General features: G+C 36.7%; 13 protein-coding genes and 1 long non-coding RNA gene across 16 annotated transcripts in view; 9 read left to right on the top strand and 5 right to left on the bottom strand.

Annotated features, from left to right (window-relative positions):
- Positions 1-951, top strand: part of LOC142625644 (uncharacterized) — an 8,478-nt gene extending 7,527 nt beyond the window's left edge. Inside the window, exon 5 of one of the 2 annotated variants that reach the window (XR_012842388.1) lies at positions 420-951. The gene's annotated coding sequence lies outside the window, so the exon portion shown is untranslated. Of the gene's footprint in view, positions 1-340 lie in introns of both variants that reach the window. The other variant, XR_012842389.1, reaches the window with a different exon arrangement.
- A 21,428-nt stretch (positions 952-22,379) lies between these two features.
- Positions 22,380-30,355, top strand: LOC142624159 (uncharacterized). Its single transcript, XM_075797678.1, has 10 exons — positions 22,380-22,451; positions 25,086-25,287; positions 25,519-25,566; positions 25,847-26,717; positions 27,451-27,546; positions 27,715-28,838; positions 28,917-29,182; positions 29,709-29,775; positions 29,897-29,947; positions 30,042-30,355. The coding sequence occupies exons 2-10, from the start codon at positions 25,099-25,101 to the stop codon at positions 30,132-30,134; spliced, it is 2,805 nt and encodes a 934-aa protein (XP_075653793.1). The 5' UTR covers positions 22,380-22,451; positions 25,086-25,098; the 3' UTR covers positions 30,135-30,355.
- Positions 30,356-46,941: 16,586 nt separating this feature from the next.
- On the top strand, positions 46,942-50,222 carry LOC142624404 (large ribosomal subunit protein uL14x/uL14z/uL14y). The gene is made up of 4 exons (XM_075797970.1): positions 46,942-47,046; positions 47,787-48,071; positions 49,795-49,836; positions 49,974-50,222. The coding sequence occupies exons 1-4, from the start codon at positions 47,034-47,036 to the stop codon at positions 50,054-50,056; spliced, it is 423 nt and encodes a 140-aa protein (XP_075654085.1). The 5' UTR covers positions 46,942-47,033; the 3' UTR covers positions 50,057-50,222.
- A 2,623-nt stretch (positions 50,223-52,845) lies between these two features.
- LOC142625067 (uncharacterized) lies at positions 52,846-53,997 on the top strand. Its single transcript, XM_075798776.1, has one exon. The coding sequence runs from the start codon at positions 52,846-52,848 to the stop codon at positions 53,995-53,997; it is 1,152 nt and encodes a 383-aa protein (XP_075654891.1).
- A 60-nt stretch (positions 53,998-54,057) lies between these two features.
- Positions 54,058-55,116, top strand: LOC142625066 (uncharacterized). Its single transcript, XM_075798775.1, has 2 exons — positions 54,058-54,453; positions 54,556-55,116. Exons 1-2 carry the CDS (start codon positions 54,058-54,060, stop codon positions 55,114-55,116), a joined length of 957 nt encoding a protein of 318 aa, XP_075654890.1.
- A 3-nt stretch (positions 55,117-55,119) lies between these two features.
- LOC142625065 (uncharacterized) lies at positions 55,120-57,543 on the top strand. The gene is made up of 3 exons (XM_075798773.1): positions 55,120-55,712; positions 56,097-56,547; positions 57,109-57,543. The coding sequence occupies exons 1-3, from the start codon at positions 55,120-55,122 to the stop codon at positions 57,541-57,543; spliced, it is 1,479 nt and encodes a 492-aa protein (XP_075654888.1).
- Positions 57,544-62,307: 4,764 nt separating this feature from the next.
- On the bottom strand, positions 62,308-70,137 carry LOC142623432 (peroxygenase). Its single transcript, XM_075796843.1, has 6 exons — positions 70,027-70,137; positions 69,196-69,341; positions 68,949-69,038; positions 67,927-68,021; positions 62,555-62,680; positions 62,308-62,461 (listed from the first exon to the last, which is right to left on the bottom strand). Exons 1-6 carry the CDS (start codon positions 70,133-70,135, stop codon positions 62,308-62,310), a joined length of 720 nt encoding a protein of 239 aa, XP_075652958.1. The 5' UTR covers positions 70,136-70,137.
- On the bottom strand, positions 63,984-65,589 carry LOC142623215 (uncharacterized). The gene is made up of 3 exons (XR_012842080.1): positions 64,840-65,589; positions 64,581-64,634; positions 63,984-64,247 (listed from the first exon to the last, which is right to left on the bottom strand). It is a non-coding gene; the product is annotated as an uncharacterized LOC142623215 (long non-coding RNA).
- A 1,713-nt stretch (positions 70,138-71,850) lies between the features above and the next one.
- Positions 71,851-77,804, top strand: LOC142624484 (eukaryotic translation initiation factor). The gene is made up of 5 exons (XM_075798058.1): positions 71,851-72,120; positions 72,602-72,770; positions 72,893-73,018; positions 77,313-77,378; positions 77,464-77,804. The coding sequence occupies exons 1-5, from the start codon at positions 71,891-71,893 to the stop codon at positions 77,509-77,511; spliced, it is 639 nt and encodes a 212-aa protein (XP_075654173.1). The 5' UTR covers positions 71,851-71,890; the 3' UTR covers positions 77,512-77,804.
- Positions 77,805-80,371: 2,567 nt separating this feature from the next.
- On the bottom strand, positions 80,372-81,492 carry LOC142623879 (protein PROTON GRADIENT REGULATION 5, chloroplastic). The gene is made up of 2 exons (XM_075797361.1): positions 80,995-81,492; positions 80,372-80,653 (listed from the first exon to the last, which is right to left on the bottom strand). Exons 1-2 carry the CDS (start codon positions 81,271-81,273, stop codon positions 80,549-80,551), a joined length of 384 nt encoding a protein of 127 aa, XP_075653476.1. The 5' UTR covers positions 81,274-81,492; the 3' UTR covers positions 80,372-80,548.
- Positions 81,493-85,891: 4,399 nt separating this feature from the next.
- On the top strand, positions 85,892-86,758 carry LOC142625064 (uncharacterized). Its single transcript, XM_075798772.1, has one exon. The coding sequence runs from the start codon at positions 85,892-85,894 to the stop codon at positions 86,756-86,758; it is 867 nt and encodes a 288-aa protein (XP_075654887.1).
- A 3,889-nt stretch (positions 86,759-90,647) lies between these two features.
- On the bottom strand, positions 90,648-99,472 carry LOC142625815 (actin-related protein 2/3 complex subunit 2B). Of its 2 annotated transcripts, none has more exons than XM_075799538.1 (10): positions 99,331-99,472; positions 95,300-95,366; positions 94,385-94,592; positions 93,194-93,360; positions 92,781-92,858; positions 92,512-92,644; positions 92,112-92,203; positions 91,943-91,999; positions 91,674-91,731; positions 90,648-90,986 (listed from the first exon to the last, which is right to left on the bottom strand). In XM_075799538.1, the coding sequence occupies exons 1-10, from the start codon at positions 99,387-99,389 to the stop codon at positions 90,802-90,804; spliced, it is 1,104 nt and encodes a 367-aa protein (XP_075655653.1). In that variant the 5' UTR covers positions 99,390-99,472; the 3' UTR covers positions 90,648-90,801. The 2 variants fall into 2 exon arrangements, with proteins under 2 accessions (XP_075655653.1, XP_075655654.1); XM_075799539.1 differs by lacking the exon at positions 99,331-99,472 and adding an exon at positions 95,864-95,962.
- A 26,008-nt stretch (positions 99,473-125,480) lies between these two features.
- Positions 125,481-129,909, top strand: LOC142626480 (uncharacterized). The gene is made up of 3 exons (XM_075800310.1): positions 125,481-125,625; positions 126,122-126,542; positions 129,434-129,909. The coding sequence occupies exons 2-3, from the start codon at positions 126,310-126,312 to the stop codon at positions 129,489-129,491; spliced, it is 291 nt and encodes a 96-aa protein (XP_075656425.1). The 5' UTR covers positions 125,481-125,625; positions 126,122-126,309; the 3' UTR covers positions 129,492-129,909.
- Positions 129,910-130,928: 1,019 nt separating this feature from the next.
- Positions 130,929-132,662, bottom strand: LOC142624055 (uncharacterized). The gene is made up of 3 exons (XM_075797559.1): positions 132,486-132,662; positions 132,294-132,382; positions 130,929-132,150 (listed from the first exon to the last, which is right to left on the bottom strand). The coding sequence occupies exons 1-3, from the start codon at positions 132,549-132,551 to the stop codon at positions 131,355-131,357; spliced, it is 951 nt and encodes a 316-aa protein (XP_075653674.1). The 5' UTR covers positions 132,552-132,662; the 3' UTR covers positions 130,929-131,354.
- Between the last annotated feature and the right edge of the window lie 9,770 nt (positions 132,663-142,432).

The following is a 142,432-nucleotide window of genomic DNA, read 5'->3' as shown; positions in this document are numbered from 1 at the left end:
TCATTTAGATGCTTCCCTGAAGTCACTGCCATTTGGATTAGATATGTGATATTGCTAAAATTATAATTTTGCTGCGTTAAGTGGTCTGATCATGACTAATGAGAACAATTCATTCTAGAGAAAGAAGGGAAAATTTGTAAGCTGCTTCCTTGATTTAATTATAAAACTCTCAAACCCTATACCTATTTTTTTTACCAGTATAGTTACCTTGATTTTTTTATTGCTGAATTAGTTACCTTGATTATTTTGTAGTTTGTGATTGCGTATTGATTTTTGGCTACGTTCTTGATTCATGGGAACCTCCTTTATTTATTTATTTATCTTGGCTTAATTATTACAGGCTGCTCCTTGGCTACGTTCTTGATTCATGGAAACCTCCTTTATTTATTTATTTATTTATCTTGGCTTAATTATTACAGGCTGCTCCACTTGTGAAAACCTTGCACCTCATTTGTAAGGTTTGTTATGGTATGATATGATAGTGGTCACCACCAGACTCAGTTACCTCCATTCAAAAGACTAACGAATGTACCTTTTACTGTGCTGTCGGCTGGAATTATTTACCGTAGAATTGATCCAAAGCGCATGGAACAATTAAGTGAATAGTGCCTAATGTTGGGTCATTTTCTACACCTCAGTAAGACTAGCTTAAGCCCTTTACTTTATGTAACGAGACATTAAACCTTATCATCATTGATTGATTTATAGTATACCCTCTTCTTAGCTTCTATTCAAAAGTAGTTAATTCCTTGAACCAAAACCAAAGGAATTAGATTGAAACCTACTTGCTCTGGTCCAGTTCCTACTCTGAATTAAGTAAAAATTGTTTGAAAGTTTGGAGAGAAACCTTTTCCATCCAAAAGTCAAATGATACTTCAAATTACAATTTGAAAGAACTCTATATGTATGAGAATGTACTTGAACATGATGAGGAACTTCATGATTAGTTTATTTTCTGGGTGCATAGTTGGGATGACTGGATTTATTTTTGGCATTGTTGGTGAACCACAAGACTGAGGACTCATATTAAAGCTGTATTATATATACAATGAGCTAATTTACTATTTCAGCTTTCACAGTGTGGTGGGCTTTTTGTGATCTTGGATTGGACTCCCTCCTGCTTTACTGAGGCCCAAGTGTTCTGGGTAAGAGAGTTAAGACTGGTCTAATTGCAACTCACTTTGGGCCGGCTTGTGCACAAATTATGCCTCTTTTGCTGAAACTTTACTCATATGCCCATGACAGGCGAAGCTGTTACAGAAGGGTTATGGCAGATAAGTACAAAATGACAATAATAAAGACAATATGTTTCCCGTTAGATGAGATAAATAAGGAATCCTTAAGAAGAAAGAATGATATAGCAATAAGAAACACATTACAAGTAAAATTGCAAAAGGCAAGAAAGGAAATGGTTATGATAAATGATAAAACCTAAAGGAAAAGGTTAGTCTACCGTGTTTAGTTGTGTTACGGGGCTAAGACCAATGAGGGAACCACTTTCTTAACTTGGGTAACCTCGCAGGAGGATCTTACTGTAGAAATTATCCACTTTAAAAGAACGGGCCTGAATGGTTTATGCCCTAAACGAATCTTTTATCCTCAACAGAAGGTAGGCTTTTAGAAAGAGAGAAGAAATTAGCCTATTGGTGTGTGCCTACCATTCTACACTTTTTATTTCTCTTCCGGATTTTTTCTGTTTTTTCCATTTTTTTACTTTGATTCTTTCTCCCCTCCTTTTCTTTCTTTCTTAATGCTTACTTATGTAGTGTATGGTGATGGTGGTGTTGTAATTCTCTCCTAGTGGTTACTACTGTTGCGATGATAATACTGTGCACGACAAGAGCCTTTTATATATTGCTTGTTGTGACTGGTTTTTACCATTTTACTCTTTAACTACTTTTGTCTGGATGTGAGTGTTCTTCCTGACCACCTACTGGTTTGTCAGTTGCCCAACCACCACCACTTATCTGTGCTGGCTGTGCCACTCCCCATTACTAGACAAAGAAAAATTGTTTTGTTTATTTGTTTACCGTGGCATTCTTATCCTTCATAGTGTGGATATTCTCTCTTACTATCCCTAATGGCATGCACCTAATAATTCCAATTCATCCTTCATTCTTTTGGATAGTATATCATCTTAGCAGGACATTTCCTCCAAAAGAGTTTGAGCGGGAGCTCCAGAATAGACTTTCCCTTCTCTCCACCGCTAGATCATACCCTTTCTTACCTCTAACTCATGATTCACCACTCTTGTATCGACTGGGTACAGATTGGTGATGCATGGGCCTTGTCCGTGCTCCACTTCTATGTACGTCCAAAGCTTGTCTATTACTCATGCGTTTGTCGTGGACTAGAGGCTTGCCTGTGCATTTTGCCGCTCATTCTTGACCTCTTGTGGCGTGAACTGTTTTCTGATTTTCCATTCTTTATGGCTTGCTTTCCCAAAGGGCTGGGCCTTGCTTGATTGTAGGCTTTTCTCTTTTTAATCCACTATTTGTTCCTTTCGTTGGCTTGCCAGTATTTTTGACATGCCATTTTGTTATTCCTGCTGTGGTGCTATTTGATCCATGCTTGCTGAGCCTCTTTTGGACCTTACCGTATGCTCTTCCCTTAATTAGTTACAATGTCCCAATATTGTCATTGGGTTTGTACTCATGCTACTTTGGACTTTCTTGATTCATTACATTGCTTGTGGGCTCCTTTGGTCTATTTCTTCCTCCTTGGGCATCCTCAGCCCATTTTTTTCCCTTGGGCATCCTCGGCCCATTTTCTTCCCTTGGGCTTTTACTAAATCTTTTAGATTTCTCTGACCCAATTACCATATCCTTCATCCTTGGGGTTCATGGGCTTTCCATCAACCCCTTACTTTCTTGTTTTATTACTTCGGATAACTCATTCTCACTTTTCTACATCACATAATGCCCATGAGTTTACTGTTTCTTCCTTTGGGCTCCTTTAGACCCATTTACTTTTCCCAAGGCCCATTTGTTTATTTTATAGGCCTCTGACCCATCATTCCTGCCATTCGGGCTTGATGAGTTTTTCTCTCAATCCACTAACTCTCTTCCTGCCCATATAGTTGAGCTTCTTCCTGCTGTTGGGCTTCTTCCTTTTGTTGGGCTTTTCCAAAATGAGCATCAACACATAGCAGCAAATACAAAAAAAAAATTATGATAAGAGCATCCATAGTAGTGGAGCTAAAAATTTAACTATTTGGCACTACAAAAAGTTACTTTATCTATTTTACTTATTCATTTTACAAAATATCTCACAACAGTGGATCTATTTTAACTTTCAACGCAGTAAAATAAGGGTCTAAATCTTTTGTCCTACTTTTCCTGCTCCACTTTATATTTCACCAATAAAAACTTGCCACGTGTTCACCTAATTAATTAAATACTACCATTATTGACTTATTAATGCTACCGTTATTAATTAATAGTAGTATTTAATTAATTAGGTGAACACGTGGCAAGTTTTTATTGGTGGAGTATAGAGTGGAGCAGGAAAAGTGGGACAGAAGATTTGGACTCGTAAAATAATATAAGCATTACAATAAAATAATATATCTACTACCATAAAATAATATATCTATTACAATAAACAACAATCACAACCACCGCAACCATAACTGCCTCCACCACCGCCTTTGCAACTATCCTCGCCACCGCAATCGCCTCCACCACTGCCACCGCCACCTAATTGCAAAGAATCATTTAATGTAACAATAATTTTTTAAATCCCAAATTATATATATATACACACACACACACACAAATATACAATTTTTTTTTTTTTGGCCTAAAACAATTTCTAATATCTTAACAACTAAACTTATTATGAAATTATTGTAAAATATTGTAAAAGTAACATTTATTATATAAAATATTAACTCAACAAAAAATTTTTTAAAAATTTCTTTTTCTTTTCTTGTATTTTTCTCTTAATTCACATGCCAACCGTCACTCTCATGTCTCATCTCATCCATTTTTAAAATATAATGCTTCACTTTTCAATGTTTAATTTGCACCACAAGACCTTAAAAAAATCTCCACTCCATAATAATATAATATACTTTCTTTTTTCCTTTTTCATTCTCTTTCTTCAGTTATTTGTTTCCTTCTTCTCAATTTGCACCATTCTTCTTTTTCTTTCCTTCAGTTTACAAGCTTACGCAACACTTAGAGAGTACAAACAGGTGAGTCTATAGTCTTCATTTTGTAAAAGTTCTTTCACTTTCCTTCCTTAGTTCGCTCTCTCTTTTCCATCACTGAAAGAAAGAAGGAAAAATAAAAAGAAAAACTAAGTTTCATGCCGGCTGAAACGGTGAGGATGATGGATGAATCGGAGGTGAGAGTTTGACGAGAAGGATGATGGGCGAGAGATTGAGAGTGAGGTGAGAGTTTTGTTTTTGAAAAAGAGAGAATGAGTGAAAGAGGAAAAAAAGAAATAGAAAAAAGAAATAAAAATTATTTTAATGAACGTTAGGGAATAAAAAATGTTAATTTGCTTTTAGTTTTGAGCCATAGTGCACAGCCATTTAATAAGTAACTAAAAAATTTTAGTTATAGCATCATTGCTGTAGCATGTATTTTAATTATTAGTGGTGCTAAAAATAACAATATAGCTATTTAGCACCACTATTGCTAGTGCATTAAAAGAGGCTTATTTAGAGAGGATTCCCATCACAGAAACTGACTTGCACGTTGCTGGGGGTGGGGGGGTTATGTCATAACGTTACAAACAATCAAACTACTTTAAAATTTCAATTCTTGATAGCTAGAAGGAACTTGGCAACAATTTTCATAAATCTTTAACTTGGTGTAGAATTTGAACGTCTGCTCTAGTTTTTAATATTAGTGTAGGACATTGTGTATATGATTGAACTCTTTTTAGTATTTGTGTGGGGCAAAAGGATCCTGGTGGGAATGTGGGCCTTTTGGGCCTTGTTAGGAAAGGCCGACCTGACCCTGGGGTTAGAGATTGTTGGTGCTATGGGTCGGCCTATACGCCGAGGATCCGAGGATCCAGCCGAGGATGGTTTTCCCCTCAGACTGACATCAAAGAACCTGAGACTTCATGGTAAAGGTTAGGGAATGACACGGTCAAGACCAATGGTTAAAGGGAGAGAACCCTTGAATGTCCTAGAAGCGCCGATGTTGGAAGAATATCAAAGGTAAAGACTGCTACCTCCACATTAAAGACCCTGCACCTACCACCCTGGCCGCATTAATGAGGAAGTGACACTTAAACAGTGGAAGGGAAACTTCTAGTTACTGTTCAAAGGCACTAAGAAAAGAAATATCTAGGCTAAGGGAGGAATTGGGGGCAACACGTGGATAAAGTATTAAAAAGAGGAGTATTTAAGGGGGGACCTAGGACAGAAACGGGACGGAACTTTTTGTAACCTAAAAAGAAAAAGAAAAAGAGAGAGATATAAGATAAGAACAGCTCTCGGCTTACGTCCGAGGAGGCCTATTTACATTACTCCTTTTGTTTCCAAGTACTTGCAATCTTTAGTTTGTCATTTCATCCTCATACACTTCTAACTCGGGTTTCAAGCCCACACTCTACAAATTCATATTGTTTAAGGCTCATTGGACCCGAGCCCATAATCGTTCTTGGGTCCAGTGCAATTGTGCACTTACAATTGGCGCCGTCTGTGGGAATCTAGTCTAGAAGTAGTAGGGATATTATGGCAGGCTTAGGCTCTCATCATGCGAGTCACAAGGATCACAACCGGAAGATCATTTCGAACGTCTTGAACAACGTAGGGATCGTGAGGGAAGCGTCCATACGGAATATCCAGGGCTAGCCATACTCGTGGAGGGGGTAGCACTACCCACGATGAGGGTTCTAAATCCATGCGTAAAGAAATCAATCGTTTAAAGAAGAAGTTACGCCGTGCTAAACGTAAGGTTTCCCCGTCCTCGTCTAGTTCTTCCTCGGCAGAAGGATAGGAGAGTTGGCTACAGTTCGAGGTCATATTCCCCCACCGCGCAACATCCTCTCGGTGAGGAGAACGACCGGCCAACCCGCGTACGTAAGAAGCTTCGTTCTAGGGGCTTAGGCAACGATACCATGAGTAGGGCGTTGCACCAACTCTCTAAGTCTCCGTTTTCACGGAGGATTGAGAGGGGGAGGCTTCCCAGGAGGTTCACCCAGCCCACCTTTACCATCTATAATAGCCGGACCGATCCGGTGGAACACGTGAGTCACTTCAACCAAAGGATGGCAGTGCACTCTCATAACGAGACTTTGATGTGTAAAGTCTTCCCCTCCACTTGGGACTCCGTGGCTATGAGATGGTTTAACGGTCTCAAATCGGGGTCTCGTAGGCTCGTTTGGGGAACTAACTAGGGCATTTGCTTCGCGGTTCATTACTTGTAGCAGAGTCCCTCGGCCATTGGACTCGTTGCTATCCATGGTCATGAAGGAAGGGGAGACACTAAAAGCATACTCCGACAGATACTGGGAGATGTTTAATGAAATAGACGGCGACTTTGATGAGGTGGCGCTTAATACCTTCAAGGTGGGCCTCCCTACTGATCACGACCTACGAAAGTCTTTGACGAAAAAGCCCGTCCGCAGCGTACGCCGTCTTATGGATCGTATTGATGAATATAAAAGGGTGGAGGAAGATCAGCAGCAGGGAAAAGGAAAGGAGAAGGTTATCCCGCAGGAGAGAAGGGATTTCAGGTCGGACAGATACCACAACAACAAGCCAAGAAGGGATTACTTCGGACAATCCGGCTCGACAGTACCCCAGGCTGTAAATACTGTGTTCCGAGAACCAGTGCATCAGTTGTTAGAAAAAGTTCGTAAAGAGCCCTTCTTCAGATGGCCTGGCAAAATGGCAGGTGACCCTGCGAGAAGAAATCAAAACCTTTTCTGTCAGTACCATCAGGATGTGGGCCACACTACCGAGAAATGTCGGACCCTGTGGAACCATTTAGAACAGCTCGTCAGTGAGGGAAAGTTAAAACAGCACTTGTGTCAGCCCACTGGGCAGGTCAGTCAAGTTGGTTCAAACAACCAGAGGAATAGTTCATCTCGGCCAGCATTGGGGACGATTAATGTTATCTTCGCTGCACCTGGTAGGACCGGCTCAGGTCCCACTAGGGTTATGGCGGTTTCCCATTCGCAAAGCCGAGGATGTGGGTAGCAGGCCGAAGAGATTAAAGAGCACTTTACCTCGTCTTGGGTTTCACCGAGGAGGATAAAGTAGGGACTATCCAGCTCCATGACGATGCTCTTGTGGTTACCCTCAGGATAGGGAATTATGATGTGAGAAGGGTGATGATAGATCAAGGCAGCGGTGCAGATATTATGTACCCTGATCTATTTAAAGGGTTAAGGTTGGAATTGGAAGATTTAACTCCTTATGACTCCCCACTTATAAGCTTTGAGGGAAGGGCCGTTGTGCCGAAGGGGCAGATCCGTTTACCCGTTCAATCCGGCTCAGAAACGGTTGAGGTAGATTTCATTGTGGTTGATGCGTACTCTCCATATACAGCCATCCTCGCCAGGCCATGGCTGCACGCTTTGGGAGCTGTCTCTTCTACCTTACATGTTAAAGTAAAATTCCCCTCGGGGGAGCATGTTGAGGAGATCCTCGGCAGCCAGGTAGTTGCTAGGCAATACATATCGGCTGCGGTGCTTCGTCAGTCACGAATTGAGTCATCAACCTTGCCCATCCAGGAGTCATAGCAATTAACAGCTCCGGAGGCACCTAGAGCGATGATAGAGGATGAGGCTGTTTGTGAGGAGTTAGAGAAGTTTGTAATAACCGATGATCCAGAGAGGTTCTTCCAAGTTGGCATACGATTGCCACACTAAGAGAAGATGGAGTTGTTGAAATTTCTGAAGGATAATCTAGATGTCTTTGCATGGGACCCCTATGAGGCTCCAGGGGTAGATCCGAACTTTATTTGTCATCATTTAAACGTCAATCCGGCCATTGTTCCGAGGAGGCAGCCACCTCGGCGATCTTCCCGAGAACATTCTGAGGCTGTGAAGGAAGAGGTTCTTAAACTCAAAAGGGCGGGGGCTATCAAAGAAGTTTTCTACCCTGAATGGTTGGCTCATACTGTTGTCGTTAAGAAGAAGAACGGCAAGTGGAGAGTGTGTGTAGACTTTACTGATCTGAACAAAGCCTGTCCTAAAGATTCATTCCCAATGCCACGGATTGATCAACTGGTAGATGCTACTGTCGGACATCCTCGGATGAGTTTTTTGGATGCCTTCCAGGGTTACCACCAAATTCCCTTGGCGTTAGAAGATCAGAGAAGATCGCTTTCATTACACCAACCGGAACTATCATTATAAGGTTATGTCATTCGGGTTAAAAAATGCGGGGGCTACTTACCAAAGAATGATGACCCGAATGTTTGAGCAGAATCGGGGAAAAACATAGAAGTATACGTGGATGATATGGTGGTGAAGAGTAAGACGGTACCTTCGCACATGACAGATTTGGCCGACACCTTCCAGATGCTGAGGAAGTATAAGTTGCGCCTTAACGCCGCCAAGTGTTCTTTTGGCGTGGGATCTGGAAAGTTCCTAGGATATATGATCACTCATAGGGGCATAGAGGTGAACCCGGTGCGGTGTTAAGGCCGTTCGAATTTGCAGCCGCCTCGGAACCCAAAGGAGATTCGAAATTGACCGGAATGATTGCCGCGTTGAATAGATTTATTTTTCGGTCGGTGACCGGTGCCGTCCTTTCTTTCGGTTGTTGAACAAGTGGAAAGGATTTCAATGGACCGAGGATTGTGAGTCGCCTTTCCAACGGCTTAAGCAATATCTTTCTCGGCCACCCATTTTATCTCGCCCTGAGGTGGACGAGGTTTTATTTGCTTATCTGGCCGTGGCTATTCATGCGGTGAGTCTAGTTCTTATAAGGAATGAAAATGGAGTGCAGAGGCCGATCTACTACGTTAGTAAGTCCTTGAATGAGGCCGAGGTGCGCTATCTGCCCTTGGAAAAAGCGCTTCTGGCAGTAGTCCACGCCACGCGTAAACTCCCTCACTATTTCCAGTCTCATACTGTGGTTGTTTTGACCCGCTTGCCTCTCAAGGCCGTGTTGCGCAAAGGCCGATTATTCCGCAGAGTGGCAAAGTGGGGAACTATTTTGGGAGCCTTTGATGTTAAATATAAGCCTCGCACCTCGGTGAAAGGTCAGGTCCTCGCTGATTTGGTGGCAGAGTTTGCTGAACCATTGTTAGAAGAAACTTCAAAGGAAGCACACATGGGTGAAAAATCAGTTGGTGTGATCACAGCCGTATCGCCCTCGGCTTGGAAAGTCTATGTGGATGGGGCTGCTAATCATAAAGGGTCTGGCGTTGGACTTGTTCTAATGTCCCCTGAAGGAATTGTCTTTAAAAAATCTTTGAGATTGGCCTTCTCGGCTACTAATAATGAGGCCGAGTATGAAGCGGTCTTGGTAGGCATGCAAATGGTACGTAAGATGGGTGGCAAGGAAATCCATTTGTTCTCGGACTCTCAGTTAGTAGTCGGCCAAGTCATGGGTACCATGGAAGCTAGAGATTCCAGAATGCAGGAATATTTGGCCCAGGTCAAGCGTCAGCAAGCTGAATTCGACTCCTTTGCCTTAGCTCATGTCTCTAGGAGTGGAAATACTCATGCAGATTCTTTGGCTACGTTGGCAACATCCTCGGCTCAAGGTCTACCAAGGGTTATTCTCGTTGAGGATTTGGTAGGACCTTCTCTTGTAGCTGCTAACGCACCTCGCGTCCATCTAATAAGGCCTGGTCCTAGTTGGATGGATTCGATCATATCTTTTCTAAAAAATGACATCCTTCCCGAAGACAAAGTTGAAGCAGAAAAGGTACGTCGAAAGGCGCCGCGTTTCTGGTTGTCCGAGGACCAGAAGCTATACAAACGATCATTTTCAGGACCGTATTTGTTGTGTGTACACCCTGAATCAACAGAATCATTACTGGAGGAATTGCATGAAGGAATTTGTGGGAGTCACACTGGGGGAAGGTCCTTAGCTCATAGAGCCCTTACTCAGGGTTATTGGTGGCCCAATATGCAGAGGGAGGCTCAGGACTATGCCAGAAAGTGTGATCAATGTCAGAGATTCGCCCCTAATATCCACCAACCTGGAGGGGTTCTTAACCCTCTGTCTAGTCCTTGGCCTTTCGCACAATGGGGCCTGGACATTGTCGGGCCATTTCCGAGAGCTGCTGGCAACAAAAGATGGTTGCTCGTGGGAACAGACTATTTCACTAAATGGGTTGAAGCTGAGCCGTTAGCCAATATCCGAGATGTTGATTCCAAGAAATTTATATGGAAAAATATTGTTACTAGATTTGGTATACCGCACACACTTGTCTCAGACAACGGCGTTCAATTTGACAGCAACGCCTTTAGGCAATATTGTGGTGACATGGGTATCACAAATAGATATTCTACCCCAGCTTATCCTCGAGGGAATGGGCAGGCCGAGGCCGTTAACAAGGTCATAGTCAATGGGCTCAAGAAGAGGTTGGATGATGCGAAAGGCAGATGGGTAGAAGAGCTCCCTCATGTTCTGTGGACATATCGGACCACACCGCGCAGGTCCACTGGAGAAACACCATTTTCTATGACTTATGGAGCCGAGGCGGTGATACCACTAGAATCTGGTTTTCCTACTCTAAAGACAAGTTCTTTTAGCCCCGAGAATAACCAGGAACTTTTGGAGAAAGATCTTGATTTACTTGAGGAACGGCGTGAGGCAGCTATGGTCCAATTGGCTTATTATCAGCAGAAGCTAAAACGAGGATATGATGCCCACGTGAAGCTAAGGCCACTTGCACCTGGTGATCTTGTATTAAGGAAAGTTGTAGGCACTTCTAAGAACCCAGCATGGGGTAAACTAGGACCTAACTGGGAAGGCCCCTATCGTATTGTTTCAATAGCAGGCATAGGGTCGTATAGGCTAGCTGACCTAGATGAACGAGTTGTACCACGTCCATGGAATGTAAATAATCTTAGAAGGTATTATTATTAATCAAATAAGCTTTTGTCAATTAATATTTCAAAGTTATGGCTAGCTCTTATATTTGAAGTTACAATTTTTAAGAATCAAACAGAAACTTGGTTAAGTGCAGTCCTCGGGCCATAAACCTTGTGGAAATTGATGTCTTTTCATTTGTTAAACAGAACCTTAGTTATGCCGGGTCTTCGGACCTCCTACTTTGGGAAAATTAACATTTGAAGTTACTGTTTTAAAGAATCAAACAGAAACTTGGTTAAGTGTAGTCCTCGGACCATAAACCTTGTGGAAATTGATGTCTTTTCATTTGTTAAACAGAACCTTAGTTATGCCGGGTCTTCGGACCTCCTACTTTGGGAAAATTAACATTTGAAGTTACTGTTTTAAAGAATCAAACAGAAACTTGGTTAAGTGTAGTCCTCGGACCATAAACCTTGTGGAAATTGATGTCTTTTCATTTGTTAAACAGAACATTAGTTATGCCGGGTCTTCGGACCTCCTACTTTGGGAAAATTAACATTTGAAGTTACTGTTTTAAAGAATCAAACAGAAATTTGGTTAAGTGTAGTCCTCGGACCACAAACCTTGTGGAAATTGATGTCTTTTCATTTACAGTTACAATTTTGAAGAATTAAACGAAAGATTGTTTAAGATTTATCTTCGGACTATGACTTTGATTAAACTTAACTTCTGATTGTGTTTGGATGTTAATACCTTACTGTTTATTAACTTGGATCTTAAGTTTTATATCTTTAAGTATTGAGTAAATTTGTGTAAGGAATGGTCCTCGGATCTTACATCCTACTAGAAACAGTGTTGTGCACTATAAGGGCTTAACCGTTATATGAAGTCCTCTTTCCTTTTTTAATCAAGGCATTGTTCAAACGTATTAACTATGTCACCTTGTATTAAATCTTTAGTAATATACGCATGATAATGTGGAAGTTATGATTGTGCAATCCTTGGAGTTAGATTTTTATACTCTGAGAAACTTTTGATATGACTTAATGGGAAACTTTTGTAATAAGTACAAAAAAAGAGTAAAGTAGAAACAGAGACAATCCAAGTGAAAAGTAAACGAAATCGTTCTTCATTAATCGATTGAGTATGCATTACATATAATTCAAAAAAAAAAAAAAAAAGAAAGGAAAAAGAGAAGCCCTAAGCTAAGTCCTAAGCTGTTGGAGGAGGATCTTGCTGAGAGGTACTAGTGCCCTCGGTCTTTCTCAACTCCAGCTCAAAAGGAGTCATAATCTGCTTTCCTTTATCCACTGTCGTCGTTGAAAGGACGATGGGTTCCACTGTTTGGCTCAAGTCCTTCTCTGCATCCACTCCTCCTTCCTTCTCTTTATTGGAACCAGAAGGTTCTGTAGGATCAGGAATTTGCTGTGGGACCATCGGATGTATGGCAGGAAGAGTTGTCTCAGGTGTAGGAGTAGCGAGCGGGAGCCTCTTCAATCTCCTGTATTTCTAGGGGAAGCCAAACGTTCTCGGACTTCCTCAAATCCGAAGATTGAGGAACTCCCGCTACGTTTAAAGCTTCCCCCATACTTGACGTATTCGCGGCAAAACGCCGCGCACTCCTCTGTCAGCTGCTCCTCGGTAGTGGCTACCCCTTCATCAAAACTCGCCTGCTTGGCAGCTTGAAGAGAGAGTTGGAAGGAACTGGCTTCTTCCTTCATCAGCGCCAACTGCTTCTTCAGATCCGAGCACTCCTTTTGAGCTTGGGAGAGCTCTTCATCTCTTGCATGAAGGAGCTTGCGCTGTCCTTCTATCTGGGTCTTCATGGTCTTCAAGTTTGACTCGACCCCATTCTTCTCTCTCCTCAACTCTGCTACCTCCGAGGTCAGCTTCTCGTTCTCAGCGAGGGCTGTGCCCAAAGACTTCTCAGTCTCCATCCTTACTTCGAGCTCAGTTCTGGCTATTTTTCGAGAGTCTTCAATAAACTTTTCAGCTACAAAGACCTCCTGAATAGCCTGTAACAAAGTATGATGGAGTTAGGAGTACCAAAAACAAACTTACTTACGAATATTGTTAAAAGGAGAAACACTTACCAGCGCTAAGTCTCTTTTTAGGGAGAGGAATAGTTGTGGCTGGCCCATTTTCTCCAAGGTCTCCATGTCCTTGGGCAGCAGAAGGGGACGTTCCAAGACCTCGGCCAGGTGGTGGGCATGGCCTTGTTGAACCGCCCTTATACTGGACTGACAGGAGATGGGAGCGCCGTCCAGCCTTAAATCGGGGGACCATGTGGTCGGTGCTCGGCGCACTACAGCCTCATTCCTGATTTCCCCGAGTTCAACTGAACGGGCTCTACCCTTGCCCTTGTCCAGCTTCTGCTGCTGGGCCGGTGGGAGTTGTTGGCGTGGTTTCTTGGGGTCTTTAGTAATCGTCCCCTCATTATCCCCCTTTCTCTTCTTCTTGGGGTCCTCGGCTGGCAATTTTGGCTCAGCTAGAGGAGGAGGAGGAGGTAAAGCTGGGGGAACTTGGGACGTTCCCGCTTTCTTCTTCTCTGCAACCTTAGCAGCCCTACTAGTGAGAAGACCCTCCATTCGTCCCATGTCTTCTTTAAATTCGTCCTCGGGAAGGGCAACTACAAGCCCTGCAATTCCAGAAGCCTCGGTGGTTTCTTCTTCCTCGTCGGAAAGTACCACAAACTGGTTCCCGCGAGGTCTCTCGGTGTCTTCGAGATGGAATTGATCTATCTCGTCGTCGAGTGTGTGTGAAGAAGACACCTGCTCTTCCGGAATGACAGTTGTTTGTGAGTGCACGGCAAGGGGAACTGCTGCTATCGCCCGGTTGTATAGAATGGTGTTAGGAGCGTCTGGGAGGTCACGGTCGTCCAAAAAATGGGGCCGAGCTACGTTTATCCTCTTTCGTCTTCGGTCGCCTGCAATAATGGCGTCCTCTATCTCCTGGAAGTCTTTGGAAAGGGGGGTGTACCCTAGAATAAGATGAGCAGCTCGGAGTTGCAGGTCTTCACTAACGAACACCTCGGAGCGAAGTACCCGGTTTAGATCTGCGACGTTACAGTGACTTAGACGAGGACGCACGTGTTGCTTATCTGCAAGAAAGACATCAAACAACAAACTTGGTCAGATTTATATAGAAGTTTAACAAATTTAAGCAAGTGTGAATACGCATTTCTATGTGTATGTGTTTAGAGAAGTTGAGTTGTGGGGAGATTAATCCTACGGCGTCGCACCTGGATCCCCCCACTCAACTGGGCAGTGGAAGCCGTCGTGCCAGTTCCCGGACACGATCAAGTAGTCGTCCTTCATGCCTTTGTTTGATTTGGGCAGACAGGAGATTAGTCTAACGGTGCTAGACCGAGATTTAATGTAATAACCTACCTTAGAAAGTTTATGGGACTCATATAGGAACACGACATCGTGCCATGTGAGATTTAAACCCATCTGCTCGTTTAGAGCATCTACACTACCTAGAACTCTAAAAACGTTTGGGAGGCATTGATCGGGACACAACCGATGGTTGCGGAGGTACTCCCTAGTTACAGGTTTCATTGGTATGGTCATCCCACCCTCTATAAAGGCTATCATAGGAATGATAACCTCTCCCTCTGTCCTAGAACCGGCCACGGCTGTTGCCGGGCAGTATTTTAACCCTACGTCGCTGGGAATACGGTATTTGGCTCTAAAGCCTTCCATCCCAGCGGCGGTATCAACTAGACACTCGAATTTTCCCATTACAGAAGGACTATAGACTAGACTTTAGAAGAGAGAGTGTTTGTAGTGATAGCCGAGGACAAATATCGAGGAGAAAGGGTTAAGAATAGGAGCAAGAACTTACAAGGTTGAAGGTGTGCAAATCTCCACGGTTTTCTGCAAAGTAAGGTATGATGGCTGATGGCTGATGTCTTGATGGGATTACCCCCTGAGGAATTAAATGAAGGCGCGGGTTCCCGAAGCGTCACGACGTGCGAAAAGGCGGCCTCGAAATTATGTCTGTCCCGCCTAGAATTTCGTGGAGTGATGAGAACCGTTGGATGCCCATCTCACCGTTGAACGTGGCAGAGAAAGAGTAACTTACAGTAATAAATGCGCGCGTTTTTGAAAATAAAACCGCCAAGTGTCATTTTCTGGGACGCGAAACGATTTCCACACGTGCTATCACTTATAAAGTGTGTAGAGGGGATCCTCGTCAGATCAAAACCCTATTTTTCTCCTCGGATGTCGAAAATTAGAGTTTTGAGGGGCTATTGTGTGGGGCAAAAGGATCCTGGTGGGAATGTGGGCCTTTTGGGCCTTGTTAGGAAAGGCCGACCTGACCCTGGGGTTAGAGATTGTTGGTGCTATGGGTCGGCCTATACGCCGAGGATCCGAGGATCCAGCCGAGGATGGTTTTCCCCTCGGACTGACATCAAAGAACCTGAGACTTCATGGTAAAGGTTAGGGAATGACACGGTCAAGACCAATGGTTAAAGGGAGAGAACCCTTGAATGTCCTAGAAGCGCCGATGTTGGAAGAATATCAAAGGTAAAGGCTGCTACCTCCACATTAAAGACCCTGCACCTACCACCCTGGCCGCATTAATGAGGAAGTGACACTTAAACAGTGGAAGGGAAACTTCTAGTTACTGTTCAAAGGCACTAAGAAAAGAAATATCTAGGCTAAGGGAGGAATTGGGGGCAACACGTGGATAAAGTATTAAAAAGAGGAGTATTTAAGGGGGGACCTAGGACAGAAACGGGACGGAACTTTTTGTAACCTAAAAAGAAAAAGAAAAAGAGAGAGATATAAGATAAGAACAGCTCTCGGCTTACGTCCGAGGAGGCCTATTTACATTACTCCTTTTTGTTTCCAAGTACTTGCAATCTTTAGTTTGTCATTTCATCCTCATACACTTCTAACCTGGGTTTCAAGCCCACACTCTACAAATTCATATTGTTTAAGGCTCATTGGACCTGAGCCCATAACTGTTCTTGGGTCCAGGTGCAATTGTGCACTTACAGTATTGATATAAAAAAGTTTATAAATATTTTTTTTCCCCTTGTTCTTCCCAAACTTGCTATATAATTTTTATCATTATAATTTATCATAAGCCTTATGTTTAGGCGTATAGCCTCTTGGGCAACCTTTTTTTGCTTCCCTCTTTGCCACATTATAATCTTCGTAGGTGGCATTGTCGCTGCATCTAGGTAGGTTTCTAGAGCTCTCTCTCTCTCTCTCTCTCTCTCTCTCTCATATAATTATTGCTTGAACCTTCTTATTCCGCTACCATGACTCCCAAAAAAAAAAGACTCCTTTCCCTTTGTCAATCGCTTTAGAATTTTCAAGTACGTCTTTAGCCTTCATTGCACATCTTTTCAAGATATTCATCTAAATAGAAAATTCTACTTGTCTACTCTAATCATTTTATCCTTAAACATGGCTCTTTTCACCCCCTTCTAAATCCACCACCTAATCATTAGCTTACTTTGTATGATACCTCATTTTTCCATCTTCTAACACAAATATCTAATATCACCATCTTATGTTGAGTGGTTACTCTCTCTCCTGGCATCGATTTACAATATTTACATCTACTGTTTACTTTTTAAGTAAGAAGACACCTATTTGGCTAATTTTTGTCTCACTTTTAGTGATTTTTATTATTTATTTTTTAGAAGAGTCTTACTTTTGGAGGTAAGTTAGTGTAATTCACTCTTTTCGAAACCGAATAATTGTTAATATAGAATCAGACATTATTGCAAAGTCTAGGATAGCATCTCCTAGTTAATTCCTCCATATCCTTGGCTTTCATGAACTTTCCAACTTGACCATTCAGGTCTCCCCAATAAAAATATTTTCCTCGTTTGGTAACCTTTGAATCAATTCATCCATGTCCTCTCTAAATTTTTGGATGATGGATTTGTCCAATCCTATTTGAGGACTGTAACAATAATTATGTTAATAGTTTATTCTCCTAAGGCAAGTTTTATTAACATATTTCTATCCTCCATTTTCTAACATCATCAACTTCTTTTTTTTAATACTTTTATATAATATTACCCTTATCTCGTTTCTATTTCTATCTTTTTTTACCATACCATAATATACACTATCTTGTATGTTCAATTTCATATGATAGTGTTACATGTTTAATGTGATTTGACCTTGACGGTTTTTTATTTTATTTTATTTTATAATTTGATAGTTATAATAATTAGGGAGGAGAATTTGAATTTTGATTCTCTTAATAAAGAAGAGCTAACTATGCCAAGTGAGGTACAAGACTCTTGTACCATAATATTAACTATTAAATACTTTAAAATTATCATTATATTTTCTTTCATTTACATTTGATTTTTAATTAAGGTATATAGACATTGACATACTTTTAAATAATTACTAAATATTACAAAAATCCTAATATTTTTACAATTGATTCTTAGCAATTTAAATGTTATTTGGGGATTTAATGCCAAAAGACTAGTAACTCAATTGGTTGGACTTTTGGTTTTTTCAATGGAAATATCCAGGGCTTATATCCTCCAATCCTATTGTAATTATCAAATTATATATAAAAAAATATTATAAGATGGTTTTGTTATGATTAATTATGACATTATTTGGTAGCTATAATATTTTATTCAATTTTATATGGATTAATTGATTGAACTTAAAATTAATATATGAATATTGTAGTTTTGGATTAATTTATTAATGTATTAATATATTTACATAGTATTTTAGAACTTCTAATTTAATCTAATGTATCCAAACTCTGGAGGGACTAGTATTTTACAACATTGTGTACAAGGATGGCTCTTGGCTTGTGCAAAATTGTAGTTGAAGTAGATTTTTTTATTTATTAATTTCTTGAAATATATATAATTGAATATTATTTAAAGTAAAGTATGCTAGCAGTTAGTTTATAAGTTACTTGATATTTTGGTAATAGAGTTTAATCCAATGTATGATAGTATATAGCCACTTGTCGCATAAAGAATATAAAAAATTGGCATAACTATGATTTATAGGATCCGATTTTTTTTTGGGAAAAGGAATTGAAAATTTCATTAATGAATACAAGCAAAATCAGAGTACATAGCTAGAGGGGAGAGTCCTCAATCCAGAAAACAGCATCATAAATATGCTTAGCATAACGGGCCAATGAGTGAGCTACCATATTAGCTTCTAATTTCCAACTTTTATTACATCGTTTATGATGTTTATGTCATAAATCTTAGAGTAAAATTACAGTCCTACAATATCATGTTTTCATTGTGAGGCTCGCTATTAAGTATACTAAAATTATTAAGATATTATTTGATAAAACATTAAATCTATCTAATGCTCCGTTTGTTTCAATGGAAAACCTTGTGTAAAGATAGTTTTCCTTGTTTTCTAGTGTTTGGTAGTATAAAAAAAGATAAGTTAACGGAAAACTATCTTTGGTCAACATAAAAAGTATGGCTTATTTTTAGAGATTGTTTTTCAATAAAATTTTTTGGAAAACAATTCTATCTCACAGCAAACTAAATAAAGGAAGTTAAAAGTTTATTTTTCAACTCATTTAAAGTTGCTACCAAACATTGGAAAATGAGATAATTTTATAGAAAATGTTTCTTAAAAAATGACTTATTTTCTAGAAAATATCATTGTTGAAACAAACAGAGCGACCACGGCTTTATTGGTTGTATTAGATATTAATTAATGCAATATCAACAATATTTTTTTTTCAATGACAATTAAATTCAATCATATACTTTATTGGTTAATATAACCATATGTTTGAATTTCATTAAAAAAAACTGAACACGTAAGAAATTTCATTAAAAAAAGAAAAGAAAAACAGCTAAGGAATTAATATTAAAGTTTTGTCCTAAGATAAATTCTTTGAATCAACCAAGGAGAATGTATTGATTGTTACCTATCAAGAACTTATGGCAGGAGTTTTGGAACTTAGTTGGCAGTTGCCTATTAAGTAACATTTATTTTCGTTACTGTGCTATGGCGCTATTGAGTCATTGTTCACAGTTACTCATATACTTATATTTTCCTTAAAAAAAGAAAAAGAAAAAAACCTAATATACTTATATTTATTTATATATTTTGGGGTAAGCTTGTGGATCTCTACAAAAAAAGAAATCCACGAGAATACCACAAAAAAAAAAAAAACAGTGTCATGTATATGTTTGGGAATAAACTTCCAAATATCATTTTCTAAGTTTTTAGAAAATGCTTGTTAGTACATTAAACTAATATTCAAGGTTTTAATTTTAATTTCCCAAATTGAAAAACCAAAATCATTGGTTTTTGTTTTTGTTTTTTTTTCAAACATTAGAAAACTTTTTTTTTTATAATAAATTGAGTTTGAAACCAATTTTCAACTCACAATTTTGACATCATTTGTGTTTAGCAACTATTTTTGAAAATGAGTTTTCAGGAACAGAAAAAAAAAGTTGTTTGAATGATATTTTCATTTTCGTTGGTTTTTTTTTTTTGTCATAACTAAATGGTCACCTTGATAAAAATCTCTCTCCCTTATCTCTTTTCCTTCCCTTCACGCTTTCTTTCTCCCATTTCAAAAAATAGCCTAAGACATTTTTTCAATTTTTATGATTGCACAATAAAATGAGAATCTATTTTTCTTAAAACAAAAGGCCAAAAAATAAAAATAAAACCCTTAAAAATATTTTCACCGTGTGGGACCTATGATTTTTTGGATTTGAAAACATGACATGAATTGGGTTCAGTGTCTTACTGCACTAAATCCATTCAGATGATGACACATGTCTTTTAGTTGACACTTGGTATCATCTGGATGGGTCCATTACAACTAAACACTAGACCCAATATTCTAGCTTAATCTAAGTGTATATATGTGTGAAGCTCCCTTCTGGAGACTTAAATCTCGGCTCTTGCCCCAAGGGTGTGCAGTGGTGACCCAATCCTTACCCTTAAAAACAAAAACAAGTTTCAAATCTAATGACCAAACATGATCTAAAATGTCTAATTTCAAAGTTTCTCTTTTTACCTCATTCCCCATACCAACTCCTCAAAAATGAAAACAAGCCTGGCCATGCCACGTTATTGGATCATTGTCAATCCTTAAGAATGTGAAGCTTCATTAGAATAATACATAAATTAGAAAAAAAAAATTAAGATTTGTTCTCAATAAATGAATGTAAAATAACTCTTATAACATTATATAGTTAAAAATATAATTTAACAATAATGTTATATACACAAAGAAATTTTAAATTTTTTTAACAATATCACTTTTATTGTATACCAGTTGTGGGGAGTAAAAGACCCTGATGGAGATATGGGCCTTTGGGCCGTGCTAAAGAAGGCCGACCTGCTCTTGAGTTTAGAACTTGTTAGTACTACGGGTCGGCCCATGCGCCGAGGATCCGATGATCCAGCCGAGGGTGAATTTCTCTTCGGACGGACACCGAAGAACCTGGGACTTCATGATAAACGTTAGGCAATGACATGGTTAAAACCAGTGGATAAAAGGGGTAAACCCTTGAATGTCCTGGAAGCACCGATGTAAGAGAAACACCAAGGATAAAAGCTGTCACCTCCACATTAAAGACCCTGCACCTACCACCCTGGCCGCATTAATGGGGAAGTGACACCTGAACAGTGGAAGGGAAACTTCTGGTTACTATTCAAAAGGCACTGAGAAAAGAAATATCTAGGCTAAGGGGGAGTTGGGGCCACACGTGTGCAAAGTATCAAAAAGAGTAGTATTTAAGGAGCAACTTAGAACAGAAATGGGAATCCCTTCTTTGTAACCTAAAGGAAAGAGAAAAAGAGAGAGAGAAATAATATAAGAACAGTTCTCGGCTTACGTCCGAGCAGGTTGACTTACAGTTTTCCTTGTTGTTTTCAAGTGTTTATAATTTTTGGCTTGTCATTTAATCCTCAAACACTTCTAACCTGGGTTTCAAGCCCACACTCTACAAATTACATTGTTTAAGGCTCATTGGGCCTGAGCCCGTAACTGTTCTTGGGGCCAGGTGCAATTGTGCACTTACACCAGTTATCATCTATCAATTTGTGTTAGTAATAAAAAAAATCTGGGGTTTAATTCCTGCCTACACCAAAAATTGATTGTCAATACCTAAGAATGTGAAGCTTCATTATAATAACACATAAATTAGAAAAAAAAATTAAAATTTGTTCTCAATAAATGAATGTAAAATAACTCTTATAACATTATATAGTTAAAAATATAATTTAACAATAATGTTATATACACAAAGAAATTTTAAATTTTTTTAACAATATCACTTTTATTGTATACCAATTATCATCTGTCAATTTGTGTTAGTGACAAAGAGATATGGGGTTTAATCTCCATCTACATCAAAAATTGATTAGTGTCTTGGTCTGATGACAAAGAGTGTTTATCAAGAGCGGACGTTATAAGTTGAAATTTTCTCAAAAAAAAAAATTGTGTTAATGAAAAAAATTATGAATTTGGTTGTGTATCTGGACTTATTAATTAATAAAAGAACAAATAATTCTTTTAACTCATAAAACTTGCTAAACAAAGCAAACATGAAGAACCTAAAGATAGCCGAAATACTTGAGAACACATAAAGGACCCATTAGCCCTTGAGAACAACCAAATAACCCATGGAATCCTGCTGAAAATTGAATCCATTAACTAAAACAAACATGAAGAACGAAGAGAGTGATCTTAGTTGGCTGGAAGGAGAGAGCGAGAGAGATGAGAGACCGAATGGAGAGAAATGAAAGCAACTATGTTTTTAGCTCTTCAATGAAGTCTATTCCCCCAAAAAGAACTACTCCATTAGTTCTCATTAGTCCTTATTAAATGCAAGTCTAACTTGAGCGGGACAGATTCTAACTGTTTTCAACAATATAACGAGTGTATTTGTTTTCATTGAAAATAAAAGGCAACAAAAAATGTGTATTCATTTTTTTTAATATTAAAAATGAAAACTGAATAGAAATGGCAAAATTAAATTAATTTTTTAATGGTGGTCCAACAAAAAACTACTAAAAAATAATACAAAATACTTTTTTTTTTCTCTCAAACCAAACACCCTCTAAACATAAACATAAACTTTCATCTAATTGATGAGCCAAGTCAATCAGTTAAAGAGTCAAAGTAGACCATATAAAAATTAAAAAATTAAAAGATATCCAAAAAATAAAAGAGTGAGACAAAACTGAAACTGAGCCAATGGGGTTTTCATAAATAAAAATAAAAAATAAAAAATAAAAAATAAAAAGAAAAGAAAAAGAAACCGAGGCTATGGGTAATTTAGACATTTTGACACTAGTCCTTGGCCCTTGGTCTGACTGAGAGCCAATGGGACATTCACGTTGCTGGTTAAGTGGCAAAACAAAAACCAATAACAAAACTGAAGAAGCTGATGAGTTGTTCCACTTCCACACCTCTCTGAATTCTGATCATAGCTCAAGCAACAAAGAAACAAAGAAACCCCATCTGTGTTTCAAAGGTTTTATTCTAATCCCTGAATCTCATGCATCTTCCTTCTCTCTTTCTCTACATATGAATTGCATGTTTACAAACAAAACTGCAAAAGGGTATGTTTAAGCAATATATCTCAAAGCCTGCATTTTGAGGATTTCTTTCTTTCGATATCTTAGAAAATCAAAGTTTTTTATTTTTTATTTGTTGAAATGTTAAACAAAGGTGCTCGTAACTTTCGGGACAATTATTATGTTTTGTTAAAAAAAAAAAATATTAATGTAGATTCTGGGAAAAGTTGTCAACTTTCTTTCACCACCTAATAGATCTTTCACCTTGAATACTGGGATATTAAAAAAATATTAAATTTTGTCCTTTTTTTTCTTTAACTCTTGCTTTGTTTCTTAAAGATTCATTTTTTTAAAAATATATTTAATACTTTATTATCTTCTTGAAAAAAATCTAGGAGCATAATCTTTTAGGGTATAACTTTGACATAAGTGAACAGTAGATCTAGAATAACTCTTTTGTTATCAAATGCGATTTTAAATAAAAACATATTTCTTGACTTTTACAAGTCCTCGAGATAGGAATTCTTTTGTGGTTATTTTGGTTGCTTGAAGCTTAAGAAATGAAAACCCAGGTGCTTTTTTTGTCTTATTATGTACCAAAAAATGGAATGTGTTTTTCTCTTTAACCAAACAAATCACAAGTCTTAACATACGTGAAAAACCCAGCATTTTATGTTTTATTATTTGGGTCTTTTTTGTGTGGGTGTCTTGTTTGATTGAAATTCTTAATGTTATCTGGGTTGTCAGCAGTGTACGTGGGATGGCTCTAGTGCCACGGTGAGAGATTTTGTGATGTTTGATAACTATTTTGCATTCACTCTTTTCTTTTTTGGTCCCCTTGAACGGGATTGAATTTGGCGCACCATATATATATATATATATATATATATATATTGTTACATTGTTTGCCCCTTTATTTATATTATTAGTTGATGAAATTTTTTTTGTTTTACTTCTTACTTGTGAAAATTTCATATCGGAATGTTCTGCATAGCATAAAAGCAAGTGGGTATTTTTTCAGATCTTTCTCTTTTTTATAGTACACATTGTTAGGGATTTGTGCATTTTACTTAACATGTTTGTTTAAACTGTTTATGAAGTATATGATGTGTTGGGATGTCCCGTAGGAATGAAGTGGGTCATAGTGTTTATGATTATGTTATTAAATGCCATGGAGACTTCATTTATTTAATTCAATGTTTGCTGTTAGTCCAAGATGGACACCCTTGATGCGATGGTCATTTCACAAGTATAAGTGCTTGTGGAGTGTGGGGGGTAAGGGCTGGGGTTCAAGTCTCCAAGAGGTAGCTTCACACACATATACACTTAGATTAGATTAGGTTAGAGTAGAATTCTATCTTGTATAAAAAAAAAAAAAAAAGATGGACATATTAAAAGTTTTCTCGAAGATATTGATATTTACCCGTTGATTAAATTTAAGAGTTCGATTAACAAGTGCCTGAAGGCAATTGTTAATGTTGAATTTTTTTTTATAATCAATCAGTAATTTTTTTTTTTCGAGGAGTCGCACACGAGTTAGTTAAAGAATTATTTGTTTATATGCTTTTCTTGTTTCGCAATTCAGTGAGACTCATTATTTCCTCCTTAACGGATGCATGAATGCACCCGTTAATAAAATCCTAAATTTAAAAATGCCTGTTTTGTCACTTTTTTGGTTCTTTTTAAACAACTTAAATGATGTTTTTTAACAACTTGGTTGAGGCCAGTGACTGTTGTAGCATCTGTGGTCATTGAGTTACTATTTGATCTAATTAAAAAAAAAAAAAAAAACCTAGTTGATCTATTTTCAAAGGTATTTAGCTTTACAAATTATTTATTTAAGATGAGTTTGGACATTCTGTTTTATGAACAGTTTAATGGTCTTTTACGTAGCATTTGAATTGAGTCCATATTCTTCCCTGACGTTTGATCTGGTTTCTCTTTTGTATTTTCCATCATTATGTGATTACATTTTCATGTAGCTGCCAATGAGCTATAGCTCAATTGGCACTTCTTTCTTCCATAATAATGGGATGGACAGTGAGTTTGTGGGTTCAGGACCCACTAAGCGTGTGTGTAACTTACTAATAATAAATAATAATAAAAAGAAAAAGAAAAAGAAAACTCATGTAGCCAACTCCTTTTTTTAAGAAGCAGCACTTTTCCTGCTAGGGGCTGGTGTTGTGCGCTAAGATGGCATGCAAAATTACATGGATATACTTTAATTATGTTGGGGGTTTTCAAATTTGCTCTTTGTGTGTTGCTGTATCTGTATTGGATTTTAACATTCTTGGGACATATATTTTGAACTTTAAAGGCCTTTCATTCTGCTATATTCAATTATGCTTGGGTGTTCAAATTTTCTCTGTGTTTCTATATTTGTTTTGAATTTTAACATTATTGGGACATACATTTTGAATGCTTTTCCTTATGCTTTCATTATGGGGTTGATATATGCTGCATACCCTCTTTTCTCTGATGTATGCATTCATTGGTGATTCTATCGTTCATTTGTAATTGTCACTTATTCTGGTATTTGTGGGAGTATAGTAACTGTCTCTTTGTTTGGGATCATATTGTAATGAGTAAAGATCAAATTTAGTGATGCCTCCAAAGCGAAAAGTAACAGTTGCCTGCAAGGCAATGAAAAGTATTGGCTTCCCTGAAAATGAAGTCAAACCAGTGCTGAATCGACTTCTTGAATCGTCTGATTATAACTGGGGATATATTGAAAACGATGAATATAGAGCCTTGATTGAAGCCCTATTGCAGAAGAAGCAAGAACAAGAAAAGGTGAACCTTATTGGTTTATATTACATCTTCTGTTCAGTTTGTTGTGCTAAATCAAATGTTTTAATTTATTTATTCATGTTATTGCCCCCGTTTACTGTGTAGTGGAAGAAGAACTATGAGAATACTGAATTTTTTTCCCGTTTTACTTAACTTCTTTTTTTTATATGTGATAATTGTTGTTTGTACCCTAAACTCTTCCCTCTTTGTTTGCTTATTGATGCCTTTTGACAGAGTGTGGAATTTAAGAAGAAAGAAGCTTGCTCAAACGAGAAAACAAAGGTGTATATCTTGCCTTAGCAAACGTATCTGTTCTTTATACCAGCATGTATTTATATCAAAATGTATTTTGTCATAAGGTTTCATGTTATTTAGCAATGTTATTCAGTATACTGAATAAAATATCTATGAAAAAGTAATGTTAGTACTTATTCATATCTTTTTTTTTATACAACTTATTCATATCTTTTTTAAACTTATTTGTTTATTGATGAATTTGCAGTCACCAATAAGAAAGGCATATAAGGATGATAAAATAAAATTATCTTTAATCTCTGAACAGGGTTCTGAGCCTGAAGACTTTGAACCTATAGGGAAGAGATTGCGCCGAAGACACCAGGAAGAACGGGCTTTGGTCGCTGTGGATTGTTCAGAGCCTGAAGACTCTGAACCTCTAGTGAAGAGATTGCATCAAAGACACCAGGAAGAAGGGGCTTTGGTCGCTGTGGATTGTTCAGAGCCTGAAGACTCTGAACTGCTAGTGAAGAGATTGCATCAAAGACACCAGGAAGAAAGGGCTTTGGTCCCCGTTAAAACCTCCAATTCGCAGCTGGTGATAACTCCATCTAAAAGGGGATATCAGGATATAAATGAAGTCTCTTCAGGCTCTCAAGATTGGTCGGAGCCTGAAGACTCAGAACCTCAATTGAAAAGATTGCGCCCAAAAAGGGCACTGCAAAGTCGGCCTGATGCTGAACTGATGCAAATTTGTGAAGAAGAAGAAGTAGAAGAGTCAACTCCACTGAAAGTTTGGATTGAGCAAACTAAGTCAAAGCCTGTCTCACCGCTGCAACATCTAAAAAATGAATCCAGGAAATGTAATTCATCTACAACTTCTCCAGTGCCTAAAGCAAAAGGGTCATCTCAACCAAATCTTTGCAACAATTGCACTGAGTCTGATTCTTTATCATTTCAAGAGAAAGGAAAGACATCAGTAACTCCTCAAGTTGCTCCAGGAGAGAGAAGGTTAACATCTGAGAGAGGAAATGGTATTAGGCCATTTGAAAAGCTGATGGTTGAGCCCTATTTGGATCATACCCCTCTAGAAAATGTGCTTGATATGTATCAAGAAATCAACTTTAATCTGCCCAGAGATGAGCCCCCCACTGATAACCATCTGCTAGACGAGGTTCCTCTTGCTATAATCCTTCCAGGTAATCCAATCTCTTGGTAGCTCAATAACAATTTCAACCATCAATGACAGGCTTTTTAAATATATGAAATGTATATCCACGGTTTTTAGTGGATGTAAAGATTCTGTAGACAGTTGACTTTGTACTGAAGCCTGCATCTAACTCTGCCACTTGGTCTGTATTCCTATGCTTAGGTAGCGCTGACTACTGAAATTTACCTGATAAAGTTCTCTTTAAGTGTTTTAGGCCATGTTTCACCTTTCTAAGGCAACAATAATTAGACCATATACAAATCTTGGTACTTAAGGCTTAAAATGGTTGTTCAATTCGATGGATTTTAAATGCTATCATTTTGATGGTATTTGTGGTTTAAATTCTGTATCTAAAAGAGGTTGAAATACTGACCTTTATTTGTATTCTAATTTTTATCCACGGGACCAATATATGTGTAATTTGTGTATGTATGTCTGATTGGTTTAAATTCTGTATTGAGAAGAGGTGGCAATACTGGCTTTGATTTGTATTCCAATTCTTTTCCATGGGGTAGTTCTGCGTGTGTGTGCATGTGTGTATTTATGTATATGTGGATATAGATATAGATTCTTGTTTAACATTGTGAGCCTTAAAGATTAAAATTAAGCTTCTTCTGGACCACCTCCCTGTTTATTTGTATTTTCTTTGATTGAATATTAAAACTCCTGGTTGATGCATTTCTGACTATACATATGTATTTTTTGGCTTACCCAATTTTTAGATATAGGAGGTTCTTCTTCATGCGGAAATGGTTCAAATGCCAAAGCAGATGTCTTAGAGGTCCTGGAATCTCAATCTTTAGACATGAATGAAAAAGGTTAGTGATTTTAGTTTATCACTTTGTGATATTGCTTTATATTTTTCTAGGTGATTGTTAGGGTCATAATTAACATCATTATCCTGCTACTGAATAGGTCTAACTTCCTTCCATTACCAGTAATTCTTGTTCAATATTAAATTCTGACTGCCTGTTGTTCTCTTGTAGCTCCAAGTGTAGATGGTCTTTCAAATGGAAAAAGTTCTGCGGCTAAAGAAGTCTTGCAGTTTGATATTACTTCATCTCCCAAGAGAGAGGTGAAACTTGCCCTGATTTGTAACTCTTCTGAGCGGTCTGATTTTCATATTCCAAGCTTGGATGCTGTTTTCAAGGTGGTAGAAGAAAATTTTCTTAAATTACATGGACTTACAGAATTCAACTTCTCTTTGTTGGAGCTGATGACAGAATTTTGTGAACGCTTCTGGGCAATGGGCACTGACTCTGCTGTTGATGAACATCTAAGGTCCACAAATATACTGGTATCCAAGATATCTGATGCACAAGGGGGTCATGATGGTAAAGATGGTCATGTAGGCAATTATTGCATTCCTTCAAGCCTTTCAAGTGGATCAGTCAGTGTTCAGAATCCGATTAAGGTAATGCCCCAAATTCCCAAACCTATAGCTCAAAGTGGTTTGGGTGGCCTTCATTGTGTTGCTGGTTTTGAGATTAAGGATATGGAGAACATTTGTGGTGAAAGTGAAAGGAGGTTAAAACTTCTTAAAGATCCACAATCTTCTAACTCAAACAATAGGGAGATTGTTCAGAAACACCATACACCATTCTCTATTGTGAATTACTGTGACTATGTTGATGACATAACCAGAGGGGAAGAAAAGGTAAAAATTCCATTGATGAAGGGCAGTGCCGAAGATCTGCCAGCCTTTAGATACATATCAAAGAATTTAGTTTATAGGAAAGGTTATGTGAATTTTGCACTTGCTCGTATATCGGATGAACATTGTTGCTCTAATTGTTTTGGGGATTGTCTATCATCACCTGTACCTTGTGCATGTGCTCGTGAAACGAAAGGTGACTTTGCTTACATGCCTGGGGGACTGTTGAAACAGAACTTTCTAGAAGAGTCTATCACTATAAATCGGAACCCTAAAAAACACCAGTACTTTTATTGTAAGAATTGTCCACTAGAAGGGTCTAAGAACAAGAAGAAATCTAATAGATGCAAGGGCCATTTACTGAGACGATTTATAAAAGAGTGTTGGTCTAAATGTGGATGCAACAAGTCGTGTGGAAACCGCGTTGTTCAGCGAGGCATTACAGCAAAATTGCAGGTTTGATTTCATTAGAATTTGAAAAATTAAATAATTTAAAATCTATTCACTAAGAAATTATTTACTTGTAAGTTTCAGGTGTTTTGGACCCCTGAAGGAAAGGGTTGGGGTCTTCGAACGCTTCAAGACCTGCCGAAAGCAGCTTTTGTTTGTGAGTATGTTGGGGAAATCGTTACCAACTCAGAACTGCATGAGAGGAACCTGCAGAACTCTGGTACTGAGAAGCATACTTACCCGGTGCTACTGGATGCAGATTGGGTTTCAGAGGGTGTTTTAAAAGATGAAGAGGCCCTTTGTTTGGATGCAACAGTGTATGGAAATGTTGCAAGATTTATCAATCACAGGTATTCATGTAATGTGTGTGATGTATATGTTATTTGTTTGCTTTTGATGTTGTTTTCTCTTGATATTATAATTTTAGTTAATGCCTTCTCCTTGCCATTTTTTATTGAAATTTATACCTTTGTTATAAAAGTGATTGCTTTACATACTGAATTATATCCATTGTTTTCTCTTGAAATTATAATTTTAGTTAATGCCTTCTCCTTGCCATTTTTTATTGAAATTTATACCTTTGTTATACAAGTGATTGCTTTACATACTGAATTATATCCATTGTAGAAGCAAATTATGTGACACCTAACTTAATTTGCTATCTCTTGTTTTTTGTTTGGTAAGACTTTTTTTTTACGTAATAAAAACTTTGTTAAAAATAAAAATGATATGTAATATCTATCTTTTCTCTGGTAAGATGGACCCTATATTTTTGTCTTGTGGATTTCTATGATTGTATTTATCATCTTCTTTTATAACATTTTGGATTATGAGGTAAAGGCAATTCACACTCTTATCTTACACTTTATTGATTAGATGCCATGATGCTACTTTGGTTGAGATCCCAGTCGAAGTGGAGACTCCAGATCATCACTACTATCATGTATGGGTTCTTGTTCTTTATATACACATATATAGAAATACAAACACTCACACACACATAACAATTGATTATTTTTTAGATAGGTAAAAATGATAACACTTAGGGTTTTTAAATCATGCAGCTTGCATTTTTTACAACAAGGAAGGTCGATGCTATGGAAGAGCTGACCTGGGTGAGGAGGCTCAACTTTTATAGGAGCATGTTTAATATTAAATTTCTTATGTGTTACGGTTAAACTTACCTGATGTGCATGCCACATTTCACAGGACTATGGCATTGACTTTAATGACTGTGATCATCCTGTGAAGGCTTTTCAATGCCTATGTGGAAGCCAACACTGTCGTGGATCAAATTGTTGAAAGTTGTTTGAAAGAGGTGGTATCAGCTTGATGTTGTCATCTTGTTTACAAATTGTTCTAATATCCCATACGATCTTGTTTTAATTGAACTGGGGATATTACACGTCTAGTGCTAAGTGAAGGGTAGGAAGGAGCCATCTATGTTGTAATTATAAAAAATCTAGTCTTAGTGCTGTGCAACCTGTTATATGACATCTTTAAAAATTCCCCCTTGTTTTTACTCAACTTCATTAGTCTTGGTGCTTGCACTGCTGCATGAGATTAAGATAGCCTCCAAATTACTTACTGTATGACATGACTATGAAATTTGATTGTCGTAGTTATTCAAGATTGAAGTTTCTTAAATGAGGCGTGGAAGTCATATTGGGGATGACAATGACATAGTGATTCTAACACTCGAAACTTCTTCAGTTTTATTTTAGCGTGTTATAACTAAATACATATCCTACAAACAGCATGAATAAAACTGGCCCAAAAAGTGGGGAACCGGCATGGTTGGTTGCAGTGCCACCTGATGAATTTATTATTTTTTTTTTTTCAAAAAGGTGTCTCATCATGGTTACTTCAGTGAAGGGGAATAGTTGCGGAATTATACATGCACGGAGAAATAGTCAGATTTTCAAAGAACTTTGAGACACCCATATCTTATGCATGTTAGCCTATAAATAAATAAAACAGGTCATGGCTGATGCGAACAGCTACTTCTCTAGAGCTACGTGAGTTTGAGCTACAATATATAATCGCAAGTATCAATAAATAGCTTTCTATAAGAGTATTTTATAATACAATCGAAATCGCAGCTTAATGTGTATCTGATAAGCAATAGCCAATAGGATCATAATCTGTTTATTAGCTTTGATTCTATAATATGAATTCGACTCTTCTTCCAAATTTTTTTTTTAATAAGTCCCCCTTTTCCTAACTATATTGCGGATTTTGAGCATCAAATTGAACATCAAATAACAACCCAATCTTGCACTTTGCATGGTTGGTTTACTCTGAACTCTCCCGTTGAACAATAGTTACTTAAGATAGAGGCTGTTCCCTCAGTTCCTACTTTCCAGTGGTTGAAGTTGAATCCAAACTTAGTTATATTTTACAAAACCATTCATAAGTTCAATACAAATGAAAAACAAGAACAAAATAGGCGTCTTCATCTCTGTTTGGCTCTTTGCCATTTTCGCACCATGGCAGAAGATTGAGAGTGGCTTTTTTGGAATAAAATGGCTATCAGTTTGGAGAACTACGATATGGCCCAAAAAATTATGCTAAGTGCCCACGGATACACTTTGGTTTCCGAGTGATGCTTATTATACGTATAGATTGCATGTCACATATTTGTTTAAAAATTTTAAATGTATCAGAATCTAATTTCTTGTTTTTCTTAAGAATGATTCTATGAAGTTTTTTAACTTTCAGTCCATCCTGCCTTAACTTATTTTGGTTTTATATTTAATTTTTACGTTTTGAAATAAAACTCATCCTTGCTGCAAAAATGTTGAATAACATCAGTGTCTCAATTATACATGTGCATTCATCTCTTTGGAAGATTTATAGTATGGCTTTTGTTTAGCCAAAAAAAAAAATTATAGTATGGCCTTTTGTGGTTCAGCTTCTGTGCGAACAGTTAATCAGATTTATACTACTATCAAAATTATGTTGTTGATAAATATAGAGCATTTCTATCAGATGTGTTAAATGTCAAATATTTAGCATTTGACACACCAAACACCAAAAAACCACTCTTATCAGGTGTTTTAAATGCCAAAATATTTGGCATAGATGAACAGTGCAATCTCAAATTTGAAAGTATATTGATCATGAATGACAAAACTTTTATTATTTTTTTATTCACGGTGGGCTCCGATAGATGTGGGAATTTTTTTTTTTTACTTTTTTAAATCAACTCTTCCCTCTCTCCTCTCACACCCTTGAAGCTCCTCTCATGTCTGCCTTCGTTTCTTCCTCTTCACTCTTAGAGTCCGTTTGGTTGGAGGAGTGGAAAAGTGGAAAGATAGAAAATGATGGGAGGATGGAAAAGTGGGAGAATAGAAAATATTTTATTTTCTCACATTTTTGTTTGGTTGAGAGTGGAAAAGTGGAAGGATGGAAAAAATGAGTTTGAATAAATTTACTTATATACCTTTGTTAAAGAATTATGCTTAATTAAAACAAAAAAGTGACAAATAATCATAAAAAAAGACCAATCATCCAAATTTATTAAAAAGTAAAAATAATATCCAAAAAAAGAAGAGGCAATGTTACTGCCAAGAAAAAAGAAAAAGAAAAAAAGAAAGGCACCAGGCCCTTGAAAATCAAAAGACGCAAAAAAAAAAAAAAAAAAAGAGTCAACAGCCCAAAAAAAAAAAGGCAACGGTACTGAAAAAAAGGCAACGGTACAAAAAAAAAAAAAAAAAAAAAAAGCAATTGCCCAGAAGAAGGTGAAGAATAAAAAGAGGGCAACGTATTGCCCAGTGGAAAAGAAAAAAAAAATAAAGGCAATTTGAAGAATGTGCACAAGGCATTTTGTTAATTAAGAAAAAATTCATCCCTATTCAGTTTTCTCTCCATTTTAGAGAGAAAACTTTTTGGTGGGTCAAGAGAGAAAACACCTGGGCCCCACTATTTATTTTCCTTCCTCCCCACTCAACCAAACACACTTAAAAAAGTTTTCCTTCCTATTTTCTCTCTAATGTTTTCTATCCACCCTATTTCACCCCCAAACAAACACAACCTTATTCTCATCCTCTCTCATCCTCAATCTACTCTGCCAACCTTGAGCCACTGTCGTGCTAGCAATCTCGCCTAAAGCCGCCTTGCTTGGAGTTGTCTCGCTTGAAGCTGTCGATCTTGCCTGAAGCCGCCGATCTTGCCTAGAGCCACCTTGCCTAGAGCCACCGACCTCTCCTCTCTCCACCTTGCCAATCTCTCTTTCTCTTGGTGCTTGTGGCAATGTTTGAAATAGTGGTTGGTTGATTTTGGTTGTTGTGGGTTGGTGGTGATGGGTTTATAACAATTGTGGGATGTGGTGGTGGGTTTGTAACAATGGTTGGTTATGGTGGGGGAGGTAGTGAGCTGGGTGGGAGTGGCAATGGTTTGTTTTTTTTTAATGTTATTTTAATATTTCTATATAATATTTTAATGTAGAATTGAAGAATAGAACATGTGATGAATGGTAAATTATAAAATGATGTGTTAAAATATTAAAGTAACCTTTTTTTATGTATTAAAACGTCATTTTTTTTTTAACGTCTGATAGGAATGCTTACGCTTGAGCTGATCTTCTGTATTTTATTTGTCGCGTCACTCTTTTCAATCAAATAGTTAGCCACTCTTTCAATCAAATAGTTAATGACACAAACATTTTTTTACATAAACTTTAAAATATAAGAACTATAATGAAATATTTCAAAAAAAAAGGACCACATTAAAATATTAGGTAATTATTGAAGAATAAATATCATATTAAGGGTAATTACAGTAAATTTACCTATGGTTAGCTTGTTTTCATATTATCTACTTGTGATTTGAAAGTTGACACTTTATTCACTTGAGATCATTTTTGTTAAAGCTCTGTAACTCACATTTGTTAAAAACTTGGATAAATAAATAAATATATATTTATTTATTTACTCCCTTTTATGTTTCTTTCCTAAAAAGAAAAAGGAAAAAAGAAAAAGAAAAAAAGGTGTACAGTTAGGGTTTTGTAAAAATTAAGAATATTCAATCAACCTTTGTTGTTGGGGAAGGTTTTGTAACCAAGGCTGAAATTGTAGAATAAAATCAAAAGTTCCCTTGGGTTCACTAGTTTTGTTTGTTAGTGGAAAGTCAAGTCCAAAATTCATAATGTGTAGTAAACAAAGGCTAATAGTGCTTTGTGGAAAGAGAAATCAAAAGAAACTAAAATACAAGAAAGTGTGGAAGAAGTACACAAGTTTGAAATTTCAACACACAGTTAGCGAGAGGAGGAAATTAAGATAGGTTATTAGGAAAAGAGGGAAAGTTCATCTGTACTAGTACTTCCATCTGTAGGTTTTGGCATCGTAAGAATACTTGCTAGCTAACTGGGCTATTTGTGTCAAAGTTTTGGGTTCATGGGAAAAACTTGGTTCCCTTTTGTGGGCTGATGATGAATATTTATACTAAGTTCTGGGGGATGCTTGTGACCGTTTTTTTAGTTAGGAGAAAGACTTTGAACCTCTCAGGTGTTATTTCTATGATTTGGTGTATTTTGATTTTTGCTTAGGAAAGAGTTTGGTTGCTTTTTACATAATTTTGGAAACAAAGTTGTTTGCTTTAATTGGCTGCTACTTCTGGTCATTGTTGGCTCTTAGAAACTATATTTGAGTGGCTAAGTGGGATAAGCTATATAGTTTTTAGAGTCAGATATGCTTTTGTGTGAAAAATGGAGCTAGGCCGAAAATTAGGGGCACTGTTAGCCTGAGCATGGAGCCTTTTTGGGAGATGGAAATATCGGGTACCGAACCTCTTTCATGGGCCCTAATTGCCTCAGCATCCCCAGCTCACTTGATGGAACATATGGACTAGGTTCATATGCCTCCAATGTAGGCCCACATTTGTTGAAGGTAGGACCCAATAATCTCATATACTACACAGGTAAGTACACTGCCCTGAGTACTTTTCTTATATTCTTTATTTTCATCTTTTGATGTTGTTACTATATATCATTATCATTATTATTATTATTGTTACTATATATCATTATCATTATTATTATTATTGTTATACATATTCATATATCCGTCCTATTCACTTCTTCTCTTCTTTTGTTTCGGTCAACACCTTTTCTTTCCCGTTTTTTATTTTCTTCTCATTTATTTTCATTAAACAAAGGGTATGTTAAACCCCCTTAAAAGAAAAGTCCCCTTACTACTTATTCGGACCAACCAAGAATAGTCTTAAATTAAAACACACACCCTCACTCTATTGTCTTCACTTCTTTCTCTTTTTGCCAAACTCTCTCCTTTCCACTTCACCATGCTAAGAACCCTCTCCTCTCATATTGTCACCATCGTGACTAACGAGTGAGAGGAAGATATCAATGAGGAGGAAGAAAATACGATGGATAGAACAAGGAGGCCAGTCCTCCTCTATAGTTTGATTTTGGGTTCATAGAGCTCACTCATTTTATCTTTTCTTCTACTTATACCACACAAATCGAAGCTAGATGGGTTTGAAGCGGTTAGATTCCAAAGGCGGCAATAAAAGCTTGAAACGATCGTGGCTTAAGAATAGCAGTGGTTCTTCACTATCGTCTAGTAGATTGGTGGCTGACGATTTGTCACTTAAATAGCTTTGTGATCCTTGGCTTACAATGACTTTGCCTTTTCCTTCCCATTGTCACTCGATCTCGTAATCCCAAATGAGGAAAAAATAGAAATTTGGTCTAACGTTGTGGATTCAGATGAGTTTAATCTTCCACCACTAGACGACGTGATAGAGCTTCAACTTCGTCATCAAGAGGTACTCCCTGTTCCCATGGTTTTTAGTATGGCATGTGGTCACTCTAATGATTGGAACCGTTGGGTCGATAAGGAATTGTGAGATGTTGAATTTGTGAATTCGTTGACGTGGTCTCAAATTTATAGTAGTGTGTTGGTGTCATGTGGGGTGAACCTGAAGAGAGACATTGTCGAGCTATGACGTTTAGTCTATAGGTGGAATCCAGCAACCCACACCCTCTTTTTTGCTTGGGGTGAGGCCACTGTTACTTTAGAGGATATAGAAAAAATTTGTTGTTGCCATTGGTGGGTCATAGGTTGTCTTGGCTGATTATGTTAGTTGAGGGAAGTGAGGACATTATCAAACAACTATGCAAAGGTTATGGAGGTTGCAATGCTTCTCCATGTAACAAGCACTCTCGATCTTCTGAATGAATACGGTATTTTGAAAACTTTAAGGGAACCCTTGTTTGTCATGCTGCTTTTGTGGCTTATTGGTTGAGTCAATATGTATTAACCAAGTAGTGTGTTAGTGTCCTGTGGGGTGAACCTGAAGGGAGACATTGCTGAGCTATGACATTTAGTCTGTAGGTGGAATCCAGCAACCCACACCTTCTTTATTGCTTAGGTGAGTCCACCGTTACTTTAAAGGATATAGAAAAAAATTTATTGTTGCCGTTAGTGGGTCATAGGCTGTCGTGGCTGATTATGTTAGTTGAGGGAAGTGAGGACATTATCAAACAACTATACAAAGGTAATGGAGGTTGCAATGCTTCTCCATGTAACAAGCACTCTTGAATTTTCGAATGAATATGGTATTTTGAAAATTTTGAGGGAATGCCTATCTGTCGTGGTGCTTTTGTGGATTATTGGTTGAGTTGCTATGTATTAACCAAGTTGCCCCCCAATCACATAAAAGCATACTTGTTTCCTTTAGCTGTATTGTTAGCTCATGCTGAGTCTCATGCCATTGGCATCATGTGTTTGAGTAATTTATACCATTGTTATGAATTTCGTTCCGTTCCGGCCGGAACGGACGGAATTTCTCGTACCGGTATATAATCCGAAATAGGAATACCCTTTGTTCCACCTCGGGTCAAAATCCGGCCAATTCCGGGGCATTTCGATCATTCCGGTGTGTTTCGGCAAATACCAGCCGAAACTAAAGATTCGGCTGGTATGTGTTTTGGGTTTGCTTCACACTTCACAATTCACAAAGATCAAAGAAAAAGAAGAAAAAAGAAAAGAAGAAGAAAGATAAGATTCACATCAGATCGAAGAAGAAGAAGAAAAAAAATTCAAGTCATAGACAAAGCTCAAGTGCTGCCATTAAAACTCACTTCTTCATCCTTGTTGCTTTGAGCCACCATACTTGTCTGTTATTGACATTTACTTTGCTGGAGAACACTTGCATGTTGGGCGTGTTGAGCTAGCCTTTGTTTGTGTGAGGAAGAGTTAAGACTTAAGGATGCATTAAATTAAAAAAAAAAAAAAAAAAAACAAAAAAGAAGAAGTAGAAGAAGAAGAAGAAGATAAAAAGCGGAGAAGCTTCTGAAGTAGAAGAAAGGAGATCAGATGAAGAGGAAATGAAATTGATAAGTGGAATAATACGTGTGGGCTAATGGAAATGGTAGGAAGCTTCTAGGAAATTTTCAACTTAAAAAACTATTCATAAATACTTAGTTATTTACAACAATGCCACAAGTGAAAAGTTAAAAAATATTTCCAAAATTATTTTTATCCACTTCATTGAATTTTTTTTTTAAGGTGAAAGTTTATACACTATATTTATTATATTATTTGTAGAAAAATTATAAATAAATATTTTTTTAATCCCACTTTATTTAAGATTTTTTTTAAAAATAAAATAAAATTCATTACTTTATATAATAGTAATAATATCTAGTTATATCTAGTTATATATATATATATATATATATATATATATATATATATATATATATATATATATATTAGGAACTCCGAAACACCCTGAAACGGTACACCGGAATAGGCTGGTACCGAAATATTTCGTTCCACTAGACAAACCGAAACGGGGTCCGAAACGGAATTAATAACATTGATTTATACAACCATTTGAATGCTCTTCACACTTCCGAAATGGAGTGGTCACTATATTATATTGTTGTAACCCATTTGAATTCAACATTGATGCAAGTTTGGGCATGATAACGTGCCCTCACTCTTGAAAATGCACACTTGTTCTATCACAACTGTTCGCAAGCGCTATCCACAAAATCCTAAGAACAATTAGCTTGATTTTCTGCAGAAATTTCATAAAGCTCTTCCCATCATTTTTAAATAGATAGGAGTGAAATCTCCTATGCTATCTTAGGTTAAGTTGATGGATAGGAAGGTTGATTTTATTTGGTGTCCATATATTAACGTTGCGAGTGGATTTTCATCAGCGCCATTGGATGGAGATGTTGAGGGTGATATGAGTACATTTAGCTCCTTATTGGCTCGCACTTCACTTTGGTTATTTCCTTGTAGTCCATTAGGTTCTTGGGCGCGACACAACCCACATGAAGTTAGACGTCAGTTTGGATATGAACAGGGTGTGCTAAGTGAGAAACCAATGGTCTTTGATCGTGAACATTCTGTGACTCCATTCATCTTGCAAATTGGGTTTTCTCACTTGAACAAAATATCTCTATAAGAAATGATTCCAAATAACTTGAAAGTTTTGCTCCTTACCCAAAGAGCCTGTTAGTATTGGAATGAAATAACTGTTAGGTATAATGATTATGTAGTAACTGGTAGGGACAAATGCATTTTTCCTACTCCTACTTTAATACCAATTTATAGGCCACGCCATATGAAATTTAGTTGTAGTTTGATTGCATACTTAATAAAGAAGAGAAAGCATGCTTTGTGGCTTGGCATGAAAGAATAGAAGCTTGGGTGGCATGTGCAGGTGATGGTCCTAAATCATGGCAAAAGGATGAGCTTATGGACAAAGCCCATATCCATGTTCCTTCAGCGCACAATAAGACCTTGAACACTATGCTATTAGCCAAGAGGGAAAGACCAGAAACTTCTACTATTGCCTTTGCTCTTCCTTTTCCATTATTCAAAAAAATCTGCTCCTCAATGGTCACGGGCTCGAGGGTTTTATCATGCATAGTATTGGCCCTCCACACCATGAAGGATGATGCTTTTGCTCCCCTAAATTGTGTTGTCATAACACATTTCCTATCTGGACTCGAGGCCTATGATAGTCAGGTGTTTTTTTTTTTAACTGTCACCCAACTACACTAACATTGCCTTCCTTCCTTCTCTCTTCTTCTTCTTCTTCTTCTTCTTTTCCTTTTTTTTAGGTGCTTTCCTCTATTGTGGCATCTGAGGGAAGAGTGGATATTTCATATTCGTTTGAAGATAATTTGTTAGATGATTGTGAGAATGTTGTGGCACCCATTGCTGCCTCCTCTTCTGTTGTTATACAGCATAGGTCTTCAGTTGGCATTGGTGGTAAGATGCCTTTGGCAAATCATTCTTTCTGCTTGTTTTCATTCTCTTTCCTCTCTCTCTCTCTCTCTCTAATGAAAAGGTACCACTACCCTTATATTTTAGGACACTTCACTTATTGCGGAGAGCTATGATGGTACTAGTGAGGGTTCAATTGGAACTATAGTGAGCTCAACAATAAAAAGTCTCTTCTCACTTCCTCCTTTTTTGTTAGCTTTATACTTCTGTCCTATTAAACATACCATGTGGCTTCTTTGTATAGGAGGATTTGGATGTAAGTGAGGACATTGATGTTGTTGAGGATGTAGCTAACATGGAGCTTGTGATTATGAATACCTTGGTGAGCATCTTAATGCCTTTCATACTACTTCATGAGAGGTGTGAACACTCATAAATTTTATTTTCATTATATATATATATACACACTCACACATACATATTAATTGATCTTTATGTCGTTTATATGTAGATTTAGGCTACCCTTGGTATGTATATTGAGACACCACTTAATGCCACTGTCGTACCAGATTCCCATGTCTTGACTCCATGATTCTTAATTCTTCTGGAGAGAATATCAAAGGTTTCTTAGCCATATTCAAACAAGACAGAATTAATGAAAACAAAGCTTCCCATTTTTACAACTTTAAGGGTCCAAAAGCACCCATCCATTGGTTATTAGAGAGCATTCTATTATTGGAACACCTACGGACCAAGCACAATGATTTCATTAAGCAGCTAATAGTTGATTCAATCATTTGGAACCCTTTGTTGAGAATCTTGGCCATGGTGCTTATAAATATGCAAGAAACTCAGGTGACCTCCTTGATTGAAGAGTGGTTGTTTGAGTGAATAGATGTTATGAGAGATTTACATATGGCTTTTGAAAATTTCTTTTGTTCTCTACTATCTTCGAGATGATGTTACATCGTGAGTTTGCAAGGATGTGAAGAGCTAGTTGGTAATTTTTGTAAGTCGAATATTTGAATTGGAAGCGGAGCTCGCAATACTAAAGTCAAAGATGGTCTAGTTGCAAGTAGGGGTGTGCGTGGAGATGCCATCACTGATCCAACCGACCAGCGCCCATCGTCCAACACCACCACTGCCACTGACCGACAGAGCCGATGCCGGCAATTGGAGCTCGAATGAACTTCTGATGTTGGTGCAGTGCATTCATCGGATCAGAGAGCCTGAAACCGAGTCCCTGCTGAACCGAACCGATACGATACCTGCATGTCTTTTAGAGGTTTGGTCAGTTCTTCATACGATGCTGTTTCACCGAGTATGTCTTTTAATTTTTTTTAACAAAACAACGTCGTATTGGGTGTTGTAAAAAAAAAAGTACAAAACGGTGTCGTATTTTGCTAGGTTTCTAGATTTTCCCTCACTATATATTCTTTCTTTCACTCTCAGAGGTCCTTAACTCTCTCTCTCGCTCTCACCCCTCGCCTCTCACTAGCCTGAGCAAGTGCCCGCCAGTCATCGGCTCACCGAGGCAAACCACCGGTAAGGTTTATCCGTTTATCTGTTTATCTGTTTGAGTTGGTTTATCCGTTTATAGCCATAGGTCTATTGTATTTTGTATGTTTATACAGTTATACTAACACTGTTTTGTATTTGGTTTATACTAAGTTGGTTTATACTAAGTTACTAACACTGTTACGGGTTACCTATTTGTATTTGGTTTATACTAATACTAATATTGTTACTAAGTTTATAGTTTATACTAAGTTCCATTCCCCCTGTTACTGTTACCTATTTGTATTTGGTTTATAAATGCTCTGTTTTTTTTTTTATAATATTTTTTAGTTAATGAAATGATAGTATCCACTAAAATGTGATATATAGTAAGTAGTAATAGTTTATACTGTTTGGGTTTTGGTTAATAGTTAAAATGTGATACCCTGTTTTACTATAAACTTACCCAAAAAAAAAAAGTTTATACTGTTTGGGTTTCTCAGCTGACATGAGATAAGATAATTACAACTTAAATGTGATATATAGTAAGTAGTAACAATATAAACTATAAACTTAGTAATACATTGTTAGTTGTTACTTTAGTAAGTTCATAATAACAGTATAAACTATAAAATTTGTAAACTTAGTAATATATTGTTAGTTGTCACAGTCTACTAAGTACTAACTTTTTTTTTCTTTAGCTTTTTAATTTTTGAGGGAGACACAAATTGAGAGAGTTCACACTTTCAATCCTTCACGGAGAGGTAATCACTAATCACTCACTATATTCAGCATTTTGATTTTAAATTTCCAGTACTTAGTAACAACTGCTTTAAGTTTATATATATAATTAACTTTTATTTTATATTTATATTGAGAAAAATATAATAAATTCTTTGTTAAATTAGTGACATGAATTGTTGAGTAATGACTAATGATTGTTAATTTGTTAGTTTGTTATTGTTGTCTTGTTGTAACTAAACTGATTAGTTATTACTATTATTGGATTTGGTTGTGACATTCATTGATTGGGAGTGAGCTATTTGATATTATATTGCTTGAAAAATTATAATTTGATATTGTTGTGAAAACTTTGTTTTTTTGTTGGTTGAAATTTTTTTATTAGATGGATGTTGATGCTCCACTTGGATTTGGTGCCCTTGGGGACCCTAACCTACCTCTTCCTAGTCCTGGTAGTGCTAACCCTAACCCACTTGAACCTGCAGCACCAATTGGACTTGGTGCATCACTTCCCCCATTGTCACCTAAACAAGGTGGTAAGGACCCATCTATAGTATGGTAGCAGTTCATTAAGTTGGCTGGTTTTGATCCCAATAAGCCTAGGTCTGAATGTAAGTATTGTAAAAATCAATATAATTGTCATGGTAAGACAAATGATACTTCGTGCATGTTGCAACACATGAATGTGTATAAGAAGTGACATTTTCCCCGTGATGATAAGCAAAATTTTTTGTATTTCCAAGCTAAAAGAGAAGGGGAAAGTGGTTCAAATGTGTTAGTGGTTGCAAACTATAGTGAAGAGAAGGTAAGGTTGGTATTGGCAAATATGATCATTATTGAAGGATTGCCTTTTAAATTTGTGGAGCGGCAAGGCTTTCAAGAATTTATGAAAATAGTTGAACCTAGGTTTCCTATTCCTCATCGCACTACCATTGCAAGGGCTTGTATGAAACTTTATTATAGTGAGGTGGATATTTTGAGAAAGGGCTTTTGTTGGGCAACGGGTTTGTGTGACAATGGATACTTGGACGTCTATACAAAACTTAAACTGCATGGTAGTCACTGCACATTTCATAAAATCTTGAACTTTTGCCCTATAGCTAATCACAAAGGGGACACCATTGGTAGAGTGGTTGAGTCATGTTTGTTGAAGTGGGGTATAAACCAGTTGTTTACAATTACCGCGGACAATGCCAGCTCTAATGATGTGGCAATTGATTATGTGAAGAAGAAAACAAAAAAAATAGATAGTAGCATATTGGGTGGTGAGTTCATGTATATGAGTTGTTGTGCACATATCTTGAATTTGATAGTGGAAAGTGAGTTGAGGTCCATTCATGAATCAATTGCCAAGGTTTGGAATGCGGTGCGATATGTGAGAGCTTCTCTTACAAGGTTTGAGAAATTTTAAGAATGTGTTGAAAATGAGAAGATCAAAGCCAAATTTTTGTTGTCCCTTGATGTTCCACCAATGTGGAATTCCACTTATTTCATGTTAGATTGTACTTTGAAATTTGTGAGAGTATTTAATAAGTTGGAAAATGAGGATAGGCATTACAAACTTTATTTTTGTGAAGCGGATGAGAATGGAAAAAAGTCCATTGGTCCTCCTAACTATCTTAATTGGGAAAATGTCAAGACTTTTGTGAAATTTCTTGGCATATTTTATGAGACGACACTTAGATTTTCTGGGTCCTTATTTGCCACTTCTAATACATACTTCCATGAGTTAATTAGCATTGAAGATCAATTGTAATAGTTGTGTAGTGTTGATAGGGATCCACTTTTGAAGAGTACGGCGGTAGAGATGAAAAAAAAATGATAAGTATTGAGAAAGTATAGATAATATCAATTAAAATTTTTTTTGTTACTGTTGTTCTTGACCCAAGGTATAGATTGAAGTATGTAAAGTTTTGGTTTAGGGAGTGGTGTGGAAAGGACAAGGGGGATGCAATGAGCTCCAAGGTTTAAGATGCATTGAAGAGGTTGTTTGTGGAGAGAGTGGGTCAAAATGGAGTTTTGAGTTCTAGTGGTAGTGGTGCTTCATTGTCTAGGGACTCCAGACCAAGTGTTGGTAATGCTTCATTGTATGATTGCATTAAAAGATATAATAATAGGTTTAAGCAACACTTGGCGGACGAGGACAATGTAAAAAGCAAATCTGTGTTGGATAGGTATTTGTTGGAATCTTCTGAGGACCATAATGTGGAAGATTTTGACATCTTGATGTGGTGGAAAATGAATTCTTCTAGATATCAAGTCATTTTCTAAATTGCCCGTGATGTGTTGGCTATTCTTGTCTCTACAGTTGCATCTGAGTCTGCTTTTAGTATAGGGGGTGTGTTTTGGATTCGTTCTGTAGTTCATTATCTCCTAATACAGTTGAAGTCTTTATTTGTACCCAAAATTGGTTGAAGGATGCAAAGAAAAAAAAGACCAATAAAGCTTCGGGAGTACATGGATAATGTGGAGGATATGGGTGGTTTTGAGATTGACACTGGTAAAAAAAAAATATATATATATGTTCATTTTGTTTGTTGTATGTATCAATTTTTCAATTGTTTATTTATTTGCTCAATGCTTAAGAATCATTTTGTTTTGAATGGGTTTGTAGAAATTGCATTGGGTTGCCCAATGCCTATGGAGGAGGATCCAAGCATCATTATGTTGGATGATAATGAGTGATGTGCTACTCTTTGCTTGGAGTTAGTTAGTAGTTAGTATTATCTAAGTATACTTGCTATTATCATTCCTTTGTGTTAATTATAAATATTTTATTGTTCATAAACGTTTTATTGTTATTAACATGTATTTATTTTGTTTTGTTTAGTATTTTGTAAGAGTTCTAGAATGATGCATAGTGCACAGACTTACTGCATAAAGGACTTTCAAGAATTAGCATTCTTTTGCCTATATGCTAATTATATTTGTACATGTTATTGGTAATAAACTTTTCACTAATGGTAATTATTTAGGTATTCATGGGTGGGATTATCATTGGAGATACAAGCAATTAGCATTCTTTTACCTAAATGCTAATTTAATTTGTATATCTTTCTTTTGACATTTGTGGACAGTGACAAATGGTTCTATAATACGTTATTAAGTGGATATATTAACGCTTATTGTTATTGACACTGACACACACAGTGACACTAATGATATTATATGCTACATGATAGTATTTTGGGAGTTGAACTCTTATTGAGACAATTCAAAATATTTTTGCATGGTGAATGAAATAAAAAAAATTAGATAGTTTGTCATATGTGAACAGATTTGTTGAACACATGATAACATTTTGGGAGTTGAACTCTTATTGAGGCAATTTCAAAATATCTGTGCATGGTGAATGAAATGAAAAAAATTGGATAGTTTGTCATATGTGAACAGATTTGTTGAATAGATTTTTTTTATGTGAACAGATTTGTTGAACAGATTTTTTTTTATGTGAATAGATTTTTTGCATAGGTTTTGGATCATTACTGTTTGGGTGAACAGATTTTTTTTTTTTTATAAAAAAAAAAACAGATTGTTAATGTTTCAAATCAAACCAACCAAACCAATTAAACTGAGTCGATCAAACCGCACCACTATAGGTCGGAAAACTGACCCTAATTGGTATGTATCGGTTTTAATTATTACAAAACTGATCCCTATCGGTTCGGTAACAAATTTGAAAAAAAATCGAGCCGACCGAACCGTGCACACCCCAGCGAGGTGTTCAGGATGCCGTCATTTCTGATCCACAGGTTTTGGATCATTATTGTTTGGGTGAACAGATTTTTTTTATTAAAAAAAAAACAGATTGTTAATGTTTCAAATCAAACCGACCAAACCAATTAAACCGAGACAATCAAACCGCACCATCATAGGTCAGAAAACCGACTCTAATCGGTATGCATCAATTTTAATTATTACAAAACCGATCCCTATCGGTTCGGTAACAAATTTGAAAAAAAAAATCGAGCCAACCGAACCGCTCACATCCAAGCGAGGTGTTCTGGATGCCGTCATTTTAGATAACACTGCTATTCATTACCTACTTTGAGCTTCCTTTGTTCCTTTATATATATTGGAAACCCAGATATATCTTATAGGGAAAATGCTCGAAATTTGTATGGCTTTTGTGTATGGTGATGTCCATATCTTCTTTGTTTTTAGGTTGTGTTCATGTATTGAATAGCCCCCTTTTGGTCACGTATTTGGTATTTTGCTCGGATTGACCTATCGTGGTTAATGTAACCAATATTTTGTATCTAAACATATTATATGTAAAACATGTTATTAGACGCATTTTCACACTTGGCTTTGAAACACTGTTTATACTTTTATGGATGTGTGTACATTTATTTTAACACTCAATATAAAGCGATTTGATACCTTCCTTTGGGTCATAGGTGTACTTTGCAGTGAGATGGTGTGCGTTGGTAGGCTATGTATCGCTGTTTAGAAGCGAGTTGTGATTGGTCGGGTGGTTGGTTTACTTTCATTCCACCTTTTGAGGGAATGGTTACAGGCATGATGCTTGACCATTGCGACCTTTAAAAGAGGAATTTGGGTTTTCTCATACCTTGTTGTTTGCACGTGTTATTTTTGTGGCCTATTTGCGGGTATAATATGCATCCATAGAATGGGACTCATATATTGTGACGTTCAACTTGCCATTTGGCAGTTGGCTCCCCTATACAGTGTGAGAGGTTGTCACGTTGCCGTTTTTCTGTATTCTACGTGTGTGGACCGCATTCCTGTGTGTCGCAAATTATGCTAGCTTGCCACTGTCTAGAATGATGGCTTTGTCATGCTTGTTTGCCTATATTTGTTGTTAGATGGTACATTAACCATCCTTACTTATGGTTAGATGTGGTACAAACTATATCCACACACTTAGCAGCTCTAGTAGAGTACAAATTAACCATTGATTGATCGATGAGTTGTATATTAGTTTGTAGTGTCTGAGTGTGTGACATGAGCTTGTCATTCATAAACCAATTTATTGCTTTGCAAGGTTTCAGGTATGAGCGCATGTCGTAATCCTTTTTTTTTCTTTCCCTGTTGCTTTGTAAGATTTACCTTCTAGTGGATATTAGGCTCCCGTTTGCAAATGACGGTTTCACCGCAACATTACTTCATTGACTTCCTCACTGCTTTGCAAGGCTTGTCTTTGAAGGATTGAACCCGTTAAGCGATTGGGTTTAGCTGTCTTGCGGAAGGGTAAATTTTGTCGTGAAAATGACCATTAAAAATTATTAACTTCCTTTTCTTCTCATCATTAGTATAGTAAAAACCATCCAACCAAAACAAGCCTAGCACTTAAAACATCTTCAACAAGAATCTCAAAGTACCAAATCAAACCCAAAAGAACATAAAAGACACACTCACACTCACACCCACAAAAAAAAAAAGCCTATAATTTCACAACAGTAGAGTTGACATACTGTGATTCTCATCTAGACTCGAAGATATTTGTTTCTTACGTAAATCAGCTGACTCTTATTGGAGGATGTCAAGATAGCCCAGGCCCAAGTATACTTTGAGCCCAGAAAATAATACTTCTAAGTCAGCGTTTTGGGCCATACTCGGCGCTGGGTCCCAGACATCCAAGCCCATAGTACCAATCTGTAATTACGTAAAAAGATCATGGAGCGTATGGTAATTTCACACCCATGACCAAAACAAAAACCCTAGACAGCGACCTCTATAAATACCCCAAAACCCTAATCGCATTCTCAGTTTTCCTTCCGCAGCGAAAATGTCGAAGCGAGGTGAGTTCTTCTTCCGTCTCTCTTTACCTTCGTTTTTCTTGCTCTGTCAAAATTAATGTTTCTGTATCATTTTCTGTTTGGTTACCGAGAAAGCTCAACGAAAACTAGAGAAATCTTTTTTGTTTTTTGTCTTTTCCTGCCGTTATAGATTAAATTGATTGGAATTTGACCATGCAAATCAAGTAGTTGGATCGGTTTTGTTGAGGTTTTGAGCTTATTCTGAATCAATTAGCTTAGGGAATATGATATGAGACTCGAGTTTTACACCTTTTTCTTTGCTATTTACCTTCGTTTTCTTAGCTACCAAACAAAGTGTAACGTAAAGTTTATATTGTTTAATGTTTATATACATTTACCATATTTGAGGTTACGGATCTGTTTGTTTCTCGAGAAATCCTTCGAAAACAAATCGGAAAATTATGTTTATTACTATTATTATTTTAATTCATTTCCTCTGCTTTTTTTAGAAAGATATCAGATAATTATTAAAATTGTTACCTATAAAAAAAATTAATTATTGAAATTGTTGATTTTGTTTGATTACTATGGTGGATGCTTAGAAATGTGGGATCTAATTTAGGAACAAATATAGGAACTACACTTTTAATTTAGGGTTTTCTAATTTATGGGTAACAAATGAAATGGAAACCTCTTTGAAGTTTGAAGTTTTCTCATTGTGAATTGAAATGAAATTGTGGATGATAATGAAATGCTGGGTTTTTTTTGTTGGGTTGATTTAGGACGTGGAGGGTCGGCTGGTAACAAATTCAGGATGTCACTGGGTCTGCCAGTGGCTGCAACAGTCAACTGTGCTGATAACACCGGGGCAAAGAACCTGTACATCATTTCCGTGAAGGGAATCAAGGGTCGCTTGAACAGGTTGCCATCTGCTTGTGTTGGTGACATGGTGATGGCCACTGTCAAGAAAGGGAAGCCTGATCTCAGGAAGAAGGTGTTGCCTGCAGTCATTGTGAGGCAGCGCAAGCCATGGCGCCGAAAGGATGGGGTCTTCATGTACTTTGAAGGTCGTTATTGTTGCTTTGATGTTTTTATATTGTTCTTGTGATTGATTGCTTTTATGATTTCTACTATATACTGTTAGCAATGATTTGATGATTGTTTGATTTCTGTGGGATTATTTGGCTGCATCAATTGGACAATCTTGATTCTTATTTGTTTTATCTGCATTTTTGTTTTGTTGAATTACATTTTTGTAATATTTGTCCAAATGCATCATATAGAGCTTTTTAAAATTACATTACATATACATTGGTGTGGTGTCAATTTTTTTCCGCTTCTATTTCCTTGACATGAGGTTTTGTAGCCATTTTAACATGTGCCTGGAAGGTCACTGTTTTTCACAGTAGGCTTCATAGTAAATTTTGCTTCTTCCTAGTCTATCATTACACTAATTTTACACCATCAACACAAACAGTTGAGAATAATTTAAAAGCATTCACTTTTGTTGCTTGCTCCCAAAAGGAAAGGAAGGATGCTAATTAATTGGTGTACTTGTATGTACACATTTCCCTACTTAGAGAGTCTGGTGTGCCTACTGCAATAGGGTTTCTGTGACTAGATACATAATTGCTCTGCTGCCATATATCTTGCTTGGTTAATAAGCTGGTGATGTGGTGTAGAGACTTATGTTCCTAGGGTTTCTCTACATCTCCCATACCCAGCTATATTGATATTACCAACCTTACCCCTTCCCGGATGGTAAACCTTTTTTGCTTTAACCATCTCTGTCAAGGTTGGGATATTATTTGTTTTTCTTATTCCCACAATTAGGTTTAGGGGTTGTCTTCCATTTGTTTCTTTAAACTCTTGTAAGGGTAAGGATAACAGTAACATGATGCTATTCTTTAAAAATAATCTGAATGGACTGTTTATTAACACTGTTGCTGTGAAAAAATGTTTTGCTGTACTATTTTGAAAGCTTCAACTGCTCATAGTTTGGCAGCGTGAGTATGCTTTGTTTGTGATCACCAGACATAAGTCAGGTATCCTCCTCAAATTTTTATCGATGATACAGTTACGAGTCTGGGAAATGGACCGTGTCAATCGTTACAGATGTGCTATTGTTTTTGAGCTCACATCTGCTCCATTTGAACTCTACATCTGGCTCTACAAGCATGCAATTTTGTACTTTGATGTTCATTGAATATATTGATGGTTATTGAATGTTGATATTATTACCAAGCTAAGCAGAAATTTGTCCTATTTTGTTTCATAATTTTTGTAATAGAGACTAAAGATTTGTAATCTTGCCAGAAATAGTCAAGTAGCTTCCTTAACATACGATGGGAGATGCAGTTACAATTCTGGGAAATCTATTGTGTCCATCGTTGCAGATGTTGATGCTTTTAATGCTTGCATCTGCTCCATGTGGGCCCTACATGTAATTGCAATAAGTTACTAATTTTATAGTGCTGCAATTTTTTGGTATTTAGCTAAAGAATGAATTGGTCTGGTCATGTCCAAACGACCTTGTATGCTTGTCTGAAGAAAATAGATTTTTGTGCTAGCACAAGCATTTTGTGGAACTTTAATCTATCTTTTCCTGACTGAATTTGTTATGAGGTATTGTTTATAGTTACAAGAACTTGCTTGTATGAAATTTCTTATTTATTAGATGATTGCTGGGTACTGATGGTATTGGCAAGAGAAATAGATTAAATATTTATAATCTAAATTGGTTCTTGGGATACATGGTGTCTAACTTGATACTGAATTTTATTTTTGCAGATAATGCTGGGGTAATCGTGAATCCCAAGGGAGAGATGAAAGGTATGGCTAGGCCTATTTAATTTACCAATTATTGTTTAGTGTTAAAATTGGAGCTTCTGTTTTTGGGTTCTGTGGGTTGTGATAATTGTGTAATTTAGGTTTGATTTGGTCTGACTGGTTTATTATTTGTTTTTTAGGATCTGCTATTACTGGTCCTATTGGGAAGGAGTGTGCGGATCTTTGGCCAAGGATTGCAAGTGCTGCCAATGCCATTGTTTAAGGATTTTAAGTCGCTATTGGTGATATCCTCATTTTTGAACTGATGGTCTTTATGTTTTGGTAGGAAGTAGAGCATATGAATTTTGCTGGATTTTGTTATTTGGTTTTGGATATTTGTATAAACCGCATGTGGTTAATGTTTGGATTATGGTATTATACTTTTAACATGTTCGAGTTCCTATGACTTTTGCTAGCTTCTGTTTTTTAAAATCATTGGATTTATCTCTCTCGTTTCCTTTTATATAGGACCTTTTAGATGGTTGACAATTTTGATTTTGCTTTGGAAGCCTGAGGTACGGCTTCTTTTTGCATGAACATATTCACAGTGAATGTGCCATGTGTCAAATATCCAGTGAATAAGATTTTCTGGTCATAAAAAAAGCGTCAAATATCATTTTCCTCTATTCTGTAACAAGCGTATCTGAAGTCTGAACTTGTTACGAGTTCAACTTAAAAGGCGCTTAGAGCAAGTGATGAAATCTTATCAATTAGATGAAAGCCTCAAGAGGGTTTGATTTGGTACAATTAACTTGGCTGCTGTTACTCCACTTTTCTGTTAGGTCTATCCTGTTGAGGTTCTCAAATTGGATCAGTAATCGACTTATAGGTTACTGCACTGATAGTTTTTGTTGTAATGCTAGTTGGTTGCTTTCAATTATGACGCACGCACTCAAAAAATGTACGACTTTTCTCATCGATGCAGAAACTCTAAAGAAGCAATGGTATCTCCAATTAATAGCTCCTTTGGATGTAAAATGTAATGTATGCATTTTGAGTAGGTTACAAATTTACAATTCTACCATATTCGGCCTTTTTATTCCGTCCATAGTTGTAAATGTTCATGTCTTCTCCCTTTGTACCCTGCGTTAATGATTTCTTTGGCATTACTCTCTGCTTAGGTTGAACGAACGAGTTAAATGTCTAATTCCTGAATGAGTTGAATGTCTAATTCCTTTTTAAAATGCATACATCGGATCACAAGTGATTTCTTTAATCTTTTCATATTTCAAAAGACTTCTTTTTTTGAGAAAATATTTCGAAAGACATTAATACTCTAGGAAGATGGCAATCGGCTGCATAAAATTGAATAAAGAAGATCCAGATCAATAAAGTACCTTTTGGAAGAAAATAAAATATGGTACTCAGGACAGAATTTTATTGCAAATTAAGGGAATCCATCTTGGTAGAAATATGCCAAAGGCCTTGTAGCAGAATTGACATATTTTCACGTACAAAGTGCTTGGGGGTTTATGGGGAAAGAGTTAGAGTTATGGTGTTAGCATCATGTTGTAATTATCTTTAAAAAAAAAAATTTTTGGTAGAAATATCAAAGATTAAGAGCAGGTATTAAATCAGACTTTATTGAATAATAAATAAATTGGCTTTGGTGTCATCATCATGGTTTTGCTTTTCATACATCATTCAAAGTCTTAAAAAATCCACCTGGAGACCATTTCAATTTCTGGGATTTAATAGGAGAGACCAAACTCAAATACACAAATATGAATTTGCTTTTCATGCATCATTTAAAGACTTAAAAAATCCACCTGGAGACCATTTCAATTTCTGGGATTTAATAGGAGAGACCAAACTTAAATACACAAATATGAATCTATACGGGCCCTACCTCCTGTCAAGCCTAATCGCTCTAAGGCCCATGAAGACCAACTCTTATAGGAGCCTCCGCGCTGATCACACATTGTAATGCACGTGCCGTCTGAGAGTTGTGAGCTCGGAGTGCTCAAAGCAACCTATGATGTGCCCCTGCCGAGCACATAACTTACATGCGGGGCTAGTCCCAACGCCACTATCATTATCTACTTCTCGCCACCAAACATCAACTTAGATGAAACAACATTGGACCTCCCTTCCATTGGCTAGGGAACGCTCCTGTCGAGAATCAAACCCAGCGTTGGAGCCAGTTCCAATGCCACTCCCATTTCCTCACACTCCCAACTAAACTCCTACTTAAGGGTAATAATATTGGACCCCTTCTTCTACTCACCGGGGGAACAATTATGACCGTTCTACTAAGTTTGGCTATAAATAGGCAAGGAAAAATCAGTTAAAAGGGGTTGACAGTTTCAGAGGGAAAAGACTAGAGAGAGAGTTATATCAATTCCCCCCCAAGGAAGAAAGAGAAGAGATAGTGAGAAAAGATGGGAGACTCAGGAAACGGGCCTGCCGAGCATCGCGCCACCCGTGGTAGGAAATCCAAAAGCCCATTATATAAATAGATTGTGAGCCCAAACTCCTCTGAGGCCCAGCAGCCTTATTTTGGAACCCACAATTGGTGCCATTTGTGGGAATCTCCTACGTAGCTGTGGTGCTATCTTGGCACGCTCGTAAGGATGTCTGGAAGCGGACAGAGAAGCCATGCAGAGAGCGGCACTGGAGGGTCATCGCGGGGGTCTACATGGCGAGAAAGGAGGCAAAAAAGGCACGAGGAGGTAGAAGAGTCTTGGCCCGGAGAAGGGTCGTACCAAAACCCTCCGGACAATGTCTGACGCCTCAGGCCGCAGCCGCCTTGACAGAAGAGACCAAGAGCTTGAACGGAGGGACCAAGAGCTCGAGTGCCTACGCAGGGCGGTCTGGGATTTGGAGTTACAAGCACGGGGCCGACGTAGGAGAAGGGACCAAGGAGAACGGAGGGAAAGGTCAGTAAGTGTGGGGAATCGCTGTGAGGCAAGATCTCATCAATTCGGGTCTCGTAGGCACCGTGATCGCTTGCGAGAGTATGCAAACCGTGAATTGACTTCCCCCGACGCAGAGTGACCACATAACGCGGCCATGGATACCATGGGCCGAGCACTGCGTCAAGCTGCCCGGTCTCCGTTCTCTAGAGATATCAAGAGCGCGCCTATGCCGAGTCGGTTCATACGGCCACCGTTCAATTTCTACACTGGGAAGATAGACCCAATGGAACATGTAAGTCACTATATTCAGATGATGTCCTTACACTCCCATAACGATGCATTGATGTGTAAGGTTTTCCCCTCGAGCCTTGGGCCCACTGCTTTGAGGTGGTTCAACGGGTTGAAGAAGGGCTCAATCCATAGTTTCTCGAAACTGATCCAGGAGTTCGGAGTGCGGTTCATGACTTGCAGCCGGGTGCCGCAGCCCGTGGACACGTTGCTATCAAGGAAGATGGGGGCTAGAGAGACCCTTCGCAACTACGCCAGTCGGTACTGGGAGTTGTACAACGAGATTGGTGGGGGGAATGAAAAGATCACGACGAGCACCTTTCGGATGGGCCTACTCAAAGAATCCGGGCTGAGAGAATCGTTGACCTTAAAGCCTCCCGAGGATATGAGGCAGTTGATGAGGTGTATCGAAGAGTACAAGCGCTTAGAAGATGATCGGCTGCAGTCCAAAGGGAAGGAGCCGATAATCAGTTATCCTCGGAACAACGGCTTCAACCCCAGACATAGGAAGGATTTGAGAATTCAAGAGCCCGACCCGGCGGTTGGGGGAGTCAACGCGACGTTCAAGGAGCCTGTACACCGCATCATTGATAGAATAAAAAATGAGTCATATTTTAAGCGGCCGAACAGGATGGCGGGCGACCTGTCAAGGAGAAACCAGAATTTGTATTGCTCCTATCACAGGGATAAAGGGCACACCACCGAGCAGTGTAGGGTGTTGAAAGATCACCTGGAACAGTTGGTGAAGGCGGGGCATTTGAAAGAGTTTCTCGTGGAGACAGGGGATCGGGCGACCGAACAGGCTGATCGGCTGTGTCGAAACCCTCTCCCACCCCCTTTGGGAGTGATAGAGGTCATCCACGCCGCTCCAAGGGTAATTAAAGCACCCACAGCAAAAGGGGTGTTGACTGTGGTGTCAGCGGAAGGAAGCGCGAGCGAACAACCCCAGGGTAAGAGGCCAAGGTACAGTAGACAGCTCATCGCATTCAACAACGACGACCTGGAAGGTACTACTTAGCCCCACCACGACGCTTTGATAGTCACGGCCCGAATAAGGGGACTTATAGTGAAAAGAATAATGATAGATCAAGGGAGTGGTGCAGATGTAATGTACCTGGACCTATACAGGGGGCTCGGCCTGAAAAAGGGGGACTTGTCCAAGTATGATACACCTTTAATGGGATTCGACGGGTATATGGTGATTCCAGAAGGGCAGATTTCGCTCCCAGTGATCATGGGTGGCAGGGAGGTAATGGTGACATTTATAGTGGTCGCCTCTTTCTCCCCGTACACAGCAATATTCGGAAGGCCATGGATACACGACATGGGGGCTGTGCCGTCCACCTTGCACGTAAAAGTCAAGTTCCAAACTGATGAAGGGATTACAGTGATCAGGGGTGATCAGCAAGTGGCCAGACAGTGTTTGGTGACCGTGGCAATCAGACAAATAGAGCAGGAGGAATCAGCCGAGAAGGCACCCCTATAGCAATTATAGCACCCCCAGGTGGAGGGGACCAACGCTGCCGAGGATTTGGTAAGCATAAAGATCTTACCGGGAAGTCAAAGGAGTTTTCAGATAAGGGCAGGCTTGAGTGATGGGGAAAGGGTACAGCTACTCCTATTCCTCATACAAAACGTGGATGTGTTTGCGTGGAATCCATATGAGGTGCCTGGTGTCAACCCCAAGTTCATAGTTCATAAGCTGAATGTGGATCCGCTGTGCCCCCCCAAGAAACAGAGACCGAGAAGGTCTGCTAAGGAGCATGTGGAAGCCGTCAGACAGGAAGTTGGGAAGCTGAGAGAAGCAGGGGCCATAAAGGAAACGTTCTTTTTGGAATGGCTCGCAAACACGGTGGTCGTGAAAAAGAAGAGCGGTAAGTGGAAAGTTTATGTTGATTTTACCGATCTGAACCGAGCATGTCCGAATGATCCGTTTTCGATGCCAAAAATCGACCAATTGGTGGACGCTACGTGTGGGCACCCGAGAATGAGTTTCCTCGATGCTTTCCAGGGCTATTACCAAATGGCCCTAGCCGCCGAAGATCAGGAGAAGACGTCATTCTTAACGCCTGATGCTAACTACCACTATACCGTGATGCCGTTCGGTTTGAAGAACGCGGGAGCCACTTATCAATGAATGATGATGAGGATGTTTAGGGATAAGATTGGACGGACGGTGGAAGTATACATTGATGACATGGTGATAAAGAGCAAGCAGGAAGGACAGCACGTTGACGACTTGAAAGAAGTGTTCGAGATCCTTCGACGACACCGGCTACGCCTCAACGCCGATAAGTGTGCATTCGGGGTTGGATCCGACAAGTTCCTGGGTTATTTGATTATTGAACGGGGGATAGAGGTCAGCCCCGATCAAATTGAAGCCGCGAAGCGTCTCAAACCACCGGGCAACCCGAAAGAGGTTCAAAAGTTGACCGGTATGCTGGCTGCTCTTAATCGATTTATTTCCAAGTTCGCTAATCGGTGCCAACTTATTTACCAACTTCTGAAGAAGTGGAAGGGGTTCCGGTGGGACGAGGAGTGTGACAGGGCCTTCCAAGATCTAAAGGATTACCTTGGCCGGGCCCCGACGTTGTCAGCCCTAGAACCGGGAGAAGACTTATACATGTACCTCTCCGTATCTGAGCATGCAGCGAACGTCGTACTACTGAGGGATAACGGTGCACAGCTCCCAGTTTATTACATTAGCAAGATGCTAGTCGATGCGGAGACCAGGTACTTACCACTGGAAAAACTGGTGTTGGCACTCGTGCACTCCACCCGAAAATTACCCCATTATTTTCAGGCCCACACAATCCACGTCTTAACCGAGTACCCGCTCTAGTTACTGCTGAGGAGATCTGACTTTACGGGGAGGATAGCCAAGTGGGGGACTCGGCTAGGCTCCTTTGACATCAGATACAAGCTGAGGAACTCAGTGAAGTGACAAGTACTTGTGGATTTTATTGCCGAGTTCTCACCGAGAGGTACGAACATAACCTGCGTAGTAGAAGTCAAGCCATGGAAGGTGTTTGTGGACGGAGCGTCCAATGTGGCTAGAGCGGGGGCAGGGATCGTGGTCATCATCCCGGAAGATCTGAAGCTGGAACACTCATTCAGGTTGGGCTTCAGGGCTTCTAATAATGAGGCCGAATACGAGGCCCTGCTGGCGGGACTAAGGGTTGTCATGGATCTGGGGGCAAAGGAGGTGGAGGTATACTCGGACTCCTTCCTCGTGGTAAGTCAGGTCCAAGGGAACTTTGAGGCCAAGGATCCCCGGATGATAGAATATCTGCAGCTAGCAAAGCAGATGATGGGCAACTTTGTGACAGTCAAGGTCGAGCAGATAGCCTGGGGACAGAATCGGAACGCCGATTCTTTGGCAACTCTAGCATCATCAATAGCTGACGAGGTACCTTGGCTGCTCAAGGTGGAGTTGGTGCCTGAGCCAAGTATTGCCGCTAGGGCACTGGTTCTACAGGTCACTGAAGCAGAGAAGTGTTGGATGGATCCAATCATCGACTTCCTTTTAGAAGATCGGGCCCCGAAAGATGAGAAAGAGGCAGCCAGAGTATGACGAACTTCTACTTGGTACTGGTTATCTGTCGATCGGAAGCTATATCGCCGATCATTCGAGGGGCCACACCTGCAGTGCCTTCGCCCCGGCCAGGCTAAAGAGCTGTTAGCCGAACTGCACGAGGGAGTCTGCGGTAGCCACGTGGCGGGACGCTTGCTGGCGCACCGAGCAATGACCCAGGGTTTCTGGTGGCTGTAGATGAGGAAAGAAGCCACCGAGTATGCTCAGAGATGTGAACAGTGTCAGGTTCACGCGCCGATGATCTACCAACCGGCCGGGAATTTGAACCCAGTTTGTAGCCCGTGGCCATTCGCCCGCTGGGGGCTGGATATAGTCGGGCCTTTTCCCTGAGCAACGGGCAACCGAAGGTTCGTGCTGGTGGTAGTAGACTACTTCACAAAGTGGGCAGAGGCTGAGGCACTAGCCAACATCTGAGACGTTGACATGAAGAGATTCGTATGAAGGAACATTATAACAAGGTTCGGCGTGCTGGAATCTTTAATATTAGACAATGGCCTGCAGTTCGACAGTAGGGATTTCTGAGAGTTCTGCAAGAGCTTTGGTATCCGAAACCGATACTCCACGCTGGCCTACCATCAGAGTAACGGCCAGGCAGAAGCGACAAACAAGGCTATCGTGTGCGGCCTGAAGAAAAGATTGGAGGGCGCCAAGGGTAGATGGGCCGAGGAGTTGCCAAGCGTCCTATGGGCATACCAAACCACTCTGAGGAGATCCACTGGAGAAACGCCGTTCTCTGTGACTTACGGGGCGGAGGCAGTCATCCCTGCTGAAGTAAACCTGTGTAGCGCCCGAGTTGCGGGATTCGCTTCTGACGAGAACGAGGAGTTGATGGCCAGGGAGCTAAACTTGCTGAAGGAGCACCGAGATATGGCCACCATTCGGCTGGCAGAGTATCAACAGAAGCTTGCCCGGAGGTACAATAGAGCTGTCAGAAGGAGGGAGTTTGCCGCGGGAGATCTGGTACTCTGAAAGGTAGTGGGGAATACGCGAGACACGAGCACGGGAAAACTAGCTCCGACCTGGGAAGGGCCCTACCCCCCTGTCAAGCCCAATCGCCCTAAGGCCCATGAAGACCAACTCTTATAGGAGCCCCCGTGCTGATCACACATTGTAACGCACGTGCCGTCCGAGAGTTGTGAGCTCGGAGTGCTCAAAGCAACCTATGACTTGTCTCTACCGAGCACATAACTTACATGCGGGGCTAGTCATAACGCCACTATCATTATCTCCTTCTCGCCACCAAACATCAACTTAGATGAAACGGCATTAGACCTCCCTTCCATTGCCTAGGGAACGCCCCTGCCGAGAATCAAACCCAGCGTTGGAGCCAGTTCCAATGCCACTCTCATTTCCTCACACTCCCAACTAAACTCCCACTTATGGGTAATAGTATTGGACCCCTTCTTCCACCCACCAGGGGAACAATCATGACCGTTCCACTAAGTTTGGCTATAAATAGGCAGGGAAGACTCAGTTAAAAGGGGTTGACAGTTTCAGAGGGAAAAGACTAGAGAGAGAGTTATATCAATTCCCCCCCAAGGAAGAAAGAGAAGAGATAGTGAGAAAAGAGGGGAGACTCAGGAAACGGGCCTGCCGAGCATCGCGCCACCCATGGTAGGAAATCCAAAAGCCCATTATACAAATAAATTGTGAGCCCAAACTCCTCTGAGGCCCAGCAGCCTTATTTTGGAATCCATAAAATCCTTCAAAGATTAACCAAACCATTCTCTCAAGAAAACACATTGCTTAACCAAACCAACCAACCATACTTTTTCTTCTTTCTCTATGAATTGAGTGAAATCATGTTAAAGATTACCATCAATTTCTGCAATTTCAAAAAAAAAAAAAATTTAAAAACCCTAGATTAGAGGACGTACTTGGAGTTTAACTCAAGAGGGGGAAATCTTCAAAATCCTTCACGAGGGTTTTGATCATAATGGTAATCAAAATTGATGATGGGAATTTCATATGTTGATCTTGATGGAGTGGATCAAAATCAAAGAGAGAGGGTGAAGGGGTGGCCTCAGTTTTTTTCTCTAAGATTCGGTGTTTTGATTAAGTTTTGATTATGTTTTTAAGTTAAATGGTGTTAGAGTAATGGCAAGGCCATAATTGGGCAACAGATTGTTAACTAATAGGACCACAGGTAGGTAAAATGTCATTTTTTTAAACCATAAGTGGGTAAAGTATTTTTCATGCAAACTATAGGCGGGCAAAATGTAATTTTTTCTTATTTATTTATTTTTTACCATAATTGAAAACGACGGGTTGTAAACATTTATATTTACAAGCAGAAATAGAATTTTCACAACCTAATACTTCATTTACATTGTTGGAAAAACCTGTGTGAAAACTAAAAAAATTGTTATCATTCGTCAAGATTTAACCCTTAAAATCCTTGCATGATTTTCACATTTTCCTATCTTTAAGGATAAAAAAAATATGTTTTAAATAAAAAATAAACTAAAAAAATTATCTTTACTCAAGAAAAAATTCTATTAATTATAATTTACTATTAAAAGATTTTCCCCTAAAACAAATATGATTTACTTATAAAGATTTTCGACTAAACTAAAACTTCGTACCATGGTTTTTTTTAATGAAGTTTGTAATGTACCTTTGTGTTAGAATTCTTTTTTCTCTTTATTGTGTGTTTGCCTGTTTCTAAAAAAAATAATAATAAAAAAAAATTCTAGGAAGACAGCACTATCTCACCCAAACATATTTCTAGCTCAATCTCAGCTGTAAAACTTTTTAAAAGACATTACTATCTCACCAAAAAAATATTTCTTACTCATTTTCAAGTTGTTACTAAACATAGGAGGATAACAGTCATAACATTGCAATATGAGGTTGACCATATATATAATAAGGTTTGACTTGGGTCTAGTGATATTAAGTGTATGTCTAATGGATTGTGCACTAGCTTTGCAGAGAAGGTGAAGCTATTCCTCCAAGTATAGATCCATGGGCGTCGAACTATTTGGTAGATTCCAATCGTTAAGAAACAAATCCCTAACAAGATATTAAAAATTATTGTTCTCAAATAGTATTATCACAAAAATTACCAATACCAAATAGCAATCACGAACAAGAATACAAATATTTACTTAAATCTCATTTTCTTTAAAGGGAAAAATTATGGTACAAACTCCCAATAATTTCACTATTATCAAATTAATTATAATAATTTTCAAGTTTATATTTAACTTGAGATTCACCATGTACAATAATAAATCCTTTAGTGTATGTCTTAGGACTAAAGAGAATCTCATTGTTTTTTTTTTGCTCTCTCACACTAAAAAGAATCTCATTTTTTTTTCTTCTTCTTCTCCTCCATGCAGAGCTCTCTCTCTTAGCTGTCTTTCTCTCTTCGGTCAAAGTCATCAAATTTTTTATAGCATTATCTATTTATAAGACTCTTTTTCTATTCCATTTTGAACAAGGAACATATTACTTCTTTAATAAGAAATAGTTTTTTCTTTCATACTAAGGAATAGACTTTCTTTTCACACCAAGGTAGGGGTGTCAAATGGGTGGGCTTGGGTGGGTTGGGGTGGGCATTATTGGGTTGGGTTTTTAAAATCCATTTGCCCATTAAAACCTATTTAACTAATTGTTTTTAATCCAAATCCAACTCAACCCAATTATTATGGGTAAACCCAATTCACCCAATTATTAAAATTAACAAAATGCCATTAAAGTGAAAATGACCATTTTGAAGCTAAAAATGAAAGCTGGAATTCATAGTCGAATCTCCACTCTTTTTTCTCAGCAGCCAAACAAAGATTATGCTAATTAATGAGCACAATTAAATCAAAGACTATGAAATTTGAAAATTTTAATTTTCTCTATCTCTGATAATGAACTCAAAATTCAAAATTTTGAATTATTCTTTCTCCAAAAAGTTTCTCAACAACCAAACAAAAAAGAAAAACTCAATCTACTCTAAGATCAAATTAGATGAGCATAACGTAAAGCTAAAAGAACACGTGAGTAATTACTCTTTCATAAGCATTGATATCGAGTCCATTCGCAAGCAAATCAGCCACTTCTTTCTTCAAAAACTTCTCAGTCGCCTTTCTCTTCCTCCATATCACATCGATCCAAGTGTCAAACATTGATCAGGTTGAGAAGTTCGTCCAACATTGTTGTCGATCTTGGACTCGCTTTGGCTTAGTGAACGATTTGACTTAGTGAGTAAGATCCACCATTAACGAAATGCTCTTCGTAGTGAACAAGATGAGAAAAGAGAGAGATCGATTGTCACTCAGCCCTGAACCAAAATATTTCAATTCTAAGAGAGAGAGAGAGAGAGAGAGAGAGAGAGAGAGAGAGAGAGAGAGAGAGAGAGAGAGATGGTTGATGGTGATGATATTGTTACCTCAAAAGCAGGGATGATAAAGCTGAGTTGTGCCACATTGTTCTCGGTGAGAGCTAGAGAGAGAAAGAGAGAGAGCAAGCGAGAGAGAGAAGTGTTTGGAGGCCGGGAAAATGAAAACCTGAAACACAACGTTTGAGGGCTTTTTAAATTTTTTTTTTATTTTTTATGGGAAGGGCTGGGTTGAATTTGAGTATATTGTTTTTGGGTTAAATGGGCCTTAATGGGTTTTTAATTAAAACCTAATAATTATTGGGTTTAATTGGGTTGATGCTCATTTAATCCAACTAATAATTGAGTGAGTTTGGGTTCAATTAGAGTAGGTGGGTTTGGATGGGCAAATGAGTTTGAGCTTATTTTGCCACCCTTACACCAAGGTAGCCTAAATTAATTTTTTTTTCTTCAACTAGAAAACCCAATTGGCTTTTCAAGTCACAATTAGAATTAAAGGCAATTTCCCAACAAAAAAAAAGATAAAGAAAAGTGAAAATGCAAGGCACCTCCCCAAGGTTGGTACAGACTCAATGTGGATGGAGCTCTCTTTAAGGAGCCTTGACGGGGTGACATTGGAGCAGTAATTAGAGATTAAAATGGGGATATAATGGCTACTCTCTCAGAAGTAGTTCCAACGTCTGTTATGTGGACACCTTTGAAGCTTTGGCAGTGAGAAGAGATGTGTGCTTTGCTTTGCAGCTGATACTTGCTTTCACAAGTAATAGTGGAGCGACTTGTTGGGAATTATAAACGCTCTTCAGAAATCTAGTACGGACCTGTCTCCAATCGGGTCAGTGATTGAAACGAAAGTAGAAACAACTTCGTTGGGGCCGGCCGATGGTCTTTGAACGCACATAAGGCAAGAAGCAAGCCAGGCTACCCATAAACTAGCACGTCATGCCCTCTTGAATCCGAAATGATATAATTGATATGGTTAGAAGCAACTCCTCCTTTCATTTTCGAGATTGTTAGTCATGACATTTTATAGTTTGCTCTCTGCTCTGTTTTTTCAGCTGGTTCTTGATCTGTTTCTCTTCTTGGATTGTACTAAAATGTTCTGTTTCTCAAAAAAAAAAGAAAAGAAAGTGCTCTCTCTAGGCAGATGTATAAACTATAAAGATAGTAAAACATCAGCGTGCGCTTATCAATGGTTCTAACTTCTAAATTCAGCCTGCGATGTTCGGACCTATGTTCAAGGAAAAAACCATGTCTCAGATTATTGCAACCCCATACACAAACAGCAGAATGCACTAATCAAAGAAAATACCGTCTCCCAGATTATTACAACCACGAAAGGCAAAATATAACTTCATTTGGTACAATTACAAACAGCTTCCACGTACATCAGTTATATGACTTCAGCTCATCTTTTCCAAGCTGCCTGTATGTATCTTGGCACAGTACTCAAACAGACTGCCATCGAAACAGCGCCTCACAGCTTCTTTAGACAGCATACCAACCTCATCCCTGGCCAGGGCATACAAAACTCCCCACTCCATCTTTGTTGCAATCCTGTAAGCCATACACCAAAACATTGTAGAGGGTAAGAATCACATAGAAGCAACCATTTGAATTGGAGAATAAAAGAGTTCTGTAGATAATAACCATCCAAAGAGGTCAAATGCAACTCGATTCCCCTCTGTCATGTCCCATATCTCTCCAAGCGTGAGCTTGTCTGGCATTGTATGAGCATAATTGCTAAATATGTTTTCAAGATTCACAGGCACAAACCTGCAATTTGTGCCAAAGAAAAAAAAAATCAAAATCATGGAATAATTTAAAGCTTTGAGGTTTCCATTAGAAATATCAACTTGACTAAAAGTTGGCAAGAGCTTGTAGCTCAATTGATTAGCACCTCCTGATGTATCAATGAGGTCTAGGGTTCTAATCCCCCTTTTCCTATTGTAATTATCAAATTATTAAAAAAAAAAAATTGAACAAATTAAATAATCATTCCAGAATTTTCTTATGCATGGGATGTATATGATGACTTTCAAAAAATTATCTACTCCTATACAATGGATGTATATAATATGCTCAGGAATACATTAACGCTTTGATGTAGTGATATCAATTTGACAAAATATACTATATAAGGATAATTTAAGCATCTTATATATAAAGTCTTATAATTTAATCCTATGCAATGATTGTATATAGGTAGCGTTTGGCTTGTGCGTTTCCTCCCCTGCATCTTTTTTTTTTTAGCCCTTCTTGTACCCATGAACAGTGTAATCAGGAAAATGCACAGTATTTTCATTAATGAACAGTAAATGAAAAATATTTTTTTTTATTGTTTTTAGTTTTCAATTTTCAGCAAAATAAGCGGTATCTAAACGCATCCATAATGTACCCATAATGTGCCGAATTAAGACGCATAAAAAAAGTGGAATACATTAAAGCTTTGAGGTTTCCCTTAGGAATATCTTTAAGATGTATTTTTTGTCATAGTTTATGGTTCTGCAATGTTTATCATGCAAGGGGCATCCAAAAATTATATTATGCAATGGATGCATATTAGGTGTCACTAAAAAGAAAATTTCTTATGCAATGAATGTATATATAAAAAACTATCTTATGCAGTATATTCATATAATGTTATGCAATGAGCAAAACTTTGGTAAAGTTCTGGTACTTCAGGTTCCCTAATTAATGTGTTATCTTTGTTCTTGCACTTTAGGTTCCCTACACTACAACAAAAGTGGACTATAGTGACGAAACGTTTCGTCACCACATGTTCTTATTTCGTCACCAAAGACATATGGTGACGAAACCTCATTCGTCACCTAAGCCTCGTCACAGAATGTCCTGGTGACGAAAATTTTTCGTCACCAATAAAAATATGATAGGTGACGAAATATTTTCGTCACCAATAAAAATAATAGGTGACGAAACTTTATCATCACCTAATATTTTGCGTCACCAAACCAATGATTTTTCATTTGTAATTTTTTTTTATTTGACCATATAAGGTGACGAAATATTTCGTCACCAATGGTTACTTGCCATTACATTAACCTGTTCATTTCCAACCACTTCCATAAACAAATCATCCATATAATTCCAACCACATTCATAAACAAATCATCCATTCATTTCCAACCACATCCATAAAAAAAATCATCCATACAATCTACAAAGGAAATAAAGAACCATTATACTTTTAAAACCATTGATCCGAGTTGTTCACAAAATAATTACAACCATTTATGTATAAATGATGTCTTCTCATACTTTACAAAAAGTGATATGAGTTCAAGTTGCACCACAAAAACACTCTTTGCCACCAATCTCAAATCTGCACAAGTATAAAGAAAAATACATCAATACTGTATCTATTGAAAGAAGCAACTACTTGTACAAATAATCACAAGATTGCCTAAAATTCATCTAAATTTGATACATTGATATTACTATCATGGATCCAACTTAAAAATAAAGTTTGATACAAGGAATATGTTGCCCAACATGTTAAAAGTTTCAATATCACCAGTGTGGCAAATACTAAGCTTATACTGAAACTCTACTAAGTGATCTATTTATAGAAAAGAATTCAAATATGCCTTTAATGGCTTCAAAGTTCATTATTCCTTTAAATTGCTCCAAAACAACAAAAGATTAGAGAAATTACCAATAACAACAAAAGACTTATAGTCCAGTCCATTTAGATTGCAAACCTATATCCCTGATAAGATGTATAAAAAAAAAAAGAGAGAGTCATAACTATTAGTAAGACAATGCCAAAAATGTCCACAGAAAACCCAATTACATAATGTAACTAGTTATGCTATCTAAATCACATAACCGAATGAAAAAGTACTAACTGTACTGCACAAACATGACCCAAACAACTAGAATCAAATAGAGATAGAGACAAAGAAATATAGTACCTCAACAGTCCAAAATAAAGAAAATCTAGAGAATATCCAAGAGGACCTAAACCATTTGCAACCAAAAAATGTTTGTAAGACCTCAAAATTCCACAAATATCCAAGACAATGAGAGGTTAATAAACATTGCTTATTAGGTAGGAAAATAAAATGCTAACCAAGGTGTGTTCTAGTTAGTAGATGAGCTCCCCCCACTGCCAAAAATGTCATTGAAACTCTTGCTCCTCAAAAATTGTATGATGCTAGCTATTTGAGTATTTTGCAAATATTCAATATAGAGTACTTACTATATACTAAAGTCACTTGCCCTTCTCTTTTGGCTTTAGTGCACTAGTACACAACAAATAATTTTAAGAAAAATGAATCATAGATTGTAATAAGATGTGCATGCAGATATCAAGTAATAAGGCTACATGCGTGTGTGTGCATGACTACCACTACCCCTACACGTGGACAAGCCCCCAATCATCACACCCGTTTGAATTGCAAGTAGTCATTATTTTATTTTGTGTTAAAGACTTAAAGTTACTACAATGGAAGGCAGTCCCAAAAGTGTAGGGCTTGTGGGACTCTATGACTCTATAATCTATTTGCCTTTCTTTTTGAGAATGAACCGAGGTGCACTTGCACCTATATATCTTTTCATTTTTCCCATTAAGCACAAAACCCAAGTACCCTTATTAGCAAAAGTTTCTAACAGCCACTTTCTCTCTTTTGAACCTTTTCATTCAAACAAACTCAACTGTCAAAAAAAACCAATAGATCAAACCAAAAGAACCAATAGAGCAAACCAACAGTTGAAATTTGAAAAAAAAAAATTTACAATCCAATTGTAAAATTTAACGTTCAAAAAAATATTTTACAATCCAAAGTACAAGGGTACCTTCACTGAGTGTTTCATCTTTATCTTTATGTTTATCTTAAGCTTTTAGATGTAATAAATATAAATATAATGTTATATGAGTAGGACAAAATATATGATAAGTTGGGCATTTTACCAATTCCAAACCATTTTCCAATCAAAAAAGTATAAAAGAAATATTGGATCAATCTCAATATTTCTAAAAAAATAACTGTGCTTGTCAAATTTTGTGTGTATCTAACATTTTCTGTACCCATTATAAATCTAACCAATAAAATATTAAAATCCATTATTAAGCACAACTTGTCCTATCTAGCTAGTGTCCCTACAAGTTGAAAGCTATTGACACAATCCCATGTACTTATTTAAGATTTTTCTTTTTTTACTTTTTCCCCTGAGACCTGTGCTTTCATTCAACAAAACCACGTGTAAGACATTTGTTACATATTGCATTAAATTAATGCTTACAACTATATGAATCTTCGAAATCTTCAAACTTTTTGGATTTACATATAAATGGGACTAGACTGAAGTGGAAGGCAAGTGTTGCGGCTTCATATGCTTATTTTTGAGTCACATGGATTGCCCATACTTGAAAGATAAATTAATTAAGGTTCTACAAAATTTAATTCCATGCTTATCAGTGTGGGACTTGAATACCGAAGCAGATAGCTCCCTTTCATAATCATCACAGTGAATGAATGTGTTAAGACTCTTTCATTCACAAAATAAGTAATTTCATTATACAGTATTCATGTGTGTGTGTGTTGTTGGGACGTACAAAAATCTCGACTTCCTCGGCTTTTTAAAGCGATACATAGCAAGAACAAAGCACATAACATAAAAATATCAAAATTTAAGTTTCCTTTCGAATTCTCGGCTTCCTAAGCAACCAAACGAGACTAAAAATTAGCCACTACTAAATTATCCAACAACATAAAAATCATGCATGTCCAGGTATGATTGTCCCCAAAATTTCACCTAAAAAACGTTGCACATTTCACCATAGTCAAAATTTAATTTTGAAGAAACTAAAATTTGACGATTCTCAAACTTTTAAACTAACACACGAACAAAGCATATATAACATAAAAAGATCAAAACATTCATTTCCTTTCGAATTTGCCCAGTTTCTAAGCAACCAAACAGAGACTAAATTTTTTTTAACTAATACCATTTCTCCAGCACTCCACTGTTTGGCTACTCAGAAAAATGAAAGGAAAAAAAAAAAAAAAAACATTCACATGGGTTTCGATCAAAGCCACCACCAACGCCAAAGTTTGACACACACACACAATCGGGCATCATACCCATCCTCAATGGACAAAATTTCAGATGGGTTTCGATTGGGATGAATAAACTTTGGGGGAAAATCGAAGCATACTTGAAATGGGTTTCCTTACGTCGGTGAAGTCGACGAATGAACTCTGCTCTTTACTAAAAATTTCGCAAAGAGAAAAACAATTCGTACAAATAGAGAGAGGATTGGTGAGAGAGAAAGAGAGAGAGGATCTATGAGAGAGAAAGAGAGAGAGGGAGCTTACCGATTGATGAGGGAGGCTAAGAGGCGTGAGGTTCGTGTGTATTTGGGTTTTTTTTAGGCGTGAGGTTGAGAGTTTTTTTTTTTTTTTTTTTTTTTTTTATAAGGTGGGAAGCTGAAACTTGAAAGGCTAAAAGGTGGGTATTGGGTTTTGTTTAGGCGTGAGGTTGAGAGTTTTTTTTTTTTTTTTTTTGAGAAGGTGGGAAGTTGAAAGGCCAAAAGCTGAATAAAAATAATAATTTTGAAGGCGCTGAAAATTGGGCATGGGCACCGCGCAAAAAATTGAGAGCGCGCTATTATATTTGGTGATGAATTTGGAATTTCGTTACCCAAGTTAGGTCTTTGGTGATGCAAATAAATATTTCGTCACTAATTTGAACATTTTTAGTGATGAAATATTGATTTTGTCACCCATTTAAACTATTTGGTGGCGAAATCTTCTTTTCCTCACCTAATGCTAACATCCAGTGACGTAATTGTTTATCCTCACCAGATTTCGTCACCATAGCCCACTTTTGTTGTAGTGCTAATTAATGTGTTTTCTTCTCAAAGGAAAATCTAAAATAGGCATACAAGTTTGATCCATATGCAGTATGCTTGCCTAGGATCCACATCCATGTACCCCATGTGAACTCCATTTGATAGCTCGCTATAGCATATATCAACCCCAATATGATGTCATTACCTTCCTTCTGTGTCGTAGGTTCCTGAGTCACTCCCGTGCTTGGCTTTGTGAATGTTGTAGATGTGTATGGGAAAGAAAGGAGAAGGGATCCACCCCTGCATAATATAACATTGCAAAATAAGTTCCATCTGGTTAAGCCCTACCCTTACACAGTTACATGTGTTTAGACTTATTTCAATGTAAAATATTTTCAAATGCGTTTAAAATATTTTATAGGTAAAACATTTCCTGTAAATAAAATTATTTTCAGGTGTTAAGTGTGACATGTAAAATTTTTCAAGCACACCCCACCAAATCTGAAACTCAACCATCGAAGAAGCAACTTGTGCTGGAGGGAGGCATGGTAATCGAACCATTGTCATGCTGTCGGATCAACAGCACAAATGATTTTTCTATCTTCTTCGACAATCTGGCTATGCAGATCTGACAATCTCTTTGTCAACACTGGTGGGTGCCAACACCCGCCGTTGAAGCAGCAACACTAGCTGCTAGAATGACACCTCTAGCGACTAGAACTTGGACAATGGCCATGGACAATCGCCACGCTCTGGTGACTGGACCATTGGACCAGTGACCTAGCCATTAGGTGGGAAAAATGGGCACCATGTGTTTTTTGTAAAATGTTGTAAGAAGTTTTTATAAATGTTTTTATGGGTAAAGGAAAATATTTTACAAATTTGACCATGCAAACAAACACCAGAAAAGAAAATGGTAAAACATTTTGCAAAAAATATTTTACTTCAAACAATGTATAATTTATTGGTGATAACTTAATTTGATTATGATTTATGATCTCAAGCAATCCCATTTTTTTTTGGTAAAAAGCAATGCCAATTTCATTTTTGGGGCTTGTGATACATCAAATTCATAAAATATCATAGAATATATAACCATAGCGCCATCTTTATTTTATTTTATTTAAATTTTGTTTGAAAGGCAACCATAGAGCTTTTTGTATGCACAAATTAATGCTAATATCTTTTTGGTAAAGTAAATTCCAACAGCAAGAACATGTGACTTACCGGTAGGGTAGGATAACTGAGCGCTCCATTGATAGCAATGGTCATAATGAGAGATGCAAACGCATTAAAGCCAATTGCACGTAGTCCTTGTAGAAAGGGAGAGAAGAAAGCCAAAAGAAAAGTGGAAAGTTTGTCAAATTTGAACAGTATATCGGACTACAAGGATGCTTAATAATGATTATGTAATGATAAAAATGAGGCTGCTGTGGCATATGAAACTTATTACCAGTATTAGTCTCCCAAGGATAAACAATTCCCAAGGATAAACAATTCCATTGTCGTCTATGTCAAAAAATGCTGCATGCTGCTGAAGAACACTCATGTTATAATGTTTATGCCCAGGTGTGCCAGTTGGATGGTATATATCAGGAGCAACCAATGCTCTGGGCAGATCTGTTTTTTTCCATGTGCAACAAAGATAAGGATTGTGAGGAATTAATAAGATACACACTATTCAAGTACTTCAATATATACAATATTGGTAGTACCCCAATTTAGTCAAATCATATGTCATAGGATGCACCCATGCATGCACCAACATTAACTTAATTTTCATCTTCAAAATAAGATTATTAGTTTGATTAATTAAGAGTTCATTTCTACTTAGAACAGGTAGACAAGTGAATTGTAATTCAAATTATAAGTACATGAATTAAACATGATATCAAGTATTGGAAATGATTCCGAATGTTTAAATTAGACTCTCCAGAATCAAAATTTACTCTGAAAAATAACGAAAAAGAAAATTCTCTACAAAATTGAAAAATGTGCAACAAAAAATATACCCGGGAACCACTGAAATCAATACTTGACAGTTAAATCAAAAACTGAGCTTTTTATGGGGATGAATAAAATATAATATCCATAGAGTGGCGATAGTTATACTGTGTTGTGACAATACGGTTTCCCCATCACAAAATTATAATTGAAAAACGTATTTTCAAAACATGATTGCGGTGGTAGTGTACAGCTACACAATATGTAACAATTAGCGATATACATAACCCCCATTTCATTAATTTTGTTGTGAAGGAAGACTAAAAATGATAGTAATAAGAACGAAAATCAGACAACTTACATGGCTTTGGAAGTGAAACTTCCAAGTCATCCCGGACCTCTCTCTCGTAAGTCACTGGTGCATAACGAGCCTCTGTTGCCAATGCTTCTCTCTCCATCAAAGCAGCCATTCCTCTCTCTCTCTCTCTCTCCACCTCTTTAACTCTTTAACTTCTTGTAAGGTTTCTGCTCGATCTTCTTCCTTGTGGCTTGTGCTCTAAAGCAGCAGCATTACATATAAACAGATTCTAGAATAGGAGAGACAAAACCGCAAACAAGCATGGCCCCACCTATACATTTGCGTGGCAAGTATGCAAACCACCACCTCATCTATGTAAGGAGACTGTTGTGGCAAGCTTTCAGTAGTGCATGCAAAAGTTTTATTCTCAGCACTCCGTGTTTGCAAATTGTGTCAACAATTTAGTATTATTTACTTTTCACTTTTATTTTAAAATTTCTCAACTATAAAAATAAGACAAAATTTACTGAAATGACTAACGGAAAGTTACAATTTACATTTTGTTTTTCAAACAGAACTATAGATATCACGAATTTCATAACTTTTCTCAGCATTTGTTAAGATGATAATTTTGAATTATTAGTGCAAGGTGACATGGAATCACAATTGACATCTCTTCAATTATAACAAATATGGAGGAGGGAGATTTGAATTTCGATTCTCTTCGCAAATGAGACCGAGTAATATTCGTAATTTCAAGTATTTTTTTAGTGGGAGCTATCCCTAATTCCACTATTCTCTACTCTTTGCTAGTGGAAAAAGAATAAGATATTCTCCTCTTCTTTCATCAATAATATTAATATATGGTGCTAATAATCCTTTTATTTATCTATATCTATTGGTGTTTTTAATGGAGATGCCAATTTTTTTTTTTTAAAGAATAGGAAGATGTTTATGGTTCAAATATCTTCTCCTCCAACTATTAGATTATAAAAAAATTAATATATACTCATTCAGATAAAAAAAATAAAGTGTCACACCGTTGATTGACAAAAAGCCCACCATTTGAGAAGCCAATATGAATCACTCTCAACAAACCGTTCCAATTGCACAATGGAAAAAGTAAATGCTAAGTAAGTAAACTTAAGGAACCAACAATGTATTTCAGTCAAAATATTGGCCAAATAACACAGTTTTAGGAAAAAAACACCTTAACAAAGTTATTTACTTATGTAGCAAGTTTTTGGAACTCGAGTTCCAAGTAATATGGGCTCCATTGCTTAGCGTGCCATGCGAGCTGCTTAGAACTTGAGTTCCAAAAATGTGCTACATAATTAAATAACTATGTTAGAATGCATTTCTCTTGAAAGTTTGCTAAAATTGTGTATTTAGCCTAAAAGATGTGCTTTTTTAGGGAACAAGTCAAAGGGGATTGTCTTGTGGTTATCCAAGCTATGAAATCTTAGGCAAGGTGTAACACTTTATATGGGCACATGGTTGAAGATATTCGGAGATTATGTGTTGCATTATAGTCTTGTTAGTTCCAGCATGTTCCAAGAGAATGAAATAAGTTAGCCTATACATTAGCTAGAAGAACAGTTTTATTTGCACATACCAATGTATGGGCAGAATATCTACCTAGTGATTTAGATGTTATATTTCAATCTGATTTACATTAATGAAATTTTCTCACTGTTTTCTAAAAAAATTGTGTTATTTAGCAAATTTGGCCCAAAATATTAATATTCATTTATGAAAAAAAAAAAAATCGTAGTCGGCCTTGGGCCAGTCCTAAATTCAAACTCCCATCATATATGGATAAGCCCCAACAAACCGGCCCAATTTCAAAAGACAACATACAAACCTATATGATATCACACGCACTTGAGAATAGAAAGAAAAAACACAGAAAATCACTCACAAAGGAATGGCGAGCGAGGTAGCGATGGAACCCAGTAGTACCGCAGCGGTGGCGGCGGCGGCGGCGGCGGAGGCGGAGACAGAGACAGTGCCCACGGCAGTGACAAAAGAGCCACACAGGTTGGAGAGGAAGTGGACGTTCTGGTTCGACAACCAGTCCAAACCCAAACAAGGTGCCGCCTGGGGCACCTCTCTCCGCAAGGTCAACACCTTCGACACCGTCGAAGATTTCTGGTGGTACCTTTCTAACCTAACCTTCCTCAATTCCCTGATTTTTTTTCATGTTTTTGTGTCTATTACTATGATTCTTGATCTGGGTTCCTCTTCATCTTTGCCCTCGTTCGTTTTTGTATGTGTTAAGAGTAGAAATATAGTTTGCTTTTCGAGGTTTTCATTTTTTTTTTTTTTTAAAGATCCAGAACAATAATGGGTTTTGTATTAATTTCTTTTTCATTATATTACTCAATATTTATACTGGGTTTTATAGCTTTGGTTTATTTGATTTATGTTGTTGCAATAGTGTTTGTTCTTGCTTTTCTTTCCCATTAAGAGAAACTCAGGAATTTTTTGGCATGTATTTTAATTATAATTGTTTTTTTTTTTTTTTCTGTGAATTGCTTGTCTTAATTATGTTCATATTGATCAAAGTATAAAAAGAATTTGAGACTTGAATCTTTTCTTTCAAGTTAAATGGAAAATGTGAAATCTTTGTGTGCAGTTTGTATGATCAGATATTCAAGCCCAGTAAGTTGCCTGCAAATGCTGATTTTCACTTGTTCAAAGCTGGGATTGAACCCAAATGGGAAGATCCCGAGTGTGCTGCTGGAGGAAAGTGGTCCATAACCAGCAACAGAAAGGCTGGCCTTGATACCATGTGGCTTGAAACTGTAAATATCCTCACTGTCCCTGTATTTTTCGTTCTGTGGATATTTGAGTGTTTGGGTCTTTTTAGAATACAACTTGTTGGCATTTGTGCTAATTACTAGGTTTTTATATATTTATTGGACAGATGATGGCTTTGATTGGAGAGCAATTTGATGAGGCTGATGAGATTTGTGGTGTTGTTGCGAGTGTGCGCCAAAGGCAGGACAAATTAGCATTATGGACCAGGACAGCTGCAAATGAAGCAACCCAGGTCTAACCTCATATTCCAGGAATCAAATTTATTGTTGATTTTAATTACTTCCAAGCATGCATTTTGTGTACCTTCGGCTGAATTGATGATTCATGAAGGCAGTGTTGTTGCATCTGATTAATCACGTGTTTTTGTGTGCTTGCACATGCATGCATTTACTCAGAAAAACACCTTTGTGCTTGTGAAGGTTTTTTTATTCTCTCTCTTTAAAAGAGATGATTATGGACACTTATTTATATTTCTTGTCTCTTTGTTACTGTATGCATTAAGGTTTGTGTTGCTGTATGTTGCAACCTTGAAGGAGAAGGTTGATATGCATATTCTGTGATTATATTTGTATGTAAAATCTTATGTTGCTTTCTTCAATGTTTATTGAAGTGCTCAACATGTCTGTCTGTATCGGTAACGTTGTAATTTCCTTTCTGCTCATGTTTTAGGTTTTATTATTGCTAATACTTAAGATAACTCATTATTTTATATATATATATATATCAATGGGCTCTATCTCAAACAGCACCTCCTCCCCTGTAAGACAGGATGGAGGGTAAGGTTGTGAGTTCGAAATCCAATGGGTGCATATATAAACTTACCAATAAAAAATGATTCCTCATTATTTTTTATTTGATTATTTGGTGAAATTGGTGGTGAATACTAATGCTAAATGCTCTTGTGTTTTACCTTGCAATTGAAGTGGGTGTTTTCTGCATAGCATTTGTTAAGTTTGTGGTGGTTCACTTTTAAATTATGTCTGATTTCACAGGAGACATCATATGGAAAGATACAAAAAGGGACTGTTTTTTTGGTATTTTGGAGGGTAGTTTAAAAAGGCCCCAGTGCACAAAGCTCTCACTTTTGCAGATTGAGACCAAATTATTTTAGATTTTTATTGAGATATATTTTATTTTTGAATTTTATTTTTTAAACCAAATTTCATTTTGAATTTTGCTTTTTATATGATTCAGAATTTCTTGGGATGTAATTGTGCCTTAATGTAAACCCTAAAGCCTACATGAGTGGTTTGAGATATTACATTTTGAACAAAAACTTTTGATTAAAGATGTTTCTCTATAGCTTTTTGGCGATTCCAAGTACCCTTAAGTGGTGAAGTCTAGGGTTTTCTGTTTCATATTTTTGCAATACTGTTCTACATCAACTTGGTGTCTGTGCGTAATTATGATCCAATCTACAAAATCCAGTCCCTAAACAACTAAGCCTTGTAAACCACTTTCTGAACCCAAATTTATCTCACATAAATATGTCAACCATGCCAAGCACCCAAAGCCTCAACCACAACTCTATTACCAGATTCCAACAATCCAATCAACTCAAGCCCATAAACCATACCCAAAACAAATTGTTGTTATCAAAGTTGAGCCGGACTACCATTGCAATCACACACAAATCCCTGTCACTTCCCAAAACCATGACAGCCTCCCACCATCACCAAGTTAAAACGCATAAAAAAGATTGCCCTACCCACATCCCAAAAACCCATATTAGTCCAACCCATACCCAAGGCCACTTCACCTAGTGCTTTTCCCCGACCAATTTGTTGTTAATTGAGCTTGGCCCTGTACTCACGTTGCCAATCTTCAACTTCTTGTAAAAAAAATTGCATGTTGCCTTTGTCCTTTTGCCCAGATGATGCATCGTGATAGCCCTGCTGGAAAGTACAGACTGTACAGCCATGTTGCCAATCTTGATTTGCCCTTTTGTTGCTATCAAGCTACATCACCACATCGTCATTGAGGTTAACCTAGCAGAGTTCCATCCAAGGGAGCTGAGATTTTGTAAGTGTGGGTTTAACTTGCATCAGTCATTGTGGATGAAAAAAATGAATTGTTGTTAGTATGTGATTCATACCTCTGGTCAACAATGTGCCACTAAGCTCATTAGAGTCCCAACATGAGGCCTCTTAGATTTAGTTCCACACCCAACAACCTGGATATGTTAGGTAGGACCAGCACCTTTTATTCACATTCATTGGTCCACTGCTCACAGTACATGGTCCCACTAGTATTTCTTCTTCAGCTCAGACCTAAGAAGCACAAACATGGACACGGGTATGACACGGTGACACGAGCAATTTCTGAAAAATTATAACATAAAACGGCCGGTACGATACGAGTGCGACATGGGTACGACACTTTAAATGAAGTGTTCGTGCTTCTTAGGCTCAGACTCAAGACCCAGTCCAACTGTGTGAATTAGATCAATGCAGGTCGCAGGCTAGGAATGAGCCTATCCCAGGTCAGCTAGCGGAGTTTTATTTCAACTTGTTGAAGCTGATTATTTTAGTGCGTGATGGTTATGTTAGAAGCATCTACTTTTGATGGTCGTTAAGATCCATGAATCTTTACTAATTGGTCACGAGATAGACTAATTCTTTGAGTAAGTAGGTTTATTGGACAATAAGGTTAGGTTTGCCACAATGAAGTTCATAGGTAGAGCTAAAAATTACTGGTATAGTATTAAGAACTAAGCCTTATATAAAAGGAAAAAATGAAAAAAATCCTACCATAACTGATTGAGTATAAATGAAAGAAAAACTCAAAAGAGAAATATGTTCCTTAATCCTATCAAGGGAAATGCCTATCCCAATCTTATCAGGATAGCTTTTTAAATTGAGGAAATAGTCTAAGACGGTAATGTTCACACAGTTACTAAGGCAGCTTTGGTCTAGCATGAGTTGAAGCCATCCGGAAAGCTGTCCAAGACTTGTATGAAAAAGATCAAGTCAATGGTACTTCCTCCAAAAAATGACAGTAGCAATCACAGCTTCACATATGAGAGAAAATAGTGTTGGTAATGAAATCTTGGTGATGAAGGAACATCAAGGACCACCACTAAATCTTAGTGCTGAAAAAGAAAAGTGCCAAAAATGTGGACTTGATACATCCTAAACCATGTGTGGTAGACCTAATATAGCCTATTGAAGAATCACTACTCGATGAGGAGAATTTAAAACAAGAGAGCCATGAATTAGAGGGTGCACATTTTGGTGAAAAACAAGTATGGTGTATCTACTACTCATCAGTCCTTTGTGGTGTATGAAGTGAAATGGCCTACTAAGATGGTGTTTCTTGAGGATATAGCTGTAATTGATTCCATCCATTATTTTTACCTTCTGTGTGAATTTAGTGATATGGTAGAGCAGAAGTTTTCTTTCTTCTTAGTGCTGCTATAAGTATTTCAAGAATTAGTGTAGGTTTTGAGTGCAAAATTATTATCCTTAAGCACTTCAAAATTCAAGGTTGATTATCTCCTACCAAGGGAGAATGAATGCAGGGAGCATAACCAACCAAAATTATTTCATAGTTTACTATTTCATTATTTTCTTAGATACTGTATGTTGTTTTTGAATTTGATTTTATTATGATTGATGATTTCTTGGGATGTAATTGTGCCTTAATTAAATCTTGAAGCCTATTAAAAAGAGGCTCTAGTAATTGAGAAAATTTTCCATGAGACTTATAAAGCATCCCTCTCACTTTTGGTGGGCCTCACACACTTGCCCATATGTTGTGGGGGGGGGGGGGGGTGGTTCCATAAGCTGGTCTCATAAGATAATTTTCCCTAGAAATGGATTGAGACAGTACATTTTGAATAAATTTTTTAACTAAAGATGTTTAGACAGTTTAGTACAGCTTGGTGTTGATGTCACCTTTAGGTGGTGAAGCCTAGGGTTTTTTGTTTCTTATTTTTTGCAAATCCGTGCTGCATCAGTCCTGTTGTGGGTGGCAGGCCATTTCTGTTCTGCATCAGTCCACTGTTGTGGATAGCAGGACATTTCCTTTCTATTTCCCTGTATGTGTGTGTGTATATATATATACATTGAGAATAGATATCCCTGTAACTTGAGAATGGGTATATCTAACATTTTGGTTGCAATACCCATTTGAGAGATGCTTTACATTCTTACAAGTGTCACTATGCCATGATCAAAATTCTCTCTATTTGTTTTTGTTGTTTATATGTTTTGCTGCAAATCATACACTATATAGTTTTATACATTCTTTTGGCTGCATCACTCTGATGAAATTTTGTTATAGCAACTTGAATGTTTGCACTAACAAAATGATTTTTTTTTTGCTTGCTGTAGTTTGAATTTGGTGTCTCTCCTTTTTGTTGCTCTTTGGTTGAACCATAATTGGCTCCAAGAACCTCTATGTTTTTACCCTAAGAAATTGAATTTTTCCCTATGTACTGTTGCTATAATATTGCTTGAATTATGGATTATTATGTTAAATGCTCGACCTGGCCTGTGATGAATATATATGTTTTTCATATTTAGATGAGCATTGGGAGGAAGTGGAAGGAGATCATTGACATCACTGATAAAATCACTTACAGCTTCCATGTAAGTTTTTTGTTATATGCAAATATGAATGCATTTATGTCCATTGTGTGCGTGTTGGTATCTCTAACTGTCTTGGTCATTACAGGATGATTCCAAAAGGGAAAGATCAGCCAAATCTCGATATAGCGTGTGATCATGCAATTATTTACTGTGCGGTTTTCCTTCTTTTGGTTGTGAAATTGGGATGAAGACCGTTATCTTTGTTATGATCACCGAATGACACTGCACCACAGAAATTTTTCATTTTCTTTCAGTGAGTAGACTTAAGGGATGTAATGCTATAACGTTCTTCATGTTTTGTTTTTTTGGAAAATTTCCATTTATATAACTGGCTGTTTTGCTCTGCCCTGTACCTGTAACTGAATGTTAATTAGATATTGCATTTTGCTTCTGTTCTTCCTACTATGGAAACTTGAGAAAAGCTAACAGCGCATTGTTGATTTTGATCTGCATTTATGATACTCTTGCTTATGGTTGTAAATGAATCGAGTTGTTTATGCTCTTCTTGGAAAAAATCTGTTATGTTCATTTATTTAGCAAATGAGAGCTCATGTTTAAGTTTAGACTCAAATATTAAACAAGTTAAGCTCAAACATAATAATGTGCCCGTGAACATTAGGCTTATTTGAAGTATATACTTTATTAGATATTGATATTTATAAATGTATATTGTAGGGATTGGACATTTGATTGTGATAGTATTAATTAAGTTCATAAGATTGGATTATTATTTGTACTTTGTAGTTTATTGATAATATTAATAGTTCATTTTTAAGTAAAATTAGATATAAGTAAAATTAGATACAAAGTTGTTGAATATACTTTTCAAAAGTTTATAAACAAAAATCATTAGGCATTCTAAATTTTTTTTTTTTCACGTGAAAACAAGTTATTTATTTATTTATATATATAAAAAAGAATATTTTATAGATTTTTTATGTGATAATTTTTTTAAAAAATATTTTTATATTGGCTAATTATGTATATAGTGACATTTTTTTTTTACGAAATTGGACAAAAAACTTGAATTGAATAAATTTGAATTTTAGAGAACTCAATTAGATGCAAGTAAAGTTAGAAAACTTAAATAATTTTCAATCAAACTTAGAGGGAGCAATTTGGATTTTAGCTTATTATCGAGGATGTTTTGCGACAAGGATAAAAAATGTAAGAAATACTAAATCTCCTTTTGGGTTATTTAGAAGTGATTATTTGTAGAGAGTTCAGTCGAAATTTTCAAATGTGTGATGAACAAAGGCTAATGATGCTTTAACAAAAGAGACATCAAAATATATAAAATACACTTAGAACATCAAGACTGAAACTTCGACGCATAGACTGCAAGAAGAGAAAATTGAGAGAGGTCATGAGGGAGAAGAGGAATGTTTCCTTGTACTAGTATTTTCACCCCCAAACTTTAAAATTGTTAGAATCTTTACTAGCTGAATGAGGTTTTGCTCTAAAATTTTGGTCTTAAGGGTAAACATGATTAGCTTGTTTAGAATCTGATTACGGCCTTTAGCATTAAGTTTGGGGTGCTGTTAGTGATTGATTTTTTGGTTAATAGAAAAGGCTTTGAACCTCAAGGTATCATTCAAAGAGGTTATGGTTTGATTTGCTTTAATTGGGTAAAAGGGTTGACATGTTTTTATATTTTTTATTAATTATTTTTACATAATTTGGGAAATGAAGTGGCCTAAATTCATGGGTTGATATTTCTTAGTTATGGTAGGTCCCTAGAGGCTATATTTGGTTGTGCATCAGACAAGACTAGCCATTTAGGATCAACTATGTGTTTTACGCAAAAAAGAAAAAGAAAAGGGGTAGAGCATAGAAAACTTGGGCCACAAACTATAGGAAACTAAGAGCTTTGTTGGGGTATCACCACACATCCTTGGTGCGATGATCACTCCACAAGTATAAGTGCTTGTGGAGTGTGGGGGGCAAGAGCCAGGGTTCAAATCTCTAGGAGAGAGCTTCATACACATATACACTTAGATTAGGCTAGAATATAATTCTATATTGTATCAGAAAAGAGCTCTGTTGGGGTGGAATTTCAGGTACAAGACCTCCATGAGCTTGAGGTGCTATCAATGTTTCTTGTCCACTTGGTAGCACGCATGGGCTGAGCTCATGTAAAAGGTTTGAAAAAAATTAATCCATACACTTTAAACCACATTCCCTTAATTTTCTCAATATATCACATGGGCTTAAACCATGCTTAAAATAATAAAATAAAATATTATACACAACGAGATTAGGCTTGGTTGAGTTGGGCTTAAAGAAAATGTGTTGCAAAAATGACTATCAATACCTATTAATCATTGGCATATATGGCTCAAAAAATTTAGTTGTAGTGTTTATTAAGTATATAGGAAAAAAATGACTAAAATTAATCAAGTTTGTGAACAATTTGAGTTTGTTTGATAAGAAATGAATCAAGCTTGAACATATGAACTAATAAATTGATAAATTGATGATTTTGAGGTTGACTCATGCTTAAAATAATATTAAATTAACAATCTTGAATGTCGGACTTGGCTTGGCTCGTTCACCGACACAGCTGCTTATGTTATAGGAAGAAAAAATATTTTTTTACTCTGGTAGGCACCTATGCACAGATATGGGGAAAATGGAGAGATCACTTTTAAGTGGAACTTCTCAAAATATGCACTCTTAGAAAAAAAAAAAGAAAAAAAGTAGAATAAATGTTGCATTCTGCCCTTACCAATAAAAATATGTGCCAGTTGGCCCAATTCTAAACATTTCCCCATTGATACTGAAATTTACCTTTGCATTTAATCATAATTCCACACAATCGTCCTCCTTTAGATTTCAAAACCCAAGTCATACCTTAAAATTTTCATCTATTTTTTCCTTGCTTGATATCATTCCTGATTGTTAAGCACTGCATTCTCCAGCCTTTATGGATGCAATAAGTTTATAGATACACCTTTTCCCCTTATTATTTTTTGGTTGCTATCAAGTGGCAATTTGTTAACGGTAGATAATAGTGACATATTATTCTGACCATTGAAGAAATATTACAACTATCTGAAAAAGTGAGAAGTGCATATATATTGAGACAGAAAATCTAGTTTAGATGCCAATCTAAGGAACTATGAACTTAAACATTTCTCATGACAGAATAAAATATATCCAATTTTCCATTATGCAAGGAATCCTAGTCTTTCTCCATTCTTCTTGGCCAGTCGGATCAAACCTTGTCTTTGCTTTGCATCTGCTCCTATTGACTTGCAGAACTCAGTTATAACCTGAACTCATTTGATGGCAACCAATAATTAGCAATAATTAACATCATCAAATAATTATAGCATGCATAATAACAATCCACATATCTTCCAAAAAGCCTATAAAATAGAAAACTGAAAGTAAAAATAAATTTCATCTTAAAAATAGGTAGTAAATTGGTGAATAATACAATCATCAAGGCAGCGACTGTACAAAGAGGGATCAATTAACTAATTTATTTTATTATTTTGTAGTTCCAATTGAGTAGGCACTTAATAATTATTAGCATTTGGGAAGTACTCTACAAAATTTTCTAGCCAAAAACCATTAATTAAATATGAATGAATGTGTGAAAGAGTGGTACCTGCGAGTGTAAAGCAATTGCCTTTCCTCTGAACTGATTGAAACGCTTCTTGCCAATTAAGTTACGAGTAACAACTACAATTGGAGCAAAGAGACCTTTGCCTTCATTGACGTTCTTCATCATAGGTATTGCTCTTGTGGGCTTTCCAACTCTAACATGGTTTGGCACTGATTTGGCTAGCATGGCGTAATCTTCACCAACCATAGTTGTTCCCCAGCTACCATGGAAGGAGGAACACAAACCTCCCTTAAACCCAGTTACAGAAATTGAAGTAGCCATTAGAAAACACAAGCACTAGTAGTATTCTCAAAGAAAATTGGTGGCTGGTTTTCTAGCTTGTTAGAACTTAGAACTAGTGATAGATGTTCCTGATGAGTTTTATGTGCTTGTGAAGGAGGAGGGGATATTCATATTTTGGTGTAAATTTGAGAGCCTTTGGTTTTTTATTGGATGGAAATGTGAGAGAACTCAGGAAGCACCAGGAGCCACACATACTGGTGTACGTGGCTTGGATTTTAGTTTAGTTTGTTTTCTTACAACAACACAAATATGACTTGTATAGTCTTATTACTATACGGTCCCCATTTATTTGGAGATCTGAATCTAAAACTTTAGCGGTTCTTTCTTTCATCTGGGTCCATCAGCGACCCTTTAAAAAACCGTTCAAAATCAATTAGGAAACTTTTGGAGGCTTAATTTTTTGGCAAGAATCTAGCGTACATAATCAAATTTTGACAATATTGGACGGTGCAAAAGAAAAGGAGGACTATAAAGATTTTGACCTTCAATGTTGCAATATGGTAGGAACTGTCAGTCTTAAATTTCTAGTTCCTAACACTTGCATGCATGTGAAGAACATGCTTTGTGGAAGGTTGGTGAGCTAGCAACAACAGCAACGTGCCGATGAAGAAAATACGAAGATTCAACATTTGATGAGTCTGATATAGGAATGTTCTGAGAAGAGATTCAATTTTGATTCTTAAACCGTGTTTGATACAGAATAGATGTGTCAAATGTAGAAAAATGGTGTGTCTCTTATGCCTTTTTCTCCTCCAATATCATGTGCCTTAAAAAGGTTTTGAACTACAAAGAACATGTAAATAATTGACAACTGAAATGGGAAATTTCTTACTTGATTGGAGGATTTGTGATTGTAGTAAATTAGAATAATGGTTAAATAATTAAATTTAGTTTAAACTTATAGAAAAATTAGTAATTTAACATGGTTATGTTGCATTAAGACATAAGGCATTAATTCATGTTGCATTTCAAACTTAGTTTGTGGAGAGTCCTTACCTTCGTGTTTGTCTTTTTTTTTTTTTTTAGCATTTAGCACTCACAAAAAAAAAAAACCTACATTTAAATGTGCCAAATGCTAAAAAAAAAAAAAAAAAATGGCAGATGCTACTTTTAGAAGGGCATGGCTAATGTGCTAAAACATTGGGTATTATTTTATTACTTTCTCTACTTTTATTGATAAAAAAAGAATATTTTAAATAAAAGGGTAAAAGAATATAAGATGGGATGCAGAGTGTATTGTTTAATGATGTATTAAAATAGATAAAATAACTTTTTGATATGTCAAAAAAAAAAAAAAAAAAATATATATATATATATATTTTAGCACAATTGACTACTAATACTGAGGGCTTGTTTTTTGCCAAAATCTAAAACCACAAAATTTTAAGCAAAAAAATTTTTGAAATGAATAAGTCTAATGTCACAAACTTTTCACAACTTTTCTACGTGGCGACTCATGAATAGTAAAAATAAAATAATGGGTTCATGATTTTGCCACTCACAAGTCACCACATAACAAAATTATGACAAAATTATAAAAAAGTTTGTGACACTAAACTTGCTCCTATTCATTTTTACTTGGAATCCACCGCAATACAGATGCAAAAAGTGTGAAGTTTTCTGTGCAAAATTCGGTGTCTCTACCAAAGCTCTTCTTTTCTTTGATCCGCGGCTTGATATACTAGTAGTTGTATTTGAATGCTGTTTTCATAGCTGCTTGCTTGAGGAATTGAATGGAGAAGTCCACTTTGTATAAAGTAGTTGTTAATAATATGCTTGGTTGTCTCTTTGCTTTTACTGCAATTGCATAGGACCTTCTTTTTTCATAAGACTTCTTGGTTGTAGATTAGTTTTATTGGTGGAGCAACAGCCTCAACACCAACATCCCTGATAAACCACCAAAAAAAAAAAAAAACCGATCTTTTGGCAGCAGATTCCGGGATGTCCTATAGTAGTGCAAGTGTAAGGAATTTTTTTTTTTTTGGTACCAAGCAATTTGTAATAAGTTTCCTTTTCGCCTATTAGTCAAACATTCCTAGTTCTGGCAACTGTATTGATATTATTCTTAGGCGAATTCTTTTATGTGGAAATATTGGTTGGTGTGCACTCTTAAACAAAGCAAGCAGTAAGAAAAAGGTATTTTGGTGATATTCAAACGGTAGGTTTAATAAATTTGAAATACGTGTCATAAATTTGAAGATCTCAATTTTCAAGGTTTTACAAATTACACTATTAATTTATTGGATTTTTGAAGTGTCTCATAAATATAAATGAAATAATTTGGCCAAAGTCTAGCAACTGTATTGATATTATTCTTAGGCGAATTCTTTTATGTGGAAATATTGGTTTGTGTGCACTCTTAAACAAAGCAAGTAGTAAGAAAAAGGTATTTTGGTGATATTCAAATGGTAGATTCAATAAATTTGAAATACATGTCATAAATTTGAAGATTTCAATTTTCAAGGTTTTACTAATTACACTATTAATTTATTGAATTTTTGAAGTGTCTCATAAATATAAATGAAATAATTTGGCCAAAGTCTAGAACACTAATTCTTTATATATATATATATATATATATATATATATATATATATATATATAAAGAATAAAATTCAAAAATTAACTCTAAGATTTGTCAGGCATTGAGGGCAATTTTTGGAAATCAAATAGGCCCAAGGTCCACAAGTCCCATATGCCTGCAAAGATGAGCCCTTGGACAATACCCATGTAAATGAGCATATGATATTGGTTGAAAATGGGCCAACCAAAGTCCAGCCCGCAACCCCTAAATGTAGCCCATACAATTAATCAAGTTTAATACTTTACGCCGTCATAACGAGAGCCCTCAAATTCCAGCCTAAAGAGTAAAGACCCGCTATTTTGGTCTAAAACTAAGAGAAGATAGCAAGCAAAGTGAGCATGTCAGGTCCACAGAGCCCACCCCTATAGCCAGCAAGTATATTTCGAATGGAGGTGAGAGTCTATATTCTATAGTCAGCAAGCATATTGTGTGGACCAAGCCCGCATATAAGGAAGAGAAGCCTAACAAAAAGGATAAGTAGGAGATGTGAATTGGAGGCAAAATTCTTATTTCACATCAATTTGGGCTCACCAAAGATCTCTCCATAAATCACTTTTGAGACCAATGCGCCCATACTTGATTAAATGTGCAATACACAGCTACTCATGAGTCGTGAAAGAGCCAAAACACCATTGAACCATCACATATACAAAACCTGCATTATCTCTCCCTATAAAGGATTCAATCAACATTTGATGAATTTACCACCAAAAAAAAAAAAAAAATTCAACATTTGATGTTGATTGTCCTAAAGCCTTAAATTCAGCAGTTTGGTAAGATCAATTTCTTCTTATAGAAACATTTGTCATGGCCTTTGGCTAATATGCTACTTGAAACTTAGGAAAATTCAATAATAGCCACCATTCTTTTAAGTGGTCACTGTCCAAAGTAAGCACAAGCTAATATCCAACATCTACAACAAATTTCTCTCTCATTTTGCAATTATTGAAGTGATTCCAAAATCTCTCTAACATAGAGGGGATTTGAAAATAAGGTAGACCAAGCCTTAGGATATTTACAAAGATACATAAAATTACTCTTCCAAATAGTCAAGTGAAGCCTATTATAAATAGGTCATATTGGATTCGTTGTAACACATGGTTTGTATTACACTCATATATTAAAAATGTAGCCCTTAAAGAATTTCCTTCATTGACATAAATCATTATACTGAACCATGTAATCCACGTATGTTCTTGTGTTACTATTTTATGCTTTCACTTCTATCTCTATTTTTTTAACACATTCAAAAAATGGTTCAATACATTTTCTATGGGGGTTTGAGTGCATTAAACATAAGTGTCTCTTTCTCCTTCATCATGCTACTTTTACTTACCCTTCATTTGAAGCTAAAGTATGATTTCATAAATTATTATGAGCTGGTTGTCTGTGTGGAAGTGAGTAGCGAATTTGGCTTCTTGAACTAAACCCTAGTTGGTGAGAAAGTCCAATCAAGTTTAAACACGTGGCGAATTGAAAAAGTCCCCAAACACGTAACAACACCAAAACTTTTCAAAAATATCTAACTTGCTCCCAAAGTACAAACATCACTTACCCTTGCGTACTTTTGATGCGGTGGTCATTCTACAAGTATAAGTACTTGTGGGGTGTTGAAGGTAAGGGCCGGGATAGAATAAAAATTATATCTTGTATCAAAAAAAGAAAAAAACTATTGGAAGGAAGCATAGTATTTAAAGGATTATAGAATTTTATAGCGGTGTTAAGTGTTGTTTGTGCTGAAGGGGGTAGTTTGAATAATTTTGAAAATGCTTGGTGGTATCTGGTATTAAACTCAAACATGAAGGGCGGTTTTAATATTCTATCTCTATCCTAAAAGAAAATTAAAAAAGAGAAAAAGAAAAAAAAGAAACAGACCGAGACCGGTCAAACAAACACCCCCTCAAAGTAATTGCAAAGCAAAGCAAACTGAAAAGAAAGCAGAGAAAGCAGAAAATCCAAAAAACACACAAAACAAAAAAAACAAAAAACACAAAACACAAAAAAGGTAAAATTATGGCATCACTAGCAACCCATTTCTCAGCTTTCCTGTTGCTCATCCCCCTAGGTATCCGTCGCCTCCTATTCTCCTCCTCTCTGTACCTGAAAAACCCATCTGTTTACCGCTCAAAACCATGGTATTTCTCCGAACCCAGATGGAAAAACTTCGATTTCTACACTCTCATCATCGCTCTCCCCATTGCCTCTTTCTCTGAATTCTTCTTCTTCTTAACTTTCTCGGGCCACCCCACTTACCGATTTGCATTCTTCCACCAAGCCTTCACGCTTTTCCTCTTCTGGGTCTTCATCCTTCTCGTCATTTCTCGTGAACACACCGACCCTTTACTCATCAACGAATCCTTTGTCTTCTTATTCGCTGGAATTTCATTTCTCATCGAGTTTTCTGTGATTGGTAAAGGAATCACGGGCGTCTTTGCCTCTGTGTATGATTTGTTGGGTGGTTTGACGCTTCTTTGTGCTGCTTCTTGCTTTTATTTATCGGTAAAGCCTGCAGCTTTTTTTGCCGAGTTCTTGTTATCTTTTGGATTGGTTTTGAAGGGTACTTGGGTTTTGCAAACGGGTTTGTCTTTGTACACTGATGCTTTTGGCCTAAAAGGGTGTCGAAAAATGTCGGTTATGCTGGCTAAAGGAGACGCTGATGTGCAATGTGATCTTGAGGAGGACGGGTTGAGAGGTGTTGCTTTGATGCATTTTTTGTTCACTGTGCATGCAGTTTTGGTGCTTGTTGTTACCATTGTGTTGTTTGGCTTGTCGTCAAGTAACCGGAATTTGAGGCGTGGTGAGGCCAGTGGGCCTTTGCTTGCAGAGCTTGAATCCGAGACAATGCAGATGCGGACGCTTTCTGAGCTTGAGTTGGAATGAAGTGTATGGCTTATTGTTCTTTTATTTTTATATTGTATTTTGGTACAAAAGAATTGATTTTATGGAAGCTAGTGTGGCTTTTATTCTTTGTGTAGGTAGGTAGTCTTTAATTCTTTTGTTAACTTCTTGTTGGCGCACAGAAAATTGTTTCGCTAATAATTATAGTTATGGTTTTTGTACAACGTTGGTTGCAAAATTATTCTTGTAGCTTCATTGAGTTTCTTTATATGTACATATTTAAGATGATTGGTCATGGTTATGTAAATATTTTAACAAGGTTCAGGATAAGAAACTCTATAGATTTCCATATGTGCTGTAACTATTTTCATCTCCTACATTGACTTCATTGCTAAGGCCTTTGTTTTGTAAAACCGCTTAATATTATCCACATCCATTGGCATGATGCCTTTTATCTTTCCAATGTTCTTTTCTTGTTACTGAGCGGTTATGTTGCTTTTATTGCTACAATGTAGAAGGTGATGGTGAGGATTTTGATGGTAATGGATGGTTTTAGAGGCTTCTAGTTTCATGTTCTACAAGTTGGGAACCATAACATGGATTTTGATGGAGCTTTTTGTTTACAAGTGCTGCACAAAAAAAAAGAAAAGAGTCCTGCTCTTCATCTCATGCTTATTTTCTCGATGTCAATAGTACTTCCTCCTTTTAGAAAAATGGGTGAAGGGTCTTCCTTTTAGAAAAATTGGTGGAGAGTTAGGTTGTTTGTTAAAACCCACTGGGTGTGTAATTTACCAATTAAATATATTGTAGATGCAATGTCTTTACCTCTAAGCACAGAAACAGAACTGTCTACATGTGTTTTTGTATATGACACTGGGCATACAGTATTATTTAGAGTTATTTAAGTTTCCAACATAGATATCTTGTATTGTAGAAATGTGTTTTAGAATATGTTATGAATTGGAAATTAAGGGCATTAAAACTAGCAAATAGACAATATGTGTGGAAGAGCACAAACTTATGGTAGATTTGGTTGTGGAATAGACTGTGCTTTCAAACCTAAAAGTTGGGATTCTAGAATTTTATGAGAGGCAAAGGATTTACACATAACTGCCACTTTTGAAGCCAAATTTACATTCTTTCTTTTTTTTCTTTTGGCTAATTGTATTTTATGGAAACAAACTGCAGGTATAAATCATATGTTGCAATGTAGAACAGGGGGCATGTTTTACTGTCTTTTGTATCTAGATATTTCATTTTATTGTTAACTCGGTTGTTCATAGGGAACATAAGTAAGTTTACGAGTCAACCTGTCTGTTGTCATCCTTTTTCTCTAAGACCTTGTTTGGTCTAGGATTGGGATTAAATTGCATGAACCCCACGTTTGGTGCATTGCAATCCTACAATATATTAGTCTGACTGGATTTAATAATCCCCAATTATGGGATTATTAATCCCATGGGAAGGTATGTTATTAGACAGGATAAGTCTCTAATCTTCTGTCCATCCAGTTGCCATTGCTGTTGATGCCACCTCTCTCCTTCCTTCTCCTTCAATGAATATCAGAAGGGAAAGGATCATGTCCCATTTAAATCCTCAAATATCCTCCAATTTTAATTCAGATGGAAGACAAGTGATATTAAAAAAATCCAATGGTCTTAGAAATCCCATGTAAACAACACAGAATCAAAGAAATGCCACATATCTCATATTTAGCTAAAAATTGGAGGGAGTTGGAGGATTTAAATGGAAGGGATCTTATCCCATATTAGAATTTTTTATGTGAGAAGGTGGATGCGATGATGTTGCTGTTGTTCATTGTGTGTGCAGAGGGAACATGAAGGGGGTGGCAGATTTGCTCAAGGGGTGCTTTTTTTGTTAGCCAAACAGGAAAAGTAATTTTAATGTTTACAGGAAGGAAACAAAAATTTTGGTTGAAAGAACAAGTAACGCAGTATTTTTTTTTTGGGGGGGGGGGGAGAGCCAAAAGAATACACAGAGAGAGCCAAACATACGATAGGAATAATAGTTTTTCGATAAATCCAATTTATTTTCATCCAATTGATCCATTCCTGAATACCAGATGGTTCCTATAGTTAAAAACCTTGTCTATATTGTTGGATTTTATATTGTGTGCTACCCTCACTTGAACCTACCTTGTGTCATTTACTTCATCTCAAGGATATGTGCATTGATTTATATAAAAAAATAAGATAAAAAAAAAGTAAAAAGAAAAGAAAAGATAAAGACTGTAGATGTTTTACTCTGTTAGGATTTTTAATTTGAGAGCATTGAAAGGACTTGAAATGGATTTGGTTGAATAGTTTCAAAGATATAGGTTTTGATTTTTGATAGAGCAATAAAAAGTAATTTTCCAAGGTTGGAAGTTAGGAGTGCATAATGAAGAAGGATAAGGAAGGCATTTATTTGATTTAGTGGGTTGTTGGTAAAGAGATAGAGTTATTTTTGGAGAAAGAGATGCAGGGAAGTCAATTAATACAAATTGTGTAAAGATGTAGGAGATAAGTTTTTTTGTTATTGAATTATTTCCACACCATTGTTCAATAATATTTTGATCTTGTAAGAATGTTCTACTGATGAAGTTTTTGGAATGAAAAGAGACCAAATTTGGCTACGGTCTTTATAGTAGTATAGAAGCTATATATCATAGAAGGAAGCTATCTGCAGTTCTTGGTGGGTACATTTCCTGAAAGTCAAGTATAAACAGACTGACAGTCAGTAGAAGGATAATGAGAAACTAGAAACTGAGAGCATTGCTGCGGAGCTGAAGATATTCCACAAAGTTCCCTAGTGTGCAAAGACTTGGAGCCAGCAAATTAATTTTCTGTAAGTCTCTATCAAACTTACATCTCTATATGATGTTTTGATACTGCTTTAGTATAATCTATTTTTAATATTCAGATCACAGTGAGATGCCCATGGTTGCCATTTCAAGTATTCATTATTTTCCACATCCTTTGGTGGTTATATTTTTTGTCTAGAAAATTATGATTTGTAGGGTTAGCTTACTTGAACAGTCATATCTTGATGTAATTGGTTTGACGGGTTTTCAAATTGTTCCATTTGCCACAATGTTAACAGATTTAAATTTGAATAACATGGCACACCAGTATTTATTTAATTATCTGAAGTAAAGCCAAGATATTTTTATTATTTTGAAGACCTAGGTATCCAATTTATTTATAGATTTCAAAGAGAATGGCAGATTGTAACTTTTTAAGGGAAGTAGCTTAAGACTGACTAAGAAATCATTCGTGTAAGAGAATTAGACAAAAGTTTTAGGAGATTATGGTTGCTATTATTATTAGGCTATTCGTGGTACAAGTATGTCTCCATTCCCTTGGAAGACTCACTGGCTTGTTAAGGCCCCCAAGAGGGTGTCCTTTGTGTGGACAGCAGCTAGGTTTAAGATTTTGACTAATGATAATCTTCTTATGAGGGGTTTCTATTTATAGTTGACTGGTGATGTATGTGTTCGGTGTCATGGATAAACAGTCCTATTGCTTCATTGTGAAGTTGTCTGTCTTGTGGAGTGAAAAATAATTGGGGTTCAGAGGGTAATGTTTTCGACAGTAGCAGATCTATTACTTGGATGGAGGAATTGGTATGGGAGGCATTATTCAGATGTTTGGAATTTTACTCCGTTATGTTTGATGTGGATAGTGTGGAAGGAAAGTAATAGCTGTACTTTTGAGGATAAGGAGGGACCCCTTGATCAATTGAAGTCTTTGTTGTTTTGTACCTTGATTGATTGGTTTCGTGCTTGGGGTTTTACTCATTGTTATTCTATTTTGGAGTTCCAGGACCCCCTTAATTTTCCTATATGATTCCTTTTAATCCTTTAGATACTTGTTCATCATTGTGAACACGAAGTAATTTTTGTTTTAAAATAATAAATAATACTTCTTACTTATCAAAAACAGGTTGTTTGGTATTGATAATATGAAGCACTTAAATTACAGAATTCTTACATTCAAGGAAGTAATAGAAGTTCATATATGGCACTTGTTTATATTCCCCAACTGCAGTCATACACTGGAACATACAAAATACATAAAGAGGTTTTAATCTAATTTGGCATATCCTTTTGAAGAACAAAACTTTGGTAATCTTAACCATCGTCGGTGAAACCGCCCAACTCCACGGATTTTAATTCGGAGACGGACTCTCTTGATCTTCCTGCTTAAGTTGCCACATCTTCGTTTGAAGTTTTTAGATTTTGACACAATTTTTCTCATATACTTACATCCTGCATTTGCATCAAAACAAACAATAAAAACTTTAATAGGAAATATTATTTGTTTTTGTTCCACTATTACTCTGGGAGACTTCTACTAAACAGAATCAGTGTGTCATTTGAAAATTTCTGTGTTTTTTGGCAGGAAATTACCTATTAAACCCTATAGTTTAGAGGGTTTAGCATATTAAACCTTATAGTTTCAAAAGTAACAAATTAAACCCTAAAAATTAACACATTAAATCCTATAGTTTCAAAAGTAACAAATTAAATCTCAATTGATTTAAGTGGAACAGTATTGTGTGGAGCTGAATATAAGCTGAATGTTTAGTTTGTTACTTTTTGAAACATCAGGATTGAATTTGTTACTTTTGATACTAAGGATTGAATTTGTTACTTTTTGAAATTTCATGGTTTAAAATTGCAGGGTCTAGTTTGTTGCACCCCAAAATTATAGGGTTTAAATTTTAAACTTTAAAATGTATTCCCTCCCCCCCCCCCCCCCCTCCCTCCCCCCTTCTCTTCCCTTAACTTCCTAAATGATGTGGTGTGAGTTGTTTAATTCATCTAAGTTCATGTCTCAACTTTTACATCAAACAGAATTGAAAGACAATGCCTCCATCTGGGGAAAACAATAAACCGTTGCCTTTGTTTTTGGGTCTTCCTTAAAGATACGTCAGTTTAAACTTTAATGCATACCTTTATCTTTTTTAATTTGTTGTTGTTCTTCTTCTTCTGAGCTTGCCTTCTGCAAGACCTGAAAGTAACATAGAGAGAGTCAGTGTCACTCTCTTCCTGTATCTAATTATCTTTTGTGAGGTCTGACAGTGATTTGATTGGAGTTTGCTCTTGCAATATCGTGACTGGTTTCAGTTGCAAACATGAAAAAGAAACAAACATTTTTTTATTAAAAAAAAAAGGGTATTGCTATTGGTGGAGCATAGAGTTCTTGATGCAACTTAGGTTACCTTAACCAAACTTTCCAAACGCTTCCTCATCCTTCTTTGAATAAAACCTCTGGTACACTGTTTGAGCAATCTTATCAGCCAAAGATGTAAGAGGACAAATGCTTAACAACCTTAAGAAGAATCATAGAAAGATTGCCAGTGGGAAAAAAATTCTTGATAGAAATGTTACCTTTACATGGTATTTAACATAGGCATAGAAGTTCAATAGACTCCATACAGTCTTATCTAGTCTTTTACCCTCAACATGGCGTGGCAAAATATCTATAAAAATGTTATGCATAAATTTATTAGATTGGTATATCGAAAATTAGAAAGATTAAAGTTAGCAACAGTATATGAAGTTGTCTTTATAATACATGATTAGAGGTACTTATTAGAGTTTTAAAGATGAAAGATTTAGATCTGGAGTATTTGTAATTGTTTGAACTTGTGTGTTGGTAGTAATACAATTACTTTTTTTCTTTTTTCTAGATAGTTTTTAAAATTGGGCCAGTTAGTAATAAAATTGATATATCAAAATGATAATCAGTCTATCCATTGCTTTGTTATCAAGATTGGGAAGAGGATACCAAAAGAGACAAATCCTCCATTTGTGCTCAAATCTTCAATAAGTTCTCCTCTCAGTTCTGGAGGAGGAATGGGTGACCAGGTGCAAGGAGGTGCTTTGGCCCATTCTTTAGAACTCCCCACATCCATAAGTTCCTGCAGGAAAAAAATAATATTGAAGAAAAAGAAGAAAGAGTTCAGTCATTCTGAGGATAGTGGTGGAAGAGACCAATTTAAGTGCTAAAACTATCAACAATATATAATTACATATATTTCTATATCAGCCACAAACCTGAAAGAAGGCTGTTGCAATAATCACATCTGAATTTTCTTTGAAACGCATCGGGAATACTGCTATGATTTTTTGTGGCTGTCAAACACATGAATTCCCTTCCATTTAGACAAAAGGAATTGCACAAGAAATTTGAGTATAATTTTAAGCTGTTTAATCTTTTCAATGTTGGCTTGAATTAAAATGTGAATCTTGGCTGAACTTTGTGATAGGTTAAGCTAGTTGGTTGTCGTCTATGCAGTTACAGGTCTCTGGCAAAATTTTATTTTATTTTATTTTATTTTATTTAAGGCCAATTTGCCTATGCCACATAAAATTGGTAGAGACATTGAATGGTATCAGGGCACAAGAATTTGTGATGCTATTTCAAGAATCAACTTGGGATGGAGGATTTGACCGCACATGGGAATTACCTGTCTGACGACAAAGAAAGGCTCCCTTGGGTGGTAGACTAGTTTTATGGGTTTATACATCCCCTGAAATGTAACCTGGGAATTGACATTCTGCAACATTTCTCTCAGCTGAGAACTCAGTAGTACCGCTTGCACTGCAGATATCTCTGTAATTACCTTGACAGAGTCTGGAACAAGGAAACATGCATCAATTACAATTATTGCAATCTTAGATATTTCTGTTTGAATTTCTTCAGGCTTGTAGTCTATTATTATTATTTTGATAGGTAAACTCTATCATAATATTACCAAATGAACTCTTTAGATAAGGCCCATGCCCACAATAGGCTTCTATTCTATTCTATTTTATCTTTTTATTACTTTTAAAAAACTGTTTCTTCCCTACATGCAAATCATGTAATCAACTACTTTTCAACTCAACTACTTTTCAACTCAACTTATTAAAATTTCATTTTGTTAATGTTCCCTTCCATGCTCTACCCAATTTTGTTTACTTTCTTTGCAGGATTATTAGGAGGTAAGTCCTCGACTAGTTTAGTATTTCTTCATTCCTGGACTTCGCTTCCCAGGTCCTGAAATTGCAATATAAGTGAGGTGGCTGCCAATCTAATTAAATGGTATTTCTCTTGAAGCTTTAATCTGTCTGTTTGATGCACAGGAGGTGTGTGCTCTTTCTTTCTGTCTTAGCTTTTGTTTATAGATGTTTACTCCCTCAATTCACATTGTAAAAGTTTATGCTTATGTCTATCCTTTGCTGCAGTAAGCAGACAGTTTATTAATCTCCTGATTAGTTTAACTTCACCCCAGTGCCCAATAACCTGGGTCATCATATCCCTGATGTTAATCTGTTCAAATGCTCATACATCCTATCTTTTAGTTTGAGTAGTTAGTGTCTTGTAGCATACCATTTCATCTTTATGCTCTTCATGATATCTGAGTGGATTACAGGTGGAAAACAATTTTTTAAAGAGGTAAAATAGAATTCTGTCAATTACCTTTGTAAAATCCAAATAACTATTAAAATTCGAAATCTTTTATCTCTATTTTTTGGCAACTAAGCCACAGCTAATGCATGTTAATTTCCATTCACAGTACTATCAAAATTGTTGAAACTAAATTAAAAAACGAGGGGGGGGGGGGGGGGGTGGGCTTTTTTCTATCAATGAAGTGATGTAAAGGATTACCACAAACCTTTGCCACTTGGAATCTTATCAAAGTTAAGTCTTAGAGTAAGCTGGTATCCTTCTTTTGCTGGTTCAACAATCTCTGCAGCATCAGAACTAACTCCCTTCACCGTCTCTCTAGTGTACTGGGATAGCCCATGCGATTGCAGAGCATCTTGGGTCAGTAGTGGGGTAGATATTGACAAGTAGGCCTGATGTGGATCTGATGCAGAAGACTGTTCAACATTAGAGGGGAATCATCAGAATATTTCTTAAATGGTTTGTTAATACTTTAAAACCAAAATGACTAGTGTGCAAAGATTTGTCATCCCCCAAAACGTCTGCCTCTTCAGTCTCCCCTAAAATTGGGTTCTGAAAATTTCATTTTTATTCCTAACTCTTGCTCAAAGATGTAATCTTTATTATTGGCTTCATGATCATGATATTTTCCATATAAATCTCAATAGCTGAATCGTTAGGTCTCTTCAATTTTTGTCCTCAGTACCTAACCATGACCTCTCCCTGGTCTCGTAAAAAGTGAGGGCTTTGTGCATTGAGTACGACCTTAATACCTAAATCATATGTGGAGCTAAGAAAGTTCTATGCATGATGAAATAATTTCTTGATGCATCCATGAGAATGCATATACTGAAACTGCAATGGAATCATGAGTTTATAGATGCGCACAAATTCACAACTTGCTGATGTTAGTGGTAGATCCAAGTGTAAATAAGTATAGGCTTCACATAAGTATGAGGTTAATGGTAAATCCAAGTGTAAATAATATTAGTGGCAAGACAACTTAGCAAGTTGTGAAAAATGTATTTTATGTGTTATAGTCTTATAGACTTACTGGCGAAAGAAACAAAAAAATGGGATGTTTTAACTCAGACTAAAATATATCCAGGTATATGTACAATAAGAGTGCATAGGGTGGTTTTACCTGTATATGGTATTCAACAGCCCCAAATTCATACAGGTGATGGTTCATCTCCATGGGCTTTTCAGCGCTGTTTATGAGAGGAATAAAGTTGATCATCATAATGGTTATGATTTTTTTTTTTTTTTTAATAGTAGAAAGGTTATAAATATTTTTAAAAAACTTTTGCAATTTATTGGCGCTCCATATATTAACAACTAATCAAATTGTCAAGCAACTTCTTCATACTCTAGTGTAGGAAGCAGACATATTATAGTATGAGATCGGGATTCTACAAACTGTGTGGTATACGGATTTCAATTAAATTAAGATTTAATCCTAATTGATTGATTCAATTATATGAATCCGAAGTGCCCTCCTCCTTCAACAAGGCTTAGGACTAGCTATGTTAAAGTTACGGTACCTAAGAAAAAGATCAGTATATTTATACTTGAAAGGAAAATTTTACGCTTCAAGAGCCTTACCGCTCAACTAGCTGTGTCCTGTATTTTTAATTGAGAAAATCTCTCTTCAAACTATAGAATTATCCAAAAAGAAACAGAAAAAAAAAAAAGAGGCAAATTTTACCCATTAAATACGAAGTGTGACTATTAGGCAACGATAAGTGATTCTCTTGCACGTTTCGGTGATGTGACGCATCCTTTATAGAATCATTTGTGTTGTGTTGTGTTGTGTTGTGTTGTCCCCTCCATTTGAGTTTGACAATCAGAAATGGTGAAGACAGGAATGACTGTTCCATCATTTCATGCTGCTTGGTGGAAGATGCAGCTATCAACTATTTTATGCTAATGGAAGCATGTAGAGCTTTATTCCCACCCACCATTAATGAACCACATTTCATTGCTTGTTCTGTTGTCCACCTGGATGACACATTCTCCTGTCCGCCAAAATTTCTATGAGTAATTGCCCCTACATTACATATCCCCCACATGTAGAATCCCGATTTTACACATTTTCGGTTGTTGTATCTATAGTGATATTTTTGTGAACATCGTTCATTTGCTCTACTTTTTCCTACAAAAGATCAGAATGTCCTTTATATTCCCTATATTTGCTTTCCATTTTAAGGTTGTGTTTGAATGAATAATTTGAAAACTTATTTTTATTTTTATTTTTTTAAATAATGGAGTTTCTACTGTAGAAAAATCAACTCTGTCAAATGAATTATTGGAGAGATGTATTTAAAATTTGTATATTTATATTAGAATATTATATTTGGAATGACTTTGGTGATGGTGTTAATATTTCCATGACTCAGTGGGTGTCAAGATTCGGTTTAAGTTGGATTTGTGCTCAACTCGAACTCGACATGATCATTTAGAGTGGGGAAGAATGAAGATCTTAAGAACTCCGTTATTTTTGGTCGAAGATCTCAAGATCTCCTTCACATCTAGTTGGAGATCTTGAGATCACCTTCAAATATGAATGGAGAACTCAGAAAATGGTGGAAGGGAGGGGTATCGGTCAAATTGGCTCTGATAGTATAGAGAGGTTGAAATGAAACTCGAATCGACTTCGTTGGATCTTCTTCTGACAAAACTGTTGTCGACTGCCATGGTGATTGACTCGAAGGGCTATGGTCAGATGGTTCCATCAAGTGCGGTCGAATTCAGATAGCCCTACTCAAGGATACCCTCACTTCCACCAAAAAGTTCAAAAGAATACCCTTGCTTTGTATATGCAATATAACTATAAAGACTAATTATAATTAAGATTCCTTATGGTTGTAAGTTGTAACACTAATGCTAGGGTAAACACTTATGTATGAAAATTGTAATATTAGTAGAATATATATAATTGTATAATAATAATAATAATAATAATAATAATAATAATAATAGAGAAACTCAAATTAGAATTTCAAATTAGAGTTCCAATTTTGCACTATGTATCCTAAATTATTTATTTTTAAAGAGTCTTATTTCTTAATTTTAGACTCAACCAAAGAGTTTAGAATAAATGAATCTTTAAAAAAAAATGCTTCACAATAATTTAAAAAAAAACATGGAAAATTTATATTTGATACATAATAATATCCAAACAATTTTTTTTAAAGAGTTAACAAAATATAAAAATGATTATCAATAGTATTTAAATTATATATATATATGAATTATATTATGTATCTTGTTGTATATCTTTAAGTGTATCCATGCATATGTATGGGGTTACAAGTTAGTTTATATAATTCAAACTTAAAATTTTAAATGCTTAAAAATCCAAAGTTCAACAAATTTCATATATTCTTAAACAAATCTCTTGTAAGTCTGAACAAAAGAAATTGATTTTAGAAATTCTGAAATTACAATGTTAATGTCAATAGCCTTATAACTCAACTAACAATCTAACACGTTTTTATGTTTCTAGTTGAGTTTCGAATTTCCCCTCCCCATTGTTTTAACTTTTAACTATTGAATCATCCCCCCAAAAAAAAAAAAAAATTGTTAAGTAAAAAAAACACCTTAAAATATATAATCTAAGCTTCTATCATTTGGCAAAAAAAGAGAAGAAGGAAAACACAACCTCCTCCCAACGATGAACAATATTTTTGTGATGAATGACCTTATATATGTTTCCGAATAATAACATCTCAAATGTCAAGCATTATATTTATAGGGTTTATTTGAGCTACCTAGTTACCAAGCCAGTGTTGGATATCTCTACTTTGAATTTTAAAATGCATTCTTACATATTTTCTAGGCATGAGAATTCATTTTGTATCTTTTGGGCATGGTAACCCTTTTTTCTTTTTTTTTGGGTGTGGACATAGGAATGCATTTTCTTCAATGCATTCTTCATTTCACATTGCCTAAATCTTAAACAAGAATCTTCAAAACTACTGATGAATGATGATTTTAATTTTTGCTCGTCATTCCCATTTTCTCTAAAGCTATTGGGCGGGCCCCATCTAGATCATCAGTTTGGAGGCTCTACATCCAATGATGCTTTCTCCTTTTACTTTTTTTGGGTGAAATATCTTTCTTTACTTTTCCTTTGTTATTCGATCAAATCTTTGGAAGAAGATCACGTCTTTGTCGCAGGGAGAGCATGACCATCCATGTGCATGAGAGGAGGAGAATTGCTTGGTGAGTAAAGTCGGTGGTGGTGGCATCTTCGAGAACTCGAAGGCATATTTGGTTTATAATAATATTTGGGTTTTTTTTTTTTTAATAAATTTTTTTAAACTTTCTACGGTTCAACCATAACTTTTAGTTATGAATTTTTTTGAGAATTTTTAATTTTTAATTTTTAATTTTTTTATCTTACATGATGATTTGCTTCCCTTGTATATATGACTTAAAGGCATTTTTTTCCTTTAATTTTTATTATGAACTATCTTATTGTTCAAAACTTTATAAAAATCTTCGTTAACATATGAATTTTAATTAAACTTAATTACATCACATGGACTTTACATATGGATTTTACTAAAACTTAATCACATGGACATATGATTAGTTTCAAGAAGATTTAAATTTTTTAAGAAGCATTATTTAATACATTTTCTTCTAAAATCAATTTACAAGTTTTCAAAATTACCTATGTTTGGTTTAAACTTAAATTAAATTAATGAAAAAAAGTTACTAACTAGAAAATAAAGCTAAAAGTAAGCTATAAATGTTATTATAATTATGCTTATTAACTTTCATGTAAGATAATATTTTGGAACGAGGGGAACATAAAGCTAATAGTACTATCACCTCGTAGAAAAGTTTGTCGTATCTTTAGTATCGCTAACCTATGACATAACTATTCTAGTCTCTACAATTAAACACCTTGAAAACCCCATGGACTAAAGTGTGATGGATTGAACTTGGAACCTCTAGATATACGTTACGTTCTAGACTAATGAGCTTACCACTTAGTTATTCCCCTTAGCGTCTAGTATTACTCTTAAAAAATCTCCTATATGCCAGAAAAGAAATCATTTTTGGCTGGAAAACAAACGACAAAGGCAATTGAGGCTTGAATTATGATACTTGTTAGGAACAAACATAGTAAACAATACATTTGAATATATAAAATGTTCTTACCGGTACAGTTTGAGTAGGACATCCTTCAATGCCGGAGATGCTCTTTCAAAGCATGCCATCCTCAGAAATGCTTGATTCACTCTCTCTTCACAAATATGGGTAGTAAATTAGTAATAGAAGTGTAGAAGTGAACTGAGATAGAATATTGCATCCTACCTGTTTTGGAGGTTATGAACTGAAGTTTGAGTAGAATTTAAGTTCAGTAATGTTGCAATCATGTTTGGCAACATTTGAAGCAAGTACTTAATTAATTTCCCCATCATTCTCTAATCTATTAGTCATTCACTTGGGTAAAAACTACGCCAAATTGAGAGTCTGGCTATATCCTCTTCTTCCTAGATTTTGCTTTTGGATCCCATTACAAAGACCAATAATATCGAGCTTTCATTTGCTGATTTGCACTATGTGACAGACATTCTTTTGACTAACATTTCATATTTTTGGCAAATCATTAATTAAAAACGTAATAGCTGGAATTAAAATAAACACTCCAAGACAATTTCAAACTTAAACGTGTCCCAATCCTTATATGTTGAAAGGTCAATTTGGCAAATACAATCTATAGAAAAGTCATGAGCCTTGACCTTCTACCATCTATATTTAATACTGAACTTACAATGACAAATGTACGGCAGGCTTGTAATGACAAACTCACCCACGTGGGAATGACAAAGTTTTTTTTTTTGTTGGGTGACGCGTATGTCTAGTGTATATAGTGCACTAGATCTGTTAAAATGGTGATATGAATTCAAAAGCGGATACGTGTTATAATTTTAACCGATCTAGTGCAATTGAACATTAAATACACAGTTTACTTTTTAAACTATTAAAAAAAATGATGACATTAGCTTTTTAAATAAAATAAAGAGGTAAGAAAGAAATTTTATATATTAATTTTAAAAAGAGAATTTCGTTTTAGTATGGCTAAAAATAGAATAGAAGATCAATAAATTGAGAGGGATTATATCATTACATAAGGTCTGTAACACCAAAATTGTATCTACGTTCTCCAATGCCGTAGTACTGAACTGAACAATATATTTCTGTTTGCTGATTTTGCTTTTCTAACTAATTGCATTTCTTAATATTTTGGATAGATAAGTCAAATCAATAATTGGGTGCAAAGGGTCTTCATGTTCACTTTGTCTACTCTAGATCTAGGCCAACTCTTAACATTGAAAGGTGCATCTCGCAAACTTGCATAGCGTGAGATACCCACACTTGCTTATAAAATGCCTATTTCCGACGTGACAATGTCTTACAAAATGAAAAAAGATACACAATAAATAAATAAAAGGATGACACACTTTTTGTTTGTTGTTGAGGATTTTCGATCTTGTACCTAAGAATTAACTCTATAAATAAAGTGACAGAGCTTGAATATTTTTTCAGAGAGGAAATTTATAAAATTATATATATTATTTATTTTCAATAAAAATTAAAAGAGGGAGGGAGGAATTTAAAAGAAAAAACCAAGGTCTTCCACACTCGAATATAAAATGAATAGGTAAATTCAAGGTTTTAGAACACAAAGATCTTACCCCACAATGGCATAGGCAGACCGCTCCTACTCTGTAAATAGCTTTAATTTCAATGGGATAATCCAATCTAATCTCTAAAAAATATGAGATGATCTGTTAACCTTCGGAGTAAATAAGAGATTTATTTTTATTTTTTATGTATAGATAAGAGGAGATTTTATTTTATTTTATTTTATTTATACAATATAGAATTTCTACTCTACCATAATCTAAGTGTATATGTGTGTAAAGTTCTCTCCTATAGACTTGAATTCCAACCCTTGTCTCTTCTACCCTACAAGCATTTATACTTATGGAGTGACCACCGCATCAAGGATGTGCAATGGTTAATAGGAGATTTAAAATTAATTAATCTATAAGAAATATATTCACCCATCATTGATCATAAATCAATATCTTATACTTTATACCGAATCAGAATATAGCTCAAGTTCAAATAACCAAGCTACACCTCATAAATATATGACATTAACTACTAGAAATTGGTTTTATTGCAACAGCCATAAAGCCTTACAAAATAATACTGTAACAATAATTAAAAACAAAAAAACAAAACGTTGCAAAATGTTTAGCATAGTTTTTTTTTTTTTTTTTACTATGATTTTCCGAGAACTGAAATAGGTCTGTTTGAATTAATAATTTAACCTAGTGCACCATAAATACATCCCTCACCTATCTCCTATCTTTGATAAACCTAAATCATTGTTAGGTAGTACTACCTAACGATGCCAATCTTTCCTCACCTAAACAATTAGTACTTCTCCACGCATAAGATGACATTGAGAGGCATCCAAAAATGAGGTCGAAGAGAAGTATATATTGACTTTAGCACTCGATCGATATATCAATTAATGGGGGTATTTATTATATATGGAATAATAATTTACATGCTTGTTTAGCCAAAAGAGTTAGATTAAATAATTTTAGATCCTTGAATGAATCCCATTCCTCGGTCTTCGATTTAAATTGTATATTCAGTATCTCTCTACCACCCTAAGTAGTAATTAATGTCCTCAAGAGCTTGTCGTTTCCCATGTCCAAGCAATGGTGGCAATCAACAAATTATTTTTTAAAAATAACCTGTAGTATTGGACTTAAGATAGATATACTTTCCTTTTTTTTTTTTTTGAGTAGCTAATTCATACCTGTATCATAGATGACAATCCATTCTTTACCATTTAGTAGTCTAAGCTAATAAGCAATTGCATATGACTAATTGCAATTGCAGAATTGCTCCTAAAACCCTAATTTTATTCTCCTTTATGCATGGTAAGGTGTTCATGCTGAAAAGAATGTGTTCTTCTCATTTATGTTTCGTTTGTTTCAATGGAAAACCTTGTGTAAATATAGTTTTCCTTATTTTCTAGTGTTTGGTAGCTTAAAAAAAGACGAGTCAAAGGAAAACTATCTTTGGTCATCATAAAAAGTATGGCTTATTTTTAGAGATTGTTTTCCATTAATTTTTTTTGGAAAACAACTCTATCTCACATTAAACTAAATAAGGGAAGTTAGGAGGTTGTTTTTCAACTCATTTAAAGTTGCTACCAAACATTGAAAAATGAGATAGTTTTATAGAAAATGCTTTTTAGAAAATAACTCATTTTCTAGAAAACATTATTGTTGAAACAAACAGAGCGTAGTCCTTTTAAGTATGAAGTTGGTCATAGAAAATCATTTTAATCCTTTAGTCTTAAAGGAATAAAATTATTTTTTGATAAAATTACTGAACTAAATTGTGGGGGGGATGGGCCTAGAAGTGTACATTTATGTGCATAATGGGCCAGAGGCCCGACCCGAGGATATTAAGTGGTCCGAGGATGAGTAAACATCTTACTAAGGGTCTGTGTTAATTTACAAAGAAGCAAGGTTTGATCGTGATCATCCGAGAAGTTGGTCCAAAGAGGAATCTCTCATCGGATTAGCTAGGCCGAGGTTGGAATCAGTTATCTGCCATCCAGGGACAATGTCCCACGAGACTCTGTTGATAAGGATGTGCAACACAGGGGTATAGGACAAAAGAAAACCATGAAATATCTAAAGGAAAAGCTACTGCCTCCGCATTGAATGCTCTGCAGCTGACTTTCTGGCCACATTAATGAGGAAGTGATGCCTGAGTAGCAGGGCTTAGCCTTATAGCTGCCATCAAAAGCTCTAGGAATGGGCTGATGGGACATGTATCTTGTCCGACAATCTGATCCATACGTAGAGGTTAGAGTGAGGAGAAAGGGAAGCATAAAATGAAGAGGAAAGCCCTAAGATGAGGGATCAGGAGAAAAAGAGAGAAAACAATGTAAACTAAATATTTTTGTAAACTGCCTTTAAGAAGAAAAAAAATATAAGAACCAGCTCCTCGACTTGAGTCCGAGGACAATTTCTCATCATACAAACTAGTCCATCAATATTTTTTTGTGATCTTGGGCCACTACCGTTGTTAGCTAAACTCATAAGAAACCATATTTCAAACCCACTCTCTACAAATTTATTGTATTGGGCTCTTTGAGCCTATACCCTTCCTATTATTGGGCTAAGGTACAAATTGTGACCTTACAATTGGCGCCGTTTGTGGGAAATCTTGTTGTTTTATTGAGTCTAACGTTCAACTATGGTAGGTTCAGGTCCGCACCAAGCTGAGTCTATAGGGTCCTAACGTCGAGATCACTCCCTCAATCTTGAGAGAGGCAAAGACCGGGAAGGGAGTGTGCATACTGCCCATACTAGCAGGAGTCAATTACTAGGTGGGAGCCGTGCCTCCCATGCAGAGCGTGCTAGAGGCATGCAGTTGGAGATTGATCGTTTGTAAAGGAAGCTACGCCATAAGCGACGAAAACGAACCCCTTCCACTTCTGACGCCCCTTCTGGACATGATGGGGGCAGCAACTACAGACCCAGATCAAGGACTCCCCCTAGTGAGTCATTTTCATGTGAAGGGGACAGCTTGAATGACTGCAAAAATAAAAGTTTGTCTTGCAAAGGCCTAGGAAATGATGCTATGAACAGGGTGCTGAACCAAATTACTAAATCACCTTTCACACGCAACATTGAAGAGGGCAAACTTCCTCGGCGGTTCACTCAACCAACGTTCACCATGTACAATGGACGGACAGACCCTATAGAGCATATGAGCCACTTCAACCAAAGGATAACTGTACACTCTAGGAATGAAGCTTTGATGTGTAAAATGTTCCCATCCAGTTTGGGACCTGTGGCAATGAGGTTGTTTAACGGCCTGGGGGCAAGTTTTATAGATTCCTTTAAGGAACTCACCCGGGCATTTGGGTCCCGCTTTATTATGTGTAGTAGGGTTCCTCGACCCTTGGACTTCTTGTTGTCTATGACTATGCGAGAACGAGAAACTTTCAAAACATATTCAGACAAATACTAGGAAATGTTTAATGAGATCGATGAAGATTTTGATGATGTGGCCATAAAAACTTTCAAGGTCGGCCTGCTTGCCGAGCATGGTCTGAGGAAATCATTAACAAGAAAGCTGGTTAATAATGTACGCCAGCTTATGGACTACATTGACAAGTATAAGCGGGTCGAGGAGGATCAACAATTAAGTAAGGGTAAGGGGAAGGTGGTCCCTTAGGACAGGAGGAACTTCAGGTCAGATCGGTTCAACAATAATCGTCCTTGGCGAGATTTTTCTAGGTAGTTCGGGGCTGTTGTGGCACCACAAGCAGGTAACTTATTGTTTCGGGAACCAGTGCATCAAATCTTGGAGAAGATCAAGAATGAACTATTTTACCAATGGCCAAACAAAATGGGAGAGGATCTCACAAGGCGTAACCAAAGCCTTCATTGTCAATACCATCAGGAGCGAGGGCATACTACAAAGGATTGTAGAACTCTGTGGGGTCACTTGGAGTAGCTAGTGCAAGGAGGTAAGCTAAAGTAGTTCATATACCATCCCATTGGGCAGGGAGGCTAGGCAGGGTTAGAATCTCAGAGGGATACTTCCTCAAAATCACATCTGGGCACAATCAATGTTGTTCTTGCCACACCGAGAAGGGTTGGTTCTCACCATTCTAGGGTAATATCTATGGCCACGCCTCTTGTAGGGGAATGCTACCCCGAACCCAAAAGGAGCAAAACGGAGGGCAGACTAGCCCTGAGTTTCTCTGATGATGATAAGGCTGGTACTCTACAACCACAGATGATGCATTGGTGGTTACCCTTAGGATAGGAAGATACAACATGAAACGAGTGATGGCTGATCAAGGTAGTGGGGCGAAAATTATGTACCCAGATCTTTGTAAGAGTTTAAGGCTAAAACTCGGTGATTTAACTAGTTATGATTCACCCTTAATAGGTTTCGATGGGAAAGTAGTTATATGAATGGGTGAAATCAAACTACCAGTACAAACTGGGATGGAGATAGTGGATGTCAACTTCAAAGTGGTGGATGCTTTTTCTCCCTACACAGCCATCGTGGCTAGACCCTGGCTTTATGCTATGAGAGTTGTCTCCTCTACTCTACATTTGAAGGTAAAATATCCGTCCGGTGACTAGGTGGAAGAGCTAAGAGGTAGCCAAACTATGGCCAGGCAATGCATGGTGGCCATTGTTAGGCATCAAACCGAGGTGGCATCTTCAGCGTTGACCAGGCAAAGTTTGTAGCAATCAAAAGAGCCAGCATCAGTTGGTGTTACGACAGAAGGGACCGAGTGTGAGGAATTGGAAAAAATTATAATAGATAATGACAGCAAAAGGTATTTTCAGGTCGGATCTCAACTGCCTCCTCAGGAGAAGGAAGAGTTGATGAGGTTCCTAAAAGAAAATATTGATGTGTTTGCCTGGAGTTCTTATGAAGCTCTCGGGGTTGATCCGAGCTTCATTTGTTATCATCTGAATGTCAACTCGGCGGTGGTATCGAGGAAGCAACCACCTCGACGTTCATCTAAAGAGCACTTCGAGGCTGTCAAAGAAGAGGTGATCAAACTCAAACAGGCTGGAGCTATCAAGGAGGTATTTTATCTTAAGTGTTTGGCTAATACAGTGGTAGTGAAAGAGAAGAATGGGAAGTGGAGAGTATGTGTGGACTTCACAGAGTTGAACAAGGCTTGTCCCAAAGACCCTTTCCCAATGCCTCGTATAGATCAATTGGTGGATGCCACTGTTGGGCATCCTCAGATGAGTTTCTGGATGCTTTTCAAGGTTATCACCAAATACCTTTAGCTTTGGATGATCAGGAGAAAACAGTCTTCGTCACTCCTACAAGAAATTATCATTACAAGGTAATGCCCTTTGGTTTGAAGAACGCAGGGACTACTGATCAAAGGATGATGACCAGGATGTTCAAGCCATAACTGGGAAAAACAATTGAGTTTTATGTGGATGACATGGTCGTGAAGAGTAAAGTGGCGTCCGCACATGTGGGAGACCTAGGGGACACCTTTCAAATACTAAGGAAATACAAGCTGTGCCTCAATGCTTCTAAATGCTCTTTTGGTGTAGGCTCAGGTTAATTTCTAGATTATATGGTCACTCATCGTGGAATTGAAGTTAACCCTGCATAGGTTAGGGCAATTAACAGCTTACAGCCACCTCAGAATCCCAAAGAAGTCCAGAAGTTAACGGGGATAACTGCTGCCTTAAATCGGTTTATCTTTCGGTCTGCGGACAGATGTAGGCCTTTCTTCTAATTATTGAACAAGTGGAAGGGATTTGAATGGACCGAGGAGTGTGCTTTAGCCTTTCAACAGCTTAAGAAATATCTTTCTCGGCTGCTTGTTATGTCTCGACCCGAGGTAGATGAAGTTCTATTCGCCTACATTGCTGTGGCTTGTCATGCCGTTAGTTTGGTGCTGATACTAGTTGATGGTGGTGTACAGAGGCCGGTTTATTATGTGAGCAAGTCATTACATGAGGCAGATGTTCATTATTTACCGTTGGAAAAAGCTATTCTAGTAGTGGTGCATGTTACACGTAAGCTTCCCCATTACTTCCAATCCCATACTGTTGTTGTTTAACTCAACTTCTGCTTAAATCAATACTTCGAAGCACCGACTACACGAGAAGGATTGCCAAGTGGGGTACCATCCTAGGAGCTTTTGATATAAAGTATATGCCTAGCACCTCTGTAAAAGGCCAAGTCCTTGCCGATTTTGTGGCTGAATTCGCTGAGTCCTTGTTAGAAAGAAAATGCTAAGACGTCGGACATTGATGAAAAATTAAGTGGCACAATCTCCCTGAAGGAACCTATGTTGTGAAAAGTGTATGTGGATAGTGCTGCAAACCAAAGAGGATCAGGAGTGAGGCTAGTGGTAATCTCTCCGGAGAGGATTGTAATGAAGAAATCTTTGAGGTTGAACTTCTCGGCCACAAATAATGAAGCCGAGTATGAGGCTCTCTTGGTAGGGATGACCATGGTTCGAAAGATGGGAGGAAAAATGGTAGAGATGTTCTCGAATTCAAGACTGGTTGTAGGCCAGGTAGTAGGGGAACTGGAGGCTAGGGATCCAAGGATGCAGGAGTATTTAAACCAGGTTAGGCATTTACGATTAAAGTTTGAGTCTTTCATCTTAGTGCAAATCCCAATAAGCAGAAATAACTATGCAGACTCTCTTGCCACATTAGCAACATCCTCGGCATAGAGTTTACCTCGGGTTATCTTGGTGGAAGACTTGTGTAGACCTAATGAGATGAATGGGAATGCAGTCCATGTTCATCAAATTCAAGTAGGGCCTAGTTGGATGGATTCCATTATACTATTCCTTAAAGAAGATATCTTACCCAAATAAAGGTCCAAAGCTGACAAGGTGCGTAGAAAGACTCCTCGGTTCTGGTTATCCGAGGACCAAAAGCTGTACAAACGCTCTTTTTCTGGACTATACCTATTGTGTATACACCCTAAAGCAACTGAGTTACTATCGGAAGAATTACATGAAGGAATTTGTGAAAGTCACACTAGAGGTAGATCTTTATCTCACAGGGCACTAACCCAAGGGTATTGGTGGCCGAATATGCAGAGAGAGGCACAAGAGTATGTGAAGAAATACGTCCAGTGTCAGAGGTTTACTCCAAACATTCATCAACTAAGGAGCGTCCTCAATCCTCTATCCAGTCATTGGTCTTTCGCTCAGTGGGGCTTGGCTATTGTGGGACCCTTCCCTAAAGAAATGGGGAATAGGAGATGGCTACTGGTTGGCATGGATTACTTCACTAAGTGGGCTGAAACTGAGCCATTGTCAAATATCAGGGACTTAGATGCAAAGAAGTTTGTCTGGAGAAATATCGTCACCAGATTTGGAATTCCTCATACCCTCATCTCAGACAATGGTTTTCAGTTTGATAGCAAGGCCTTTAGGAGATACTGCTGCGATTTGGGCATTACGAACAGATATTCTACCCCGGCTTATCCACGGGGGAATGGACAAGCTGAGGCTGTCAACAAAGTAATAGTGAACAGGGTTCAAGAAGAGGTTGGATGATGCCAAGGAAAATGGGTGGATGAATTGCCACACGTCCTTTGGACGTATTGAACTACCCTCTGAAGATCAACAGGAGAGACACCCTTTTCAATGACCTATGGGGCCGAGGCTGTAATTCCTCTTAAAACCGGTTTCCCAACATTAAGGATGAGCTCTTTCACTCCAGACAATAACGATGATTTATTGGGAAAAAGTTTGGATTTGGTTAAAGAACGAAGAGAAAATGTCATGATTCAACTGGCGTACTATCAACATAAGCTCAAACAAGGCTATGACCCACACGTGAAGTTGAGGCCACTGGTGCCAGAAGATTTGGTATTAAGGAAGGTGTTAGGTACTGCAAAAAATCTGGCATGGGGAAAATTAGGGCCCAACAGGGAAGTGTCATATCTTATTACCATGGTGGCTGGGATAGGGGTATATCATCTGGAAGACTTAGATGAAAAATTTGTACCACGCCCATGGAATGTAAATAACTTGTGAATGTATTATTATTAATAAAAATCCTTCTTATCACATGTCGTTTATAATATTTTGTACTTTCTTTAAGTATCAAACAGAACCTTAGCTATGCCTGGCTCCTCGGACCACATACCTTGGGTAAATTGATATTTCACAATATTTCTCTAAGTGTTAAACAGAACATTAATTATGTCTGGTTCTTCGGACCATCTATTTTGGGTAAATTAATACTTTAAGTTATTTTCCTAAGTATTAAATAGAATCTTAGTTATGTCTGGTTCCTTGGACCATTTATTTTGGGTAAATTAATACTTCATGACGTTTTTCTAAGTATCAAACAGATCTTTGGCTATGCCTGGCTTCTCGGACCACATACTTTGGGTAAATTGATATTTCACAATATTTTTCTAAGTGTTAAACAGAACCTTAGTTATGTTTGGTTCCTCAGACCATCTACCTTGGGTAAATTAACACTTCAAGTTATTTTCCTAAGTATTAAACAGAACCTTAGTTATGTCTGGTTCCTCGGACCATCTACTTTGGGTAAATTAATACTTCATGACATTTTTCTAGGTATCAAATAGAACCTTGGCTATGCTTGGCTCCTCGGACCACATACATTGGATAAATTGATATCTTTTAACATTTTTTCTAAGTGTTAAACATAACCCTAGTTATGTCTGGTTCCTCGGACCATCCACTTTGGGTCAATTGACACGTAAGGTTGATCTTGATTGTGTTTAGCTCTTCTGATCGTATATCTTGGAAACTCCTAAAACTGTGATCTGAACAGGTGGGAGTTCATGAGCATCACTTAAAGTCTTTGTAAGTATATCAAACATATTTGTTGCCTGGTCTATGTCTGATTACTTCCTTAAGATCATTAAGTTATATTGGAAATGATGTGAATGATTGTTTTGTTGTGATGTATAGATTTTGTAGTTACAAAGGTGTTTTGCTAACTTGGTAGACTTACTAACTTTTGATTCTATTGATTAATTAGAAATGTATTATCACTTATGTAGATAATAAAGTTGGGCATATGTCATTGTCCTACTAATTAGGTACTAAGCAAAATAGAAATTATAAAAGGAAAAGATACAAACATCAAACACATAAAGAAAAGACTTGTCATTTTCATTAATCTAAAGCTTTTTGAAAAGGAAATTTACTTACAGGATATCCAATTACATTTTAAAAAAAAACTACTAAATCTAAAAGAAGGAACAAAGAAGGATAAGTCATGGCTTCATCTTTATCACAAGATTGCCCTTAAAAGTCTTTGGAGGATGGTTAGGAGCCGTGTTGTCAAAAGCAAGCCCTTTACCCTTTGGGTCCTCCTTAGTGGTGATGAGAAGGGTCGTCAGGACAACCTCCATTAGCTGGGTAGTTTCTTTCTTCTGGGCAGGCTCCTTAAGGGCAGTGGGGGGCTGAGCAGCATCATGGGCCACCTCTTTAGTTGTTTCAGTTGGTTTCCTGGTGGCCTCAGGTTGTTCAGCCTCCTCGGACGGATGGCCAGTGGAAGGAAGGGCTTCAACTGAGCCATCCTTTCCAGCATTTACTCCTTGGGAGGTAGCATTAGCCTTGGGGACAGATGGACCAGAAAACCGGATGGCTGGGGGATAGTAAACATTTTCTGCCCTCCAGAGGGTAGACAAGACATCTACCCCAGCCTAGGTATGTGCCTCATTCCACACTTGGAGGCATTAATGTATACATACCTCCAAGACCTCCAACCTGAGGTTTTCCTCGGTCTCAGCCACACCAGCCTCATATCCATCTTGCTCGGTCTAATCCCTTGCCTTTTCGGCTTCCTCCTTAGCCTTTATTGCCTCTTCTTTAGCTTTGTTGGCTTCCTCCTTGGCCTTCTCAGACTCCCTTGTACTCTTATTAAGGGCCTTTATTTGTTTCTTCGCCGCCGCGTAGTCCTCGTTGGCCTGGCGAAGCTACAAACATTGAGTCTTGGCCTGCTTTTCAGTCATCTTTAGAGATGCCTTGGCACTCTTTCTCTCACTTTTTGCCGAGTTTAGCTAGGCAGTGACCTCTTGAAGCTTCTTATTTGCCACCTCAAAGGTCTTCTGGGTAGCAATGCGCCTGGCCTCCTCGTCCTTCATAGACCTGTGCATGCTGATGATTATCTCCTCAGCTTGTTAAGCAGTTTGGACGACTTATTCCCAGCAGTAAAAAGGAATGAAGTAGCATAGTCATGTTAGAAAAACTAAGTATAAAGAAAAAGTAATAATAATAGGAAAAATGATTGAAAAGTGGGGACGAGTTCGATGGTAATCTTACTAGGGCGAGCTCCTTCTTCAATGTCGGGAAGACCTCATGCTTCCTCATCTACCTCAGCTCGACCATGTCCTTAGGTAGCAAAAAGGCCTGCTCCAACGCGTTAGCCATGCATGCCGCGGTACCTGGGTCATAATTCCTAATAGAGGCGTCAGCAATGACAGTATGATCATCCAAGATCATGGCCGGGGCCCAAATTGGAGCAGCTGCAAGGACTTGAACCTTGACCCTCTTCTCCAAGGCCATCTAAGATGTTCGTGCCTGCTTGGACCCTTTTTGGGGCTCAACTTCCCTTGAAGGAAGACTTTTTCCCCCCTCCACCACATCTTTGCCCTTAGGTTGATCCCTTTTTCTTTTGAGATCAGCTTAATCGGTATGTTGGGGTTGGGAGGGTGAAAGGGAGGGAAGCTTGGGTTGTCTGGACTTCCCTTGTTCTTGTTCCTTGGGGGAGAGAGGTTTGGTTTTGGCAAACTTACTTGGTTCTTGACCCTTCACCTGAGATTACTCGAAGGCTTCCTAACGGGGCTTGCGTTCAATCAGCATTGTGTTCGAGGTGGTAATTACTCCTTGTGAGAAGCTTGCTGGTTCTGAAGATGAAGTGTCGAGGTCACCGGCTGGACTTCCCGAGGAAGTAGGCTGATTGAAAATGTCAAATTCGTCTTCGAAATCTGAGACTTCAACAATTTCTTCCTCTTCCTTAATGATGGGTTGGGAGGAGGTCATTTCACCAGTTGTGCAATGGGGTGGAAAAGGTATTGTAGGGATGCCTTCTAGTATAGGTTGTGTGGTGAAAGTCCTTTTGGGGATAGGAGTGCCCTTGGGAAAAAGGAAACCCTCGGCAACAACACTTATCCGGTGTAGGCATTGATCTTTTGCTCTGATCACACACTTCAGCGCTTGGAAGGATTTGGAGATGGGAATGTAGCCGAGGATCAAATGTGCTGCTCGGAGCTGATTATCAGTGCGAACGAACACTTCAGCCTTCAGTTTCTTGTCTAACTTCGATTGGTTGACCAGACTGAAGTTCGGAATAGCAGCGCGTTTGTCTGCAAAACCATCAAGAAAAACAAGATTAAATCAAAAGAAATTTTCTATATAGACACAAATTAAAGAAGAAGAAGAGGGGGTGATTATAAATAGTTGACCTAAACCTAGAGCCCTACCTGGTTGCCCTTCTTTCGTCGGACAGGGGAGGCCATCAAGCCATTCTTTAGATGTGATCAGAAAATCTTTTTTAGGCCTTTGTTGGAGTCAGGGAGGCATTGAATGAGTCTAACAGGATACCCATATTTTAGGTAGTATCCTTGCCCCGTTAGGTGGTGGAGATTGTAAATCCAATTAACGTCATGATGGGTGAGTTCCAAACCCATCTTTTCATTGAGCGCATCTACACAACCTAGGATTCTAAACATGTTTGGGGCACACTAGGTAGGAGCTAATATATGGGCTCTAAGGTAATCCCTAGTGACTGTGCCCATGAGAATTCTCATTCCCCCTTCTATAAAGGTGATCATTGGGATTACTACTTCTCCTTCCTACCTTTGCTCATGCCACTCTCCTTCCTTACAATACCTAATAGACACCCCCGGTAGAATCCGATATTGGGTTTTAAAGACCTCTAGTTTCTCCTTAGAGTCTACCAAAGAAGCAAATCTACCCATTTTCAAAGGAGGCTTGAAGGTATTAAAACAATAAAGAGAGTGATGAAGAGTCGAGGAGAAGAAGATAGAAAAAAGAAAGTAGATGAAAAGAAAATGAACGAAGAGATTTATGAAGACTTACGCTAGGAACAAAACTCTCCTCAGACTAGTTCTTGGTAATTGTGAGGGCACGTGTAGATTGGAAAATTTTGCAGGTTCGTTGTATGAGTATTGAAATGGGGAGAATGATTTGATTAGATGAAATTTATATCAAAGAAGGTTTACAAGCGGGAAAATTCCCGCCTGGGTTCCAACAGAGTCCTCAACCGTTGGATCCACATTACATCGTAGAACGTGGGGGACATAAAGCCTTAGAAATTTAATGAGGGAGCGTCTCGGAAGCCGAAGCGTTAGGTACATGCCTTGGACAGTTAAATAGACATTCGTGTAGTTGGAAGATACGTGTAATGGGCATAGTATGATTTTGGTGGCATTGAAATTCTTCTTTCTTACTGAGGAGCCCGAAAGAAGAATCTCGAGGGGCTATTGGGGGGGGGGGGATGGGCCTAGAAGTGTACATTTATGTGCATAATGGGCCGGAGGCCTGAGCCTAGGATATTAAGTGGTCCGAGGATGAGCAAACATCTTACTAAGGGTCTGTGTTAATATACAAAGAAGCAAGGTTTGATCGTGATCATCCGAGAAGTTGGTCCGTAGAGGAATGTCTCATCAGATCAGCTAGGACGAGGTCAGAATGAGTTATCTTCCATCCAGAGACAATGTCCCATGAGACTCTATTAATAAGGATGTGCAACATAGGGGTATAGGACAAAGGAAAATCATGAAATATCTAAAGGAAAAGCTGCTGCCTTTGCATTGAATGCTCTGCAGCTAACTCTCTGGCCGCATTAATGAGGAAGTGATGCCTGAGTAGCAGGGTTTAACCTTATAGCTGTCATCAAAAGCTTCAGGAAGGGGCTGATGCTACAAGTATCTTGCCTGACAATCTGATCCATACGTGGAGGTTAGAGAGAGAAGAAAGGGAAGTATAAAGGGAAGAGGAAAGCCCTAAATGAGGGATCGGGAGAAAAAAAGAGAAAACACGGTAGACTAAATATTTTTGTAATTTGCCTTTAAGAAGAAAGAAATATAAGAACCAGCTCCTCAGCTTGAGTTCGAGGACAATTTCTCATCATACAGACTAGTCCATCAATATTGTTTTGTGATCTTGGGCCACTACTGTTGTTAGCTAAACTCATAAGAAACCAGATTTCAAACCCACTCTCTACAAATTTATTGTATTGGGCTCTTTGGGCCTATACCCTTTCTATTATTGGGCTTAGGTACAAATTGTGACCTTACATAAATGATCAACTTCAAATGAACTTAAAGGACTAAAATGATTTTTGGGTAAAGTTACCAAACTAAAATGACCAATTTAAAACTTAAATAATTAAAATGATTTTTGGTCAAATTTTTTTTTAGAGAAAACACAATTTTTGGGCAAAGTTAGCAGATGTAAATTGCATTTTTGCCAATTTTTGTTACTTTTTTAATCATCATGGTTTAATTTGTTAGTTTTGAAATTATAGGGTATAATTTATTCCTTTTTAAAACTTCATGATTTTTATATATATATAGAAAAAACTGTTTTTTGTAGAGAAGATTATAGAAACAGCTTCAGAGATTAATTTATTACTTTTGACACAATAAGGTTTAACCCTTAGACTATAGGATTAAAATGAAAATTTCCCTATTTTAAATATAACATTCTGGTTTTTCGCATTTCATATTTCGGGATTGGTCCAAACTCCAAAGTGCTTTCTTTAGAAGGATTCCTTTGAAAACCATATCTTTATTACGTTCACAAATAGATATTGTGGTAAGAAGTGACCTTAATCAAGTGGTTAATTATATTTATTCCCAGCAAAAAGGTGGTTATATTCATTTTATATTGGTGTCTAAATATTCTAAGCTTAACAAATTCGATTTTAGATTTTCTTGAAGTTGAAGTTGGCGCAAATTGTTATTTTCAAAATGTGTCCATGTCATGCATTACAGTTTGTTGATGTGCATATTCTGGCACAGATACTTCCCACTCAGATAAATGCACAAATTTTATCTGATTGAAAGGGACTCTGGCATAACTTCAAATTTTTAGGCATATCAATTGTTTTTTAGCATAAGTTTGTTTGAATAGTTTGCAGAGACTTGTATATTTTACTGTAAAATCAAATTTTAGATCAAATTGGTTAGTTGTTGAGCTTTTTTTGTGTTTAAAATATTGTTAAGAGGATCATATTCAAACTTATTTCAGTTGAACTTAAAAAAATTCTAGGTTTAGGGCATTCAAAATTTATTTTAAGGGTTCAAATAAATTTTAAAAAAAAAACTATTGTGTGGGCCTTTTTTGCAAATGTTGGGCAGGGCCGCCTGCCGCTACACCAGGCCTAAAGTTTTCTGGATTAGGAAGTTGAGACTGGTCCAATAGCAACCCTCCTTGGTCTGGCTTGTGCGCAAACGATGAGTCCAAGTCCTAGAGAAGTGGGCTTATTCTTTGTTTCTGCCGCAGAAGGAACTTTTCTCCAGTTTCTGCTTGTCTGCTGCGTGATAAAGCCTTTTGCTGTACGAATAAAGCTGTCTGACGTGCAGTTAAACTTTTTGCTGTGTTAATAAAGCCGTCTGCTGTAAAGCCTTCTGCTGTGCAACAAAGCTGTCTGCTGTGCATTAAGGTCGTCTGCTGTAAAGCCTTCTACTATGCAATAAAGTTTTTTGTTGTGCGGTAAAGCTTTCTGCCGTGTATCAAAGCCTCCTGCTATGCAGTAAAACTGTCTGCCATGCAGTAAAACTATCTGCTGTGCATTTAAGCCTTCTGCCGTACAGTAAAGCCTTATAAAATATGAATAACTACTCTTCATTTTTTACTGCAGAAATATTTTTCTACTTCCTACACATAAACAAATCTAAAACCCAAAAAAAATACCAACCAAGCAAGTGTTAGCTTACATGGGTTAGCATATTCTCAAATATATATATATATATATATATATATATATATATATATATATATATATATATACGTATATTCATAAATATACTTATACGTATACACAGAATGTGAGAAACAAAATATATGTATATATATACTTGTGGCAGGATAATGGGTCCAAAGTGAAACACGTAACAACAAATAAAGAAGAAAGCTTCGGCAGGAAAGGTTTAGATAACACGATAAATATAATAAAAAAGTGTTACAGCAGAATAACTAGTACAACAAGTAAAGATACCACAGCAGGACAATTGATGCGGCAAACGTAATAAAAAACGTGCTACAGCAAGATGACTAAATATGGCAGATATAAGTTATAATGAGAGAAATCAAATATATTTGCAATCAAAATCAAATATTAAATCTTCTTATAGAATAAGTAAACCAAGATGGAACCTAAACCCTAAATTGAACAATCTTGTCATAGGCTCATGCCATAAGCTTTTGCCATCAAAGTTGTGAATTTTGGAGAATATGCCTAAATGGCTACTAGCTATCATTTTTTTGGAGACTTCAAAGAATGGTTTTGCTAAGAGGGAGGGAAAAGATGGTCTATTGATGCATGCCTCTATTCCTGCCGCGTTTTCTCTCTTCTTTTTTACCACTTTCTTTCTTTCTCTCCGTTCTTTTTTTTTACTCTTAGTTTCCTTTCTACTCTTTTGCTATAAGTTGTTTTACTCACTTGGGTTTTTTCCTTTAGGTGTTTCCTCTTTTGGGTCCCCTTCCTATTGGGTCTCCCATCCTTACTGCCTCTCCTCCCCCTTTCTCATCCATGGCTACCTCCTTTTATAGTGAAAAAATTCAATGAGATTTCTCTCTTTTTACCCCTAGGGCTTCACCAATTGTTTTTTGGTCCATTGTGGGCATCCATTCAAGACTACCCATTGACCCATTGGTTGCCCTGACCACTACCGTTGCTCAGTTTGTTTGCTGCACCATTCTCATTTCACGACAAAATTCCTTTTTGTCTGTTTTTGCCGTATACCTCTACCTCTTGGGCTATCTCACTACCTAGCTCTATGGCATGCATCAGATGGTCCCAACCATCTATTACTTTTTTTGGGTAAGATACCATCCCAGCAAGGCATTTTCCCAAAAGAAGTTAAGGCAGGAAACCAAATATAAACTCCCTTTTCCCTCCACCACCAAACCACGCCCTCTGAATCTCCTTGACCGTGGGCCCACCTCCCTTGTATTGGCTGGGTACAGGTTGGTGGTGCCTCGACCTTTCTGTGCTTGCTCCTTTGTCTTCTTTCGTTCCCACGTCATTCCTGCCGTAGCAGATTGGTTCCGTTTCTTCCTGCTGTGTGTTTTTTGTCTTATTTCTTCATGCGTTGCTGCATTTGTCATTTTCTTTGGTTTGACTTTTCTTTCCTTCACGTGATTCCTGCTGCTGACACTTCCTGTCGTGCTTTGTTTCTTTTCACCATGCTTCTCCATATTAGTTTTTACACCTATATTTTTTATCCAAAGGGATTTGGGCCTTTGTGGGCCAAATAATGTTTATTGGATCAAAAGGGTCTTGGGCCTAATTTATCTTCATCTGCCGAAACCATTCTGCTAGAAAACTGTATTCTACGACAGAGCTGTATTCTGCAGCAGATTTATATCCTGCGGCAGATTTGTATTGCTGCGGCAGATCGCTACTTCTTTCTTTGGACCTTGCTTTTCATTGGGCTTTCCTCCGTATGGGCTTTTGCGTCTTGCAACTTATTGGGTTTTCTTCCTCATAGGCTTTTGGGTATGGATTTGCAAAAATTGGCATCAACAACTATTATATATATATATATATATATATATATATATATATATATATATATATATATTGGTACCAGTTTGGGGGGTTTATTTGAACCCTTGGGGTCCAAGTGAAGCCGCCCCTGATAGGCATCCATATATATAGTATGAACAAATTATCAACCAAGACAAATACACAAAATTATTGTTTCTAAATATATTAAGATGCAATCATCTACCAACAAAGATAAAAAAAAATTAAAAAAAATTACAAAATAATATTGTTCCTTAATATTGGGCTGGCTAGATTTTTTTTTAAAAAACTTTTATTTTTGTTAAGCTTTTGGGTTGGATAGTTGATAGTTGGGTTGTGTTGGTTAGGCTAATTGAAGGAGAGGGGTGTCTAAGGTTTTGGAAGAGGTGAGTCCAACCACACAAAAAAATAAAAAAATAAAAAAATAACTAGTAATAAAAAATTATGGCTAAGGGGGGGGGGGGGGGTGGTGGGTTCATCCTTGGGAGGCTAGTTTTTCACATATTTTGTGGCAGCCACTAAGGCAGTGGTGAAATATAAACGCTAAACAATAAAGTGGTGTTAATAATAAGCTTAGATGAGAATCAATAATAACTTGATTATTTAACAATTGTAAAAAATATTTTATATGTAATATTTCTCTAAATAAAAAGATATAATTTTTTATTTTTATTTCAATGTGTTTATTTCCATATTTCCCTAATAATAAGATTGTAAAATAGTGTATTGATATTAAAAAACTTAGTAATTCAACCGAAACCATAATGTTTTTAATAGAAATGTTTATGATTTAAATCCTCTTAATCCATTGTAAATGTCAAATTTATTACTTTTTTTTTTTTAAAGTTGCATTCGCTATGTTTTTGTGGCCAACTTCTCAATGACGTGGCTAGATGAAGATTCTATTTTAATTGAAGACTTATGTATTAGCTTTGCACTAAAAATTTTAATTTATTTGCTAAAAAATAGTAAAAATATAGCTATATTTAAAAAAAAAAGAGATTTTAAAAAATTGTACATAAACAAATAAGTTAATCAATTAACCTAAAAAAAAAAAAAATTCAAAAGCCTACCAAAGTACAATCATTCGACAAAGGGAGTTAATTTTGTACTAGAGGTCGTTTAGGCTTGATAAGGGGAACAAAATATTTTGCTATGAGTATATCATTTAAAGATTATCGTTACATACATATATACATACATACATACATACAAATATATATATATATATATATATATATATATATAGATATATATAGTTGCAAAGCGAGAATTTTTTTTTTCAATGGGCCAAAGTTAATATATAATAAAAAAATTTAAATCCAAAGAATAACACACACATATAATATTTATTTATTTCCTATTACATGGAATGTTTGTAGTTTTGATTTAAAATATGATATTTTCTTACCTAAACAAAAATATTTACATCAAATAAGTGTTTACATCTTTGCAAAAAAAAAAAAAAGAAGTAAGTCTTGAAATGTTTAAAAATATACGAGTTAATTTAATAAAAATGTAATATAATGAAATTAAGTATGGTGCACATTATATGAAATTTATTTATTTTTTTAAGAAGAAAATGAAATTTAATTTAATGAGCTATGTATGGCATAATAGTAATTAGAGGGAATAATAAATGCATTAGTTAATTATATAAATGCAATAAATTTTTTAGGAAAAATCTAGGAGAGCGCATTATTGAAATTTACGTCCAAAATTATTTTTTATTTTTACCAAAAATACAAGAGGGGGAGGATTTTTGAAAAGTCAAGGAGGTCATAGCTAGGAATGACAATTTCTTCTCGTCTTGCCTTGACCTACCTTATTCCGTTTCACTACACGAGGGTTTTTCCCGCCCCACAAAGGTTATAGGGCAAGATGTTTTTTCCTGCCCTGCCCCACCCTGCTCTATTAGTATTAAAAACTAAGTTTGTATTACTAAGTATTTAAATGAATGAATATTAAGACTTTGTTTTATTGTGATATTATCTTGTTATACATTATGGGTAATATTATTAAGTTCTTACTAAAAATTAGTTTGATATGATGCAATACATTTAATTGTAATTTTAAGTATACTTATATTAATGAAACCATTATTTATTTATTTTTAAATTGTAATAGATATGTAGTAGGGTGTGACATTAACACGAAGTAAATTTTTGTGAGGCGGGGTGGGGCAGGGATGAGATGGGGTAAGACAAAACCAGTTGTCCCTGCCCCACCCCATTGCCATCCCAAGCCATGGCTCCGCCACCCTCCGCCCTTGTATGTATGTATGTGTGTGTGTATATGTATACATATATTTTTTGTTGTATATCTTTATAAACATATTAATGTTTTATAATATTTTCTTAAATATTTAAAAAATTTCAACTATATATTTATTGTACCAGGATAAACTTAAATTTTGGCCTAAATGCGTGAAAAATACTTTGTACTGTTGGTACAAACCAATACAAAGGGGTGTTCACGGTGCAGTGCAGTGTGGTGTGATTTTTTGTCATTTTTAGCACCACACTTTGCAGTGCAGTTTAGGAAAAACCATAACTGCACTGTATCTCATTTTTGCGGTCACATGTACAGTGCGGTATGGTTTAGAATTTAGTCAAAATCATAACTGCACCGCACCTCATTTTTGTGGTCACATGTGCAATTCGGTGTATAAGATGTGGTTTAAACAGTTTGAAGCCGATATATTTTTCAAATGTTGGCCTTTTCTTGCTCACCCCAAAACTGATTTTTGTTTTGGGCCAAATTTTAAACTATTGAGCTAATTTTTCTTTATTTTGGGCTGACTTTTTTAATCAACACATGCCACTGTTATTAAACTATTTTTTTTCATTGAAAACTAAACTATTAATAATATATGGCAAAAACACTATTTTGGTCCTTACATTTTGGGATCACAGTCAATTTGATCCCTATATTTTAACAGCAGTCAATTTGGTTCCTGTTATTTTCAACTTACAATCAATTTAGTTCCTACCGTTAACTCACTAACAGAAAATGCCTATCTGGCAAATGGCTTGCCTTGTTGTCATAATTAATATTAAAATATTAAATAAGATGCTGACATGTCAAAATTTTAGTGGCTACCTCAATGCTTAGATGGCTAAAAACCACGTCAGTTTTTTTTTTTTTAATTCTTTTCTCTACCAAAATTTTTCCTTTCCTTATTTTTTTTTTCCTTTTAATTTTCTTACAATTTCTTTAATCAATTAGAATTTTATTTTAAAACTCATTCGCTGTTCTTCTTGCCAAAATCTAAAACAAATTTCAAAATTTTAAATGGCATCAAGAAATCAAAGTGAGCCTGAAAACTAAAAGCGACAATATTGCTTGTCTTTTCAAAACCATTCTTAGACCCATTGCTATCTCTATGAAGGCGTTAGATTTGGTTATTTTTCTTATTTGTTTTTGTTCCTTAGATCATCAACGACCGTGAAACCTGTAGATCTAGAGGATTTAGATTCATCACTTTAACAACAAGAAGTCGATGGGACGGCGAAGTTTAAACGAAAATCTAATTTTGTGTCGACTTTAAGTTTAAACCCAACAAAGGAATTTGAAAATGACCGAGGCTGTCTTCTTCTTCAAGGGTCGATCATGAACTGATTTTTTTTGAAAGTCGAGTTTGGATGATGGATTAGATGGAAAAGACAAAGGTGGGGGAGGAAGGGAAATGACTATTGACCGTTAGTGATTGTGACTTTGTTGGGAGAGTGAAGGTGGATCTCATGTTGGGAGTGTGAAAGATACAAAGGTGTATTTTAATCTGCTGCCAAACGAGGCGAAGATGATGCTGGGGGAGGTGCTTGAATATTCAAACAAGGGTACTAGAAAATTGAGACTGGGTTTCTCTGAGTCATATTCCTAAGTTTCATTGTGATTGTGAAGTGTGAGACTTTTGTGGTGTAAAGATGACGTTAAACTGCTGAATCTGGGTCTAGGGAAGAACAGTGAAATTCTAATTGGCTAAAGAAATTGTAAAAAATTAAAATAAAGAAAACAAATTTTTTGGTAAAGAAAAGAACTTACTTTTAAAGTTTTTTTTTAATTTTTTATTTTTATTTTTTACATTTAATCGCTTAGGTGACCACTAAAATTTTGACATATTAACATCTCATTAAAAATTTTAAAATTAATCATGCTAACCATGCAAACAGTTTGTCACAAATGCATTTTTCATTAATGAGTTAACGGTAAGAACTAAATTGACTGTAAGTTAAAAATAATAATGATCAAATTGACTGCTGTTAAAATGTAAGAATTAAATTGATTATAATCTTAAAATGTAAAAACCAAAATAATATTTTTGCCATAATATATTTAATATTAAAAAAATAAATATATCAATATATAAAGAGTGTATAATACAATATGATGTATTGTTAATTACAGTACAGTATGATTATGCCATATGTAGTATGATTTTTACCGTTTACGTGGTTTGGTGAATCCCAATAATCCTGTGTTTTACTCGGTACAGTAGAAGAAATGTCGGTACTGATTTTATGGTCGATACGGTATTACCACCGATACAGCTGGCATCGATACCAAATTTACTGCCCCGACACCCTGCCTTACAGACTGCTAGGTCTAAGTAAGTAAATTTTATAAGATCCAAGTCTTATCAGCTTGCCAGAAATTCTCTTCTTATTATTTTTTTTCGGTAATGAAAAAAATAGTATTTATTTCCGTCTAAAATTTGACACGTGTATCATATAGATTGAACCTAATGGGTACAGGCGTAAGTCCACATGAAGTCACATCAGCCGAGCAAGGAAGACTAAAGTTAGTCAGCGTCAGAGTATTCGGATTTTGTGAAACTATGGGTTGCCGCGTGCATTCACGTTCGGTCTTTCAAATGCCACGTGTGGATATGTTTCAGTATCAAAACTTCAAAAACTCTCGTTACCTAAACTTGTAAAAATTCAAAAAAATTGCTACTGCCATCACAAATTTGTGATGGTAATGTAGTACAATGGTAAAATTAAATAATACTTTTTTTTTAATGTATAGTAAGAGAAATAGAGATTAAGAGAGAAGTCAAAAATATTTTTATATAATTTTTATTTTATTTTATATTATTTTAATGTGTAGTATGGTAAAATAAAAGTTAAAATATTAAGTGTTTTGAAAAATTATATTGTATAAATGATAAAATAGTTTTTGAGATGGTAAAATATAATTTTTTTGTAGTAACTGGTTGTGAATACTCAAGAGAGAAAAAAGTGGTGCGGCCCAGGAAGAAATAAGAAAAAGAAAAACTAGTATGTTTTGTAAAGACAATAACAAGATTTTCTTTGGGTGTTACAACCCCGTGGAATTGTTATATATGAAGTGATTGAAAATCTCATGTGAGTTCACGTAAATTCCAGAAATAATATATTATTGTATTTTTTTGTGAATTTGAGAAGATATATGGTAATTGATTTTATAATAGTACAATTATTTAGAATTTGTCCTATAATTTTTTCTTGTAAGAAGAAATATAAATCTTTGTGTTCTTATATGTGGTTGATTTCATGGCTTGTTGATAATATTTTTTGGTGATTGATTAAAATTTTTATTTGAGTTTCTTAAGTCGCATGAGAATAGATTGGAACCCAACAACTCCTTTTCACAATTCAATTATTATACCAATGAAAATACCATTAAGCCAATACTATTAACTAAATGTTCAATAAAATTTTCCTAAAAAAAAGCTCATTAACATAAGTTGCACAATCAAACTTTAAAAAAAAAAAAAATTCCAACTAAAAATTGACCAATTTTCAATCTATACTCCAAAAATACTTAATATTATTAGATTTAGGTATATGACTCTCTCTCTCTCTCTCTCTCTCTCTCTCTCTCTCTCTCTCTCTCTCTCTCTCTCTCTCTCTCTCTCTCTATAAGTTTTTGACAATTCATATTTTACCATGCCATTATTATAATATATAGTTTTCAATATTGCTTTCAGATTTGTAAATAGTAATAAATTATATTAGTTTAAACTAATTAGAATTTTTTTTAAAGGGCCCCAACCGGCCAACACTAAACAAATTTAAATGGAAAATACTAAAGACACAAATTATTTTACATACTTTTTTACAAACTGCTAATGTGGTAAATGGTTATTGATAAATAAAAAAGTTATATTAATTGTGAGCCCAAATGAGAACCAATAAGAATTTACCAAATCAAAAGTTTTTAAAATAGTTTGTGTGTGTAGTATTAGTCAATTTAAATTAAATTAGATCTTTTGTAAACAAATTATACTTAAATTAGACAATTTTTTTTCCACAAATTCTATAATTTTACTTCTTATTTATTAATACTTAAACAACTCAACACTTAACAAATTTGGATTCAATTAAGTTTAATCTTCTATAAACAAGCTCTAATTAAATTTGAATTAGGAAGGTTCTTCTATAAATTTTATAATTTTATTTGTTAAAATTGATTTAAACATGTATTAATATATATATATATATATATATATATATATATATATATGCAATATCTTTTGTCGAACTCCCTTACCTTACACCGGTTAGCAACTCTAATATATGGAAAAATTTAGGTATTGAATACTATATATATTAGGTTTTATAATTAAATTCAAACACATGGTTATATTAGCTAATGAAATATAAACATTGCTATCTTTCTCAAAGACAATTAAAATTAATTCAACTATGTTTTTAAATTTTATTAGGGAATCTAATGTACTACATCCAAGGAATTGTACCTTAAATTTGTTTTCTTTTTTTTGTTTTTTCTTTTATAAGTAGTTACAACAACATGGGAGAGAGATTTGATATAAGGAGTTGTACCTAAATTTCACCCATAACATAGTAGTGCATTTCAATCATAACACATATATTTAAGGCTTCTTTAAAAAAAAAAAAAATTAGATCAGGCTAGAGTAGAATTTCTATTTTATATAAAAAAAATTAACATCATGAATTTGGGAAAGAAAGTTTTAAGAATAAAAAATGATTAATAAATAATTTTAATTTGTTACTCTATAAAATAAGCCGAAGCCTTGTGCATGCTTTTATTTGTGTGCTTAATTTTTTAAAAAGAAACTAAATTTTTTATATTATATAAATATGATATATAGATTACTTTTATTATTAGACCAAGATACAAAATAGTTTTTAAGATAGGTAGCCCTAAACCCAAGTCCTTTATTTGACGACAAATGATTTTATCAACCAAACAAACTAGAACCCACAATATAAGTAGCTCTTTGGATATAAAGAATTTTGAAATTTTCAATAATTATAAATATGAAAAAACATGGAGCATAGAAATAGATATATTTAAGACATTTTTTAAATTCAAATATTTTTCTCTTTATCTTTTATATTATTATCTATAACTTGTGCCTTACCTTTTTTGTCCCTAATTTGTGTTTTTAGGAAAATTATAAAGTTGAGTCAAAGATTTTGTAACTTAATTGGTTTTCACCTTTTAATGTTTCAATGACCAAATTTCCACTTCTTTGTAACTATCAAATTATCCACAAAACAAAAAAACTCCAAAAAATAAAGTTAGTTCTATAAATAGTAAAATATGAATATATTCGAATGATATATATTCACATAATTATTGAGCTACCAAACTTGTGGTCAGCGAGAGATTCAATGGCAGTTTCTCATGCCTCAGATCCTTGTTGTACAATTCCTTCGGTTCTTCTGATGTGGGATTGGGACTTCTTGCTTGTTTTGAGACTTGCAATCCTTCTTTGTAGATGCTGTTTTTTGGTCACAAAGCCCTGTCATGAGTCATGAGTCATGAGTCATGAGTCATGAGTCATGTGTAATGACCCATTTGTACAAAGCAAGCAACCACAGACACAGTAAGACTTTTATTATTATATTTTTCCAAAATAAAAAAAGAAATAAAAAAAGACTTTTGATTAATTTATAACGAGAATAACTAACAGTATGGTAGAAGAAGCAGCCTCTCAGACACTTCCGATAAGGATCATTCTCCTGAGTCCTGACACAGGCAATTTCAACAATTCCTACAATTCCTTAACTCTAACTCTAACTCTAACTCTTAACGACAGCATTCTTAATTTTCACGCCCATACTCACCAATCACAAAAGTAAACGCTCTCTGTTTTTGTTTTTGTTTTTGTTTTAGTTTTTGTTTTTCCCCTGTTTTAATTATTAATAGTAGTATTTATATATATAAATATATTTAAAAATAAAATATTAATCCCCTCAAAACCTGGGGGGATTGTTTGTTCTTATCTTATTAATCCAATCAAATTGTTACTCTCTCGCAGATCTATGATCTGTCCCATACAATTCAATCAAAAAAATTATCTCATTCATTTTTTGTATAGTATTCATTCTGAAACCATAATTCTGTCATTTTCTCGGCAAACTTTTGCGCTTTTTTTTTCTTCTCTCTCTCTCTCTAAGTGATGGTCTTTTTGGTTCTAATGGTTTCAGATTTATGATTTTTTCTGTCCTCCGTTTCCTTTGTTGAAAGCATAAGCTGCACATGAGCGTTGACCCTGTCTCTGCATTGGAAAGAAAAAAAAAAAAAAAACTTAAAGCCAGAACCATCTCTAAATTTTGAATCTTTTGGTACAGGGTCTGTGAAATCTTGATTTTCAGGCAATTGGGTGAATTGGGTTTCTCTTTTATGGTGAAAGGTGAATTGGGTTTCTGATCAATATTCAGCGAATTTTCGATCAACGATTGGTCCTTTGCTCTATTTTCATCGGAGCTAATTGGCAAAGAATTTGGGTTCACAGTTTGAGGATAGTGTTAACTTTTTGATGGAAACGGATGCTAAAGATGTTAATGGATGCAAAAGTGAGGTTCCGTGTACTGTAGAATCTCCAAAGGTTGAGGATCAACATGTTAATGGAGAGCAGGATAGTGAGTCTAATTCATTATTGCCGCCTCGGCGAGATGAGATGTTGAGGAAGTCGGAGAAGACGAGGCGAAAAGTGCAGTGGAACGATAAGAATGGCAATAAGCTCGCTGAGGTTTTGGAATTCGATCCGAGGTAATATACTTGTGTACATAAATATACATGGTTTTTGACAAAAGTTTTGAAAATTTGATGATTTTGTTGTCGTTGTTGTTTTGTAATTTGGCTTAGTTGTTTGAGTAGTGAGTTTCTTGGTTTGGAAACTTGTTGTAGCTGATACATGAAAGATGACAACTTTATTTATCTAGCTACAGTATGTTTTTAACGCAAGAGCTAGCAGTTACACCTAACATTCTGTGAGTAGCCAAGGCTGCCAAGCCATGGGCGACGACTTGTTGTGGTCAGAAAGAACAGTAACTTTGTTTGATCATGTCAAAATGGTCAATTGTTCTTAGTGAGTTGGTGCCAATAATACACATTACCTCAATGATACCGTACATTATCCTGGTATTGAAATGCAGTTTGAGGATTGGGTTGATCAATTGCAGTATGAGCAAAGCTTGACCTATTTGCAGTTATATAAGCTGTTGTTGCTTAGTACTCTATTCTAATAGTGGAAAGATCAACCTAACAGCAGGATAATAGTTTTCGCTGACAAAAATAGTTAATGAAAATAGTATAGTCTAAACCTTGATTTTATGTTTTGTCATGCTTAGCATATTATTATTACGTATCATCCAAAATAAAGCCATGTTGGCTCTATGATTTCAACTAAAGTTTATAATCATCTCTATCTTCAAATTATTGGCTCGGACCAAAATGCATTACAATTATTTCACCAAAATAAAGCCGTGTTGGCTCTTTGATTTCAACTAAAGTTTATAATCATCTCTATCTTCAAATTATTGACTTGGACCAAAATGCATTACAATTATTTCACCAACTAAACAACCTGTGAATAAGAATATTGTTTTTTCATTGTATTGTTGTAAACTGCTCTAGGCAGTACATTGTCTTTGTAGTTTGATCTTTGGGACATAAAACTTTTTGGAGCATTTTTTATTGATGATTTGAGTCTATGTATGCTACGCTTGCTCTGTTTAGCCTTTGTTTATGCACTCCTATGCCGTACACAGGCCCATCCTTTTGCTGTGGTAAAACCATTTGTAGGATCTGAGTTTGTTTCTAAAAGTTATGATGGTTCAACAATTTATTCTTTTTCCTTTTCTGGATTTGCATGTAATTATGGCTTCATTGTGGTGTGATCATGCATCTAACACCATATGCTTGCTACATATAATATTACTTGACTGGATTTAGCTTATGTAAGATATTTCATTATTTGTATATAAATTCCATTTTTGGTCCATTGAAACACAAGAAAGTCTTTGTTGATCTTTCAGATTCATTTTCTTATGATTCTTTCTTTGTTTAATATCTTCTATGCTCCCACTCTGGCTACAAATTTGGTAATTCATGGAAATAATTTTGTAAAGAAAGTGCTGCATTAGTTTTATGGAAAAATAGTATGCAATGTGGAGACAGGCTTTCTAAGTGAATGCAGATGATGATAGTTGCTAGAAGATTTAGAGTGATACTTTGTGATCAGAAACATGTTCGTAGAAAGATAGGAGCTCAATTGAGTGTATGAGATGGATGCGTTTGGGCTATGAAAAATTGAGCTAGAATCAAGTGTTATAAAGAGAAAAAAAGAGATGCATCAGGGTTTTGGAACTTTATGGTTTACTTTGCCAAAGCGTTAATCAAACTCATCGCAATATTGATTCTGTCCTTACTCCCCACAGCTTTTGTGCTTTCAGAAGAGTATATTGACAGAAGTTAGTTGATGTAAGCTGAAATAACTTTGTTCTAGCAGAGCAGTAACCTTTGGCTGTTGCCAGCTTATTCAACTTTGAAAAATGATTATGCTCAATCTTCAACATTATTTCTTCTGACAAGAATTTACAAATTCATGTATTGGTTACAAGTGTATTATAAAGATCTTAGGCTTAGAGCATTTCGTATTTAAAACACTCTCCTGGAACATGAGCCTCATTTTAATCTTCATAGCCTAATTTTGAGGATAGTATAGTTTCTCTAAACTGAAAGAGTTTGAGGAAATGAAATTACTTTTTAAAAAATCCATATAAATTTGGGTTGGGCTGTTTTTATCGTACTCCACTTTTCGCTGTGTTTGATTGTTTCCACAAGATGGTGGATGTTGCTATTAGGAAGGCTCGGGCAGATGCAGCAAAAGTTGAGATGGAAATAGGAATCTTATCATGTTTTTCTATTATGTTGTATTTTGGATTGTCTCATGTGATACCTCAAAAGGATGAGCCATACATCCAACTTTTTAGGGCACATGGAGTTATGTTCTGAAGGCCAAAAAAGATGTTTGTCACATGGTTTATATGTATACCCAGGTGCTACTGATGGCAACAACTTATCACTTTACAATATCCATTAATGGTTACGTGCTGCTTGTGTTGAGGAGATGAGTACCTTCACATGTCTAGCATGTATTGATCATGTCTCAAAGAAATTGGTGAAACATTTCATTGAAAACACCCCCTTGGTTTAGCACACTTTTTTACCTTAATAGTTCATAGTTAGATGAATTGAAGACAACATATATATATATATATATATATATATATTCAAATCTTCAGTTTGAGATAGATCCATTGCCTTCAGAGATAACTCAGTTTTCATGCATCCTAACATGTAAAGTAGTTTCTGCAAGAAACTGGTGAAAAATAATTCAAAGAAAACAATCTTGGGTTTAACATTACTCTTCTCTGCTGCTCTCTATTTTATTTTCCATTCTGTTTCTTTGCCTTAAAACTATACCAGAACTAGGCAGTATATTCCCTATGCACTCCTGTTTAAGTTGTGAAAGAATGCTATGACATATGAGATTAACCTTAGAATTTATGATATGATTTACTTCTGTATCACATACTTGTCTGTAGATTTTACTCTACAACTATCACTCATTCCTAGTCCCCTGTTTGTACCTGCAGTGATGCAAGTGACTCTGATGACGAGGATTCAGATTCTTGCATCTGTACCATAATGTAGATATCATTCAGTACACCCTGTTTCAGAAAATATCTGCTGGCTAAATTAATGAGGCATTCTCTCCAACATTTGACGATTATAGTATAAATTGGCCTCCTCTCATCTTCTTGTTGTAAAGATGGACCAAGGGTCGAAGACCAGTCTTATGTCTGGCATGATTTGTGTGCTATTCATTATAAGTGAAGTCCAACCATTTCTTAGGTGAGATTTTGATGAGTTTCTTATGGGCAAATTCAGAGATCTCCTTCCCATGATAGAATCAGATGAGGATGATGGCAATATTGCTTCCATGATTTGTAACATATTCAATAGAATCAGGCTTTTTGATGCTTTGCCACGTACATTGAAATGTATTGTAGAATATACATCCAAATGAATATTTTGGATTTAATGCAGCAGCAGGAACCTCAATTCCATTTGCTTCTGTTTTTCCATTTCTCCTTTCGCCGGCACAATTTTTCAGTATGCAAGACAACTCCATCTACATGATTAGTCTGCTGAGACATAGTTCTCTTTCTTATCTGTGTCCCTTAGTGCATTTAAAGAGAGTTTCATCTCATGTGAACATGCCTAGTGAATAAAAATATTGAATTGGACTTTATCTTGCTCCTTAGAGAAGCATAATGTGCTAAATAACTTAGAACATGTGTTAAATGTAGAAGTTTTATCATTCAGTTCTGCTTGGAGAAATGAGAAAAAGAACATAGGTCTGGATGTTGAACTTTTCAAAGCCTCTATGACACTAAAAATTATTTATTACATTCAATTACAGAGAGAACTTATCAACTTGAAGCTAGGGAATTTTGTATGATTCAACTATATCTTAATTTAAATTATCATAAACTCTCATAGTTATTTAATGAGCTGGTATCACTTCCATGGTGAACCAATAGTTTATCATACGCTGTGCATATGCTAAATGTCTTCAGCTGGGATATATACCTACTGCATATGCTCCATAATTGAGCATTTATTTTACTATATGCTGCTGCATGATTATTGCTTAGTCAAACCGAATTTAACACCTATCTCCAGCCACATGGTCCACTCACTAACATATATGCGTATCGAACACAACACTGACTCAGATGTTATGTGGCCAGAAACCAATTCCCAGAGTAATCACTAGGATGGATCAGAATAGTACTTCCGAATATGAGAATTCTCACCTGCAGGATCATTGTTTCCACGGAGGGATCCTTTTAACTTTACAACCACGTTATCAATACTAACTTATGAATGGAATTACCAAATCCACTGAGCTGTGGACATTCATTATTAATCTCAGCTAATTAACATGAAGATTTATGGGCAGTGTATTTTTAAATTCAGATTGAATTAACTGAGTTTATACCAGGAGGAGACAATTGACACCTGCCTCTTCTTTTAATCAAAGTGGACACTTACTTAAGCCAATACTTTGTAAAATCACTCTTGTATTTGCAATTTTCATAAATCAGGATGATATTAAACAATAAGATAACAAGAGAAACTATCCAACATCATCAACATCCACAAAAGAATCAGAGGAGAATAAAAAAATCAGGAACACAAACACAAACAAAAACAACACTCCAGATTGTTCACACCCTATATGAATAGCCAAGAAAGATAAGAAAAACTAGCTTTGGCTGTTCATCTTCGTACCAAAATTAGTTACCGATTGTCCTTTCTTAATGGTTGTGCAAAAGTTGGATGAGCTTCATATGATACCCCTGTTCCATATGACTCAATTAACTCCCTGAGGACCTGAAATAAGAAATTGTGCTGGCCTTTAATTTGCTGATTTCCAAAATTGCTCTGCCTTCTGTTTCTCTCCATTATTTTGATCCATACAATATATTTTTCTTCACTGACATGGCCTTAAGAGCAATGGGTTGTGTTCTCTGACCTATTAGACTTTGGTAAAACCAACCAGCTTGAAAGGCTGGAATCAACAGCAATCTCTTGCATTAGAGGTTTGGACGGACTTGGATTTGAGAAAGGCAATGGATCTAAAATCGGCTTTGAACTAATGAATATAAGTGGCTCTTCCTTTAATTCTATGTTCTCCTTCCTCTGGTGCTTAGGTGGTGCTGCTTTCGCTTTGACTGCTTTCCACTGGGAGAGATTTTCTATTGGGTTTAGCACAGAATGTACATATTGACTTCTATCTCGAGCATTTGAAGCGGATGGGGGATTTACATTGATTTTATCCTTGGCCAACGGAGTCAAAGAAACTCTTTCCTGTGATTCCATATTTGTAGACTCCAACTGCGCAGAATCCTCTTCTTGGCTTTCATCACGATGAATGCCATTGTTGCCATAACCTTCATTATCATCACTATCATTGTAGTCATCAATGTCGTTTTCGTAATCATCATCATCCAAATCAATTTCCTCAAATTCTAATTCATCCTCATCATCATAGTTGTATGTACAATTTTGGTACCTATAATTTGAAGGGTACGCGCCCATAGTAAGGGCTGTTGAATGCCATTTAGAAAATGAAGGGATTAGGCCTCGTTTCGCTGTTTCTTCGCCTTTCTTTCCCTTTTCTCCCTCCTCATCACTCTCCAACAAACTATAATCAGTTGGAATTGGCTCATAGGTTTGAACATTTAAATTAAAGCTGACTTTCTTCCTGATTTTGAAGCTGGACTGCTCCTTAGGCTTGTCTCTAAGAAACAAACAGAACAAGGACAATAATATTATCTAACATATATATCAGAGAGAGAGAGAGAGAGAGAGAGAGAGAGAGAGAGAGAGAGAGAGAGAGAGAGAGAGAGAGAGAGAGAGAGAGAGAGAGAATTAATGTCTAACCTGAACCCAGAATCTGAGCAAATGGGGTCTTCTTTGATGTCAAGATTTACAGGGAAAGAGGAATCCAAAGGCTTATAACTCCCATGTTTCTGCAACAAAGTGCAAAACATAAACTTGTTCAACAATAAACTAAACAATTATAACGCAAACAAAGAAAGAAAAAAAGAAAAAGAAAGAAGCAATCAATGAAACCTTATTGGAATGTACTCGACGCTTTCTTTTCTTGGAAAAACCAAAACATGCAAGAAAACACCCCATTAACAAAGCTCTCTGCTAAAAGTTCAGAAAGAGTGAGGAATGTAGTTCAAACTTCAAAGGGTCTTCATGATTTGAGTGGCAGAGAGAGAGAGAGAGAGAGTGTGTGTTTGAAATGGGGGGGCCATTGATATAAAATGTAGTAGAGCTTGGCTCCAACGGATTTTGAAAATAGAAACGTTGGACTTTAATGATGATGGAACAGGTGAGGTGGGTGCACGAGTTTATTATAAAAAAGGAGGAAAGTGACAAAACAGCTTTGTCTGAGATCTACATTGCAAACAAAAAACAACTAAAAAAAAAAATGCGGCTCTTATTATTATTATTATTATACTTTTGCCCGTTGCTATGTACTCTTGTTTTGTTCTTTTTATTGGGCATGTGAGGGAGTTTATGAACGGAGCAGCCATGGACCAGTGTTTGTTTATGCTTTTCTTTTTCTTTCTTTTTTTAAGTTTAAACAAGCTGTCCATTGGCCCACTCTCAAGTCACAAGTTGGAGCCAGAACTTATTCAATGGTGGCGGTGGTGACTGGTGAGAGAAATATTTCAATGTAAAACAACAACGGTATCGAACTTTTGGGGTTCGGACCCCGCGGAGCATTGCAACTGCTGCAATATTAAAGCAATTTTGGTGATGAAAGTCAAATTGCCTTGAAGGCCAATGTGGCAGGCAGCCTAATGGCAAGGGATTTGGGCCAATAACACTCCAATCTTGGATTGAGCGTCCTTACTAATGAGCGCATTGATGCTCATCTATTTCTTGATATTTTTAGGCACGTAGGAGTGGTCCCATCCCCTACACATTTTTTTTTCCTGGCCAATTATAAATAGCCGTAAGGAATGAATTTTTATTTAAAATTAAACATAATTTTTATTATCTATTATTATATATAAGAGAATTTTTATTTTTCAATTGGACTTTTATGTGATTTAAAAATATTTTCATTATTAATAATGAAGAGTAACTTCATTTAGAAATAGAGTCATAAATGTCAAATAAAAAATTTCATTTTAAATTAAAAAAAAGAATTCCTGAAATTTAGGATTTTTTCCCTTTATGTTCAAAAAAGAAATTACATTTACTGCTTATCTTTAAAGTTTATCATTTTTATTTACTTGAAAAATAAATAAATATATTTCTAAAATATAATAGATGCAAATTATTAGCATTTACTCAAAAAAAATAGAAGAGCCTCTAAGCACACACAACGTGCGTGCTTAGAGGCTAGTATAAATATAAATAATTAGTCAAATTATTTATTAAAAAAAGCTTGTAACACGTGCATATGTATAGATATATTTAAAATTAAATACAATATTTATCATAAAATATAAACAATTAGTCAAATTATTATTTTTTAAAAGTAAACGTAATTAGTCACATATTAAAATTCTTACCTAAATTTAATACTACTTATGATCATTTTTTTTCTTCTAATTTTTAATAAAATAGAACGTGTGATGATCTTTGTTCTGTGGTGGTTTTTATTGAGCATATGTGATTGGTTTTTTTTTTTGTGGTATTATTTTATAGTTCATTTGTAGTTGCACTCTGGTTATGTAAATTAAAATACTAGTATTACTATTTTTGTGTGTAATCTAATAAATATTACTGTTTACTCAAAAAAAAAAATAGAGATGTTTATCCTATATTGGTTGTGTGTATTTAGTGTCCGTTGTTTATAACCTCAGTCTACAATTACAAAGGTTAGCTCTTTTTGTAGTTGTATTCTGGTTATGTAATGTATTATAAATTCGGTTAAAAATACTAGTATTACTATTTTTGTATGTATTTTCATTAATATTAGACTCTTAGTACTTTGCACTTATTAACTCACTTGATACAAAAAATTAATAAACTTAAGTGGACACCGGCACAAATTTAAGTGGATAATTATGATGTGATTCCCACATAAATTTAGACACATGGCACACAATCGATTCTAATTTCAAATTCTAATTGAACTTTGTCCAAATTTTAGCTATATATATATATATAAATATATATAGATTAACAATAAGATTGTCCCAAAAACTTGCATTCTTTTTTTTTTTTTTTTAATTTTTATTGAATAAAATTGTTTTACTTTTTATTAAATTCCATTTGTTTTCATCACAAAATGCTTTCTTAAGCAAGAACAATGATTTGTTTCGCAGTGCTTGGTTGCAATTTTGAAAAAAAAAAATCCCCAAAGCATCTTATGCTATTTGGCTCATATAAAAAATCATTAATATTTCATGTAAGTATATTGCGAAGAAAAAAAATGTTGGTGTGCTAGAGGCATTAGAGGTGTTGTGGTTGTGGTGGTGGTAGAGGTAATATGGTAATGACAATGGTAGTGGTGGGTATAGGAAAGTGGCGATAGTGTGGTGTGGTGTGGTGTGGTGGGGGTGATAGCAAAGATGGCAATGGTGGTGTTGAGTGTTGACAAAAAAGGGAATGGTGGCAGTGATAAGTGATAACAATAATGTTGGTGGTCGCGGCAATAATAGTGATGATATAGTAGTGCTTTTTTTTTTTTTTTTGAGAAGAGATGATAGTAGTGTTGATTGCACAAAGGAACTGATCAAATAAGGGCAAAAGAGAATAGAGAAAGACTTTTTTTAATCCCATAAATTTTGGATTATATTTCTTTGATTTTGAAAAAAATTGTTCAATATTTTCCATCATATCAAACATCAAAAGATACCAAAAAAAATTCTATCACTGTTACTTTTATTATTCCTTACAGTTTGTTGATGACCATTTTGAGACCCAATAGCAAGAAGAAACCTAACAATATGGGTAGAGAAGAGTTAGGGGATGGTTAAAAGAACCATTAAGTCTGGATGGCAGGAGTAGTGGCTCGTAAGCCCATAAAGTACATAAATAGGCATTGAGGAAAGCAAATGGGCCTAAAGGAGCCTAGAAAGAGAAGTAGAAAACCTATGGGCATTATGTGACGTAGCAAAGTAAGAATGGACTACGGCAGACTCGAAGTAATAAAGTAAGGGGTTGATGGGAAGCCCATGAGCTCCAAGGATGAGGAATAAAGTAATTGGGCCAGGGAGGCCCAAGGGAGTTAGTAAAAGTCCATGAGTATGCAGAATTAGAAAATGGGCCAAGGATGCCCAAAGAAAGCAAATGGGCCATGGATGCTCAAGAAGAGATAAATGAGACAAGAGAGCCCACAAGCAATGAAATGGGTCAAGAAAAGCTCAAAGTAGCATGAGTATAAAACCAATGACCATATTGAGTCATTAGGAGAAGAATAGGTAGTAGGCCTAAAGAGGCCCAGCAGGCACGAGTCACATAACACCACGGCAGGGACAGCATATGGTATGGTAGAAAATGGTAGCAAGACTACAGAAGGAGCAAAAGAGTAGGCCGAGGGAGGAAAAACCCACCATCAAGCAAGGCCCAGTCCCTAAGGGGAGCAGGTCTAAAGAATGGGAAGTTAGAAAATAGTTCACGCCATAAGAGGTCAAGGATGAGTGGCAAAATGCACGGACGAGCCACTAGACCATGGCAAATGCATGAGCAGCGGACAAGTTTTGGATAGAAGCAGAGCTTGCACAAAGCCTAGACATCACCAGCCTGTACCCAGACAATACAGGAATGATGGGTCATGGGCTAGAGATAAGAGAGGGTATGGTCTGGCGGTGGGGAGAGGAGAGAGCCTATTTTGGGATTCCTACTTAGGTTCTTTTGGGGAAAATGTCTTGCTGGGATGACATACCACCCAAAAAAAGCAAGAGTGAGTTGGAATCATTAAGTGCATGCCAAGAGGGATAGGAAGAGAGAACACCTACACTGTGGCAGATAAGAATGCCACGGTGAGCAAGCAAACAAAATAATCTTCTTTGTCTGGTGATAGGGAGTGGCATAGCCAGCATAGGTAAGTGGTGGTGGTTGGATAGCTGACAAACCAGCGGTGGTTGGCAAGGACACCCAGACCAGACAAAAGTAGTTAAAGGCTAAAATGGTAAAAGTTAGTCACAACATGTAGTATATAAAGGACCCTTGCTGTGCACAATAGGGAGATTTGGGCAATAGTAACCACGAGAAGAGAATCACAACATTGTTAGATAATTAAGCACTGAGAAAAGGAAGAGAGGAGAAAAAGAATTAGAAATAACAAGAAAATAGAGAAAAAGGAGAGAGTTAGGAAGAGAAAACGGAGAGTGTAGAATGACAGACATGCAACAATAGGCTAATCCATTCTCTCCTTCTAAAAGCCTACCCTTTATAAAGAGAAACAGAGGACTCATTTTGGGCACAAGCCATTCTGGCCCATTCCCTCAGAGTGCGTAATTTCCACGGCAAGATCATCCTGTGAAGTTACCCATGTTGAGGGGGTGGTTTCCCTCATTGGCCTTACACCCATAGCACAATCAAACGTGGCAAACTGATCTTTTGTTCTTCGATTTTTTTCTCACTTATTGTTATTACTTCTCATCTCGTCTTTGTAACCTCACTTAGAATGTGTTTTTCTTTCCCTGCTTTGACCAAGGATTTCTCACTTGTCTTGCCTTAACAGTAACTTATTTCTTTCATTATTATTTTATCATATTTGTCTGTCGTGGCTCTTCTGTAGCAACTGCGTCTGCTGTGGGTACGTGATTAAAGTTTCAGCAGACGATGCATAGTGTTTGCACACAAGCCGGTTCAAGGTGGGTCACAACTGAACCGGTCCCAACTCTTCTATCCAGAATATTTGGGTCACGATACAACAAGAGGTAGTCCAGCCCAAAATCACAAAAGGCCCACCAGATTTTAATTGGCGACTCCACTGGGGAGTTGGGAAATAGATAGGGACAAAAGACAGAAGTCCTCGCAAACAAATGCCCCCAAAATCTAGGATGACACGAAACGTGAGTGTCGTGCCCTCACAGGCAGAATCTAGGCCAACAATGCCTTACCAACAGTAGCCCAAGCAGGCGAGAGGTACTAACAGGGTGGGGGCTGAACCCCAACTGTAGCCAAGGATCCCCACCGACAATGCCAATGTTTTCATTGAGGTTTTGTGATTCTTGTAACATTCGCAGTAGTAGACAATGGAGGAAATTCGTCAGCTGAAAACAGATAAGACAAAGGAGAAAAGGAGCCAGCATGTCTTGGAGCATGTGGCAGACAAAGAGGAGACACTGGTTAGAGGTCATCACTATGGCTGAAGTAGTGGCTCTCCTACAGCAGGAGAGGGCCAAGGCGCCAAAGGAGAGATTCTATGCACGGAGATCTCCTTACACATTGAGAATACTCAGCAAACCATACCTCGAAAGGTATAAACCACGAGTTTTCACACAGTATGATGGTAGGAAAGGAAGTGTTGTTGAGCACGTAAGCAAGTTTATTGACACTCTTGGCCCTTACGTGATAAACGAGGACTTATGTCTTCGAGAATTTTCTAAATCACTATGTGACCATGCGTATACCTGGTACATCAGTCTAAAGCCAGGATAAATCCCGACCTGGGATGACATGGTAGACGTATTTTGCACTAAATACTTCAATGGAGAAGAAACAGTAACACTTGCGACCTTGCAAGCAACCAAGCAAAGAAGTGGTAAGGACTTAATGGAGTACATCAAAATATTCAAAGACATAACACTTGAATGCTATGATCATTGCGAGGAAAATACATTGGTAGAAATGTGTATGACAAACATGATCATGGAGTACAGAGCCATCTTGGAAAACTTGGAAATCTTCCAGTTTGCACAGTTGTTGCAAAAGGCCAGAAAGACTACTCAGTTAGTAAGGCCAAGTTTTGACAAAGGGAATGCCCCATAAGCTATGGTAGTATCCATTGGCAAAAGAAAGAGGAAAGCCGACGGGAGGGAATACGATACCCCTCCACCACTACCATGCACCCCAAAGGAGCTGGATGTGCTCCTAGATAAATGGATAGCGGACGGGGTCTTCAAGCCTAATCAGGTTTCTAAAGAACCCACAGAGGAAGAGCGGAGGGACCCACACTTTTGTCGCTTGCACAACTACGTACAACATCCTATCACAAAATGTTGAGCACTCCGCAGATTGGTACACCGCAGAATCAAGGAAGGAACTCTAGAGCTGTCCTAGCTAGGAGTTCAAAGAAATCCACTCCCAAACCACAAAGGGAAAGGTGTGGCAGCGGTTGTGATTTATGCGGATCCAGAGGAGGACGAAGAAGAGAGTCTAGCCCTACCTGCCGCAGCAATTACTACCTTACAGAAGAGTCCCAATTTCAAGAATTTATTCGACTAATTGGGGCTCACAACGAGAGAGTGAACGGTAGCTACGGAAGCCTTGGTAAGCATCACCTCTAGGACAAGGATGGAATGCCTAACAGCAGAAGTCGCAGGTGATAGGGCTCTCCTGCAAGAGTCAAGTGAGATCACTTTTAGTGGTGAAGATATGAAGGCGGGGTACTCAGATCACTAGAGACCCCTTTACTTGGCAGCATCTATAAACCAAATCCCCATTAAGAGGGCCTTGGTGGATACAGGGGCTTATGTAAATCTCATCTCATTAAGCACTTTACAAGCGGTAGGAATTTCAGAAAGAAAGATTCAGCGGTGTCCATTGGAAGTAACGGGGTTTAGAGGAAGGGGCGAATACACCGCAGGGCACATCCAGCTGTGGTTGAAGGTAGGCTCCATAGCTTCCTTAGCTCGGTTCCATGTGGTAAAAACAAAAGTCTCATATCATGTGCTTTTAGGGAGGCCGTGGTTGCACAAGCACCGACTAGTCCCATTTACCTATCACTAGTGCGTGAAGGGAAGATTGAATGGCAGAATGGTACGCATAGCAACAAATCCATCGCCATTTAAGCAAGCAGAAGCTCATCTAGTAAAAACTATGTTCAATGACCAACGAGCACCATCTGAAGCTCAGTATCAAAACCACGAGGCACTTTTGTACCTAGGTAGGAGGACATCCATAGTGATCCAGAACCCGATCTAAGGGAGTTGCTATCGCAGAAGAAGAAAAGAAAGGAAGCACCCGCTGCAGAGTCAGATGACACACCATAATGTGTCAGGGTCCGAGGCCCTGATGGTAGGATTGTATACAAATTACGAAGATGCGCAAGGCCCACGTGTAAAATGCAAGCGAGCCCTAAACAAGAGTGGTAGCGCAAAAGGTTGGTGTGTTGCATGGCTCAAGAAAGCTTAAAGGAGGAGAATAATGAAGTGAAAGACAAGGAAGTTGTAGTAGAAAATGATGTACAGGTTGTGGCAGAAGAAAAATTAGAGGAAATTAACCTGGGGTCGGACCCACAGGAACTAAGACCTATCTCAATTAGCTCAAGACTGTCAGAAAAGGGAGAAATCAGAATTGATACTGTTGCTGAAAGAATTCAAAGATGTCTTCGCATGGGATTACAGTGAAATGCTAGGATTGGATCCTGGGCTAGTAGTGCATACATTGAATGTGGACCCTGAGGCCAAGCCAGTGGCCTAGTCTGCCAGGGTATTCCACACTAAAGATAGAAGGGCAAATAGTCAAAGAGGTATAAAAATTGCTGGCCACAAGATTCATTAAGCCCATTCAACACCTGCGCTGGCTATCGAAAATAGTGCTAGTGAAGAAGAAGAATGGGCAAATAAGGTGTTGCGTGGATTTTAGAAATCTCAATAGAGTTTGCCAAAAGGACGAATTCCCTCTGTTGAACATGGATCTACTGATAGATTCTACGGGAGGAAGCGCCATGTTTTTATTCATGGACAGATTTAATGGGTACAATCAGATCAAAATGGCGCTAAAGGATGCGGAAAAAACTGCTTTCAAAACATCCATATGCAACTTCTACTACATTGTGATGCCTTTTGGGTTGAAAAATGCAGGTGCAACTTATCAACGGACAATGATGGCTATATTCCACGACATGATGCATCAGGAACTGGAGGATTGTGTGGATGACATAGTGGTGAAATCAAAGAAGTGAGAAGAGCATGCCTAAGTTTTAAGAAGGGTGTTTGAGAGATGTAGGGCTTTCTAACTGAGGATGAACCCCCTCAAGTGTGCATTTGGAGTGTCCCATGGGAAATTCCTAGGTTTCCTGGTTCACAATAAAGGAATAGACGTAGACCCGGCCAAAGCTACGTCCATAGCAACCATGAAACCACCAGCCACAATGAATGAGTTAAAAAATTTCTTGGGGAAAGTCTCATACATCTAGAGATTCATCCCTGAATTGGCATCAATTACTGCCACTTTCGTCAAATTACTCAATAAAGGGCAAAGCTTTGAGTGGAATGAAGCACAACAGACAACCTTTAGAAGGCTACAGCAGATCATGATGAACCCTCCTATTGTGCAAGCCCCAATCCGCAAAAAGCCATTGTTACTCTACCTAGCCACCAACTTGTGTGCCATAAGTGCATTGATTGCCTAAGAAGATGGAGGTGGCATTTCAGCAACCAGTTTACTACATCAGTCGTGCCTTAAAGGATACAGAAACTCGTTACCCAAGGGCAGAAAGGGCATGCTTGGCCATAGTATATGCCTCGCAAAGACTACGCCATTATTTCCTGGCCTACGACGTGTGGTTGATGACTATGTCTCATACAATCAAAACTTTGTTGTGGCAACCAATTCTTTCGGGTAGAATATCCCAATGGTTGCTACAATTGTCACAATACGACTTGAAAAAGTGGGAATGCCCAAGGCAGTAAAGAGCCAAGCTATAGCAAACTTGCAAGCGTAATTCCCAAGAGAAGAAGAATTCTCGCTGGATGACGAGGTCTCAAGAGAAGTAGCTATGGCAGAAGAAGTTAGAGAGCAATGGGTGATGAAGTTTGATAGGTATTCTACCACCCAATCAGGATGAGTGAGAGTAGTTTTGTATCATGAAGAAGACAAGGCTGTGGCACTTTCATTCAAATTATAATTCCTTTATTCAAACAACATGGCGGAATGCGAGGCCTACCTAACTGGGTTAGCCATGGCCCTTGAAATGGGGATCAAGCATTTAAAAGTAATGGGTGATTTGAACCTGGTGATCTGCCAGGCCAAGGGAAGCTTCTACTTGAAGGAACCCTGCTTAGCCCCGTATAGAACAATGGCCTAGAAGATGGAGGAAAATTTCTCAACTTTTGAGATAGAGCATGCCCCAAGGAACGAGATGCAGCATATGGATGCATTGGCTGCGTTAGGCTCACAAATAATTTTTGAATAAGATAGCACCAGGATAGAAGTTAGCAAGAGGAGGGAGTCTATTGTGGAGATGTTGAAGGAAAGGTTCTAAGAGGAACAATGTGAAGAAGATTGGAGGATTCCTATAAAGGAAGCTTTGACAAATGGAGAAGATATGGCAGAATTGAAGGTGCTAAAAGACTATGCCTTGGTAAGAGGAGAGTTGTACCGCAGGATGCCGAGTGGGGTCTTGTCTAGATGAGTGAGAAAATAGGAAGCCCAAAGAAAGTTGAAGGAAGTGCATGACAAGACCTGTGGATCCTGTGAAGAAGTCGGTCTTTACCGTAGACTTTAAAGGGCAGGTTTCTATTGGCCAAGTATGGGTAAGGACGCAGATCAAGTCCAAACCCAATGCGAGACTTGCTAGCTTGCAGCAGACAAAGAGGAAAGTTACACTGTATTCATCAGTGAAGATTGGAGAAGTCCATTCACATAGTATTTGACAGAAGGTATTCTGCCACAAAAGCACAGTGAAAGATACAAGCTTAAAAGGTTGGCAACACGTTACTTTTTGCATAACAAAGTCATTTTCAAAAAAAGGTATGACAGGGACCCATTACGATGTTTAGGTCCCGAGGAAGCAAGAGAGATGATAAAAGAAGTACACGCAAGAGAGTGTGAAGGACACTAGGGGAAGAAAAAGTTGCACAAATGCTTGTTACAAATGAATTACTACTGGCCCACCATGAAGAAGGATACAGTAGAATTTGTGAAAAAATGCC

This window comes from Castanea sativa, chromosome 2 (assembly GCF_040712315.1).
Source record: "Castanea sativa cultivar Marrone di Chiusa Pesio chromosome 2, ASM4071231v1".
Classification (NCBI taxonomy): domain Eukaryota; kingdom Viridiplantae; phylum Streptophyta; class Magnoliopsida; order Fagales; family Fagaceae; genus Castanea; species Castanea sativa.
The sequence above is the reverse complement of the archived record's forward strand: the minus strand, read 5'-3'. Positions and strand labels throughout refer to the sequence as shown.

What these genes read in the sequence shown, in the direction of transcription:
- LOC142625064 (XM_075798772.1), top strand. Translation starts at nt 85,892, where the DNA reads ATGGCATCACTAGCAACCCATTTCTCAGCTTTCCTGTTGCTCATCCCC.
- LOC142625066 (XM_075798775.1), top strand. Translation starts at nt 54,058, where the DNA reads ATGATAGATCAAGGGAGTGGTGCAGATGTAATGTACCTGGACCTATAC. An exon ending in AGGAGGAATCAGCCGAGAAG is followed by an intron (nt 54,454 to 54,555) that starts GCACCCCTATAG and finishes AGGAGTTTTCAG; the next exon opens with ATAAGGGCAGGCTTGAGTGA.
- LOC142624055 (XM_075797559.1), bottom strand. Translation starts at nt 132,551, where the DNA reads ATGGGGTGTTTTCTTGCATGTTTTGGTTTTTCCAAGAAAAGAAAGCGT. An exon ending in GTCGAGTACATTCCAATAAG is followed by an intron (nt 132,383 to 132,485) that starts GTTTCATTGATT and finishes ACTTTGTTGCAG; the next exon opens with AAACATGGGAGTTATAAGCC. An exon ending in TGCTCAGATTCTGGGTTCAG is followed by an intron (nt 132,151 to 132,293) that starts GTTAGACATTAA and finishes TTTGTTTCTTAG; the next exon opens with AGACAAGCCTAAGGAGCAGT.
- LOC142623879 (XM_075797361.1), bottom strand. Translation starts at nt 81,273, where the DNA reads ATGGCTACTTCAATTTCTGTAACTGGGTTTAAGGGAGGTTTGTGTTCC. An exon ending in CAATTGCTTTACACTCGCAG is followed by an intron (nt 80,654 to 80,994) that starts GTACCACTCTTT and finishes AAATGAGTTCAG; the next exon opens with GTTATAACTGAGTTCTGCAA.
- LOC142625067 (XM_075798776.1), top strand. Translation starts at nt 52,846, where the DNA reads ATGGATACCATGGGCCGAGCACTGCGTCAAGCTGCCCGGTCTCCGTTC.
- LOC142623432 (XM_075796843.1), bottom strand. Translation starts at nt 70,135, where the DNA reads ATGGCTGCTTTGATGGAGAGAGAAGCATTGGCAACAGAGGCTCGTTAT. An exon ending in AGTTTCACTTCCAAAGCCAT is followed by an intron (nt 69,342 to 70,026) that starts GTAAGTTGTCTG and finishes GGAAAAAAACAG; the next exon opens with ATCTGCCCAGAGCATTGGTT. An exon ending in TTTATCCTTGGGAATTGTTT is followed by an intron (nt 69,039 to 69,195) that starts ATCCTTGGGAGA and finishes TCTCCCTTTCTA; the next exon opens with CAAGGACTACGTGCAATTGG.
- LOC142626480 (XM_075800310.1), top strand. Translation starts at nt 126,310, where the DNA reads ATGGAAACGGATGCTAAAGATGTTAATGGATGCAAAAGTGAGGTTCCG. An exon ending in GTTTTGGAATTCGATCCGAG is followed by an intron (nt 126,543 to 129,433) that starts GTAATATACTTG and finishes TTGTACCTGCAG; the next exon opens with TGATGCAAGTGACTCTGATG.
- LOC142624484 (XM_075798058.1), top strand. Translation starts at nt 71,891, where the DNA reads ATGGCGAGCGAGGTAGCGATGGAACCCAGTAGTACCGCAGCGGTGGCG. An exon ending in CTGCAAATGAAGCAACCCAG is followed by an intron (nt 73,019 to 77,312) that starts GTCTAACCTCAT and finishes TTTCATATTTAG; the next exon opens with ATGAGCATTGGGAGGAAGTG. An exon ending in AAATCACTTACAGCTTCCAT is followed by an intron (nt 77,379 to 77,463) that starts GTAAGTTTTTTG and finishes TGGTCATTACAG; the next exon opens with GATGATTCCAAAAGGGAAAG.
- LOC142625815 (XM_075799538.1), bottom strand. Translation starts at nt 99,389, where the DNA reads ATGGCATGCTTTGAAAGAGCATCTCCGGCATTGAAGGATGTCCTACTC. An exon ending in TGGAGGATTTGTCTCTTTTG is followed by an intron (nt 92,204 to 92,511) that starts GTATCCTCTTCC and finishes ACATTTTTATAG; the next exon opens with ATATTTTGCCACGCCATGTT. An exon ending in GTTTGGAAAGTTTGGTTAAG is followed by an intron (nt 91,732 to 91,942) that starts GTAACCTAAGTT and finishes TGTTACTTTCAG; the next exon opens with GTCTTGCAGAAGGCAAGCTC.
- LOC142624404 (XM_075797970.1), top strand. An exon ending in GGTCTTCATGTACTTTGAAG is followed by an intron (nt 48,072 to 49,794) that starts GTCGTTATTGTT and finishes TTATTTTTGCAG; the next exon opens with ATAATGCTGGGGTAATCGTG. An exon ending in TCCCAAGGGAGAGATGAAAG is followed by an intron (nt 49,837 to 49,973) that starts GTATGGCTAGGC and finishes TTTGTTTTTTAG; the next exon opens with GATCTGCTATTACTGGTCCT.
- LOC142625065 (XM_075798773.1), top strand. Translation starts at nt 55,120, where the DNA reads ATGATGAGGATGTTTAGGGATAAGATTGGACGGACGGTGGAAGTATAC. An exon ending in CTAGTCGATGCGGAGACCAG is followed by an intron (nt 55,713 to 56,096) that starts GTACTTACCACT and finishes ACACTCATTCAG; the next exon opens with GTTGGGCTTCAGGGCTTCTA. An exon ending in ATGAGAAAGAGGCAGCCAGA is followed by an intron (nt 56,548 to 57,108) that starts GTATGACGAACT and finishes GAGTTCTGCAAG; the next exon opens with AGCTTTGGTATCCGAAACCG.
- LOC142624159 (XM_075797678.1), top strand. Translation starts at nt 25,099, where the DNA reads ATGCCTCCAAAGCGAAAAGTAACAGTTGCCTGCAAGGCAATGAAAAGT. An exon ending in GCTCAAACGAGAAAACAAAG is followed by an intron (nt 25,567 to 25,846) that starts GTGTATATCTTG and finishes ATCTCTGAACAG; the next exon opens with GGTTCTGAGCCTGAAGACTT. An exon ending in CTATGGAAGAGCTGACCTGG is followed by an intron (nt 29,948 to 30,041) that starts GTGAGGAGGCTC and finishes CACATTTCACAG; the next exon opens with GACTATGGCATTGACTTTAA.